Raw genomic sequence first — 144,179 nt, forward strand, 5'->3', positions numbered from 1 at the left:
TTACCGATATTGAAAATCTTATTTTGAAAGTCCTTACCGCAGGAAGGTAAGTTGCCTGAACAGACTCAGAAAATTCCTGGACTGCAGGAACCAGACAACGGCAAAGAAAATAAATAGGAATCAAACAAGTACGTGAGAAGAAGCAGTGAATTAACCACAACAAACAGCACTATTGTTAGAAACACACACAGTTGCTTGGAGCCACATTGCAATACAAGAGTAGCATACAGAGATTAGGAAGGTGCAGCAAAATAGCCACGCAACCACCCTGTCTAGTCACGCAACTGGCTAGTTACTTGTTAATAAGGTCTGACCACATACAGCGTTTAACCATTTATTGTAGTAATTTGGAGAATTTCCATAATCAAAGTCTTGAAATGTGTTCCAGGACCTCAGCCCATCCTAGCCCAGACAGACCAAGCTACGTTTTCATTAAACTCTGCTGGACCTTTCAGTACTGGAACCCTGATGTTTTTAGGGGTTTCTTGTCGCTTCCCTAGACAGCGTGATAGAGGAACACCTTAAGACAGCCTGTGTTTTTAAAGGCACCTTAGAGGTTCAAACAGTTTTCTCCAGTTTTCAGTCCAGGATTTTGTGGGCGTTCCTTAAAGGGTGGCTCGATGACACGTTGAGGCCACCTTGAGCATACCCCTGCACCCCTAACATAGAGATAGAGATGAATTCATCTCAAAGTTAGTCATGTCGTTTTCTGAACTCATCTGACACGTTTCAGTTGCTTCAAAGTGACCACTTGACTGCTCCCACAACCTGAGAATTAATTTTTACACAGTTTTGACACCTAATTCCACCTGAGAATTAATTTTTACACAGTTTTGACACCTAATTCCATAAACTTCATTCAAATTCATTCAAATTTAACTGGATCATTAATAACACTTTCTTCTTTGGTCTGATAAAGTCAAAACACACATTTATTCTTAATTTACATTTACTTTATATATTACATTAGTAAAGGAATAAAAAATCGTCAGGCAGATGCGTCAACTGCACGAGTTTCCACTGACTGCTGGTTGATGCTCGTGCAAGATCTAAAAGACTCAAACTGAAACTAAAACTGACTTTCCTATGTGTCATCCATACGGATGACACACAGGCTTATTCATTTCCACAATGGGGTGCTGTTGAAAATATGAGTAAACAAGCATGAGTAGTAGATGGTGGTGCAGTGGTTCCTGGTTCGAACCTCAGCTGGGGCCTTTTTGTGTGGAGTTTGGGTTCTCTACAGGTACTCCAGCTTCCTCCCACAGTCCAAAGACATGCACTTAACAGGTTAACTGGTGACTCTAAATTGTCTGTAGGTGTGCCCTGTGATGAATTGGCGACTTGTCCAGGGTGTACACCCAAAGTCAGGCCCATTGTGACCCTGATGAGGATAAGCAGTTACAGATGATGGATATCCTTTAAACATGACTAATTCATTTCATAACACTCAGTGCCGGTTTAGCTCAGTTGATAAAGTGTGCGTCCTGTGTACAAAGGCTAGTCTATTTTGCTCATGAAGGTTCCTCACTGAGTGAAATGACCCAGAATTATTAACGTAGACGCTATGATAAGAGCTGTTCCAATTCTCTAACTGTTAAGGAAAGGAGCTTCAATGCTTCCTTTATTATCTCCTTTAGTATAAGATACACCGGTCAATCCTTTACCAAAGGAAATTCCTTGCAGCAGCAACAAAAAAGCAGAGAGCGTGTGAATATGAACAGACATGTTGACGTGATGTAAAAACTTTGATCATGAAGTGTGTTCTGTTGTTGACTGTGGAGCTGCGTTCACACAGAGTAAAAAAATGTTTGTAACTGGGACATCCAGCGTCCTGCAGATCATCATCATTATATATCTTTGCCATAACTTGCTAATATGTTTCTATATGAGTGGACAGGAGGGTGAGCGACCATACCAGTGTAACAAACACTTCATGTGACTTCTGTGACAGGTGGACAATCATTTATTATTTGAATTCTGACGTTGATAAAGTATTTTCAAAGAGTTATCCACATTTATATTTCCTACATTAAACACTACGGTCTGAGCGCACAGGGAGTATCTATTAAGTATCTCAGATGAAGCGTTTTGTAGTCCATCTTCTGAACTTTGTAGTTTTACCACAGATCACGTCAACATTCGCCGTCGCATCATGACGTAGTCTAGTATAAGAGTCAGATTCTCTGAACACCGCGTCTTCTCCTAAGTCATTATGAATTCTCCTTTAAATCTTTCCTTGACCTTGTGACATTTGCTACAGCAGCCCAGGGTTTGATTCCAGCCTGTGGCCATGTGCTGCGTGTCATCCCTGCTTTCCTGTCACTCTCCAGCTACCTCTGTCAAATAAAGCTCAGAAAGAGAAAAAAAATCTCAGCACTCAATAAATTTCACAGAACGTATTTATTTGCCATCCTGGAATATGAACTCAAAACATGTGACATTGCAGCTGAAATCCAATAAAAACTAACTTGAAGGAATTAAAACACGAACAAGCTGGTAAACGATGCATTTATCAACCTGAAAATAAATCAATATTTCAAATCAGCTTTAAAAGAGAGATACAAAAAAAAAAAAAAAAAAAAAAAAAACAGTGCAATGTTTAAATCTGTTTCCTGTTAAAATGAGCCTCCGTCAGTTCTTCCAGGTGTAGCTGTAGTTGTTCATGCTGATGTGAGTCAGGGCCGTCTTGCCCAGACCGGAGGGCTGCTGAAGCTGCTCGACGGAGGCAGGGTGGAGACCGCAACCGGACAGGTCCACCGATCCACCAGTACCCTGCAGACACACACAAACACGGCACTGAACAGACGTTACACAATCTCAACTAATGTGCGTGAATGTGTGCAGACCACGTCCTGTCCTACCTGCTCCTTGGTGGTGTGTGTGTTCATGACGGCGGTAGGTGCGTGTGTGTATAGAGTCGCTGAGAAGTTTCCTTTCTGTGCCGGTCGAAGGAGGGTAGTGACGGTGTGGAGGGAAGAGGGGAGGATGGGTCCTGACGGAAGGAGGGGAAAAAAAACAACTGTACTTTATGCACCAATATCTGAAATATGAAATCTGCGCAGATACATTTGATCAGCTGTACCTGTGATCTCCAGACTGCTGATGTTCTGGTACGTAGAACCAACCTGGCTCTTCACGTTCACACTGCGGGCCTGAAAGACACACACACACATTCAGACACAGTAGCAGCTGTGTATGTGTTTACTTTGTGTGTGTGTGTGTGTGTGTGTGTGTGTGTGTGTGTGTACCTTCAGTGTGTGCATTGCAGCCCCTCTGAAAGCGACGGGAGCCAGCAGTGTTGGGGGTAACCCGGCCTGTGAACCTGCTGCAGCCACCACACTCTTACAGTTGATGAGGAAGTTGATGAGGGTGAACGTGTGCGATCCCTCCACGCGCACCACGGACTCGGGCTTGTGGTCCAGAGACACGGTGTGGCCCTCCTTACGACTACACCGGTGAGTCAAGGAGCTCTGACCCGACACGTGTCTGACTGACGAGTGCTGGTGGAGTGCTATGATACACAAACAGAGGAGGATACAGTTGGATGGTGATGCTGTCCGGCTTCTTGATCTTGTCCTGGACTCCCATCTCCTTCAGCCAGGAGAAGCTGCTGTCTTCGTCGTCGTTCTCTCCATCATCACCCGCCTGACAGTCCCCGTCCTCTTTCAGCTCAGAACACCTACGGAGAACAGGCGGACAGTAATGGTGTATGAATCACCAAGGAGCAGGTAGGACAGGACGTGGTCTGCACACATTCACACACATTAGTTGAGATTGTGTAACGCTCAGGTCTGCCGTTTATAGACGTTTTAGAACAAGAGCAGTTCCTCGACCGTTTAACCTGCTGGTGCATTTCATGTTACTACTATCTAACTCATGGGTCGGCAACCCGCGGCTCCAGAGCCGCATGCAGCTCTTTGATCCCTCTGATCTGGCTCCCTGTGACTTTTAAAAATAATTGATGACTATTAAATTAAAATGCATTGTAGCATCCAGCCGGACGCGTGAGGAATAATGAGGCGTTATTTGGCCAACCTGCTTTTATTGCCAAACAGTTTCGTTACAGAACTGGGTTATTGTCGGCCATAACCACACCAAACAACATAACAGGTCCCACACATCAGCCTCACTCGCGCCGTACTCCATCCACTCTCGCTCACACACGCGCGCTCCCCCTCTCACCTGCTCCCCAGCCCCCTTGCTCTCATTCAGGTGCATTTACGCACCATGGGAAACCACAGAACTCAACATCGTAACACTGTAACATTACTGCAGGGTCGCTACAGTATCTTGTTCGACTTTTCTTGTATTTGTTAGTTTTTGAAAATGTAATTCTAAATATGAAGATCATGGTGATATTGTTACATTTAATAAACCATATTAAAAATACATTTTTGGCTATGCGCATGCATTCTTCAACTTACAGAACCGTTCGAACCTAGACAGTAGCTATGTTCCAACCAGACCGCAGGTAGCTAGAGCTAACTAGGAAGAATTAGAAAACAAAAGTGTCTGACCCCCGCAGCGACCGATTTCTTAACCCCAGGTAGGCCAATTATGGAGAATTCTAAGGAAAAAAAAGTGTCTGAAGAAAACAGAAGTTTCAATGCTACGTTGCATGCCGTGTCATTTTAAATGTCAAAAGTGTTTTGCGGCTCCCGGTGCTTTCTTTACGGTGAGAAACTGGTCCAAATGGCTCTTTGAGTGGTAAAGGTTGCCGACCCCTGATCTAACTGAATACTCCGGCCTGAGAGAATTACCAATAACAACAGTATATTAACCTATATATTAAACCATAAACTTGTATGCAGCAGAAATGAGATGAATTAAAATACAAAAAAATCTGTAAAACCATTAACAATCGTCTGGATACTAGTTGACCTCTCACATTTAGTCTATTTGTAAGTCCAACAGTGTGTCTTTCACTGGTACAATATATATGCTTATGGAAACACTGATCCGGATCTGTTTAGTGAAAAAGATTGGAGTCCCTAAATGATCTGAGTTCTCTAGCGGATAGGAGGGACACACACACACACACACACACACACACACACACACACACACACACACACACACACACACTTACTCCTGGGCTTTCTCCCGCTGCTCCTCCTCGTCCTCTCCCCGCTGCACTGTCACGTTCTGTTGCTCCCTGCTCTTCCTCCTCTCCTCCACTAGAGGGAGGCTGAACTCTATGCCTAAACAAGAAGAAGACAGAAAATGTAGCGGCCATACTTCAAATCAGTCAGTAACAAGTTAAACAAAATGTGATGAAGACTCACCCTCAGCCTTCATCGCCTCTCTGAAACCTCTGGTTGTAGGAGAGATCAAGGCGGAGATTCTGCTTGAGCTCCCGAGACCTGCTGCCCTGAACAACACTGTAAACTGACAGAACAGATTAGATTAGATGGAGGGCTGAAGGTTGAGGAAAGTCCTGCAGTGCTCATTCAAACCACAGAGACGAGCGTGTACCTGATAGGAACAGACGTAGAAGTAAGGACACAGTCTGGCCTTCAGCAGACTGTAGAGAGACGACAGACTGACGGACCTGAAGAAGACGAGAAACAGAGCAGCAGTCAACAATGAGCGATGAGTTTACACACCGAGCATGTATATGACACACTGTACGTGTGGTCTTCGAGAGGATTCCCATTTAATACTTTCACCCTGGCTCATAGTGTTAGGGTATGGTGGAATAGTCAAATTGTCCTTTCCTAACCACTTTTCCTTGACCTCGAGACGTTTTCCAAGAAAGGAAAGAACTTTAGGTTGAATTTTTGACTATTCCACCGTACCCCAACACTGTGAGATAAGAAGGTGTGAAGTAGGGGTCGACCGATACAGGTTTTTTGATGGCCGATGCGATACCGATTTTTTCCCCATGGCCCATGGCCGATACCCGATTTCCGATACCCGATTTCCGATACCGATATGGGTTAAAAAAAGTTTAAAAAATGACAAATATTCCAGGTCTCAAGTTAAAAATAAATAGCCATTTATTTAACATAATCAAATTGAGGTAGAACTTCAAGTAATAAACAATGAACAACCAAGTAATACAAAAATAAAGTGTCTTGGTGCTTTTAGAAAAGCTGAATAACATAAAATAATAAATATTTCAAGTGACTGAACTGACGTTAAGAACAAGTAACAAAGCAGCAAAACAAAAAAATGTAAAATAATAATAATAATAAATAAACAAAATTGTCATGCCATTATTGCTCCCGCGGTGTCGACATGCACTGACACAGCGCTACCCCATGTGTTCAAAAAATATTCCCGTACGTAAGCTAAAGTAGTCTATGGCTTAGCAAGCCTCTTCTCGAAACCCCAAAACGTTTCATTAGGTCCTGGACTGTTGGGTTCGTTGTGCAGTTATCTGATTACAGCAACTGTTCCGCTCCACGCTGATCTCTTTTTCTCGCTCCTTCAGTCTCTCCCTAACGTGCACACGTGCCACACACACACGCAACAACACACACACACACACACACACACACACACACACACACACACACACACACACACACACACACACACACACACACACTGGGCTGCTTCAGTTTCACCACCGGTGTTCGCTGCAACACTCCAGCAACAGCGACCGAGATTCTTGAAACATTTTGTTGCTATCACTTTGTGGGAGAAGTGTAGCCTACCCTTATACTGCACACAATATGAGTGGCGAGTTACGTTTAGGAGGGATTTAGAAGTTTATTCAGTGATAATCACTCGCATGCCATTATTGCTCCCGCGGTGTCTGAGAGGACACGGACAGGGCGCTACCCCATGTGTTAAAAAAAATATTTCCGTACGTAGGCCTAAGCTAAACTATGGCTTAGCAAGCCTTCTCGAACCCCCTTAAAGTTTCATTATAGGTCCTGGACTGTTTTGCAGATATCTCCCAAATCTGACATCTGCCTACAGCAATGACTGTGTCGCTCCTCACTGATCACTTTTTCTCGCTCCATCTGTCTCTCCCTCACGTGCGTGCACACTCACTCACACACACACACACACACACTGGGCTGCTTCACCGGTGTTCGCCGGTTTAACTCCTTCAAACGCCGAATTGACAGTGACTGATAACAACACCGACTTCATTTGCGGCGTGCATAGCGGGTCTTCACAGAGCTGCCCTTGAACGCCTGTCTGTAAATGACGCTGGATGCGTATCGGCCGTATCGGCCATGTGTATCGGCCGATGCCGATACACCTAGACAACGCTAATATCGGCCCGATATATCGGCCGGCCGATATATCGGTCGACCCTTAGTGTGAAGGAGAGGTCATGAGGAGTTAGGAGAAGACGACCATGGTGTTCAGAGAATCTGACTGCTCGTACACTAGACTACGTCATGATGCGACGGCGAATGCTATTGACGTGATCTGTGGTAAAACTACAAAGTTCGGACGATGGACTACAAAACGCGCATCTGCTTGCTGCCGCATGGAATTGTGGGACAGCATTACCACCTTTCCTTTCCTAAACGATGGTCTGGTGTATCCTATGCTAAAGGAGATAATAAAGGAAACATTGAAGCTCCTTTCCTTAACAGCTGTCATCATGGCTACGTTGATACTTTCGGGTTATTTCATTCAGTGAGGAAACTTCAAACAAAACTGACTAATGGACCGCACACTTAGACATTAAAGTTCATCAGTTCCCCGTCAGAAAGATGTCAAAGATATTGTGCGAATGTTTATCAGGTCACTGGGCCGTTTTCAGGGTTGTCAGTTAGATAAGAAGGTGAATTTAGCAGGTTTTCAGCAGATTTCAGTTGGCTGTGGTCTCTGGAGGCGTGTCAGCAGTGTGGTCAGCCTCACCATTCACTCATGAGACTCTGCTGCAGTGCTTTGTCTTGTGCCCACGGGGTGCTCTTCCCGCTAAAGTTCCTCTCGGCGTTGATCCTGGGGAACAGATTGATCCAGGGCAGGGAGGGGTGCTGCCAGTACACCAGACTCTGCTGGAAGGCACAGCGAAGCTCCGAGCAGGACTTTGGATCCTACAGTGTGTGTGAACAAAAGAATTCTCACCACACAGGCTTCTGTGTAATAATGTCAAGTGTAATAATGACTGAAACAAATACCTGCAGACTGTGTGGCAGGGTGGCAAACTGTGCTCTGCAGTGCTGGCTGAGCCCCAGAGCTTCCTCCTGGGCTTTAGGGTGCTCTGCCCACGACAGGGAGAGCGGGGAGGTGAAGAGGAGGCGAGTCTTCAGGCTCCAGTCTGCCGGGTACTGTGTGCAGACAGGAGGAGCGATGGAGGCAGCAGCGATGGCCTGAGGACTCTGGATGATGGTAGAGGAGTCATTTAACATGTACTCGACATGACAGAGACATTTTAGGTAGATGTGACAAAAATCCAACCTTCAGCAGTGGACTTTTAACGTCTTCCTCCTCTTCTTCAAACAGAGAATCATCTTCGGAGAAAGTGAGACACTCCTACAGCAGAAGGAATGAACATGGAAAATATGAAAACGTATGCTTCTCCCATGTTTGTGTACTTAGACTTTAGCCTTAAAAGAAGACAAGACATTCCTTACTGTTCCAATCTCCTATTGAAAATAATCAGAATTTAACAAACCCATACTTTTTAATAGACAACGACTGACAGATGTAACTAAATATTGCCACAGAAGCTTCAAACTATTGTTGGGTTTAATTCGGCTCACGTAGAATACACAAACATGGCAGGATTGAAATGAAATAATCATTTTTAGGATTAGTTTAATGCCGCCTGGGGCTCTAACATCAAGTCTCGCGTTGTTTTAAAACGTGATTTTCTTAAAGGGGGTTCTGCATTGTGTCTGTTTATTCTAAACAACGTGAACCGACTTGTCACTAAAGTGTCCCTGGGTCTCCGTTAATGTGTGTGTGTGTTATTACCGACCCTGCTGTGACTCTCTCGGGGCTCCTGTCTTTCTGTCTCAGCCAGCCTCGCAGCTAAAGCTCCTCCACAGTCAGTCTTTGTTGACATGTCCTCGTCTCCGTCCTTCTCGGTGCCTTTACTTGTCCTGTCACTGTCCACGGCTTCGGCATTTCCGTCGTCGTTATAAATGAGCAGCTTCTTTTTGGGGCTGTAAGTGTTTTCAATGTTTGCGAACGGGTTTCTGCGTTTTATCCCACCTCCGGAGCGATTCTGGGCGTTGAATAGAGGTCCCGGGGAGAAGGGACGAACGCAAGCCGGCGAAGAGTCGCTTTGTCCGGGACTGCTAGTGGAACCCTGGCCGCTCGGGCTGGAGGAGACACCGGCGTCGCTTCGGGCTCTTCTCCTCCTCCTCATTCGCATGATTTCCGCCGGTCGCTTGAAGCTGGGCGAATATCCTGCCGGTTGAGACATCCTAAAGAGGAATAATTTATCAGAAATACCCAAAGTTCAACGACCAAACACTAACATCTGCGGACCCGCCGGGTTTTCACTGCGCCGCCTTCCGCGCTTTACAAGTTTGGCGCCGAGTTGAGTGACGCCGAGAGTCTCGTGTTGCGTTTTTTGTCGTGGGAAAGGAGAGAACCGTTCTCAAAATAGAGCAGTCAGAGGGGAAATCACTTTTGAATATGCAGCGAAGTGACTTCATTTTAACTCTTCAAATTCTATGTCAAGAAATAACATCATTGTTTAATGTAAATAATTAATGACATGTGTACTATAAAACATGAAGTAGAAAAAAAGAAGAAAAGTAACTAGTTGGTCATGTTTTTACAACTGACACTAAACGCATCATCTACATACCGTTATGAAATAGGCGGAAATTAGCCTTTCATTGTATCTTATAAGTAATTAATCATTTCTAATTAATTAATAAAAATGTATTTAACTATAATATTAAAATGTGATTTTGTATATATTTCGAATAAACAAAACAAATTGAAAGAACTTCTTGCACATTTCCAGATCTAACTTTATGCTCTTTTTTGTCTAATATGTATAGGTTTTATGTAATGTTGTGTAAGTTTAATTTAACATATATAGATTTGTTTTTCCTTTAAATTTTTAATATTGACAAGAGCCTTGTAAATTTTGTCTTATTACCACTTGTTTTGCTCTGAATGAAGCAGCTGAGTTATGATTTGTGTATTCATGTTTTCTTTTGTTTTCTTTCATTGTTTTAATGACTTGCACTTCTCCTAATAAATGTAGGATGAGTCATGTTATCATGATAATTTTTAACCAGTATTTGTGAAATAGCTCTGTATATGTTGGGAGTATCAACATCACATTCATAGCACGACTGCACACAAAGTATTTGGTACATCTCAAATATAAATAAATAAATCTGTTGTCTCTCATGGATTTTCCCTTGCCATCACCACCTCTGTCCCTCTGTCACAGTGATTAATAGGACATTATGTAAATGTTGTCTCCCTGTTAATTTCTCCCTCATTTGTCATTATTGCAGGTCATCAATCACATCTGAGGCTCAGCCAAGCGCCAAATGATGGCTGCTGTCAGGAAATCAATTCTCGTGTCTGTTAGGCTGGACATACATATAGACCCTAAAAAAACCCTCAAAACTGTGATTCAGTTTTATGTCTTTCACCCCCCAAGTGGACATAGATTCAAAGATTTAATCCAAGGGATGAGATGAGACATTATTCAGCTGTCTTTAACTGTCGTTGAAGGTTTTTCACAGTGGGAAAAAAGAAACTCTGTCACGTTTTATTATCAGGGTTCCCACGGGTGCTTGAATTCCTTGAAAATGCTTGAATTTCAATTCAGTGTTTTCAAGGTTGTGAAAATGCTTGAATTTTTTGTGAAGTGCTTGAAAATGCTTGAAATTTGTGTGATGTCTATCTCAATAAACCAAGAGAAAACAAAAATGTTTCCTAAGCGGCTACGCGCTTGATCCGATGCCTTTACATGCAGAACTCAGTTATCATACTCGCTTGGTGTTCTGCCGAGAAATAACAGTAGACTTTATTTGTTAATAAACAACTGAAATTGACATTCCCTGCTTGGGGAAAGTTGTATTATTTCAATAGTGGATATGCGGTTGCACGCAAATGCTTTTTTGTGTTTTCGTAAAGTTAATTTGAATTCTTTAACATGTCAGTCCTTCACCAGTTCACACTTTATTTCTTGACACTTAAATAGACAGATAATGTGATCTTCAGCATGGAGATCCCACACTCAGCCATACATATAAAATAAACAGACTGCCAACATGCTGGCCGAAACATGTAGGCGGATTTTTACATTACATTCCAGTAAATCATGAGTGTCTCTTGTCTGTATTTTGTCTTCCTGGGGCTGGTACAAAGCAAAGCATACTGGTTGATCATCAAGCAGCACTAGCATGTATCTTGTTAATGGACAGGGGCAGTAAGTGTGGATTGGGTCTGTGTGATGGTCCTTGCTGTGAAAGGTTTCCACACACTGAAAAGAAATTACTCGTCTGCTGATAGACATACTTTAGCCCCCTTCAGGTATTTGTCACTGTTATTGCGCTATGGTAGTTACACAATACACCGCTCACAAGCTGAGAATACAAGCCAATTCACAATTAGTTAAAAATCAAAACAGTCAGTCTACCACCATATGAAATCATGCTAATTAGACCCATATTATTATGCCATACAGTGGCACCGCTGCGCTTCCCATGACCATCATGGCAAACACAACTAGTAGGCTACCTATTTAAAGGTGCTGGAAAAATGGAAAAACTGGTGCTTGAAGGTGCTTGAAAAGTGCTTGAATTTGTTCATGAAAAAGGTGTGGGAACCCTGTATTATGGACCTGTGATCTATCTGTCTGTTATCTTGTAAAGGTGAAACAGACTTTCCATTTTTAAAGGTTGAAGAAACGGAACCTCCTTTCAGGACACCACTAGATGTCGCTCTTCACCAAGACTAAATGATCTGTTCAGGACAACTGGACTACAGACTACTGCTACTTCAAACAAGGGCTAAACTATTATCTCATGTACAAACTCCAAACATTTCACCCCTGAAATTAATAGAATTTACTAAGAATATTTAAAACAAAATTAGACTTCACCTGTTGTTTATTTTAAAGAGAGTATATCAACTGCAAAGTTGTATCATGCAGGAGAATAAAGAAGAAACAACTGCTGCAAGTTCCATTAAATGGCATTTAGATTATTGCCTTTCCAAATGTAAATGTGCTGTTGTGTTAAATATCGATTAAACAACTTACACACGCAAACAAATCTGTCTCTACCAGTCCATTGCTGTGTGAACACGCCTGATGACTTCTATTAAAGGATTTAAAACAAAATCCAGTTGAGTTTTTATTTATTTCCAATCATAAAAATCAATTTAGTCCACAGAGATCTGTCACGAACTACACAATCTATTAATGTGATCACTGATTAGAAGTTGATTATCAGTGATAGTGGAATAAATTTAAAAACGCTAAAATACTTCAGTGTGGTTTGTATATAATCAGCAGTGTCTGTTTTGAATGGGGAAAAATACAGCAAATACTGGTGTATTCCTTTAAAAGTTACTGTTTTCTATAGCAAAAAAAAGGCCTGCTAAATACAATGGAAAAACCATGTGATGCTAAAAACACCTGTAAAAGAGTTGTGGCCCAGTTTCTCCTCATAACATATCTCCATGTGTACTAATACCGTTTATCTCAGGGGTGACACAAGGCCACAGTGAGTCCCCTCCATTGTTCCCTATCCTTGGAAACATATTGGGTTCATCTCAGCACAGGCTTTTTGGACACAGTTTGCATGATTTAAAGCATGTGGCCCAGCCATCAAGGACTAAAAGGACTAAAAAATCGACAGATTCTCCAGGCAGGGGGAGGTGGTTTCAGATGCTCTTTGGTGACACGGTTACATGTAGTACTTCCGTCGAAGCATAACCGATTCACATCCACTTCTTGCAGTGACTGGCCAGCTGTGACAAGGTATGAGTTTTGTCTTTAGCCACGACTGGGACACCAAAAATATCCTTAAGACTGAAATTGTGTGTTCGGTTGTTCTAATGTGATCGTTTGGAGTTTGGACACCCAGATGTTGCATAGTTGGGTAAAATGCACTCAGAGGGCTTTTCCCGCTCTTGTTTGGATGTGTGCCATTGTCCTTTGCTGACAAGCCTGCCTGACCAGGTGAAGTCACAGTTTATTAAAAGTGTTGCTGCCGGAGGCGTTTGTGTCGAGCGTTAAGCACGAGAACACACGGACGATTTTAACGATGACTTTTTTTGATAAGTTGCCAAACACTGTGCACTGTTTCCCCAACCTTTGCCTGCAGTAGATCAGATTTTATAGTGTGTAGTAACTGTCTGGCTGCAACCACTTCACCTTTATTTAGCAACCCCTGTGTGTGTGTGTGTAAACTGGCAGCGAAGGCAAGCTAGGGCTTGTCTGTTTGCCTGTAGAAATTCCTTCAGGTTCAGGAATAGCATTGGATGAAATGTGTGTGTGTGTGTGTGTGTGTGTGTGTGTGTGTGTGTGTGTGTGTGTGTGTGTGTGTGTGGTTTGGCATAGATGCAGGTGGCAGCAGGAGGGAATTTTATATAAAGATAAAAATAACCGAGAAAAACAAATCAGACGTCCAGTAACCACGAGACAAAGGTTGTATTTTTTTTTCACAAGAATATTTATAGAAACCAAAACCAATTGTGCACAATCAACAATGTCAAAACAAACCTGGTGTGTGTGTGTGTGTGTGTGTGTGTGTGTTTGTGTCAGAGTGTGTGTGTGTGTGTGTGTGTGAGAGAGAGAGAGAGAGAGAGAGAGAGGTGATGAAAACATGATCAAATGCAGGTGTCATTTACAGCCACGGTTATATACAGTACAAATCGACAGTGGATCAACTCGCACACACGCACGCATACGCACACACATGAAATGCTACCAAATATGGTATTTTAGGAATAAATTAAAGTATTGAACAAAAAACTCCATGCTGTGATATTTCTCAGAGTGCTGAGAAAACATGTCGAAATCCAACCGAGAGCGAGAATTTGGAAGCCAGAATAAAACAATGATAGATGAAGGTAAACACAAACAGGCCGTCACAAATCATCTATTCACAACACCAAAGACATTTATGAGGAAGAAGTTATTTTACAAAGGAAGCTGAACTGAGATCAGTCCAGCGCTGCTGCATGCACTTTGTCAGTGTAAAACCAAAAATGATTACCCTGCTTCTCTCCGTTTGTCCTTCATTTAACAGAAGTTCTTCTCTGGAGTCATCTTCTATGTCCTGAGAGTGAGACTGGGAGGTTCACTCACTGCCGTCTGTTGGCACCTGTCAGTCACTCTGCTTTTGTTTTTCATTGGCCAACATTTGTCAGTAGACAGTTAGAAACTGGGCGAGCTCATCTGGCGCCTGGTCAAGCGATGACGAACAGTACTGGGTGGACGTTTCTAAGGAACGCTTGAGGAGCATGCATCGATACATGACGTGGAACCCATGGGTGGAACTTAACATTTCCTCCATGCACACTGCTGATGTTTTGGAACTCCACTCAGTTCACAGTTGAGATTTTTTAAAAATATGATTATGGTCTAGGAGGAAATTTAGGAATATGGAACACACCCAGGTTTGTATCTTAGAGACAACCCCTTGTCAACAAATCTCATGTGCAGACTAAAACCAACAATGAATGTATCCAAAAAACACTTCAGTGAGCCACAGTGTTGGACTCGGTGTCTTCATCACCATGAACACACACACACTGTAGTCTATTTTGACCTCACTCACACTGTCCTGCTGCTGGAAATACTCACTAGAGTACCAAATGTGGATTAATCCACTGCTGAAAATAGTCCCAAACAAATGCACTACTTCTTTCTGTTTCTTCAAAACTACAAAGACCAACTGTTTCAGGAGATTACTAGATATTTGTGAGGTTGCTGATTGTTGGTTTTGGTCTTTTCATGAGATTTGTGGATAGTATAGATCAGATGCTTCATCCTTTCACTGAGATTAGAGGATGTGGTTCACTCAGCCCTCCCATTTAAAGCTATATCTATATGTTGTAATTTTTTGTGTTCAGTGATGTCATCACGTAACCAGGTGGTCACCTTCAATGAGCACAGCCAGTGTGTCTGCCTTCCAAAGCGTCCTCCGGTTCAGTAAGGTCTCCAGACAGCTTCAGCTGCCGCCATGTTTGTCGGGGAGCTACTGTGGCTGGACTCCACCTCCACGCCCACTCCTTCATTCTGATTGGGCAAAGAGGGGTGCAGGAGGGAGGAGCCTGTGGAGGCGTTGGTGCACGGCGGAAGGATCCTCGGCGGGGAGCGCGAGTCGCTGCTTCCTCCTCCCCCGGTCATCATGGAGAACTGGTACGACCCGGCGGCGGTGGAGTAGTACAGGTGATATGGCGAGGAGGTGGACTGGAAGGGCCCGTTTTGAGCCTGGTGAGGGGTGTTCGACGGGTAGGGAGGAGGCAGGTAGGTGTGGTACCTCCCTCCTGGGGTGGATGCCATGGCTGTTGCCATGGTGATGCCAAGGGCGCCATTGGAGACGGGGTTGTGAGAGGAGGCGTAGGTGAAAGCAGCTGCTGTGGGAGGGTAGTGGACCCGGGGGTCGGAGAATCGGGAGTCAGGCAAGGAGGAGAGGGAGGTGAAAGGTCGCTCTAAGGTCATCCTGGGGTCGCTGAAGGCCGTGAGGTCAGGACCTGAGAGAGGGCAAAGGTCAGAGGTTACAACCTGCTTGTTTTACTTTCTGTTTTCTCTGTGCGTGCATGCTCGTGCATTACCTGTGAGTCGCGAGGACAGGTCACTGAGCGAGGATCGACCAGGTGAAAGGGGATTGGCTGTGTGGACAGTGGGCGTGGCTATCTGGCCAAGGTAGGGATATGACTGGTCGTAGGACCAAGATGGAGACGACTGCATCTGTCTGGAATCTGAGAAAGAGAGAGAGAAATGAGTCATTGAAATGTGGCTATGAGTATGTTGTTAGAGAGGTTGAGCCTGCATTGTAACATCTGTAACATCTGTAGTCTAGATTTCCCAAAGGAGGTCATTCAGAGATTTAGAGAGATAACCACAACAGACAGATTACACAAAAGGAAACTCTCACAGTCAAAACAAGCAGATGAGTCAGAGATATCATGACTTTTAGTATGTTGAAGCTAGAAAAATAAGCTGTATCCTACAATTCCCATAATGCAGCACAGAAGCATCTTTCACCCCCTAGACCCCCTAAAAAACGACTTTTTTTTCAAAGCACATACTATAAATGAAAATGTTTGTTTTGTGTCTGACGACCAAGCTGAGATAACCCTGATGACATCACTATGACATCATCTGGGTTCACTTATTTTATCACATCTAAACTCAACGTTCACTTACAACCTTTTGACTGTATCTCATGGCCTTCCTCAGCAAATGGAACTTACAGGTCTGGACTTATGTCCTTGTTAAAGAAGGACATGGAATATGATGAAAAGCTCCAAATCAATAAATCTGGGATGTGAATATTTGATCAGTTTGTTGTTTGGGCCCTTTAACTTGACATATTAACGTCAAATCTTCATGACTGGTGCAGAATGTTTAAATAAAGGCTGATTTAAATGAACTTTGCTCTTGAGACAGAAGCTGTTGATAGTGAAAAGAACCGAAGAAAGAGGGATGGAGGAGAGGAAGCAATTAACTTAGTGTGGGGGTGGACGGATGAAGGGGAGGGCTGTGTGTGTGTTCTTTCATTCAATCCAGTCTTTTTCCCCACAGTCTAATAAATGGCACTGATCACCCACAGACTTGCAGACTAGAGTGTGTACGTATGTGTGCCTTTGTGTCTATGTGTGTGTGTGTGTGTGTGTGCAGACAGACGAGGAAGCAAATTGTACACAGCAGCCAAGACGTCAATGAAGGCTTTTTAAGTCTCGCCAAGAGCTCTCCCAAGCATTGACGTGTATGTGTGTGTGTGGGTGTGTGTGTGCCTTTGAGGGAGGGGGGGATGTATCTGGATGGTGGTGAAGCATAGGCCTCATGCCAAGCCTCCTCCTTTCCTGGCTTCTCTCCCCTGGCAGAGTGCACTAATGTGGGGCAGGAGTCCTAGATGGCTGGCTGTTTGGAACTAGAACTAGAGCGCATAGAAAGACATGATTCTGGTGTTTTATGGTCAGCTAATGATGATATAATGTATTATATGTGGTCTGAATATTCAAATTGGGGTAAACAAAAGGTTTGCAGAGGTGCAAACCAAGTATCTGGTGACTTGAATTTGTCCAGATAAACTAGTGTTTCTTTGTGGGTTGTGGGAACATTCTCCCACTTATTCAGATAAATAAATAATAATAATAAAAAAAAAATGCACTGTCACAGAGCGGATACATGTATAAGGTCAACTCATGGAGCGCTATGTGTGTGGCTTTCATTTCGAGAGTCAACAAGTGTTACAGGAAGCACATGGTGGTGTCATGGTTGGATTAATCTGCCAGGAGGCCTGGGACAAATATTAGCTTCTGGGCCCTATTAACTCCATGTGTCCCCTTCCTCTTTGTGCACAGTATTCTTATGCTAGAACAATGTATGGCCCCAGGTTTACTGTGTGGAAATGTGTTTATCAGCTGAAATAATAAGGTCGAGATCCATCTTGACCACAGGGCTACAAGGTCAGGTAATAAAGCAGGAACCACCTTAAGGCATGTCAGCTGTTGGGCTTTAGTTAAGCATATTCCCAAACAACGTTTAAGTTTAACAAAGTACGACAAATACCATGCAGTCATCCTGGGGCTTTTGACAAGTACAGTACAATAGAAACTAGGCAACCCAGGCTCAACAGATGGTAATACAGATTAGAAATAAAAATAAGAATGATTGAAAGATGATTGATGGAGAAGCACAATAACTTATTTAAACATGATGTTCAAGAAGTTTTGGATGCAAACAAACTGAATCTTCTCATAAATAATACCGGAACATTTAAAGGTCCAGTGTGTCCAGATTTAGGGGGCTCTATTCACAGAATATTATAAAAATGGATCATAATATTCACAACTATATTTTCATGAAGTGCTGAACTTTCTAGATGTGAAGTGCCAAAAACTGCAGTTCCGCAAACAGCCACTTGAGGCTGTTTGGCTCCAGAAGTGAGTCAGTCTCCATAAGTCCCCATGTTCAAATGTCCAACTTCACAGCAGAAATAAACATGTTTACAGCCTGGTACAAAAGTTGTTATTGTGTTTTTTGCATCCATTGTTATTTCTCCTTCATGCTAGGAAGGGGAGTGTGAGGTGAGGGGGTTGCAAACCACCACTAGATGCCGTTAAAGACTGGACCTTTAACTTTGGGAAATACTTACTACATACTTTTACCTTCTTTTATTTGTACATATCACAAATATGTTTTAATCCCCCATGATAATATTGCATGTATATTTTATACACGCTGTGCTCAGCTCTTGTTTTACTTGTTTCATATTCTGTCTGTACCTAGTGAAGCCCACATCGACTTTCATTTCATCTGGACTTTTATCACGTGATACCGATCTGTGTATTTCACATCTGTTATGAGCTGTAAGTGGTTTGGCAGCAGAGGGAACATAGACTTTTACTGCATTGCCACACATGTGCAGACCGAAACACCAGAGCACGTGAACGCTTTGCGCACCACATGCACGCATGCGCACATTACATTATTGTACAGTATTTATTACTCGCAGTTAGGAAAATTTGAGAAGTGAAAGAAGGGAAGACGATTGTTAAAAGAGAAATGAAAGCCAAGTAGAGGGGGTGATGACGGGGGAGAGAAAAGGAAAGAAAGGGGAAGAGAAAGAAAAAGAGAGTGGCTTAATAACGGTTTCCTGTTGCTATTTTCATTTCTGGAGGGATCAGAAAAACACAGAAAACAGAAAGCACTGAGAGCTACCTCTCTGTTTCTCTTTCCCTCCGTCTGCGACTACAGAGTGTGGCTCTCTTCTCACTCTCACCACTACTCCACATTTTCTATTTGCTTCACATCTCAGCTCCTAAAGAACAGACGACGACGTTTTCTGTCGTCTACTTGGCAGCAAATGTTACTCCAAAACCTGTATATATGCAGGTTACCCATCATGCCTTGTGCACTAATGCACCCCCATACCATCACTGATGCTGGCTGACAACAAGCTGGATGGTCCCTCTCCTCTTTAGCCCGGAGGGGGGATCAGACTGTTATACAAATTTTTCTTAATACATCATAACAATGTAAGTATTCCATGTATGTGTAGTGGTTAGTTGTGGTTGTATGTGTGATGCACTGAAAGCAGCAAGTGCTTGCTCGGTGCATTCAGCCACAGTTCCTTAAGCAGCCACTAGATGATGGCTCCACTGAATGTGCTTGAAGACTTCTATCTTAAGTGTCTTAAGACTTAAAGTGTTTGTTTGTATGAATCTTTTAAGGTTTATTATAATCAATAAATGCATTTATTGTTACCCTTATTTCATAGTTTACCATGTTTATTAAGGCATCTTACTTTCTCATATTTTATTCAGGACTACTGATTCAGGAGGTCTACTTTGTATTTTTCAATGTAATTGTACATTAACTACAAAGAAATGCAACCATATTTGGAGATGACAGGACCTTGATTTAAGATTAGATTAGATAATACTTTATTTATCCCACAACGGGGAAATTCACTTGTTTACAGCAGCGAAAAATAGAATCAAGGAGGGAAAACACAAGTGTACATATTTACAAAAAAGTACTAAAGTAGAATGTGCAGATTTAAGAATGTGCAGATTTACAAAACAAGTACTAAGGTACTAAGGTTAATACTTTTGATCTGCAAGTGATCTATTTTGAAGTTAATGTATTACAACTTTTAGGACTGTGTGCACAGTGATGTATCGATGTTGACCTGCTGATCACATGATTTGCTTCCCTGTGTTCTTCTGATGGACGACAGAGCGTTGTTTGGAGAATTTTGTTGTCACATTCTGACAGTTATACATTTGCTTTTCTTTTTTTTTTTCTCTCTCCCCTCGCAGTAGCACTTCCTGACAGCTGACTCTCATTTCCTCCTCAAGGCACAACTTGCTTCCTCACTTACAGACACGTACACACACACACGCAAATGCACACGCAGGAAGAAACAAGTGCATAAACACACACACAGAGAACATCACTGCCACTGAAGGCGGAAGAAGAACAGAAACCGCCTTTTGGTGCCACATAGAGTATCCACGGCAACCGCAACACACACACCCATAAGTACACACACACACACGCATGCATACACACACAGACCACAATGGATCTCACCAAAACCACAAGGAGGAACAATGAGGTTTGATACAGGCTGAATACACACGCCCAGTAATTTTTTTTTATTTTGTCGGCCTGTAAACGAAAATGTTGTGTTCACACACGCACACACACACACACACACACACGGTGAGGGTAAAGGTTCACTTTGCCCCTACGGCTGCAGAGAAGCACTTGAACTAACCATCGGGGCATCTGTGTCAACATCAGGGGTTGACATAAAAACGTTAACATAGTATATCACCCCTTGTAAACTTGACATTTTTACAGAAATAAAGTGTTGTTGACCTTTACAGGTGTTGTCAGGCTGTTGTTTTCCTGCTAGAACAAGCCAGGCTAGGTGTCTTTATACTCAGCTAAGTGAATACCTGGATGTAGTGTCTTATTTAACGGCAGACATGAACCTTCTCACGTCTTCCTCTGCGAAAAGTGAATAAGAAGATTTCCCAAAATGTTGAACTCTCCATTTAAGGAAGTTAAGGTGATGACAGAAGTCCTGCAGGCACACTGTTTGCTACAGCGAGTTGCTCATTCACAGTAAGCACTGGGAAGTTTCCCCTACGCATAAAGTGACAAATCCAAGCTGAAATCATACATGACCGTATACAGCTGTGAGCACTTCCAGACATTCAGTCTAACAGAGTTTCTGAGAAATCCTCCTGAATCCTGAAAAGAAGTTACAGATGAAACTTCCTCAAGTTCGTCATCAGAAGCAGGACAGACGGTCATGTGGTTTCATGTGTTCTCCAGAATATTCTTTTTTCTTTGAATTTGGGGAAATAATTTCCTGTTCAGGTTTGCATGCAACATGAATACTGCATGACTCAAAGAATTAACTGTTCTCGTGGCCACTTTGCTGCAATTTACTGTAAATCCCCAGACAAGCACATGGTTTAAATATGTCCTGTCTGTCTTATGCTACTGAACACAGCTTGTATTAAAGGATAACTTGATTAAAATGAGGATTCCCATCACGCATGGCCAAGGACAGATATTAGATATATTGGTACATTCACACTGTAGTGTAGACATGTCATAGCTAGTAAGAAACAAATGTTAGACATGACCGTACATGGGAGCTGTGTGGAGCTGACTAACGTGAATTTCACCATTTTCTTAAAGATGCATCATCGTTTCTAAATAATTGGGTTGCATTTATGTTCAAAACGAAACAGCAGCACATAGTTTTTAATTTTAGATTCAGTCAGTTGTGTTTAATTGGGTTGGTTAATTCCTGCCACCTCCTGCGGCGGTGCTGGTGATGGGAATCGTCATTTTCTGCGTTTGTGTTTTGTTGTCGCTTTGCATCCACCTGAAACAGTGACTGTCCAAGTTATGGGCGATGGCTAACAGTATATGTAAGGATACATATGCTAAGTCTAAGTCTGTAATGTTGGTGGCCTCTAGGGATAGCAGGACAACACCTATGTTTTGAAAATGTGAAGCACTTTAGCACCAGAAAGTCCCATTCAAAAGGTCAGTTTGTGGGATTAAGCGTGGCGATTCAGTTGTGGATTGCAAACCCCTCCACTCACCCTCCTGTTTTAAGTGTGAGGTAGAAGTTATGGTGTCCATAAGATGTGCGAAATATGTAACAGTCTGTTGTGGGGTAGTATAGAAACATGGTGGTTCAGCATGGCGGACTCCATGGAAGAGGAGCCACGGCATCCATGGATACAAAACACTCATTCTATGGTAACAAAAACATAATGACTCTCATTTTCAGGTGATTATACATTGATGAATATTGCGAAATAGAGCCACCTAGATCAAACACACTGGACCTTTAAGTAGCATCGGTACACACTGTCAGGATGGTTTCATGGATGGATCAGACAAGCAGGAAGTCTGAACTCTGTGCTGCTTGCCTGATAAGACGTTAATCGGTTTTGGGCTCTTACCAGCAGTTATCTGGGTGTGCGTGGGGCTGGAGAAGGTGGCAGAGTTTAGTGCTGCAGATTGGCGGGTGTTGGCGGAGGGCTGATGGTGGTGGTGGTGATGGTGAGGAGGCGTCACCCTCATGGAGCTCCGTCTCAGATGTTCCAGCTCCGTTAGTCTCTCGGAGAAAGCCAGAGAGCCGGGTTTGACCTCGTCCATCTTCTGACGGTGACCTGGATGAGAGATGACATCAGACTGTCATGGTTTCTCAGGGGTCGGATTACCCGTCAAAGTGTGCAGCACAAAAGATATCTAGAGGTGATTTGTCAGCAGATTACTTCATGCTTGAAATCTGATTACATAATCCAAGGATTACAGTAACAGTTACAACCCAACACAGGCTATAACAATGTCCCGACATTGTTAACACACTCTGTCTGCTATTGCGTTCGGGAATCTGACGATGGGCGCCGCATAGGGGTCTGGCTGTCTCCCTGTGTGTGTGTGTGTGTGTGGTGGTCTGTCACGCTGTCTGTGGTGTTGGCTGCACTTCAAAGCATTGAGACTGAGCTCCAGTTACAGGCACTTCCTCCCAATGGGGGAAGTGTGCATGTGTGTGTATTTATACTGTGTGTGTGTGTGTGTGTGTGTGTGTGGGCGAGTTAGAGACGAGTGATGGTTATTCACAGCTGAGCGGAGCTGGCAGGAGTCTTCCTCTCTTTCTGTCACCTCACTGACTCCTCTGACCAGTGTATCTCGGTTCACTTCCATTTAACACCAGTGAGAATCATTCATATGATACAAACAAAAATCTGTATTTCTTGTTTTCATTCAGCCATCAGAAATCCCCATGTTTCATCACACCGAGTGAGAGAGGAACTCAGTGTTGCATCAGATTCCTTATTTACTCATCTGAGAGTTTGTCTGCCGGGATTAGAGGCATGTCTTCACTGAGAATCTAGTCATAAATAAAATGACACAGCTATCGTGTTCAAGAATGCATCAAAAGTAGGTGCCATAAATCGTGAATTAAGCTCAAATGTTACTGGAATCTTACAGTTACAGTAACATTGATGATCTGTTAAAACCCTAACTCGTCTACAACCTTCTGAAATTGTTGCACTCTCATATATACAATATAGTCAGCACTCAAGAATGTTGATATTGGATGATTCCGCAGAACTCCAGAACAGCCAACATTTGAACATCCTTGCTTTGAATATCTGTGCATGCTTACTCTGCAAAGATTGTGGTTATCGCAAATGAACTCTGGCTAAGGTATGGTTACAGTTAGATGACTAAAACACTTTGTAAAGGTTAGGGAAAGGTTGTGGTTACGGTTAAAATAGCATCCGGAGGTGGCTGAACATTGGAGTCGGAGATGTAAAATTGACAAATATATTCTTAGGTGTACTTGGCAGAATATTCATGTGTAAGATATTAAAATACTAACTCTTAACTAGACTCCAGAAGCGTTCATTCATACTAGATAAAGGCGCGGCAAGGACACATGAAGAAGCAAACTGCTTCACAGTGCATTCTAAAATTGGTCTAACTCTTTCAAAGTAAAATGAAAATGACTTGTGCAATCAACAAGTCATATGAGATGACTAACCTGTCATGAGTCTATATTACACCGATATTTGATGATTCGTGTTCAGGGTCAGTGCAGGAAGTTGTGTGTCCAATTAATCAGAACCATGATCTTTCACTAAATTTAACTGTGTTCAGTATTTCAGTGCAAAACCTCATCTATCCCTAAATCATAGTTTAATTACAGGCATACTAGATGCTTAGAATTAATTTAATTTGGGTTAATTTAGTAGTTACAGATGTATGATGTCTTATGTCATCAGTCCAGATCAGCAACAAAGCTGTTTTGTGGTTGTGTTCAAGCAGATCGATGTGAATGGAGAATTAGATGGGACCCAGAATTGAACCCTGTGGGACTCCACGTTAATGTATGCTGGGGAGAAAAAATGTCAACATTAGTGTGTCACTGTCACTCACGTCGTGGCTCTCTGGGACCATCCACTGTGATTTTAATGGCTCTCTGGTACGTGGCCACTTGAGGGGGGTTGGTGAACACTGTGATGGTCAAAGTGAAACTCTTCCCTGTGACAGAAAAAGAGAGGAAGAAAAGGAAAACGTGTGCATTAGTATTAGGATATTTAAGCAATAGTCTCTCCTCTCCTTTCCATCTCTCCTCTACTTCTCTCCTCCCACCCTCATGTTCTCGCCAAATATCCTCTTGGTCTGCTAAATGCATTAAGTCATGTAAGTCATGAACCCCAGACAGGAATAAACCAGATACCACACACACACACACAGAAATAAATGACAAGATGACGAAAGAGAAAGTCCATGGTAGACTAAATTATCCAGTCGTCCTGCAATGATGGGTTGTGGTGGACCACCTGTGTATATGTGTGAAAATAGGTCACTGTTGCTGTGTTATGTCACAGACCAAATTCTAGGAAGACTATTAATTAAACTGAGGTTTTCAAGGCTGCAGGGCCATTTTTATACGCTTGGTGATGTAGGGACTACTCGCATTGGTTAGTTGGACTACTGTATCTGGAGAGCTAACAGCTAACGTGCTATTAGGCTGAGAACATGCTGTTTTCATTCATTCATTTCATTCAATAAAGTGTTACTGAGGAGGGGGAAAGAAGACCTCCAAGCTCCAAGCGGTCGCTAATAGGACAATGTTGTGGCGATTACATTGAAATTAATTGATTTTGTGTCAAAACTTTGTTGTTTTATGATTGGGCCTTTAGATCTGTATACACAACTAGTAAAGGTATTAAAAAAAATACCATCAATATGACTTTGTAAATGCAGTTGCAGAGGGTTTCCGTCCTAAAAACAGATTTAGAACACTATTTGTCATGACAGTTAGATGGTTATGAATGGTAAGGTAAACCATGCCCACTTGTCAAATGAATAAAAAAGGTGAAATTATCAGTTTTTAATGTCTTTTAGCTAGTGAGAACCTTTTATCAGTACTGTTGCTGTGGTTACTTGCAGCCTAAAACGGTCTTAGGACTGATTTAGAAAAGAGAATAAAGTGTTGACCATAAATATGATAAGGTGTCCCAATATACAGTTTTAAGGGACACCTGCCAGCCAATCGGAAACAAGAGTTTAATTTGACCGTGGTGTAATCCAGAAATATCGACCATAAAAAAAAAAACTTGTATCATTTGAACCCTGGTTATATCTGAGAACAAATATATGTTCACTGTACCAAGTGTTTGTACTACACATTTATAGGACTGTTCGCGTGTCTGTTGGGGGGGGGGTCGCTGCCAGCCTCAGCTTTGGAAGCAGTAATCACTCAACACTAAGCTTGCTGCAAACACACACACACACAGACACACACACACACACACACACACACACACACACACACACACACACACACACACACACTCATGCACACACGTGCAGACCACCACTGTTGTTGTGTGCCAGGATGGGAGTAAAGTTACCACATGCAGACAGTCTGATGCCACACAAACAGCAGACACATGTGGGTAATGCCAGGTGTTACTCTCACTTCTCTCCCTCCCTGTGTGTGTGTGTCTGTCTTCTGTCTCTGTCTTTGGACGTTTCCCCTTCACATTGAAGACTTACATGCAAATGATAAATGACATTTACCAAAGATTTATGACATGATTTCATTTGAATAACAGCAACTGTGAACTGGAAAAACCTTTCACCTTTAAACGAATAAAATAAGCGCCAGTCGATTCACTAAACCCTCATAACTGGTCTTACAGCTCTGTCTCCACACACATGCCACAGTCCACATGATTTTCATGCAAATACAGACAGTGAACATGTTATTAGATGGACAGCAAACCGAATTTAACTTCAAACTGTTTCCACTGTGGCCATATCATTGTTTGATTGGCTCATAGTGGGAAGGGGATGCTTATATATTGGGTGCAGGCGACATATCCATCCACCATCTTTCCTCCACATCCTTTAGCTACGACTACCTATGTGTACCTATGGCTCTGTTGATACGCTGCAGCCGATGCCACATGGTGACCGCAAGAACTGTGACTGGCAAGTGACGCTTTCTACACCTTCTTAGTAAGAATACATTCTTTATTTATTTATTCTTTATTTATCAAAGGATAACCCCTTGAGATGTATCATCTCATTTTCGAGGGGGTCCTTGTTGCCAACAGAGATATACAATGTTTACAGACGATACAAAGACGCAGACACCCATTCACCACAATGCTCCAATAGGCCCCTCCCCCATACATATACATGGACAAAATAAGAATGACACAGAACACAACTGCAGCAATATAAAAGCAAAACTAGGGCTATTTTTATACATATGCACACATGCACACAGAGCACTTATACATGCCCACCTATAAATAAAATCAAAAACAAGAACAGGACATTTGGAAGTGAGTAAGTAGAGAGGATTTAAAGAGATGAAAGGAGGTTATAGACCTAATCGTGCAAGGGAGATTATTCCAGTCTACTGGGGCTTTAGATTTAAATGCATGTCGACCAATTTCTTTGTTAATTCGTGGAGTAAGAAAGAAAAGTTGATCAGTATGCCTTAAATTGTATTGTGAGCTGAGTGGAATCAGATATTGTTTCAAATAGGAAGGAAAATTGAAGTAGTTGCACTTAAAAATATGTAGTAACCAGTAAACATGCCTCCTGGACTTGGGGGCCAGCCAGTTTAAAGACTGGTACATCTGGCAGTGATGTGTATTATAAGGACACCTCAGTACAAATCTACACAATCTACATGTCAATGCCATTTCCAATGTGAACTATAGATTAAAGTATGAATGTAAACACGGCAGTACACCTCGCTATAGGCTGCATTCAGACTGACTTCAGCCCTGTGTGGCAAAAAAAAACCCCAGCAGAGATGCCAACGGAAAGGATTCCCAACCACAGGGTTGTCCAACAAAAAAGTTGTCATCCATGAAGAGGCTGCGTTGGCCAATCAAACATGGTCATAGGGATGGAAAATGAAAAAAACTGCTGCTGCAACGTCTCACAGCTGTAAAATACCGTCTCCTTGCAATGTTTGGACGTCCAGACCTTCAAATTGGTGGATCTGTCAGAAACTAGACGTCTCATCTGTACTGAAGCATCAACACTTTGCGGTGTCAGCCATAAACTTTCCACTTCTCTACATGAACGACGCACTACTTCCCGCATTGAACATTAACCGCGAGGCGTGTGCAATGTGAGAACAATCCAACATGCTGCTGATGGATGCTGTGGTTACACTTCTTCTACTTCTTGAACTTTCAAAACGGGTGTTTCAGCCTCCTCCTGATTGTTTGGCCATGCTGTATAATCCAGTCGTGGGAGTGTGTTTGTTCTGCATTGAATTGAACTGTAAACCACACCAACACAAATTGGCACTGTGCCACACTGACGGCCACTAGAGGGAGTGTTATCACCCAAAACCACATAAACAGCATACCTATTGTATACTTTACGTTCCGCTCTATACACAGTGTTTTCCGTGCGTACATTACTCTCTATAAACAAATAAATTGTGTGGAATAAACTGTATACAGTGTGGAGGAACACGGAGTGTGTTTTTTCGTGCAGGCTGTTTACACAGAGAGAGTTTACAGTAAGAGATTTGGTCTGATAGAGAGAGACAGGAGGGAGGGAGAGAACAGCTGAGGTCTTTGTGTCTGTTGTGTCTATCAGCCAGCCGGTGGCATCACACACACTCATGGACACACACACACCCAAGATTCTTGTGTGTGTGTGTGTGTGTGTCTTGACAGCAGTGTTTTCCGGGACTTTCTCTCTAATCACCCCTATGTCTCTCTCACTCTGTAGATAAGAGGAGATTTCACACATGAGGTGAGTTGTGTGTGTGTGTGTGTGGTGTGTGTGTGTTTTCATGTCAGGTCTTGCTTAGTCGTGGGTCATCCAGCTTTTCTTCATAATGAGCCCATCAGACGGAATCTCTTATTTACAGAGTCGTCAACAAAGCAGTGTGTGTGTGTGTTCCTGGAATAACATGGTGGCTGTGTGTGTGCGGTAGTGTGTGTGTGTGTGTGTGTGTGTGTGTGTGTGTGTGTGTGAGATATTGTGAAAGACAAAAATGACGGTCCTGTTTAAAAGAGGAACTAAGACAGACTGAAACCAGTTGCACATGTGCACACAAACACAGCACACCCATACAGTGTTTGAGAGTCCGAACCATCATATGAAACAAACACACAAGACATGAGAGGTGTTGCATCATCTATCTTGACTTTTTCTGACATTCCCAGTTGTTTGTAGCTGATAAATGCTGTAAATACTCACATGCATTTTTCATCATTCACATTGAGCAATCTCTGGCACAAATATTTCTTTTGGGATTAACGTTCTGTTTTATCTAATCTCATTTCATGCAGGGGCAAGTTTGCAACATGCAATCATGTTTTGCAACATGAGATCCCTTCCCTCATGCTCATTTTGATGTTTTTCCACCGGTGGAAATTAAACTCCACTCCCGTACTTGTCGATGGCTGAATTTCATGATCGCAAAGCTCGCACCGGCTGCTGAACAAGGCCTTGTTCACTCCTCAGCTCCTCTTTCGAGTGGAGAGTTCACAATACCTGGTTCAGTTAGGATGTAGTCTCTGGATAGTTACACCAACCTGGCAACAATCAACTATTGGTTTTGTTGTATCATGATCAAATCGGCAACTTCCTGTGAAGTAACTGTTGATATTTTGACACCTAGGAGGCCATTTAAGAATTTGGGGATGCTATGACCACATTAAGGTTTCCCCTTAAAACAACACTTTTGTAATTGAGCAGGATTGTATAGGATTTAATACAACCACTGAACGGTGCAACTTCACTTTCAGCCCAAGAATCTGTAAATCATCGACTTCACAGTGAAACAGATGAATTCACTCAGACATGTTGCGATGAGAAAAACAGCGACTGATATGCAAATCCAAAGAGCGGCTCTACGCTGTCGTAAACAGCGTATAAATACAGCTCGACTTCGAGTGGACCAGTGCCTCTGTGTGTTGTAACCAAGCACTTTTGCAAAACAGGGAACACTGACTAATGATGACTAAGTTTGAGAAGTTTGACAGTCACTCCCACCCACACACACACACAGCAACACACTCAGAGAAACCACTAGTCCAACCGCTAAACCGCTCATTGCTGTCGGCTGTTAAACTAACCACTTCCCACACAGACAGTTAATGACATTTTAGAGGTTTTAGGTGAAGAGACTCCTGGACATGTGGCTTCATGTGGCTTGTTATCATCCACTACTCCATAGTAACATAATCTCATCTCATCCAACAAATCAGGAGATTTAGATATGACTGGCAGGAGTCAGACTGTCGTTAGAGGTCTATATTTTTCTTCCTGTCAACAAATCCCATGTGCAGACTCAAACCAACAGTGAATGTATCCACTAACACGTGTATCTAAAGTCTGATATTCTTATAAATCAAGCTCCATTGTTGTCCAAAAGACAGCAATGAGCCACAACGTTGCATGAACACACACTGTAGTTTATTTAGACTCGCACACACACTGACCTGCTGCTGAAAATACTCACTAGAGCACCAAATGTGGATTCATCCACCGCTAAAAATAGTCCCAAACAAATATGGTATTTCTTCCCAGTTGAGTAACGTTTGCTTATAACTACATTAACTGGCTGTTTTAAAAAAATACTAAGGCCTTTTAAAAAATAAAATAAAATAAAATATATATCTGTGAGGTGTTTTTAGAGATTTGTTTTTAGAGAGTCACGGAAAGGGGAAGTATTTGACGCACATTGTTGATTTGGAATTTTAGAATATTACCAGCTTCGTCTTTTTGTGAAGTACAGGTATGTTTGTACCTTCAAGTCAAAGCAGTAGCACTGCTGCTCTGTCAGATCCAAGCTGGTCAAAGCCTCAAAGTCATTTCTGCATTTCCGGTGACTGGCTGATCTATTTTAGACACGCTAGTGTGGCAAGACTCTAGGGATGGCAATGTAAGACCAGCCTGAGATATCTCAACAACTACTGGATAGATTGTCATTACATTTCTGTTCAGACATTCATATTCACCTGAAGATGGTGGAAGATGAGGAAACCAAGACAGTGAACATGAACAACCAGCTAAACATACATTATAAGCATGTTAGCATTTAGCACAAAAAGCTAATGCTTTAATGGAACTACAAACCATGATGTCATAAGGAAGTAAAGATGAAATAAAAATCTTAATTAGTAAGTAAAAAAACCCAACATGGGTCTAAAGGTTGCAGTTAAGAATCCACATTTTAATTTCTCTCCCTCTGTATTGTTATTGTAATATGGTAATAGTTGACCTTTGTAGAGGAATATAAAAGAAGGATGCAGAAATAATAAAAACACATAGTTAATAATTACACTCGCTGCATGAATCTCAAAGCATTAGGTGCGGTTTCCTGCATTAACCTCACTGTTGCAGCTATTTAAAAATAAAACGTGTTTCGTAACTTCATACACTCGTGAGATGGAGTGACGCTGAGAGAGTGAACCTCATTGTACTCTGCTCGGTTAAATTTGCATGAAAACAAATTTCTACTCCTCAACTTTCTTCATTTGAATTATACTGTGCATGAATTGTTAATATGCTCATTTTCAAAAGCGGGACTGTAGAATCTGTCAAATATTGACAGTTATTCCAATATTTCCATCCAGCTCAGGGAGAGCTTGTCATTTATATATGTGTGTGTGTGTGTGTGTGTGTGAGCAGAGCTTGTGTACACAGGTCCGGTGTTTTAAATAGATAAGTTGGGACATTTGCCTGCGACTGATTTAGAATAACTGTGGTCTGATGTGTCCGTTAAAGACAGACGGGGGGTGAGAGAGGGGGAGACAGAGCAATGTAGGCGGTGAATGGGGTGTTACGAGGAAGTTGTGTGAATACTGTTTTTATTCACGCGTACTTCCCCTAATTTAACCATGCTGCATTGTGTGCTTGTGCAGAGCTATCTCACCTATCAAATTTCAACCAGTGTGAGATTTTAAAGTTTGATACTGTTTCACTACATAGCTCACATTTATGCCACCGTGACAAAAATCTGCGTTCGTATATTAATTATTTGTGTGTTATTATGTGTGTACCTCTTCCACTGCGACCCACAAAGCGCAGGTCGTTGAATCTGGCCACTTGGTTCTTGATGGCGGCCGTGGCGTTGCGAAGCTCAGCTGAGTAGTTTTCATCGTTTCCGGCCATCACCGTTACCAGGGTACCATCGGGGATGTCGCCCAGGGCAACCACCTTGTGAGAGGACGGAAGAAAGGAGGACAGAAAATGTTTTGGATGTATGTCTCCTGAAAGTCTCAATGAAATATGTTTACTGTCTACTGAAGTTGAAATATTGGCTCAAATGGTGATTTCTGAATGTTTGTGTCCTAAGCAAACTGTCATTCAGCCTCAGATGTTGTAGGACAGCTCTTATCATTTTTCAGGTTGTCCCTTGGTTTCAAATACATTTCTGTCTATGAAGGGAAGTTCCAGGGATATTGGAAACCATGTTGATGCGACCTACTGAGCCCTAATGTAAAAAATGCATTGGTAGTACAAGACTTCTCTCTCTGTTCTTTAACTACAGTTCCCATCATGTTTTGGGGAATACAAGCAACCAAAGAAAAATTGACCTAATGTGGTACATGCATTTTCCATTTCTGTTCCACTTTTAACACCTGGTTGCTAATGCCAGCTATAGTAAACTGAAGTCAAAAACCTTGGTCCTGACTGTGGCCTACATTTAGCTCTAGTTCAACTAATTACGACTAGCTTATAACTAGCCCACGACTAACTTACCAACTTGCAACTAGCTCAACTAGTTCACAACTAGCTCAACTAGCTTACAACTAGTTCACAACTAGCTCAACTAGCTTATAACTAGTTCACAACTGGCTTATAACTAGTTCACAACTAGCTCAACTAGCTTATAACTAGCTCATAATTAGCCTCCAACTACATGAATAGCTTCTAAAGAGCTACAATGACGCAGTTTATCAACATTCTTCATATTCTTCAATCACTAACCCATACGATTCTTCATTTGTTGGAAGCTGATTGATCAACATGAATTAAAATGACATTTTACCACACTATGACATAACCTACTGTATGTATAAATAATACATATTTTATTGATAGCTGTGTATTTCCTGCCATACCACATTAGCGCCGAGCAGTTCCCGTGTGCACTGTAACTGGATGTAAAGAGTGAAATATTGAAAAAGCATCTGCACAGGACGACCACAGTGTGATCTGGACCATCAGGTAAAAGATACAAATGATAAAACAAAATGTAAATCATTTTCACCAGCGTTAAATGTGTGAGACTAGAGAGCACACAGTCCTCCCACACACATACGCAAATATAGCACCAGGAGAAGCTGATTTCCATATTAACGCTAATCACACGCAACCATCAGTGTGCAAATGACCGCCATGGATACCGTACTATGGACAGTTTCTCTTTTAACCCCGAGACCTGCAAGCGAGTAACCACAGTCCACGATAAGTGGAACACTTTTGGGTTAATCCCTCGATTGAATTGTCCTCCTGAGTGACTTTAAAGTCAAACAAACACATTGTTTTCAAGGGAATAATATTGGTCTATTTGGATTAAGTGGCCTTGAGTATGAATTGAAATATCAATATGCTGATGTTCCAATAATCCACCAATGACAGTATTGATCTGAGCCTGCGGTGGAAAGGGACTGGATAAAATTCCACTGTAATAGTAAAGCTGGCCACGTCCTGGCCTGCAAACAGTTTACACTGAAGAACACACACACACACACACACACACACACACATGGGCAGACAGAAGAGAGACTAGCAGCAATGGAGCATGAAACCAGCCAGGCAGAATAAACACGACAAAGGAAACAATTATGAAGTTAAATGTGTGTGTGCTTACAGTATAGTGTGTGTGTGTGTTTCATGAAATGAGTGTTTATGTGTGCCTCTCTATACTACGTGTGTGTGTGCGCACGTGCTTCATAACAGTCATCCATTATCAGCAAAAAGCAGTGACATCCGCTCATGACACTCCATAATGAGGCATAATGCACAAAACTCTCACACGCAAACGCATGCATGTGCAAACGCTAATGCATAAAACTCGATAAATCAATCAGTTGTGTGTCCTGCGGCTAAAAGCTGCTTTTCCACAAATGCATTTTGGTCTCAAAGTGCAGGAAAGCTGTCCACGTGCACGCACGTCCATGCATGAGGGGGGGGGGGAGAAAATGAAGCCGTCGCACTGAACATGCAAAAACACTCAAGACGGATGGATTTTTTTTTTTTTTTTTTTTGAAGAAACATAATATAAAACCGTCAGCATGGGTAAACTCATTTCCATAAAAGGAAATCAAAAGAAAATTGATGCATTAGCACAGCAACAGAAATCAGATTTTGTTGAAGAGAAAATCGTTTTTTCCTCATTAATAAAATAAATCCTTGAAAAATAAGTGAATTATCTGAAACGTGTCTCGTCGCAGAGCATTCTGGAGATACGTGGATTTCGAGGGACAGCTGTGCTTTTGCTCTTTAGGAACAAAAATCTATTTTTTAATCAAAACAATTACTCAACATCATCTCTCCTCTGCTCGGTTCAAAACAAAACAAAACTCCATTAGCCGACGATAGAGCTAAATTAATGAGTCGATGAGTCGATTAATCGATTGAGGGCTGTTTTAATAATCAACGGGTCATTTTTAAAGCAATCATATGAAAGACTTGCTGATCCAGTTTCTCATGTGTGAAGATTTTAAACATTTTATAGACTAAAAATCTGCCAGAGTTACTGATAGAGGAAAGAAGAGAGTGTATATGAATGAATGAATGAATGAATGAATGAATGAATGTACGTGTATTATCCGCAGTGGTAGATGAAGTTAAATAAAAGTAGTGTATTCTGCATGCAAAAGTACAGAAGTATAATCAGCTGTGTCTCCTCTCAGACTGTTATATGATTCTAAAACATGATTACTGATGCATCCTATAGTTTGTCTGTATTTCATTTGTTGCATGTAAATCATAATCTGTAAAAAAACTAGAGGTGCAAATAAGATGCAGTGGATTCTAAAGTAACACACACACACCTTAAAAGCGATGGGCAGAGTCTTGTTACACCTCCAGTGTGTTGGCAGCACCGAGCAGAGGAAGTTGGGGCTGTCCGTCTTCACCAACTCACCCGGATGATCCGAGATCACCTGAAAAACGACACCAGTTACTGTCTGAACTCTAGATTCGGTGAGGTTAAGTAAGAAATTCAAGCAGTGTATGTATGTTTAACCTCGTGTCAGCGTACCTCCACCATGCCGCGGTCGGCCATGCGAAGTTTGCCCACCAGAGAGGCCCCACCTCCGGCCTCCTGGGCGCCCAGGGGCAAGGCCTCGGCCATCTTCCCCCCCGAGGCGAGGGTGGTAGAGGGGGGGGTGTAACGCCGGCCAGGGGCTGGGTCTGAGAGAGAAGAAATGAGGTTAGTAGAGTTCATTTTCCTTTCATGGTGCTTTGAATATCTGGTAGGGTCAACACAACACAACACTGACCAATTCATATTTTTAAAGTAAATATGCCAGAATTTCACTTTTTCCAGCTTCTATCCAGCTCCAAATGTAAATAATTTGTGTCTCACTTTGTTTCCTATAATAATAAATAGAATTTGGGATTTAAAAATGCACATTTGCTCTTTATTTTTCACTTTTCTGCCATTTTTTTAGAGAGAAGAATTCACAAATTCATCGAAAACAGACCATATTCCTGTAAATTTGGTATCTTTATGTCACTGACCAAACAAACAGACACTTTAATTGTCAAATCATTTTATAAATCTCATAACAAGAGAGCTTTAAAAGATAAAAATCACTGAAAGAATGAGTGTATGAAATCAGACAAAAACACACACAGATAAAACTCAAAGACACACACACGCACACATAGACAGAGTGCATGATGACACACACTGTGGTCACACTGACTTGAATACCACCAGTGTGTAGTCATGAAACTAAAGAGAGCAGCAGCTCTCATCCACCTCATAGAGTGACCACTTCTAACTCGAGTCCACGTAATGAAGAGAACTGGAAAAGTGAATGAAGCCGAGGGAATCTGATAAATAAGCAGCTGTCTGTGTGTCTGCCTGCAGCGTGAGTGGCTCTTGTTGGTTTGTCAGTCAGCCAACCCACAATTGAAGCCACATGCTGGCGGTTTGGAGTTTAGTTTACAGTTTGAAACCCTCCCACCGCTACTTTACTGTACAACTGCAGCCTAGCAGAGGGCTGAAACCGAGGAAACACACTCGATCACGCCGAATCTCGCTGAGATCTGGAGTCAAACATGAGCGTACAAGGGAATATTTGAAACTTAGATGTGCCATCTCTGGAAAGTTACAGACTTATACATCAGAGGCACAAGTAAGAAAGATTGTGACTATTAAAAAAATCATTCTCCATGTTTGTTCCTTCACTTTTACAGGCTTGAATATCTTATCTTTCAGTGTTGTGCACAAGATATCAACATATCAGTTTAGGAAGTTTGTTAAGAAAGCGGTGGAGTGGTGTATTGTGCTTACGGCTCTGCAGCAAACGGCTGAACCATCACAATTTGTGCCGTTCTGCAACAGCAGCAGCTATATGAGCTGAGGTGAACGGGCTGTTTCAGGCGATGTTTGAATAGAAATGACAGTTTGTGGACGAGAAGCAGAGAATTATCTCATCGACTTTAATTTGTTTTTTTTTATTTAAAGGACTTCCGTTGCTGGAATTTTGAAGAAAAGCAGCAAAAAGAGACGGAAAATGACTTCTAGGTAAATCCAGATAAATATATAGAAATATAATACACTTTACAAAGAGTTTTTTTTTGTTTTAAAAGTCTAATATTTGTCATAGAGAGTGACTCAAATCTGACACACATATTAAGGCCCCATAATGGCCTCATAATCACACCATAATTAGTAATAAGCTGTTATTATCAGGTGTATGAGAAACTGTTAAGGTGAACTGTTTGAACATGTTCAGTTCACATATTTTCAGAGTGCATCACAGTGTGCAGCATCATAATAACCGCTCACAGCATCACTGAGAGAATCTGTGAAATGTGTGAAAAGAGAGGAAGAGGTCCCTGAACACAACACCATCATAAACACACACGCACACGCACGGGGAGGACGTGTGTTTCAGTGTGTGTTTTTATGAGCAGATGACTGCATGGTGACTGGAATGAAACTCTCAGCTCCGGAATCCGACGCAGAGTAACAGAACAAGATTTATGACTTATGATTTCTCGTGTTTCCCACTCATCGCGTTACAGCGCACGCTGCGGGACGCGCCGCCCTTCGACCTTATATTGAAAAGTATTCAGAGAAATGAAATGAAATTCATAAATAAATGATTTTTTTTTCCTTTACCGTATTTTGCGTCCCACAGGAACACCATTTGTGCGCCACAGTGCGCCCACAGATACTCAACTTCCCCGATCTTCACTATAAACCTCCCGATTTCCTCTTGAAAATCAATAACCAGATGCTTTTTTTTTCTTCTTCTTTGATCTGTCGATACTTTGTCACGTCTTCTTCTTATCTGTCCCGAATAATTCGGCCCAGCTTGCGGTGTTTTATCCCGTCCAAGACGCGCCGGATTTCAGCCTCGGTGCGTAAAAAGTCCGAAACAAAACGATGTCCAGAGCAGATTTCCAACACTTGTGTGTTTTTCCTTGTTTTTTGTTTTCTTTCCTTGGAATAAAAGTCACTCTGAGACTTGGGATGGATTTTGGAAAGTCTCCTTCAAGCTTAAATTTAGCTTCCACACGTTTGGCATCGAAAACTGACAAAACGCGCAAAAATGAAGAATTAAATGATTAAGTATTTTAACTCATCCTAATTTAACTGGACTTCAAATTTGACTCAATCCACCTCTGCATACGAGCCGCTCCCTCTCCCCCTCTCTCTCTCTATCTTCCCCTCTGGATGAATGGACACCCCTGCTGACAGCGCCAGGCTTTTACCGGCAGACCTCTGGATTTGCATCTCATATGTGCACCGAACAGCTCACAGCCAATGAGGAGGCTCGCCGCAAGTTGTCGCTAGAAGGGGATTGACCAATCAGAGTTCTGTCCGTCAGGGAGGAGGCGGGGTTTGGGGGGAGCAGAAAGAGAAGGAGGGGAAGGGGAAGGGGGGGAAAGCGGAGCCGCACTTCCTCTTCATGCGCGCCAGAAACCGACTGCATCTGTTTGAATGTGGTCACATACACTGTGACATAATGCAGCATCATGTGTTGGATTTATGTGGCAATGCATGTTTAAAAAAAAAGTAAAGAAGGAAATTAAAGAGTGCGCCAAAAACACTGAACTGAACTAACAAACTATGTAAAAAAATAAATAAGAATTAAAAAAAAAAAGATATTTCCATCCTTCCAAATCTCCAAGACTCTCAGAAATAATAACTCTGTGACTGGTTAAGAGAACAATGAAGGCTGAGCGTCCACACCAGGCTGTCAATACCGAAAACAGTCAATAGGGGGCAGTAGGTGATCTGAATCTGTCTCACTGAGTCCACTTCAGTACGCCGGAGCCAGACTCCGTTTAAAAAAATTACTTTAATGTGACGCTGGGTTCAAGTAGGACTTCACATATGTCCTCAATGATGTATTTAAACTCACCAGCTGCAGCCTGCTTCAATAAAATCTAATAAAGTTTGATAACAAGTCAGATTTTTTATTTTATTTTAAATTCAAACCGGTTTTTAGAATGAAAGTTGTTTAAATCAGCTCTATTAATGTCATCATGTGTTAGTCTCCTTAAGTTATCAATTAAATTCCAGCATTGTTTTCTTTGATTATTTTAGAGATTTCACTGATTCCTGTTCATATTTATCCTCATATTTTGTTGTTTGTATTATTGTTTAGTTGTGCATTAAAAATAAAATGATGGTGGATGAATCATTATCGCAGCATTGCTGATGTATATGATATTTCTTTGTATTCAAAGCCACTTAATGAAACTACAGTTTTCATGTGTGAGTGATTCCAGCGATGATTTAGCAGAACTAAATCCAAATGAAACTAATTCGTTCCCCATGCTACAGATACATCCGATTCAGCTTATTCTCATTCATGATTCACAAAATATTGATTTGTCCAATAACTGATAATATGGACATGACTGATTTGTTGCAGCTCACAAACATATCGTGCCAAATTCAAGAAAGCAGATCAAATATCTGGCTCCACCTTAACTCGTGATTAAATTGTCACGTATGTGAAGGGAGTTTGGATTCTTTATCTCCATGACTGCTGTACACAGCACATTTATTTTTACCAAGCAGCTGACAGATGATGAAGTGACATGGATCAGCTGTGCAGCATCTCAGCATCCCGGAATGCATCCTGTCATAACTCAGCTTCAACTTACATTTAATCTATTAATTATTCCTAAAGATCTAAATCTAAAGTCAAATATTTCAGTGATTTAAATTCAGTTTCTAAATTTCAGTTTCAAGTATTCAGTGTTTAGATGTCATATACTGTGTTTCCTGAGTGAAGCATGCAGCATCCCGTGCACCTGGCTGCTTCTGCGAGGCCTTTTTAGTTTGATTTGAAGTTAAATCAACACGCTGTCGGATGAGTTTTACACAAACGCCAGTCTGCTTCTGCCTCCGTCCCCCTGTAGCCAAAGGGGGGATGATAAAAAATGTAAATGCCTCCGCTCTCGTCTCGGCCTGAGATGGACGTGACGTGATTTGCCCTTGGAAATATCTATTTTTCACTTGCTCATCGAGGGCCTCTTTGTCCTTTCTTACTTGCTGTCTGAAGATCATCCCATGGGTGAATTCAGACACCTCAAATATTCACTGATTGTCACCCACTGTGAAATTGCTGAATACAAGCTGAACAATTAAACCTGTTCAGTCTTCCTATAAGTGTTAAATCTGCACCTAAAGCACTTCTGTCAACCTGCACTTTCATCCAAGTTAGTGTCATTAAATCTGACACTGGACATTTATTCCTCATAGAACCACACTTATAAATAATTCACAACACCGAAAGACGCTTTGAAACTATATATCTGTGAAAACTTTCGGCCTTATGCCAAGTGTACAGACAGATTCTATAGAAACAAAGCAAGTTTAGATGCTCGTAGCAATTTATATAGCCGTGCATCATCATAAATGTGTGTGCTGATTGCTATTTATGGCACGGTTCAGAAAATGATGCTTTAAGATGCCTTGTGTTGCCATAAAATGCCTGAAATTTAACATTAAGTTGAAAATGTATAAATGATTTTATAGCTAAATGCAACATCTGAGTTAATCTACCACTAAAATAAAAAATACCTTTTGATCTTTTAAGTTATTTAAGACTTTGGATTAATATCAAAATATTTGTATGAGGAGGAAGAAGTTAATTTAAGATGCTGTATAAATGTAGAAATACGCAAATAAAACTCAGGAGGCAGGGAGAAAGAAAGAAAACACATGACAGAGGTAAAGGAGTTGGATTTCGCTCAGCCAGCGTTTCCCACCGACTGGCTCGTAACGTGAGCCAGTCGGTGTCCTCTGACCCATAATCAATACCCAGTCACAATCGCCTATCAAAGTTATCGATACCAGCATTGCTTCTTATCATCAGCTGCAGAAATACTTTGACATGTGTGGATCAATGGAATAAAGAGCAAAGATTCCTCAAACCGAAGATACAGACAGGAAACATTTCAACAAAATAAAAGCGACACTTAGATTTGAAAGTTTTTCTTCTTCTTGTAATTGTATATCACTCTACTGTCATTTAGAATTTGTCCATCAAGGCATGAATGCTTGGGCAGAGACTTTCCTGCCATAACAGGAAGGAAATACTGGAGGAATACTGGAACAGTTGTGACAAATGATACTGTACTTGTAAAAATATTATATTTGCAGCATCATCACAGCAAATATCTATCTCACCATCAGCCTTCAAGAGAAGAAATTTCTTTTTTTTTTAATTATTATTTTGTCAAAGGATTTCCCTAAAAAACACACATTCAAAATAAAAGGTTAAGATAATGACCACGGCCTTAGTTTAAAGCCCTACGACATTCTAGTTTGTTACTGTCCTGTTCTGGTGATACACATTCTCTCCAAGAGAGAATTCAAGCCACTAAAAAATATTTATGGACCTAGGAACTGATGCAAAATGCCCAAGTACCTTAAAAAGATGTATTGTCAAACATTATTATACTTGGTGGATATTGAAGAACGATATTGGACAGTCCTGGAAAACCATCGATTACATTGAGCGACAACATTTTATCTCTTATCTAATTCTCACTTTCTACAGCTACAGTTTAAGAAACTAAAACATCTGGGTAAATCCAGACTTAGGCAACTAAACAAACTGTGACAGGCTGAATTCTGGTGGCCTGCAAGAAAGCCCGACCTACACACAAAGATCACACTATTCGTTCATTGGCTCTGAATGTTGGTATTGCATTAAACTGTAAAGTGAGGAATTGCCCCAATATTTCCAAAAGATACTGTCGGTGAGATGGAGAAATATCACCCACTGAATAATACCCCACTGATCTCTAAAACCTCTCTAATGACTTGAATAACCCCTAAAAGTTTTCCTAGTCCTACACATCCAAGACCCTTGGTATACCTCAAAGATTAGAGAATCGCCTATGAAATCCAAGAGACTATCTTTAAGAAGTATGATGGGATGGTACAGGAATGAAAACTGTCTAGAAAAGTCCTCATGTAAGCACGAACTTCTCGGAACAACACATTCACAGAAATTAACATGGATTATCATGGTCAGAAATTATGTAAAGGGAATTTATCTGCACCACAACACGGAATACATGACATGAAAGAAACAGAAAGACCAGGTGATGACGATGATGACTACGAGGTGTCAAGATGAATTAGCTTTACCAAAGAGTCCGGCGCCTGATCGACCTTTCCTCATCAGGTACATGGCCCAGGAAAGGGGCCCAGAGCTGGAGAATGCCCCAGGGTTCATCCTTCAATCCTGGGTGTAGAAGCAGCAACAGCCGGGGCCAAGCGTGCGGCACCCAGAAGGAAGAGAAAAGAGGGTATCAAGGGAAACAAAGATAATAAAAGAAAGAGCTAATGAAAAGGAAAAGAAAGGCGAAAGAGAAAGAGAAGAAAAAGCCACAAATGAAGTTTCCAATGAAGCAAAATTTAGTCAAAGGGAGTTGAACTCGTTCAGAAGAAGAAGAGCTCCAGCCTGTCCTCAGCTCATGAACTGCTTTTATACCCCTCAATCATCTCCTCACCCCCGTCCCCCCTCCCTCCATCTCACCCTTCATATTAAGCCAAAACAAGAACGAAGCGAGGGAGTAAAAAGCGAGGGAGGAAGGAGGAGATGGTGGAGAAGGAAGAGAGGACCCAGTCAAGCTTAATTCATTCCCTCCTTCTCTAAAGCGTAGCCACGGGGGACGCGACTCCACTTTGCCCTCGGGCTCTTCAAAGCTGCTAATTTCATTTAGCTACTCAAATGATTTTCTCCCTTTTTTTTCTCCCTCCCTCCCTTCCTGTTTTCCCTCCTTCCCACCCTCCCTCTTCCTCGCTATTTGGAAGTTCGAGGTAAAAACTGAGGTCACTTTTGAGTTTGCTCGGCTGTAGAGAGTCGATTTGGTAAATTTGTCCTGGACTTTGAGACCATGTTCGAAAAATTTGGTTACCGGGCTTTAGCTTGTCCAAGCCGCCATTGTTACCACGGGAACACCAGCTGGAACGTCTCGTAAAGAAATAGCAACAATAGCGGCTAACAGCTAGTAAAGCTAAAAACTAATCCTCAGGTTAGAACCAGTACTTTTTTAGAACCATGTTCATAAAATATTACTGTTAACGTCTGCTTACAACACATGCCATGGTACGGGTATAGTGGCTAACGCATACATAGCTTTGTGGTATATTGGTTGCGCTGCCCCTCACTTGATAGTTAGCTAGTAAAAGTAAAAAGCAACAGAATCCTGTGTTAGGAAAAGAGGAAATTCATTCAGATACTATTTGTTGGCTATTTTGTCAATAGTCATTGTCTTTATGTTATAATACTGGACATATATATACAGTTTGGATATAACTTTGGCTAATCATTCTTACTATTAATTCTTTCGTAGACGATAGCTAAGACTTCTTGTTCAGGTACAACATTGAAAATGGCTACTTTTGCTTGATTGCACATTGGCTGCTTTATTAGCCTGCAAAAGGCTAACAAAGGGAAAGAAAAGCAAAAATGAATGAATATAATTTCACAGCAGACAATGAACGAAAATCACAGACGCTGTTAACGTGAAATAACGTTAATCATGTCAGCATTCATTCAGTTTGAACTGTTTCACAAGCCTGGATGTCGGATGTTGAAAATCTATCTTACTAGTACAAGCTGTGCTTTTCCTGGAAAGAAAGCATATTTTTAAGGCAAGTAGGGCCATTTGAAATCACTCTATATTTTATTTATATTTATATCTATATTATATTTTATTTTATATAGTGCATTATATTATGCTAATTATGCTGCATCATATCGATGGTTTGTTTTCGATAAGTTTAGTTGTGTACACTGATCTAAAGCTTCAGCAGGCAGCATTTAAAACAGCAAATCTGTGAAATCCAAAGGAATCACCACAACAAGTGAATTTACATCATGGAAATTTGTGCATTTTTTTTACAACCATTTGAAGGAATGCAGAGCCCAAATACAGAAAGCTATTGTGTCTTAGCAGTGTTATACAACACCGTTTTATACTGTTTTTTTTTACACAGGAGCTGATGATACAACAGTCAGCCATTCGAATCCCTCTATCACCTCAGGCCACACTTGGAACTACTCAGATCCTTAACTAAAACCAAACTCTACAAATACAGTTTACTTACGCATAAATATATAATGTGTACAATCAGGAAAATGTACCTAGGCTATTAAAAGTAAAACGGTAAAACACCTTTCTAGTCCTTCGACCACTCAAAGTGCTTTTACATATCTCATTCACCCATTGTATTGATTCATCTTCATTATGATTTAATCTGCTGATAATTTCGTCGATTAGCTGATTGTAAAAAAGTAATAATAAAAGAAAATGATGAGAAATGCTGTCACAATTATTAATTAAGAGTCTAAAGTGACACATCTACAATGTTGGTTTTAGTCAGTGGTACAACATTCTAAATATGTTTCATATACAAAAACTTGAATGATTTACTAAATCTGTCATCTGTCAGATAACTGTAGTACAGTAGAAAGTACAACATGTGTCTGAAATGTACAGAAGTGGCATGACAGGAAAAGAAGTGAGTGAAGTACAAGTACACTACATGAGTAAATGTACTCAGTTACATTCAGAACAAAAAGTAAACTTTGATGGTCTCTTCCACTCGGAATCATTTCTCTCTTTTGGTTGATGTGAAATACAGATTTGCATCACCAAACCTCAAATTGACCACTGTGACACACACACACACACACACACACACACTGGTGGACAGGGAGCTTCCCACAGCGACTCTCCCAGAGGCCCTTTGGCTGGTGACATCACCACAAAATGTGTGTGTGTGTGTGTGTGTGTGTGTGTGTGTGTGTGTGTATTTCAGAGACAGCCGCACAGTGTGTATGACTGTCTATGACTTTGTGAGCAACTGTAGCCCTCAGTGGCAACCTCAGACCAACACAGTGTGTGTGTGTGTGTGTCACTGTTATGGTGAGCCACAGTGGTCGTGGGAGGTGTGTTGTTCATAGAAAGCCAAAACCAGGCCCAACTCAGCCTGTGTGTGTGTGTGTGTGTGTGTGTGTGTGTGTGTGTGTGTGTGTGTGTGTGTGACAGATAGTAGAGCAAGAAGAAAGATTTTTTTTAATTTTTCTGTCTATTCTTTTTAATTTCATCTAAAGGTAATAGAAAGAAATCTGATATCTCTAAAACTATATTTCCTGCCCACACAGACACACAAAAACATTTGTTTTGGAGTTCTTTTGTTCTGGTAGTTCTTTTAGTCTTCAGAAAGATTCACTTTATCTTTTCAAATTTTTACTGGGTGAACACACATTTTGAAATTCTAAGACTGTTCTCTTGGTGAGTACCTGCTCGGACAAGAAATATTTCTCATATGGACAATACTTTCCTGCTCTCTGTATCTGCTGACAACAAGTGAGTACACATGTGGACATGTATACATTTATGTTTTTTGGAATTGAAAGACTTTAATGAAGAGTTTGATGTATTATGTCATCTGCTACAACATAAAAAATGTATTTTTTTTTTTAATTTGGAAGTTTTTAGGGTGCCCTGGGTGTAATATAAGAGCCCTCATACTTTGCACACTGATCAATGTGAGATTATTGGTATATTTTCAAGTTAAATAATACTGTATGTCAAAGTGTGTCAGGGAATTTTGACAGAATAATTCTTTAGTTTGATATGTTTGATGCAGCTCATATAAAACATTTCAAATAAATATGTTGTGACTTGTTAAAAAATGAAATGCAGCAGGAACAGAAGCAAAAGATGCTGAAGGACCGTGTGACTGATTTATTTTATTTCATCATAAAAGTTCAGCTTAACACAATCTCTGCATAGATGGACATGTTCATCTTTTTACACTCAGATTATTTATATAATGAATTTGACTTTGTTATTTTGCAGGCCATTAATAATCTAAAGACACCAACATATTATAAAACTGGTGAGAGCCTTAATCCCCTGATGAAGTTTAACCACCCCTCCATAACTAAATAATTTTTGTACAGTCCCTAACATGTTTGTAAAGTTTATTAAGAGATTCAAGAGGGAACACACACACACACACACACACACACACACACTAAAAGAAATAAACTCCAAAATAAAACACCTTCCTCTCTCTCTCTCTCTCTCTCTCTGTGCCAGCGGCTGTCTTTCCCCATCGTCCCCTGAGTTGAGGCCACCCCGAGGCCAATGACAGTGGCATGGCAAGGATCAATACACCACACGCACACACACACACACACACACACACACACACACACACACACACACACACACACACACACACACACACACACACACTGCCACCCTGAGCGAGGGATCGATGGAAGGATAGAGAGAGAGTCTGGGGAGAAGGAGACGTCCTCTAGTTTTTATCTCTCTGGTTTCTCATCAGCACCTTTAACGCCTCATCGCCATCTATTGAAGGAATTATCTGTCTCCACAATAAACATCCATTCTGTACTTTGATCAATATTTTGTTAATATGAACAATTATTTAGAAAAAGAAACTTTAAACTGAGACGTCACTGAGGTGACAACTTCATATTTAGAGAGAAACTTAAAGTATTTTTTAAAAAAATCAGCATTTATGGAGAAATTAACAGTTGAAAATATGCATTTAAATTATGAAAATGAATTCTTACATTAGATTAGAGAGTGCAGTCAGAGAACTAACTTTTAAAGACACCAGTCCTCTTCCATACATTGAGTATCTTGGAGTTATACTAATATTAATGAGATGCAATTTAGTTCATATTAAATATGTATCAGCACCAGTCACATGATAACACACGGCCATATGTTGGACTGTCACAGTGTCATTGATATTATGACTCACACACAATAAAGACCATAAAGCCACGTCTCATGTATGAAATGTGCTTTAAATAAAGCTTCTTATCATTAGTATAATTATTATAACTTTAAATGAGTTAATGTTTCCATATAGAGCGTTTGGTGGAACGTTTTGTTTTATTCATTTTGTCATGGCGTGTGTCTGTGTTTATTCTAATGAAGCTCTTCTGTTCCCGTCATTGGTCGTCAACGTGAGCCAAACAAGTTCAATCACTGGAACGAGATTTAGGAAATCCGCCACACACACACACACACACACACACACACACACACACACACACACACACACACACAGTAAAAACGATAGGCAGAACCTGGATGAGCCAGTTCAGACACTTCAGTAGATTTGTATCGAAGCACTCTCATCAATTGATCAGTAACGGAGGAGTTAGCAATTGTCTCTAGTTAACAAAGCAGCCAATTCTGTCACACACACACACACACACACACACACACACACACACACACACACACACACACACACACTCAGTATATGCACACACACCTCCTCTATAATTCATGGGATGTATTGTGCGGATGCAGTTAACTGCCGCTTAAAAGTAATTAATTGATTTTCTGACATATCAGTTAGCAGCAGCACCAAATGACACACACACACACACACACACACCTACACACACACGCAGGATAAAATGCAGACTTGCACAAGGATGTGCGCCCACACACGTACACAACACACACTAACACACTATTATTCAGCGTCGCACACATAGCTGTAATTATACTGATGTACCCTTTTAACAGCTCACACACACAACAAAGGTGGTGTAAGACAAAGTACATGTCATTATTTTCAGTATTATGCCTCATTAACAAAGAAAACATGAACAAGGGGTCACGTTTAAACGTGTTTTTAGTAAAAAGAGTCAGAAATGTTCTCAAATCTTCCATTACAACTATGTTCATTTGAGTCCTGCATCACTTCAGCTCTTAAAATAGCAGCTACATTCGCTCTGATTATTACATCATAATAAAGGAAACAGCTTTTAACATGGAGCTATCAGTCAGAGTCCGTTGGATTACTTTATGGCACAAACGGGGGCCGTCGCTTTACGGCGCCGGGCCGTGGAGGGGTGCTGTTGTAAAAACTTCTGTCGGCAGCAGATGGAGGAAGAAGTGAAAGGTTGACAAAGGTCAGCAAAGGTCACCACCGGTTGACTCAGGAGCAGTTTTACATTGAGATCCTCCGAAGATGAAACCAAACTAACTGAACTCGGGAACTCTGTTTTTTGGACTACACTGAAGATGAGGCGAAATGATGGATTACGGATTGACTGTGTTGAGTCATCGTGTTCTTATATTGTGTTTACTGTTGCGTGACGCTGATGTTTGAGTTGGATGTAATGAATGGATAAAAAGGGGAAACACGGACGAGGAAAAAGGAGACTGAAAACTCTGCTGAGTTATTTATTTCTGCTTAAGAACGTAACCACCATGAAGCGATCAGCAAACAAAGCTCTGTGGAAAAAGCCTTATAATGCAGTAAAAAGATGATAAATGTGTGTGTGTGTGTGTGTGAGAGAGAGAGAGAGAGAGAGAGAGAGAGAGAGAGAGAGGTGTGTTGAATTATTCAGCTGGCCTCTGTGATGAGAGGAGATGGGTTTATTCTTGCTAAACTAAAAATTGATTTTCTGACACAAGAAATGAAGGACAGAGAGAGAGAGAGAGAGACAGAAAGAGAGAGAGAGAGAGAGAGAGAGAGCACACCTCATGCTCACCGTCAAAGTTGGTTGAATGTTCATTCCTTCAGTGCAGGAATGGAAATAAGAATGGAGGAAGACAGAGAGAAGTGAGACAGTCTCTGATGGAAAGAGACGGGATGAGACGGGAAGACGGCGTGACAGATAGAGAGATAGAGGGAGGGAGGAAGATAGAAGCGCCTCGGGCGGTGTTTAGTGCAGTTTGAATGGCTGAGCGGGTGCATTAGGGCGGAAACTTTGAGCTCGCACACACACACACACACGCACTGCAGACTGGACAGTGGACGTCACAACTGATCAGAAAGTGTAGTTCTCGTCTTCATTTTAGACGGAGCTTTTATAAAAGGTGCTCTCATGTCAAGTTACAGTCATGACTGCAGCTCTTCCCTGCCCTTATCTTGATCGTTTGTCGTCAGGTAGACATACAACTCCAAGTCCAAAGTGGTCTAAAGTCTTCTCCCCCCGTGTTGATGTTCCAAAAAATAATCCAACATGTTTAATATCTGAGATTTTTTAGTCTCACCTCATGCAAATAGTGACCTTCAGCCAGCTGTTTCACTCCGGGGAGGCTCAAGAATGTGAAGTCTTGGTTCTGTTGGAGTGTCTCTTTGGCGTATACCACGATCGAGCGATGGAGGAAAAGAAGTTTCTTCTTGTAAATTTCCACCAGGTGCATGATGGGAAATAATCTCCAAAAATGAATCTAGTTGTAGTTTTGTAAGCTCTGACTCTATTGTGGGATGTGTCTATGAAAGTCAAATAGTAAAAAGGTGCTATAGTCTATGTAGGTGAAGTGAACGAATAATAGTTGGAGGCAGATGGATGGATGCAGTCCCTGAGGGCAGGAAGAGAAGACTGAGGAGGAGATCCCTGAGGAAACGAGGGATTGAGTGAGGGAGGACAACAGAGAACCAGGACTGATGCTGAAAATCTTTTATCATCAGTCTCTTTACGTATCACTGTTATTAAATCCAAGACTGTCATGGAGTCACTGAAGACTAATCGTTTACGCTGTTCAGTCTGCTCCGGAGACCAGTGCCTGGAACTAAACTCACAGCTCAGGAGGTTGTTCCAGGTACTTTTGGGGGATGGAGGTCGAGAGCTTGTTGCAACACACCAACAATTAATCAGAACTGTGGAGTGTGCATAATGTCTCCAAGTAACATTCAGCTTTTCAAAATCATGTAACATTTCAATTATTGCTATGGAGGAATGTATTTACTACAATACAATTTCGAAGTACTCGTTCTTTTCTCCAGAACATTTTTTTGACAGCGTTAGTTACTAGTTAGTTTGCAGGTTCTGATTATAAATACAAAATCAACTCAAATAAATTTAATCAACAAATAAATGATAAAGTTTTATTATAGTTTAAGCCACTGGTTCCCAACCTGGGTGGGGGGACCCTGACTATAGGTCACCAGAACTTCATGGGCGGTTGCTTTTTTGTAAGGGCTGTATTAAAACATACGCAGCAGGCACATATCTCAGCATTTCATTTATTTATGTGAATAGAACTTAATGACATTGAATTTTTCAGGGCTGGATTATCATTTGAAATATAAGGGCATGGTGAAGAGCTAATAGAAGAATTGCCAAGCGGAATATGTCAAAGACACCTATTAAGTATATATGATTGTACAACATACAAAATTTATCCAAATAGCTCGTTTGACACAAACTTTCCAAACCATTCACTGTTTGGGTTAATCCTACATTTAATCAGTTGTTCTCTTTTGTTAATGTTATTAACTGAATAGAATATGAAATATCCATAAAACATGTCACTGTTACTCCATGACAAGAAGAAAAAGGGTTGGGAACCTCTGGTTTAAGGTAGCCAGCGGTAATTTAGAGTCATTTAAAGTCGCTCCACCTTTAGCAGCTGCAACATTAAAGTGACTTACAAATTACAACTATGTAACTATACAATTATAATCTGTAATATCATATATGTAATCCTAAAATTGGTCATTATCAGTTAGATCTGATGCTGAAATGACTTTTAGTTTAGCTGTGTAGGTTTATCGTCGTTCTTTCAATGGTCACAAGACAACACTGATAATTAATATACTGTTAATAATATTATACTATACTGTATTAATATACATACTGTACACACACCTCAATCTGCTAGTCAAAAATCAATGACTGTTTTCCACGGCCTAGATCATTTCTGACAGTTAGAGAAGGAGACTTCCAATCAAATAATTAGCCATTCACACCCCTCAGGCTTTGGTTACTTTATGCTTTTGTAGCGCATGTGTGTGTGTGTGTGTGTGTGTGTGTGCGCGTTTGCATGCTAAGTAACCTCGAAGATTCTGGAAAACACAAACGGGTCATCAAAGTGGAAGGAACCAGCAGAATCAGCCAATCAGACACTTTAAACCCAACCACACGGTGGGGGCGCGCAGAGTCCCAAACGAGCCAATAAATAAATCAGAAGGCTTAGTCGCTGGGCGGAATTTACAATACAGAATAGAAGGGCGCTAATGGGTACAGATCACATACACACACATAAAAACAACACTTTGCATTCGGTTGTTAACCACAATGTGGCGACAAATGGGGATGGAGGTAAGTAAGGGGGTGAGGAAGGAGTGAGAAAAGGGTGAGGCGACTCTTTGCATGACTTCTTCGCTAAACCACAGGAGTTAAGGGACCTCGCCTCGCCTCACACAGGACACCTGTTCCACAGGACTTCAGAGACATGCATCCTCCATCTCGCCCATTAAGAATGAGGGGAACCAGTGCGGTCTGAAGAAAAAAAAAACGGGCCGGGAACATCGAAAACACTCCGGATGGTTCGGAGGTTCCATCGATCGTCAGATGGCTGTTCGGTGTTTGGCGGTTTCTTGAAACTTCGGAGTAGGTTAGAGTCAGCGGGGAAGTGTAGCAAAACAAAGAGGGCGACTGAAAATAGAGATGGCTGACGACATTCTTTAAAAACCGTCGATGCCAACATGTCGTCGTTTCTTGTCAACGTATACCTGCAAATTATACGATTTCACTAGAAATGTGTACGACCATTGCAGGATTAGCCAAACGTGCAAGAAAATGATAAGAGTTCGGGGTTTGTCTACGTAACCATAACCCAACTACAAACCTAAACATAACCGCTGACTTCCTACCCTTGTATCACACACACACACACATAGAAGACTTGGCATTGACTGAGGTAGCGGTGCAGGACTGCTGAGCTTGGATTGGGTGCACACTGTGGTAAGGTTCAGCTTCACCGTTAATAAGGCTCTGTGGCCTGGCTGGTGGTTCCTCTGAAACACACACACACACATACATAATACAAACCTTTTCAGAGCTGATTAAGTGCAGAAATAATGGCTATTGTAATAACAGCTGATTCAACCCACTATAATATATGCACTCATACACTTGCTCTCATGCATTTAACATGGAGACTAGAAACATGATTATTTGACATGATAGAATCATCATCTTCTCCATGTCCAGTCCAGCCAATCTGTGTTCTCTGCAGCCAATTTATAAAATAGCTGCAAGCGATGCGGTTTAGTTTGCCCTGGGTTTTACCACTCAGGCTGCATACAGTCCACTTCACCTTGTTGCTAGAGGTTGTTGAGGCGGTATCCAGTATCCAATACGAACTCACTAACTAGTGAACAGGAAGCTGCTGTTCCAAGACACCTCAGTCCAGTATCTTTACTGGAACCACATCAGATATCAGTAGGGGAGGACACTCCAACAAAGAGACCAGCATCTTATTATGAGGACGATGGAACAGAGAAGGAGGTGCAGCAGGTCTGGTTAGGTGATGAGAATCCTGCCTCAACAGAGCGAGTCAGCGCTTACTACAAACTACAAACCATTCGACACCCTAAAATCTCTGCTGGGGGACCTTAAAGACAGACAAAGACTGAATGAAGACCAGAAACACACAACCTGTGAACTCCAGACCAAAACTACTCCCAGTATCCACTGGGAGGAGGTCAAAGGTCTGCGACCAGGATAAAGTTAATAAAAGACCACCTTAATTAACTTAATGACAACTGAGCAAACGTCATCTAAAAGTTCTCCAGAAGTATTATTTTGAAAGAGTAGGAGAACTTCTGAAATCAAGTCAAACAACCCCATTAATGAAATACACTCCTTTCACCAGAGAAATATATAGTATATATATAGTATATGTCAACCAGTGGAATCAGTGCAGACGCTGTCCAGATCAGGCCGATATTAAAAAACACTGAAGCGATTAAGCAGGCGGTCGGAAGGAAGTGAGAGAAGGCAGCAGAGAGGGAGGAGACGGAGGAGGAGAGATGAAAAAGAGAGGAGAGGAAATGAAGGGATCTTTATTGGAGCTCCGTCTTCCTGCTGCAGCTGACGGAGGAGGACAGGAGGAGGGAAGCGCTGTAAAAAATGACGCAAAGATCGTACCCGGAGAATGAGCTGTGAAATGTGACAGGGCAGTTTCTGTTTTCTGTTATTCTTTACAGGCCACCAGAGCACATGATGACCTGGAGGCCATGAATGTTTTCAACAGTAGATTCAAAATACAAAATATTAAATGCACTGTACAATGCACTTTTGAAACTGCAGTTCCTCAAACGTCCACTTGAAGCTGTCTCTAGAAGTGAGTCAGTCTCCATAAGTCCCCATGTTTCACAGCAGAAATAAACATGTTTACAGCCTGGTACAAAAAACTGTTTTGGTCTCTATAGCTAATTTAGTTATGCAGAATTAAGAGCGTGGACGCTTTGATTGACAGGTGGGTGCCATTACAGGTCCATTTTTGGATTAGCTGGTAGGCGGCGGAGGCAGGACTACCAACATGGTGGTCGCCAGAGCCACCACACTGAGCTTCACAACAGGTCTTCAGAAATCTGTGGGTGACATCATGGAGGCAACGTCCAGGTTTTATACAATCTATGACAAAAACCAACAATAAATGTAAGCCTGATATATCTTCTCCTTCTGTGCGACAGAGCTCCACTCTTGTCCAAAAACCATTAAAGACACACCAGTGAGACACACTGTAATGATGTCCCTTCACTCTCATAAACACACACTGTAGTTTATGCCATGACGCTGGAAATACTCACGACAGCACTAAATGTGGATTAATCCACAGCTGAAAATAGTCCCCATCTTGTTTGAGCAATGTTTGATTAAGCTGTTTCAGAAAATCACTGAACTCTGTACCTTTAAATGAAATATATTTGAATTAAAAACAGTTTGATCAGATTATTAAAGGCTGACCATCACTGTCAGAACATGTAGTATCTCATCATCTTGAAATAAATGAAACAAACTGGACGATGTGGGAATCTCTGATAAAACCACCAGCTGAGTGTTGACATTTTTTGCAGGGGGAGGTGCTGAGATCAAACAGCAGGGCCCGGCTCTGTGATGTATGGCCAGATTGCCACATGGGAGCTACTGTGTGTGCGTAGGTGTGTATACTGCATGTGTTTGTGTGTGTGTGTGTGTGTGTGTGTGTGTGTGTGTGTGTGTGGAGTAAAGGGGAAAAAGACAGATACAAGATGAATCCATAGAAGGAACTCTGCACTTATTCCCAGGCTTCAAAATAAGAGCCAGAGATCACAGCTGGACAAATGACACAAAACACACACACACATACACACAGACACACACAGAGCTCTTTTTGAGAGCAATAGAAAGAGTAAAAGAGAGACTTTATTGAGTCCTCATGGGGCTCTTTAATGTGTGTATTAATATGTGACAAAACATATATGAACACTCTGTGTGTGTGTGTGCTATGTGTGTATTTCTCCAAAGTGCTGAATCATGATGATCATAGCAGACATCTCCTCGGTACGACTGAGGTATAAAACCTGACTAAGTGTAATAGCTGGACGTCGGGAGATGACAGACACCTACGCACACACATACTTTTAATATGGTAGCACAAAGGAAAAGTAATGTTCGATTTTGAAATCTATTTTCCGACTGTTAACTCTGGAAGCGATTCGCAGGAATGTAAAAATCCCTCCGTTAAAACGATGTAGCAATAATTCCTGGCTACTTTCTGAATGTATTCAAGGTCCCCAGAGGAGGATTCCTCATGATTTTAATAATGACCTTTCCTTCTGACAACAATTAGACGAGCATGGTGGAAGTAACGAATCACAGGACTTGGAGAAATGAATCGAAGGTCTTGGCCTGGCTGTTTGTTTGCATTGGGAGAATTCATACTAATTACAGGAGTTCAAAAACATTTAGCTTTTTACAGACTTTCTTTGTACATTTGTTACACAGATCTCCCCTTTTGATTGACTGCCGGCTATTGATAATGCATCAAACATCAACTGTCCCACCACCTGTATTGAGCAAATTACTAAGTGCAATCCTGTTCCCCAAAGGGTGAAACCTTTGTAATTTTGAAAAGCCCATAATCTTTCCTCTAATGACACCCACAGGATAAAACATCAGATGTCAGAGGATATCTTCTAAGCTTATGGGTGGATTGCCATGAATTGTACTGTGTGTGAGTGTGTTCATGCTCCCCAGATGCAACCTCAAATAAAAGTGCTGGTTAAGCCCCAAGTAAATGCATGACAGCAGGAATAGATCCCAACATGTGACGCTGTCAAATACCTGGAATTAAACTGCATTTACAAAAGTGTTGTTGGAGTCTGAAGTAAAGTTTTATTTTATACTGGAAAGCTGGACTGGATTAACAATATTGGACCCATACTGGAACCACCGGAAATAGTTTGTTTCTAGTCGCTCAAAAGGGTGAAAACTAGTTTCTGTATGTGTGGCAGTGGGAAGTTGGAGGGCGACTATGGTTCAGGAAGTAAAAGTTGTGTTTATTTTTCCCATAGACATTATTAGGGTGCGTCTACCCTCTTGGATGGACTTGAAAGTCTTACATCAATACAAAAGATTAGATCTCTGGACTGTTAGTATTGTTTCTCTTTTCCTGATTTACATAGATATATAGCAAAATCATTTCCTCTAAGAACACATATCTGGCAGGGTAGTCCGATCTGTCTGAAAACATCCAGAAAATGCTCATTCAACTTTACTTTCGACTTCTTCTCAAAACCTCAGAAAGAAGGAGCTGCTGGTAAAAAGTGTGTTACAAATCATGTTTTCTAACCCTGAACACAGTTGGACCAGCTGATGACAGGAGGATGAAAATAAAAAGAGATGTTCCAGACTTGTCAGCTCAGCTGTTGTGTGAACAACACACACAGTGACCAGTTGAGAAACAGTTGCTTTCCGCAGTAAACTGAAGGGAGGAGAAGGAGGGGTTTCTGGTAAAAACAACATTACTAATTTCTCATAAGTCCTTCCTTCTCCTCATTCATCTATCCCTTTTTCCATTTCATTCTAACTGACTTCCCAACATCGGCGGCATGCTGGAAAACGCTTTCTATCTTTTTGAAATGTGTTAATCAGATAGCGGGACTGAAGCACCTCATGCAGCGTGGATGATCACTTCTTTTACACTTGTATCCCAAGGTCAGGCAATTACGAGCGTATTTGCACTCACTGCCAATGCCTGCCAACACTGAATGTGCCAACATAGGAAGTGTCCTTTCCGTAGAGTCTTAATTCTACCAGTGCTCTGCTCGGCTCTGCAGAGAACACGTGGCTAGGTTGGAAGCAATTGGCAGGAATGTTAAAATCCTTCCAAAATCATGAGGAATCCTCCTCTGGGGATCTCGAATATATTCAAAAGGTAGCCAGGAATTATTGCCACATATTTTTTTGGAGGATTTTTCTTTCCTCAGATACCACATTTCCACATGACAACAATAAATCTCTGACGAGCAGGACCGGAGTAACGAATTACAGCTATATATGTTACTATGATTTTTTTTTGGCTGGAGTCTTAATTCTACCACATATGGTCTGGAGTCTACATGGGGCATCACAGAGCTGTGTCTGCTGGACTTTAGGGGTATTATGGGTTGTTACGGCTGTCGCCGTTTCGCCCTGCGCATATGTGTGTGCAGTGTTTTTCCCCAGGTAAATGCAGGTGTGCGGTTCCTGGTCCCTGGTAGGCCCCAAACTGATGGAGGCGGGGACAACATGTCGTCAGCTGTACAGGGCCAGGATTGGTGCGGCATCATTCATGTTTGTGTTTGTGAGCTCGCCACGTCCGGATGTATCTAATGATACTCGTTTGGTTGTATTTTGACGTATCTGATGATACTCGTTCGTTTCTATTTCGTACCTGTGGAGGTTTTGTGTTTGGTTTATTGGGACTGGGCAGGGTTTAGTTAGTTTAGAGATATCTACTGATTACACGTAGACTATTTCTGTTAGCCCTATTAGATTAAGAGTGCTGTTTTGATGTGTTTTTGTTATTTAGAGTTAGACTTAGTTAGTGAGGTTTTTCTTTCTCGTTTTGGTTTTCCAGTAAGATAACATAGGCTCTGTTTAGAGTTCTCTTTTTGTTATATTTGTTTGTTCGTTTATCAGCACTTGCTTGCCCTTAGTTCCCTTTTGCCTCACCTCCTTTTGTTAAAACAATCTAAAAACTTTCATTTAATAAACTACTTTTGTTTAATAACCGTTAAAATCTGGTTTTTATGTTACTTCCTTTCATACCCCTTTACCTGGTCGTAACATGGGTTTTGAGGTGGTAGATGGGTATGTGATGAATCCAGCTTTGATATGTGAGACCCTAACCCCTGAATCTAAGGGGTCTAAGGGGTTTTACCAGCTTCTTCACTTTTTTCCTGCATCTTTGTCTTTATTTGATACTGCTGACAGTGCAAGAACTGTGGATGCTATAGATATGTACTATCCACCTGAAAGTACTCCTTCCTCTTCATTCTCTCAGCTTGTTCAATTCTCTCCTTCACTCCTTCATCCTCACCTCCTCTGCTTCTCTCCTCTTTCATGTTCGTTCCTCCTCGTTCCTCCGACTGCTAAAATAACGATTTCCGTTTCTCGTCTCACGCTGTTGTTTTGCTCCAACTTGTTTTTCTTTTTCATGCAGGGGCAACCACACACACACACACACACACACACACACACACACACACAGCACAGTTGAAGTCCAGTCAGCCCTCTCTTGTGGTTATTTATTGCAAAACTCTGCTTGGTTTGTGGCTTTGGTAAGTGTGTGTGTGTGTGTGTGTGTGTGTGTGTGTGTGTGTGTGAGTGAGTGTATGTGGGTATCATGAGACAGAGAGAGAGAGAGTTGGTGTGTGTGGTTTACCAGCATGGCTAACCAATATACTGTAAATGCAAAACACACACACACACACACACACACACACACACACACACACACACACTGCTCCTCTGTTCTGTTTGTCTGACTTTAATTATTATAATAATATTTGCATTGAAAATGATTTTACGTTTTGGTGTCTAAGGATGTCTCTTGTCTGCCTGTTCAAAACAAACAGATAACACACACACACACACACACACACACACACACACTCTTCCTCAATAGCAACAATATTGCTCTGTTGTTGGTGTGTGTGTATGTATGTGTATGTGTGTGTGTGTTGAATGCAAGGCCTTGTCTTTCTAACGGTCGCTGTGTCGCACACATCCTCCTCGCTTCCTTCTTTCCTCACTATCTCCTTTGTCTGTTACAACTCACACACACACACACGCTCGCAGCCAACAGACGTTTTGAAAGAGTGAAACAGCCTCTGTGAGTTAAACAGGAGTTCTTTCCGACATGTTTCATCCCCTCTACACTGCGACTGCACACACAAACACGTGGACAGCAGTGAGCTGCGTGCAGCTAAACTATTTTTAGTCATCGTTTGCATCTCGCAGCAGCTTCCTGGTGCAAGCATTTAAAGGACTGTTGACATTTTTGTCCTGAACGCCTCCCGTGAAGCCACCACCACACATCTGATTGGCTGAAAAGTGATAGAAACAACACAGCAGTCGTGAAAGATGAAATGAAAGATATTTCCTAATGAGTTGAGTTTTCATAGTTATTCAGTTATTATCATTAATATATTTTAGACCATTGCAGTAAAAGTATAATATGTGGCAACCAGAACTTTATTTATTTATTTGAAGTTGCTGATGAGCCTTTTTAACACTAACATATTGTTGGTGAACGTTAACTGTATGTATAATCTGCAGATGTAATGAAATCGCATTATGTTGAGCAAGATGTATGAAATGATCACAGGCTGCAGTCACATTAATGTCCTGTCTGATGCATGATAAGGAGCCACAAAAAGATTTTTCTGTTATTTGGTCACAAGCCAAAATGTTTTGGAGTCACTGCTGTAATCTTAATATGCAAGATGTAGAATCTGAATCTGAAAAAATCCAACTTCCATGACTCAGTAGAAGTTTTTTTGATTGATTGATTTATTTATTGAGTACACATGTGAAGGTGTATGTACATGATGTATGTGTCTGTACAGTATATATTTGCATATAGAATGATTTTATCCATTTATTTAATTCATTTTCCTTCATGCCACTGATTTTATTTTAAAAAAGACGAAAATAAATTAAATTAAAATAATCGATAATTTTGATTAGTGGAGTAATAATTTAAATCATTTCTTAATATTTGCTGATTCAGACTCTCAGTGATGACTTGCTGTTTTTTTATGTTTGATATCATATTATATATATATTATATATTTATATTTTATATATATATTTATATTTATATATATATTTTTTAAATTTAATGACATCACTTTGGAACTCTTGATGGGCCTTTTTTCTGACATTTTATCACCTAAACAGTTCATCGATCAAACAGAAAATCAATACTAAAAGCTGTCTCAAGTGTCACATATTCATATATGATCATATATTTCAGTCTGGAGTCTGAGAGCAGACTAGAGGAGAGTCCTGAAGTCCAGTGTGAGCCTGATTCCGCTGCCCTGAAGGTGACCTAACGCTGCCACTGTTGGTCCATATGGACTGAAGGAAAGCACAAGTGTTCTTTGACACTGTGATAAGTTATGAATGTGAGAAAGCTCATATATTAGAGTTGTGTGAAAGTATACAAGTGCTTTGTGAACATGTGTCTGTCTGAAAGTGGCTGCACACTGAGAGCCAGCATCACCTCCTCTAAAATCAGCTTGAAGCAGACCTGTGGAGTTTCCTCTGTTACGCTTTGCCGCCTCCTGATAACACACTCTGTCTGTCTCTGCAACACTCACACACACACACACACAACACACACACACAACACACACACAGCAGGTGGAACGTCCAGATAACCAGAATCAGCCCTGGACAGACACATACGTCGTGGCCGAGAAAGTTGACAAGTGGAAAGTAGCTGGAGAGGCGTGCGGCACGATGGGTTCCGACATGACAAGAGGCGTAAATTAAAGAGAAAGAGAGACAGAAAAACAGAAAAACAAGCTTCGGAACAGTTTGATATATGAACGGAGGGAAGGGAACAATGCAAATTTGAAAAAATGGGTGATGGAAACGCTCCAAAACAACTTTGGAGTGGCCAAACAGCTGCGATATATGGAGCGGGAAAAAAGAGGGATGGAGGATGGAGAGGGAGGAGGAGAGGAAAAGAAAAGGGAACTCCTGCTAAATGTTTTCAGAGAGGCAAAATTAAATTTAATATGAATGAATGAAGAAACGTGAATAGATTTATGCTAATAGAATACACAGATATTATTGATTTACTTGTATTTATTTATTCTTTAAATTTCATTTTAATCCCTCGAGGAGTTTTTTTGGGATCATTAATTATTTTATCTGCACATAGAATTTTTCATAATTGTATAATGTTGACATTTGTCATAAAGAGAAGAGCTTTGATTTGATCAGAGTGACAGATTCAGAGTGTCTCTGTTACTTCTAACACTTCCTTTATCCATTCAACCAGAGGTCAGGAACCAGTCTGAATCTGATCTGTCAGCAGTTTCTTTATCCTCCACAGTGTGTGTGAGGAGTGAGAATCTACTACATTTTTAATGCTGATGTTCGCTTGAATATTCCATACCAGTTATTAAAGACCTTCTTTTGTAGAAACACGAATTATATGCAGGTATATGCAGTATGAAGTCAGTCTATCCACATGTTTATGTGTTTCCTGTAAAAACAGGTAGATAGAGACGGGCTCATGGCAGACATTGATTGGCGTTTACAGTAGCCAATGGACGCCCACCGTTATGCATTGCAGGTGCCAAACAAAGCCAATGACATATAAATCACGTCAGTGCTGTAACATTACTCCTTGTTCGTCTCAGAGGCTGTGCTGGAACCTGGTCCAGTCTGGCTGCAGAGTCCGGTTGTGTTGCCTGCTAACGGCAGATTCAGTTAGCAGCAGTTAATTAGCGGTTAATTAGTTTAGCAAGTGGTTAGGCTAAAGTTATCTGTCCATCAGGAAACTCCAGCTGGAGGACATCAGAGGGAAAAGCAGAAAATATATTGTGTATAAAATCTGATCCACTTTCATCAAAATCAATAAAGTTATAAAGTTGTGCTTTTGCACAGTAATCGGTGAGGCCCGGCCACAGATCCATGACGTCAGAATCACTCATAGACTGCATCAATATATATATAAATACACATGAATGCAGAAGTTATATTAATATATAGTAATGTCATCCTCAAGTGTGGGTCCTCTACCAGAGGCCTGGGAGTTTGAGGGTTCTGCGCAGTATCTTCGATGTTCCTAGGACTGCACTCTTCTGGACTGAGGCTTCAGATGTTGTTCCTGGGATTTGCTGGAGCCACTCTCCCAGTATATAATATATAATATATATGTTTATACACAACCCGTTCTCATTCCCAACGCGTAAAATACCGACGCTTTGTCACGCCCCTTGGCGTGTGATACCTACGCAAAAGGTACCCTTCCGCGTCTGTATGAAACACTCTGAGTTGTCCATTGACTCCAGTATAATCCGTTTGCGCTGGTAAGAGACGCTCAGAGCAGAGCTCCAGCCGTCCATTCACTCCAATAATAACCCGACCACAGCGATACATGACGCTGCAAGCTACAATCTGATTGGACAACTGAGGTCTGCCTGGAACTGTTTTTCTCACTATGTTAAAGATTTCTTTTATTGATATCATCAACGTTTCTCAGCACAAACACGCCAAAGTGTCACTCATAATTCAACAATAAAATAGCTTCATGTTGTGGCCCCCAGTATGTTTTTTTTCTCCTTCTAGCCTGAGAAATCAACTTTTTTTTCGTATGTTTTGGATAGCGGAAAAGGCCTACACTACCCATAAGGCTCGACCACCGACGATTTATGACGCCCCTTCAGCTCTGATACGCAATACGTAATGCATCTTGGGAGTCGTAGTAAAGCATCTCTTACCAGCACAAACGGGTTATACTGGAGTCAATTGACAAACATGAATGCAGAAGTTATATTAATATATAGTAATACTTAAAAACAGTAAATCACTTATAGAGATCATTTTACTGCACAATGAGTACTTTTACTTACATATTTTTACTCAATCATAATACATCTACAAACTTCTACACTATATATATATGTATATATATGTATATATGTGTATGTATATATGTGTATGTGTGTGTGTGTGTGTGTGTGTGTGTATATGTGTATGTATATATATATATATGTGTGTGTGTGTATGTGTATATATATATATATATATATATATATACGTGTGTGTGTGTGTGTGTGTGTGTGTTTGTTTATGTATGTTTATACACTGACTTGTCTGTCATATTTAGATTTTAACTGGGCAGGGGTCATTAAAGACACCATCAATTAGCGCAAATTCATTAATCAGTTAATCAGTAACATTTTGCATAACAGTCTAAAACACACATCAGTTAAAAAATACAGTACAGTGTCTCTGCCTCAGATAAACTGAAGCTCAGATAAGTCTGTGCAGATAATCTTAACAAGTGGGCAACTACAGTAACACACACACACACACACTGAACTGATAAAGTGTGTCTGGGACAGTTGTTCTACACTTGAGGACAAACCAACAGACACATGCACACACGTGTAGATGGAGATAGAAGAATCTGTGTTGAATAGATTTTGTTATAGACGCAATGATTGGAGGAGATTCAAGTGACAGCAACCAATAGGATTGCAGGAGATGGAGGTAAAAGTCACATTGATTCTTTACCACTGATGGGTTAACCACGTGTGATTTGATCAGCGTGCACTGGTTAGAATCCTACGTCCTGCGATTTGATCTCAACAAGAACTTTTTGTGTGTGGATTAGCTGATTCTTTAAGCTACTCTTCAGCAGACCTGAGGTCAGATCACAAACCCACAAAATCTGTTCTGACAACTGTGGTTATATTAGGTATATCCCAGTGACTGATGCAGAAATATCAACATTTTTTGTCTGCAAGCATCTTGTGTCAAACTGTGGATCTGTACACACACCCACCCCTCATGTAACCACAGCACAGAGGCGGGAAACACGTGATGTGATGTCTTTGAACATACAGAACACGAGCAGTTACAACACTGCAGAGCGAGATAGGCTAAGAATGACGCGCACACACACAGACTTGTTTTTGTGACTTTGGAGAACACTGCGTTCACTTTCTTTTATCCACACTTAACAAGAACTAAAAACAAGGTCCCAGTTTGGAGGTGAGTCCCAAGTAATGTGACGGTGTAAACAGGTTTACTGTATGCTTTAGCATGCACACGCAATCCACCAACACAGCCAAGATATATATCATTCAGAATGCATGCAGTTTGCACATGACGTTGTATATAATAATGAGTATAAGAAACTCAAGTCCACAGCCATGCTCCATCAGACTGTCCATAGCCTCAGTGGAGCTTTGAGCTAAATGCTAACATCAGAAGGATTCATCAGTTGGTCAACATGAACATCTAAACTCAAGTTTCATATCAATCCATAGTGTAGATGTTGAGATCATTTACCAGATGAGTGAAAACTTTGGCCAACTGATGTTGCAAGAGGAAGATGAGGATATCATTAGAGTTATTAGGAGTCATCTTCAGTGGACCATGAATGTCTAAAAAAGCCCCACTACTGCTCAAAAGCCATCAACCTGGCAGGCATGAAGAAAAAAAGAAAAATGTAAAGAAACACAAACTTAAAGAAAAAAATACCAGCTCGATGTAAAGAAACACAAACTTAAAGAAAAAAATACCAGCTCGCATTAATTTGTATGCGTAAGACGACTGGGGACTGCAAAGGACTACACAGAAGCAACAAAGAAAGGGTTGTTGGGAAAATATGAAGTCCTGAGTCTTGATGACCTCTGACATTACTCAAGTTGGTGAGTCAGTTCTGCTTCTTACGGGAACTACTGAAAATATATGTACAAAGCTGGTTGCAGACATCTATAGACATGCTGCAATTGCTAATTCAGGGTTGGTCTTTGACTCATTTAAAGCTTTCAGTTGCAGCAGACACATTTAAGTAGTAGTAAAAAATATCTGTTAATCATCTTGTTTTAATTTCGCACCACAAATACCATAAATAGTCAGCTTGGAGCAACTTTTGGGAAGTACTTTTCCTAAAGAATGGAGAAGTAATGTTATTTTTGCAAACTACTTTCTACTTTTTGCATTTACAGTTTATTTAAATAAACAAACAGACAGTAAAACAATCAGTACATTTGCAGTGAAGATATGCAATATGCATGTATACTGTTTTCTACTATAAACATGCACAGGTTTATGGGTGCTGGTGTTGATGATGCAGTGTGCAACCTCAAACAGATTGAATACATGCGAATGCAGACAATGTTAGAGCAGAGAATGCAGTCAAGCATAAGCCGTACAAAGATTTAACAGGAAACACACACACACACACACACACACACTGTCACACAGTGTTCTTGACAACTTCCGCAGTGGAGATAACCTTTTTTGAAGACATGCAACATTTTAGGTTTCCAGGGCTTTCTTTTTTGTATTAATATCAATCACTATGGTATCAAATCAATTCAGTTCCTGAAATACCTCAAAGCAGATTTCATCAATTTGAAGACAAGTCAACTTCCACTTCTCGTGTTTCTTATACTATAATAATGGAACCGATGGTATTAGTGGTATAACAAGTTATGGACTATAATTAAATTTAGACGTGTGGAGTCTTTTATTTTCCTGTATACACATTGCTTGGTGTGTATTATTGTATAGTTCACCTGTGCATTAGCTAAAACTGACAAACAATTCGGATAAAGTCTTGAGCCAGACTTTAAACACCTCCCATTGAAAACAAAACTAATAAGGTACATAAGACACATTGAAACTTGTCTGTGACGGTAATTCTTTTATGTTTTCTGTGGTTTTCACTTTCAATTCTCCGTCAACGTGAAGCCATGGAGAGGAGGTGCTTGAGGGGAAGAGGTGAGGGGAGTGTGATTTACATAGAATCTGTGTGCTGAGGGTGTATCGGCACTCCTTTGGGCCTGAAGTCTACTCCAGAACATCTGATATGACCGCAGACATAGGCCGTGACATTACATACATGTATTTTTTGGTTTTTGACTAAGCTTGTTAGTTCCAATTGGGAAAACTTAATGCCACAGCATATTATAATATTTTATAGTTAGAGTTAAAGTTCCCTTTTCTGTTTAAATATTGCCTTCTTGCAAAAACGCAGGTCCGTAAAGAAGTGGGGAGTTTTTTCAGTTTGGTGTAAAAGAACTTGACTGATCATCAAACACCAGTGTTGGGTAATATGTTAAAAATATTCAAATCATGAAGTAACATTATCAAAAAGCATGAAGACTAAAAGCTAAGATATTCTGTCAAAGATCTATGTGTTTTGATGCAGATATGCAATTGGCATTCTAAAATATTAGCTTTCTTGTTATACCACGTGTGCCTCGAGAGGTGATAGTGAGTCACTGTAACCTCAGTCAGCTCTCAGTCCAACAAGAGGACAAAGACGTTAAGAACCAAGTGGAACCAAGGGACAGGGCTCCAACTAGCTGACTGCTGAGCCTAGAGGAGCTCAAGGATTCTGACCTGATCTGAAATCTTAAAATGGAGTAAAGTCAAATTACCTGCCTCCCTCAGTGTGTTTCATTGTGTCTTCCCTCCCCTTTTCCCTCTGCATTGAGTCTCTGTGCTCCCGTTGTTTCAGTTCTTCTTGTCTAGTGCAGCATTCCAGCGTTTCTTTGTCTTGCATTTCTAGTTTTGATTGACCTGATTATTGACCTTGTGGCTGTTTTTTGACCATGATTCTTGCATGACGATTTTGTACCTTCGCCTAGACATTTATTGTACCACCATATACTTGTCTAGTAAACTTTTTTTGTCTCAGAGTCTGCATCTCGAATCCTTCTGTGTGCCTTCTGATAGTTGTACCAAGTTAGCTTAGAGTTAGAGTTCAGATCGATCAATATCTGAACTCCATTCAGACAAGCAAAAACAAGCAATTTAAAAGTTACAGAGGTTGCAAAAGAATGGATTTACATTCTATCCAAATTTCCATCATGTAGTAGTTAATTCGGCAGCCTTTTAATCCGTTTATTGCAATCCAAACACATCAAATCATCTTATTTCACCCTATCACTTATTGCACCCTATCACTTATTGCACCCTATCACTTATTGCACCCTATCACTTGTCACTTTGTGTAATGCTGCTGCTGCACTATAATTTCCCAGCTTGGGATAATTAAAGTATATCTATCTATCTATCTATCTATCTATCTATCTATCTATCTACATACCACATTTCTAAGTTGGTTCAGTGATTCATAGTTACTTCTGAATAAACACAAATGGTCCTTATAACAACTTGACACTGCTTTTATGAGTTATGAGTAAGTTTGTTTGTTACACGTGTCTAACTGTCTAACAATCTAGAACAGTGTCGACGGAAGGATGTAAAATGTCACACCCTATTTGGAGTATGTGGCAAGGGATTACTGACAGCTCCTTTGATGCCCATGATTTTGGAGTTGTTCAACTCTTATGGGTATAAATGGGTGTAATGTTCAGGTATCCAAATACTCATAGGTGGCAGTGTCCATCCTTCTACTACACACCCACTAAAGACCTTAAAAGGACTGGATCAATACATCTTTCACAGCAGTCAGTGGAGGCAAACTATCAAGAGATGACTAATCGTAAAAAGCCGTGCATCATTACCTCCAGTCACGTAACACAAAGGCAACCAGTGGTGGGAAAATGAAGCAGACGTGTATAGTCATTGGGACAGCTGCTGGTTGATGCAGCAGGAAGGAATGCCTGCTACATTCCTCACTCTCCTCCCTTCCGTCATCCTCCCTGTTGGCCGGGGAGGCTGCAGGCTTACAGAAGCAGCCGTGTGACCTGGAGGTTGCCGTTTTAGGATATTCTCTCATGTGGACAAGACACCTGAACCTCCAACTGTTACTGTTGCTACTGTCCCAGAGAGAGACAGCTTGTACTGCAGATCACTGAAGCGGAAAGTTCAAGAACGTGTTTGTATGAAGCAACTTTAACAGCCTTTACTGAGCTTAAGAGGGCACCCTATGCTTGTATGAGACTGTGGTGGATTAAAGCAATGTCCTTGGCCACATACCGCATTTTTATTGCATCAAAGTCACACTTGTCAACTACGATGTTTGGTGTCTGTTTACACCTTTATGACTAAGTTGCCAGTAAATCAAACAACAATTCCAAGAACACCGGGCAGTACTCGGGGTGTAAAGACAGCAACCACAAGCCACAATGTTCCAGGTTCAAATAAGGACAGGGTATTGTGTTCCATCTTTGCTTCTTGTTCCTTGATCTTACCAAATCATAGTCTAAGATCAGTCCACATTCGTTAGATCCTGCAGTAGCAGTAACTACCAAGCAAGCAGGTATTTTCCACTGGTATTCATCAGAAAGGCTGAAAGAAGAGACTGCAAATGTTTTGTTAACCGCCGTTGTCCTCAACAGCGAAAGCTCCTGGCATTTCCACTGTGGTCTGATTCACGTGTGTTCCCAGCTGTAGGTACGCCTACACTCAAGAGTCACCTGGTTTTGTTTAACTTCACTGTGAGGTTGTGATTTCTGAAAAAGTGCGTGCAGCCAGAGACTCTGTTGATGGTCAGTTAATCCCTCCGTCTTGATGGAGTTGTACCAAACGTCTGTAATAGCTGCCATGACAGCTATAAAAGACCAAAGAAGCACAAAAAGACAGATGGACTGATGTCAAGTCCTGTATTTGTATGTTAATGTTGTGGTGGATGGTTGATAACAGAGTAACTGTGCTTCTTTCCATCATTACAGATGGCATTTTAGCCAACCAGCTGGTGGTTTTGTGCTAGACAATGACTGCTTAGTACACATAGAAGTATTTATATGAAAGCAGGCTTTGGCCTGTGTCTAATATTACAACAGCCCACAAAAGAACCACAAAATCATCAATATTGTCAGCGAAATACCAAGTACTAAGCAAAACAGCCGCCCTCGTTCAATGAGCTTCAGATCCTCCCATCAGAACAATGTGTTTAGATTCCAGTTGCAAAAAATACAGAGCCAGGAATTCCCTTATCCCATTGGCCATCTCACTCTACATCACAAACCTGTGCTAACATCAACACCTTATATCAAATTCTGGTACTTGCATGGTATTGGTACTGTACATTGCTGTCTTTATTTTGCATGTTCAGTTTTGTGCCCACATTGCAAACTCAGTTCCTTTTGGGTTAACATTCAAGTCATGCGCTCACAGAGTCCGGATTATTCCAACAGCCTTTCATTTTTCTGATTCTAGTTGAATTCTTCCGTCATGACCAAACTTAAAACTTTTTGCAGGTATCACACATGGCCTCTCTAAATGGGATACAAACAGAATATAGACGAGCAGTGAACACTAGAGCTTTTCACTGAAATTTCAGTTTTGGGGCTAGTAGCACCTACGTAATGCATGTAACTACAGTGCAGTTTTATGGATACAGCCTTAGATTTTAGGCCCGATGACAAATATTCACAGGCAGGAACTTTAATCTTAAATTCATGTGTCATAAAATATGCTTAAAATACTTAACAGGGACAAACCAAACACCCAACAGAGCAGCTAAACAACACGCAAACAGAAAACTACACTTACCTCGTATGAAAACTGACTGATAGGACGACAGTGACTCAAAGATACTGTTGGATGCCATGAATTGTTTATTCTTTGGATTTTTTGTCCTCTTCACCTTCTTTATCTGCGAATGAATTAAAACACACACACACACACAATGAGAGGTCACCATGAGAGCGTCCAACAAGCTGAAACATCAACATCCATGGCCAATCTCTAAACCACAAACCACATCTATCTAGTGGGTGTGTGCATGTGTGTGAAAGAATGTATGCAGTGTATATAACTCGTCATTAATTCTTCTGTATTAGAACGCGTGGAAACAGCACACAACACAGTTCACAGCTCTGTAGAATTCATAGAAAGACATAAAAGTCACGCCACATATGATGTTGGCTGATTTCTTTATGTGTCATTGATCGTCGAGGATACAAAGTAATTTCCTGTGTATTCTCTCAGGTTTGATATTTCCAGTGACCTAAAGTGCACTTTATAGATAGTTAAAGAGTTTTGTTTGATCAGCTAATGCAACAGCAGTACTTTGTCATGCTTTATTTGAGCGTCTGAATCCGAAGTGTAAAATCCAAGTGGCCTCAAGCTTGTGAAATGTTGCAGCGACGCAGCAAGCCAATCAGAGCTTACTCTAAAACAGAGTGACGTAGTGCTTTAGAAATTCAGATGAAATTTGTGGTTAAATGGTTTGAGGTGTGGTTAAAGGCTTAAACGTTAGACTTTAGAGCGACCTGTAGAGTGTTTTTGATGTGAACAAAGAAGTCATTTTACACACAGTGGGTGCAATCTTTGATTGATATATATATATATCTATATCTCTATATCTCTCCATATCTCTCCATATCCCTCCATCTGTGGACATGTCTCATTAATGCATGTTACTAACCAAACTTCCCCGGAGTTTCTGTGCTCTGTCGTCCAGCAGGTTCTCGTGGATCGTGGCTGCTGCTGTGATCCTGCATGACGCCCACTACATATATTATTACTGTCATTATTACTACCATATCTATTACTGTAATCATTTTTATCATTCATTATAATTCATTGTCATTTTATCAGTCATTGTACAATATGTTTGTGTTGATTTGTCCTGTACACGTGACACCATGCACGTCTGTCCGTCCTGGGAGAGGGATCCTCCCTGTGGCTCTTCCTGAGGTTCTTCCACATTTTCCTGTAAAGGGTTTTTGTGGGCAAGTTTTTCCTCACTCGAACGAGGGTCTAAGGACAGAGGGGTGTCACTCCCTGTACAGATTGTAAAGCCCTCTGAGGCAAATGTACTTTGTGACTTTGGGCTATACAAATAAATTTGATTTGATTTGATTTGAATTTGATTATTTTTTTTATATATATATACAATTAATTTGCCACATTGATTTTAATAAAATGCTTTGAATAAACTTTGCCATACAGGGTTTTCATTTTTCTGATTATATATTTAATAGAGGTGAATATGCATATGAAGAGGATGTACCATTCTCATCCTACACAGATTTCTGCTTCTATGAGTTTCTGTTTCACTAACTATCGGAAACAGCAGTTAATGAACACCAAAAATCTGAATCATGATCTGATATGTGGGCAACAATTGACTAATCTGAGATCAGACTACACAGGCAGCATTAACTGAATAGTGGAATGCAGTTTTCTGATGATTACATACATTTCATTGGTTTGTTAGCAATCATTTGATAATTGTGTAATATCTAAATAGGCAAATAGTTACCTCATCACCTCAATTCTAAGAGGCAGTAAGAGGAACTGGCTTTGCAATGCGCTGTGATGTCAGCACTATGCTACCCACAGAGTAATACATACAGCAAAGTAATGCTAGGCCAACTAATATGTTGTAAACAGACAAACGTCTTAAATAATGATAAATTAAAGGTGCAGTGTGTCAGATTTAGGGGGTTCTAGTCTGCCATGTTGAACTACGATGTTTCTACAGTGGCCCAGAAGGTACAAAATTAACATTGAGTTTGGTGTTTTTCACATTTTCGGCTACTGTTGCTTCTCTAGGAAGGAGAGGGTGAGGCTAGGGGGTTGCAATCAGCGACGACACTGCTAAATCCCACACACCGATCCTGATCCACACATACTTGCCGTGTGGGTTTTGTCCGTAGGCTATAGAGCTACGACTAGTTGACAGCACGTCTCTTAGCAACAGTGGTCCTCAGATGTCAAAGCTCTCAGACCTAGACTCTTGGAGGACAAGTTTGTCCTTAAATATTAATAATAATAATAATGCACCATGCAGAATCATTATTTCCTCACACAAAGCGAGAATTCAAATTTCAGTTTGCCATCAACAGTTAGTCGCTCACAGCTCGAGTTGTCTCTAAAGCTGCACAAATGATGTCACAAATAAGGCAGATGGAGCTTTTCCTGCTCAAAGTAAGCTCTAACCATCATAGTCTTTGAGAACAGCCGGAGGGAATGAATGGGAGATGAAAATAAGATTGTGCATCAGCTCCACCGTAGTCTCATTTGTTAACAGTGAGCTCACCAGGGATTTGGTATTGGCGTTTGCAAATGAATCAGCTGAATGCAAATAACGTCTCTGCTAACGCTGCTTTCCCTTTTTGAATATGAAACTTTGTGACAGAAGCAGAAACACCTGTAAAACTTCTGTGTGTTCATGTTTTGTGGTGATTAAAGAATGCTCATAAAACAACACAAATTGTGGAGGTGAAGAGGCTGTGTGGATGTGGTATTCTTACCCCAGCCGATGTCTCCCGGTCCTGGGCAGAGGTGGTAGAAAAAGCTCCTTGTGGTTTTTCCAGTTGACCGCTGACTCAGATGCAAAATAATCCACAGAACTCTCCCATACTTTTCTCTACTTGTGGTGTATCTCTTTGTCTCTTCACTTGCTCACTGCTGTTTTCTGCTTCCGCTCTTTCTGTCTGTCGCCATACATATCTTCCTTTATCTCTCAACGCTCTTTATGACTCTCTCTCTCTCTCTCTCTCTCTGGTTTTGGTATGTGGTTCTCCAAATCCCCTTGCTGAGGACTTTTGCTCTTCAAAGTTGCCTCTTGCTCTGTCACCAAAGAGAGATTGTCTTTCTGTCGCATATCACAAGCCACCTAGTTTGGTTTCTATTAATCTGGCATTGTGGCTTTAGGATATGCATGGGTGTGTGTGTTGGTGTGTGTGTGTGTGTGTGTAATCAAACTAACCACCTGCCCTCCCCAGCCAACAGTTTTCATCGAGGAAATAGCTGTGGTTTAGAGCGAGCGAAGCGTAGGGAGAGGGCGTTGTGGTGTGTGTTTTCGAGCACCCATATGTGCGTTTGTGGTTTGTGTGTAGCAGCAGTTAGAGAGAATGAGTCAGTCACCTCTACTTCACCAAGCCTTGCTGCAGGTCAGACTGTTAGACCACTGTGACCACTAGTGTGTGTGTGTGTGTGTGCATGGTAAGAGAAAGTCCATCCATTATTAATAGAACTGATCAGTGCTGTGCTGCCTTTGATAGATTAAATAGGATGCATGCGAGGAACAATAATACTTAAAGAGGAATTCCACTAATATTGTATGACTGTGGCTGTTTGGAGGAGCTTTGTCAGATCTGAACAAATAAAGGTGATGAAATCATGTTGGGTTATGCAGATCTGAACAGAAAGCCTGCATTACAAACAGGAAGTTTCAAACAAAAGATACCATCAAGTTGCATTATGAGAAATAGCAGCATCTGTTCTTCTTGAAGATTGACTCATACCGCAGGCATTAAAAGTCTCATGGGAGTTTTTTTTTTGCAAACTATCATGGGATGCTGAAAAGCTGCATCACTCCTTTTAGTTAAGCAGGCCTCAAAGACCAAGCATATAGAAACACAGTACCACTTCAGATCGGTAAGGGCCTGTCAAAGACCAGACAGCAATTCTATGCAGCTATGTCTTTGCTTAGTATCGATAGCTCAGTTGTAGTGGTAGTGGCCCTCAGGGTGCAGCCCTGTGTGGCTGTCCATCATTCCACCAACTCGCTCCACATTTGCATGTTTATGAGCCCTTTATGTGTGTGTGGCTGTAGTTTGGGTAAAAATGCATGTAAAAAACTTGAGCGATCAATAAAGTATATGTTCTATTATATATTCTAGAAACAAGCAGGAATCATGAAACCAATAAAGAAATTAGAACTAGGTGTGGTGCAAGTAGAAAGTCAAACAGGTAACAGGCCCGGAGCACTTACTGAAGAACACGTGAAACAATTGCTGTGTCTCAATTCTCTCTTCCTCTTCTTCTCACTTCCATAGTTACACATGCTATTTTGAGTCCACAAGTCAGTCATGTAAAAAATGCAATACAGTCGTCCCTCGCTATATCGCGGTTCACTTTTTGCTGTTTCGCGGATTTTTTTAGTGTAATTTTGCATGCTTTTTGCTTCAGCGTACTGTACAGTATGAATGCGCATTGTGTTCTGCGTCCTAAATTGGCTAAGGGAGAACCGCACATGTGTTGTATGGTGTGGCCGCTAACATCTGACTCCCAAAATATATATATATATATAGTATTATATTATATATATATATATATATATAAGTCAGATGTTAGCGGCATGCATGCGGTAGAAGCAGTAAATTATTGCAACCTTCATTTCAACGACCATATTCAAATTGAAACACTAACACACTACAATAACACACTACACCAGGAAGTACATACTGTACGCACGTAGAACTAACAAAAGCGTCCAGCAAATGTGACAGGAAACAAGTGTGACTGGGTGATGAGGAAAGTGGGAACAGGTGTTGTAGGTGGAATGGGACGTCGGGTGACCAGGACTGGCCTTTGTATGTTTACATCCAAAGCTTCATTGTGCTATTTTAATGCAATGTCTTAATAATTCCAAATCCTCGTTGCTTCATCTCATGTAATGCATTCACAAGAATTCTGCATGGTGTGTGTGTGCAATCAAAGATGAAGCACCTGCTGGTTAAGTATCTGTAATCAGGGTTTTGAGTGGATGGTTGTTGGAGTGCAAACACACGCACGCCCACAGGGAATTTGACCCTCAAATCCACACCTTCCTTCCACCCCAACACCTGCACTGACACACTTCTGCCCCGCCTCAACTCCACCTCTGCCACCTCAACACGCACACAATGCCGGGACAGCTGCTGCCCCACCCCTGCAGGTTTAGGTTTCTGTCACGCCCTGACCCTCTACCTAAATCTGATCATCACACACTCACTCATTAGTGTTAAACATACACAAAAACCACAAAAACACCTAGTAAGTATGCCCAGTATGTCCATGTTTTTGCAGGACTGAATGGATGAAGTGACCCAGTTGAAGCCGATCTGAGCCAGGCAGTCGTGTCTGGGCTGGATCAGGTGATCGTGGGGCTTGGCTGAAATATTTCAGGACAGAGGGTAGCTGAGGACTGGGTTGGGAAACAGGCCACTTGATGTCCTACTGTATGTCCTGGGAGAGCTCAGCAGGAGGCTGCTCACCCACTGACCCCTGACCCCTCCCAGACACAACATGACCTCCAGCTGCAACTTCCTGGGTCACACTGGGGTCAGACACCGACGCGGGGGGCTAAACCAGCTTCAACTGTGAGGAAGAGAGAACGAGAGAGGAACACAATATTGACTGATTTCTTTTTTGTCATACAGGAAGTTGGCTAACTATGTAATTCTAAGTAAAATATCAGTAAGTACATAATTAATTTTGCCCATTTTCCCTTTGAAAACTCTACATATAGTTGGCCTGTTAGGTCCACATTAAATAGAGTTTTTTCACAGACAATCATGGTTGCCAGAGGATGAACCCTAATGACTTTGGTCATCCTCTATTTCACAAGGTTCTGAGTGAAACGTCAAAACAACGACTGGATGGATAGTCTTGAAATTCGACGTCCATCTTCCCCTCAGAGGACTTTGGTGTTGCTTTGATTTTTCATCAGGTCTTTGAGGAGAAAATTAAAATTTTGTTTAAGTTTGTTTTACTAAAATGCTCTTAAGGCAGTGGTTCTTAACCTGGGTTCGATCGAACCCTAGGGGTTCGGTGAGTCGGTCTCAGGGGTTCGGTGGAGCCTCCGCCCTGGAATTTTCTATACCATTTGTTACAACATATCTTTGTGAGCAATCAGTTTCGAGGATGCTGGACATAAAAACTAAGAAAAGGGAGAGACTTTGCTGTAAAAATGACATGAGACTGGCACTTACCAAGATGAAGCCACGCATATCTGAACTGGTCTCTCAAAGGCAACAGCAGAAGTCACACTGAGGTAAGTTGTTGTGAGTTCATGCACTGTGTTGGTTTTGTTATTTGAACAAGGTGATGTTAATGCACGGTTCATTTTGTGCACCAGTAAAAAAAATCATATTTTATTTTTTACTAAAGAAGGGTTCGGTGAATGAGCATATGAAACTGGTGGGGTTCGGTACCTCCAACAAGGTTAAGAACCACTGTCTTAAGGGAAGTATCTATAATAATTAATAGGTGAATATTTAATTAATAACACTGCTGCACTAAGGATTACTCACTGATCATTCATCATCAACACTCAGGAGGAAAATGAGCTCAATCAGATGTTCCTCTCTGATTATAGACCACATGTTCTCAGTACATATCACTGTGTTAGTGTCTTAATTAAGTTAATGAACTGGCTAAATAACCAGGTGTGGGACACAAGGTGTCTGTTAGATCAGGGGAAATCCCCACACACTGACTGTGCGTTATCATGGTTACCAAATAATTGATAATAAATCTATTGCTCATATAGATCCATTATAAGATCTTTAATATCTGCTCATGAACAGCTGTCCGCCCTCCTTCCCCTCCTCTTTCTCCTCTTCCTCCTCTTATTCCACTTTTTTTTTCCATCCCTCCTCTTCCTCCTCCTCTTTTCAGAGCCTCCTCCCCGTCCTCCTCTACACCCCACAGAGCTCCCACGACATCAAACCCCATCATGTCTAGACCCTGCTTACTTGTGTGTGTGTGTGTGTGTGCGGGGGCACGTCACGTCGCTGTGTGTGTTCTGACCAGCTGCTAAAATACAACAGTTGAAGTGGCCTTCGATTTCATCAACAAACAAAAGCAAGAAGAAGAAAAAAAAAAGCGAGTTTAAAGTCTAAAGTCTGGATGCTGTCCAATGGCAGGCTTTCTTTATGGGCTACTATTCAACAATAGAGAGGACTGAGTTACCAACATGGCCAGACTTTGAGTCATTCTGTCCTCACTCGGTCCTTTGAGCATCAGACAGACTGCTGGCTGCTCTGAGCCCCATAAAACTAAAGTAAAGTATGATGCATTCGAGTGAAAAAACGGTCAGCTGAGTTTCCGCTTTGAAAGCCTGAGTAACATTTGTTGAACAGTGGCCTACTGTGGCCACCAGAGACAACTAAGTGATAGTAACGGCCAGTGGCCATAATCTACTGGTCATACCAGACCAAGCAAGGCCATGAAAGCCCTGAGAGACTTAAGTGAGAGGTACTTACATCAAATCAAATTCAAGGGGTTTTATTTGTCACATGTAAACATGGGATGAAACGAAAATTGGTTTCCCCTGGTCCCGGAGCAGCCCAATATCAAATATAAAATAAAATATAAAATAAAAAAAAAAAAAAAAAAAAAAATTATATATATATAGAACATAAAATATAAAAAGTAAAGGCAAATTTAAATTTAAGATACTGGTTGTCTTGGCTTCAAGTAACCACGCATGCAGCAATTTCTAAGTTGCTCATCTAAATAACCCAACATGTGGTAGGGTTATACCACGGCTGAAAGCTGAAGCAACTGCTTTTCTTTGTGTTAGCTTGGAATGAGCCTTCTATGTCTATAAATGCAGCAGGTCCTCCACAGAGTCCACCATGTCCACCCTGACACTAACACGGGACTGACACAGGAGGCGGAACGGCAGTGGAACGGTCTTTTGCCCGGCGTCAACTCACACCGGACGCGTATCAGCCGCGGAACGGCAGCGGAGCGAGCCGGCCGTATTCACGCGAGATCACGCGAGATCATGGACATACCCGAGACCCCGCGATAAACAGTGTATGAAGAAAACAACAACAACAAACAGCTGACTTTGCTTCTCCAACGTGGAGGGGATTATAAAAAGCATCTGTTGTGTCATAAATTATTGTTGTTGTGTGTTGTTCCACTTCAACAATTAGTCTCTCTTCGTTCATGTTTAGACCCTTTGATCGATCTTTGATCACCTGGTGCTACCGGTCAGGGCCGGTCCTAGCTATGGGCAATGTGGGCGGCCGCCCAGGGCGCATTCTCCGTGGGGGGCGCACGAGCGCCTGAAAAAGAGAAAAACCTCGCGAATTTTCGATACCGCTCATTAAGTTAGCGGAGCGGGCGCCCCGGGAGCGGGGCGTTGACAAGGCAGAGGGGTGCGGCGGACAGACTGATGGAGGCGCACGGCGCATCCAGGGGCGCACTGGCAGCCGTGAGGGCGCACGAGGAAATGTTCGCCTCGGGGGGGGGGGGTTCGCCCAGGGCGCAAATGTGGCCAGGACCGGCGCTGCTACCGGTCATGACGTAACGTTGATGTGAAGTTGTAAAAAGCTACATGAACTGCATATTGTGTTTTATTTTGAAAGGGGGCGGAAGTTTATTATGTTGATTCTGTGTCGGATTACCTGTCTGGTGCGCAGTGCTCTGTTGAAATTTACGAGGTTTAACAGCGACTCGCGGAAAAAATAGAAATCCTGTGGAAAGCTTGTGCCGTGGCGCGGAGAGCCGCTTCTGAGCCGCGCCCTGTGTGAGTGCTCTCATTGACTAGACTGGCTTCTATTTGCTACGGTGACCGCGGCGGTGCCGTTCCGCTTCCGTTCCGCGTCTGGTGTGAGCTGGCCTTGAACCCTGCACACTGGTCCTTTAAAGTTTGGTTCTTTCTGGAGCTTTATGACCACTTTGGGCAGCATAACAAACTGAAAATACTGGATTTAACATATAACTACCTTAATCCAACTGACCTGACCTGTCTTTTTTTAATGAACATGATTTTTGTGGGTAGAAAACTAAAAATCGCAGATGTTGCAGCATTTTGTTGAAGCTAACATTTATGTTTATTGAAGAATGTGAAACCGATTGTAATATATCATCAGGAGTCACACAGAGGGGAAACGTGCTGGAAACGTTTTGCATGTAGTCAACAACATATCATCCTTGATAAACTGATGGTCGGACTCAGTTTCAAACATGAAATACTTTCACTTCAAGCTGTAAAAATGGAGGTCAGAGAGATTCCTGAATCTACCCCCAGAGTGGGTCACTCCTTGCCAGTATAGTTGTTTATTTTGGGGGAGGGGGGTGAGTTACATTGAAATTAGTCAGATATCTACGTTGCAATCACACATTCTTTCACAGCAATAGTTTATTTTTCTCAGCACACGTTTTGATTTTTATTGCTGATGGGATTACTGCAATGGATGCTTCATAACTTTCAATCACTGAAGTGATGATGTAAGACAGAAGGGGAGGCGAGGAGGGACGGTGAGAAATAACTGAAATGAAAGAGGAGAGTGAAGATGGACGAGGTCAGTGTGAGAAACAACTGGAATCATGGTTAGTCACCATCTTCCTCCCACACACACTCACACACACACAGCAGCTGTCCTCTAACTACACCCTTGTTCACTAAAGTGAGGCAGTTTTGCACAGTTATCAAGTGTATTTACATTAATCTGCAATGGTAACTAAATAAAAGTGCAAACATCTAAGTGGAATACTGCGAATTACAAACATGGCCCCCAGGGTGTGATTTCCTGTATGTCTGAGGATGTTTGGGGCTGATCAAACAAGGCTGCTGTCAATCCAGCTGACTGTGAGGCCTATATAAGATCCTGCTTGTGCCAGAGACTGTGAGTGACCTGGCTGAGAATGCAGCGTTCGCATCCATTTGCTCTCAAAGAGTTTGCCTGTGGTTGGTTCATCCAGATATTGAGAATTTGCTCGTTTGTTTCCCTTTGTGCTCCCCTGTTACCTTTGGTTGTTGTCACTTATAACACTTTCCTTGTTTGACGGGTGCATTCACTTTCTAATGTTACTCTCAGCGGTTGCAGTTCCTCTTGTCGTCCACTAGAGGCTGGCTCCAGAAGTGAGTCAGTCTCCATAAGTCCCCATGTTTCACAGCAGAAATAAACATGTTTACAGCCTGGTACAAAAAACAGTTTTGGTATCTTTAGCTAATTTCCCCGTTCATGACAACTGTACCAAGGCAGAATTAACAGTGTGGCCGCTTTGATTGACAGCTGGGTGTAATTACAGATGGCTTCGTTCAGCCCACCTCAGCTCCACCCACCCTCCACGTCTTTGCATATTTTTGTCAGAACAAAGTGAAGGCAGGACTGCTAAGATGATGAGCTTTAAAACAGTTCGGGAACAGGTCGTGTATATATATATATATATATATTTATATATTATATAATGATTATATTATATATATATATATATCTATATATTACAAACAACCGAAGAAGGCTGTGTTGATAGACGTAGCAATTCCAAGTGACGGTAATATCAGGAAGAAGGAACATGAGAAGATCGAGAAATACCAAAGGCTTGAATCAATTTTTATCATCTGGATTTGTCCAAAGGCCAAAGGAGGGGGCATTAAACTGTTATAATTAATTAATTAGACTATGTAATTACTTAAATCCAAACTGTATAATTATAGAATCTTTAAACAATCTGTTATATTTTTTTTTTTATTTCATATTTCAGTGTGTTGTGCAGTTACCTCTGCATGATTAAAACATATTTGTCATTTCCACTGTGATCTTGTGTTAGACTGGAACTTTGTACAAACTCATAACAAGAGTGACTAAGAAAATAATTTGATCCAGGTTTGGAGACATTTGAACACAGACTCAGAGACACAAGTTTCCTTTAACCTTTAGCCTCTTTCTGTTTTTTTCCTCGTGGGTCTTTCCGGGGGACCGAATCACTGTTTAGGTGTGTGAACAGCGGCTATATATGACTGTCTGTAACAGCACAGGGGGTCAGATCATTACCAACACACACACACACACACACACACACACACACACTGACTGTTTTTTTATTCTTCTGCTCCACTGAGCTCTGATGTCATGGGTGATCATCGTGTGTGTGTGTGTGTGTGTGTGTGTGTGTGTGTGTGTGTGTTAACAGATGTCAATGATGAGCCATCATCTGAACAACACCGCCCTTGAAGGACCAGTAAGACCCCTTTTGTTCCACTGATGGAACAGACATAACTGTGCAGTGTGTGTGTGTGTGTGTGTGTGTGTGTGTGTGTCAGAGGTGGCATAAGTACCCTTCAATTTTAAATGGAAATACTCAAGTAGTACCTCATAATTGTAGTTAGGTGTGTGTGTGACTGAACACATAATGAGAGACAGATTTAGGGATTGAATTAACAGACATATAGAAATGTGTCATTATGAGAGCAATGGAGGACTACTGTGAAAGTGTGTGTGCGTGTGTGTGTGTGTGTGTGTGTGTGTGTGTGTGTGTGTGTGTGTGCGTGTGTGTTTGTCACAGAGAGATGTGAACAAGATTCCATCACCTCCATTTTGATGACTCAGCATCAGGAGGGGGATTCTTCCAGTAAAACGCCTCCTCCTGAACACACACACACACACACACACACACGCACACGCACACTCCTTTTCTTTACACACAAACACATACATGCAAGTGGAGCAGTGAAACGTTGGAATATATTACATCAAACACACACACATTGAGTCACAGACACCTGGTGCTGTCATTCCACAGACATGTGTTGTGTCTGTTGTCTTGCTCACTCTGTCAGCTGTACAGACGCTGGCAGCTGCACATGAACGTGCAGAATATGGACTGTAGGTCAAGTTCGGACACGAAGCCGTCAGAGGCCTGTTTGTTTGATGTAAATATTCAGTATGTGCACGTCTGAAACTCCCTGCAATGTATCCACAGGATCAAAACGATGATGAGTTCATGACGACAAAGTCAGGGAGTCCATGCTGACCCCTATCCACTGCTGAAAGCACCAACAATGGGCATCTGAGCATCGGAACTAGACCACGGAGCGATGGAAGAAGGTGGGCTGATGTCCGATGAATCAAATTTTCTCTGGTGTGCGTCACTCACCCGGGGGAACACATGGCACCCGGATGCATTACTGGAAGAAGGTGAGCCAGCAGAGGCAGTGTGATGCTTTGCGTGAAACCTCGGCTCCTGCCGTTCATGTGGATGTCCTTCACAGGAACCACCTACCTGACATGCTGACGTCTGGTCTGTTGCGTACCATGTACACCCTACTATGGGGACAGTATTCCGTGCTGGCAGTGGTCTCTTTTAGCAGGATAATGGTTTGGGAAGCACAAGAAATGAGTTCAAGGTCTTGACTTGGCCTCCAAATTCCCCAGATCTCAATCCAATGGAGCATCTGTGAGATGTGCTGTTCAAACAAGTCCCATCCATGGAGCCCCCACCTTGCAACTTAAAGGATCTGCTGCTAACGTCTTGGTGCCAGATACCACAGCACAACGTCTTGGTGCCAGATACCACAGCACACCTTCAGAGGTCTACTGGAGCCAATGCCTCAACAGGTCAGGGCTGTTTTGTTATAGAATTTATGTACTCCTACGCCTAAGTCCACACTCTTAAAGACTAATATCTGTTCACTTCCCATTGCCCAAATCACTATATCTATTGCATCACAGGCTAAGATCCTTGTTGTAATCCTGGAGAGCACCCTTTTATTCTTCAGACGCATAAGTAATATCTCCTGGACTGCATTCTTCCATCTGTGAAACATCTCTAGACTGTGCCTACGCCTCCCTGCCTCAACATACACTCCACTGAAACTTCAGTCTTCAGCCTTGATCACCTCAGGCAACACAATCCTGGCTGGCATCCCCAACAAACTCCTTCACTGACTTCAACTCATCCAGAACTACAAAGTCCACTGAATATGTCACTCCTCTGCTGCTTCAATGACACATCAATCTTGAAATCTTACTTTGAACCTTCAGAGCACTTCATAACTGATCCTCTGCTTATCTCATGGACGTCCTTTCAGACTTAGGCCCTGTTTACACGTACACGGGTATTTTTAAAAACGGAGATATTTCCCTTAGTTTGTACCTATCTTTTACACGCAAACGGTGAATTCGCCTCTGAAAACGAATCTTTCTAAAAACTCCGGCTAGAGTGGAGATTCTGGAAAACTACGGTTTTGCGGTTGCGTGTAAATTCAGATAAACAGAGTTTTAGGCAGCTGATGCACCAGAAGTGCGACCAATGTTTACGTTTTGCTATGACGATGATCATGGAAGCATTATTCTGATTGGCTTGCAGAGGATTCTCCTTCTTCCTACGCCGCCCACAGGCTTGGGGTAGTTATGACGGCGCTCGATGGCGTATTTATGCGGGTTGACTTTTTTGAAAACGATGCTATGTGCACGATGTTATTTTGGAAAACAGAGGGAGGGAAATATTCCTTTCTCAACATACCTGGCTATGTGTAAACGTAGCCTTACACTACATCTGGTCCGCTACAGTCTTCATCAGCAGGACACCACCAGCCATCAACCACAGCCCAGTGGGTGCTTGCTCCAATGCTGCACCCAAAATGTGGAACTCCTCACTCACATCTCAATGTTTTTTATGATGTAAGGAGACCACGAGTGCCATGAAACGCATCCCCGAAATAAATCATCATCATCATTATCAGATCTAAGAGCAAGGTAAACCCCCAAAAGGTGATTCATGGAGGTGGAGGCAGCATTCATTGTGGTATACCACAGAAAAAACAACAAAGGAATAAAAACAAGTTTGTAGAAGTTGTCTAGCAACCAAACTCCAAATCAACACCTATTGTCCTGAAGGTGTCTGACTCTCTTTGGGTTACTTTCTTCACTAAATGTAACGTGAATTCTAATCCGGTCCTGGATAATAAGTGATATCATGAAGCTGTGTCTGTTCGGAAGATGTATGATAAGCGCGGCATTACAAGCCACATAATCACAAGAATGAATTAGGTACTGATAAAAACACTGTGACAGTATCAGCAAAGTCAAATGTGCAGAATATAATTATAACTACAACATAATAAAAAGTTTTAGTAGAACTAGAAGTCATTTCTAAATTTTAAAAAGTAAAGCTAAGGCTCAAGACCCAGACCTCGGACAACAAACTATTCTGAGAATATGCACATAAAACATCTATTGTACACATTATTGTGAACTCTGGAGGACTTGGGACCGATGGCTGTGTTTTATCTGCGATCTGGTTGGTCTGTGGTCAGGCTGTGGACACATTTTGATCTGATATTGAAGTGAACCTGCTCCAGCAGATCGTGCAGCCAAACCAAACATGCTCATATCCAGACTGTGTGTGTGTGTGTGTGTGTGTTAGGAGCTTGTAAAAGCAAAGCCTTTCAGATGAGCATATTCCAATCTGCTGATGGCTGTTTCTTGTTGTTGGGCTCTCTTTTAGTGTTTCCTCTGGACCTGGCAGTACGCTTATGTAAAAGATAAAGTGTCATTATTGATCTCTGACAAAATATCTGTTGTGAAATCTTCCGTAAAATGAAGTTGAGTTGAGCCAAGCTGATCCTCGATGGGATTAGCTTCATAAGACCTTGATCTATTCGCTCTTCATTCCATTTTAATGTGGGCTCTGTGTAGGCTGTTCACCTCACACCGGTCCACTACAAAGTCTGACTGAAGAATTCTGTGCAGCATCACAGTAAACAGAAATGGACACAACAAACATGATTCAAGACATAAAGTATCATTAACCACACACACACACACACATAAAAGCATTATGCCGTCCAAGGCTAATGAGGTGATGACTGTCTGAGCGTTTACTGTATCTCTCTCTCTCTGTGTCAGTATAGAGATCTGGGGTTGGCAAACAGAGCACAGCAAATGTGATAATTGGTCCCATGTGGTTTTCAGGAGTGTATTGCTGTGTGTGCGTTTGTGTTTGTATTTGTGTGTAAAAGGTTTTGTTTGTTTGTTTATTTGGTGTTTTTGGAGAAGATGATTTTTTTTTCTCTCTCCCCCACAACACTTTGGTTGAAGTCCACAAAGTTCACAGTAACTCGGTTCAGAGTGAAATGAAGCTGTAAGACTGTGTTCTGAGGGAGATCCTGACCCAGGTGGTTCGCCGAAGAGTCGGCAGAGAGAACTGAAGATCTTTTCTCGTATGCGTTGTTGAAGACTCCACCTAGTACCACATTACTGTGGTGTGTTACGATGTGGGTTGCTTGAAATGTCATCGCATAATCTTTCTCGACCCTCGCTGCAGAGATGGAGGCTGTTTTCTGGAGGACTGACCGCAAATCTTTTTCATATTATAACAAGATATTTTCATGCCCTGAGATACTTTCTTCTCATTTCTAGATATGAAATTGCTGATCTTATTATAACATACGCACAAATCGGAGGTTGAACAAGCTTGAAATGGGGTCAACACAACACATCTGGTATCTCTCCAGTATTGTTGTCTCTCCACACAGAAGAAGACCAAAGCATATTGCTGAAAATGATCGTGACACCACATATGTGACTCATCATTCTTCCCACAATGACTAACGACTAATAGCTCACTGCCAATAAAAATATAATTAAAAACAATTAAACGGCTAACCATTCCTTTGCCTTCCATTAAAGCGGTTTCATTTTCCTATCAGGAAGCCATTTCACAAGACTCCGGCTCCAGAAGAGATGTGATTTTGTGTTTTCACCATTAAGCCTGCTTAGCTACATGTTGTATGCCTGACTGCAGCTGCGGGGAATACGTTATCTTCCTGGAAATAAAAACCTCTGGTGAATCATGTGATTCAAAAGCAGCTCACTCCTAATAAGAAACATCTTCAGTACATTAAACAACATGAAGAGGAGGGGACTGCCGCTGATGCTGATTTATCATGTTAGCTCTTATTACTCACATGACATCATCAATAAATCACTTTACTCATCAAGTTATTGAACGATGGGTTGGGTAGGACATGTACTGTGCATCCATGAGACATCTTGCAAGATTTTTTTTTTACTTGTGATGTCGTGACTTTTGATGAAACGCTAACCGTTAGCTCACCAGCCGGCCCGTTGCTACTCCAAGAACTATTCTATTTACTCCTCCTGACATTTCGTGCTGCCAGCACTGCTGATTCTGCCCATTTAACTCTTTCACAATAAAAGCATCCAATGGCAAATATGTTAATTGTAAGTGTGTTATAAGTGTGTTCCTACGAGAGTTGTTTTTTTTTTTCCTTGCCAAAATCTGATGCCTCCATTACCCAAAATTCAACTCAACTGTCAGCACTTGGGTCGGAGATTAGCTCTGTCGCTAATGTGACATTATTTCTTTTCTTTTTTTTTTCTTTTTTAGAAACGTTATTAATCACGTACACGTGAAATTATTCTTTTGTGGGACAGTTAATACCAAAAGAAAAAAAAAAAACATAAACATGGTGCAACATAGCAAGCTACAGTAAACGCCACCGGGTTGTGTTACCACTAACAAACCAAAAATAGCTTTTTATTTCGCTGATTCACCAGCCTCCTTCACTCTCATTCACTGTTTATGTCGCTGAACCACTGCTCATTTTCTCCTTCTCTAACCATCAGACCCGAACGAAAAGAAACACAACTGGAACAGAATCAGTTCAGTCCATGAATCCACCTGGATAGCAGCAGTTTCAGTGACATTTCAGGCTAACCATGGATGGCTTTGACCTGTTTGACCAACACATTTCTCCACTGCATGTTGCTACACAGCCAAAACACAGTGCCCACTTTCAAATGAATGGAAAGATCTGTGTTCTCACCACAGTGCTGGATTCTAAATCAGGCCTAACGCTGTCAGGACGTGTAACCTTGTAATTGGTCAGCAGCGCAAAATTTGCGAGTTTGCAGGGTCCATTCACATGGACTCATTTCACATTCTTGAGCAGAATAGGGCAATGTCATTGGAATGAACTGAAATTTATAGTTTTAGATAGTGGTGTATCCATCCCTTAACAAAGTCTCCAAGTACATACACTCATGTATTTCATCATAATACTGTGAAGGATGACTCATTTCACTTTTTGGACCCCTAAATTCTCAAATGTGTATCCTGACATCTTTATCCACATTTGAGACCTGCTTGGTCTGCTCAGCATTATAATCTAGTACACATATGGAAGATTGTCCATTTATTCTGTTTTTCCTTTCATTTATTTATTAAATTTTTTTTCCTTCATTCGTCACCGTGTGTTGTAATCAAGCACATTTTCTGGAAACACAGTTGAGAAACTATATATGGGTAAAATATTCAGATGGGAATGCGTCAGTCATGTTTAGTCATGTATTAAAGGCCTTGCTACCTATAAAAAAAATGGATTATATGTCTCGTGATACATTTATAATTTCAGCGTTCATATACAATAAAAGTGTAGCAAACTTTTACTTTTTTATTGTAAGCACTTGGCTGAACTGAAGTAGAGCCTGAAAGTTGCCTGTTTGGCTAACAAAATGACACGTTTCCTCTTTACATCCTCTGACTAATCAACAGCCCCCCAAGGAACCGGCAGCATGATGGATATACGGCTCAGAGGGAGGGGAGGGGAGAGGAGGGGGAGGCACATGTGTCCCTCCTCCAGTAACGACGACTAACGCTGCTGATGATCCTCCGCTGACGACTCACCAAGGCTTACGACACGTCATGTGCTTGACATTTATGACAATTGAAAGGCAGGTTTGACACACGTATACATCTGTGTGTGTGTGTGTGTGTGTGTGTGTGTTAAGGCTTACGATGTAACGACCAGGTTTATGATGAGGGTTGGACTGCAGTCTGACAGTGTGTGTGTGTTTGCCATTTATGACATAATTAGTGAATTTAAACGCAACACTTGGATGGCACACTTACTGTATATTGTGTGCGTTAATGCGTACATTAACAACCACATCAACTGTGAAATGATCTGTGTGTGTGTGTGTGTGTGTGTGTGTGTGTGTGTGTGTGTGTGTGTGTGATGGCTTTAACAACATTACGACTTGATGTCTTAAATGGGCTAACAGTATTACGAGCTGATTATTTGACGTGGAATATTTAAAGTGTGTTATACAATGTCTCTAATGGGTTAATGACCACAGTAAATGGCACATAAACACACACACACATTCGCACACACACACTGTTGAAAAGAGTTTAAACTGAAATAAAATACTGCAGACGCTAACCCAAAGAAACTATTTACCTCATTAATTATATGTGTATATTGTGTCTGTGTATCAGTGTTGCAGCTGCTTTTTGTTTTTTGCATTTAGGCTTGATTGCCACAAGAATATTAGTTAGAACCCAGTTGATAGTCACAGAGGAACAAGTGAAATGTTTTGTTACAGGAATTTCTTCACAAAGTAAAAGTCAAATATTTCTTAGAGGTCTAAGAAATATTTAGACCATTCATTAGGGTACTAATAAGTCAGTTATTCCTCAATCTGTAGCCATAAATATTGTCTTTGCTAAACAAACAACAAATTCTTCAACCTTATTAAGTTTTGAGATAATCACCCAGGAACATGATTTTTATCTCCAAATATCAATTTCTTATACTAACAGTGAATTGAATGACTATGTATAGTTTAACATGGTGACTGATTCTACAGCTACATGGAGCCTTTAAGCCTCTTTTAGCTCCTAATTTTGGTAACGCCTATTCTCATCAATATGGTTTCCAGCAGCTGTTTTCAATGCAAAAAGCCCCAAATCAAACCACTGTACATGACCCACAGTTAGCGACAAGCTGGAGAACATAGTGGAGTATTTAAGTGCTCAACATTCAGATATTTAGCAAACCAACTCATGAAGAGCTGCACAACAATAAAGACAAAGTGCTGCACTGTAACTTATTTAGCTGCCCTACAGGCTTGTAAATGCTTGCTAGACTCAGAATAAGTAGGTTAATAATGATGTGTTACCTGAATTACAGGATGTGCGTTGTTGTTGTAAGCCATTAACCAACTGGGACCAACAGTTCGGACCATCCAACCAATCTGTTTGTAACAAAAGAAATATTTTCCTTTTATGTGTTCACACATTTTTTGGGGGGGTTGCTGCCAGCACTGCTGATTCTGCCCATTTAACTCCTTCACAATAAAAGCATCCAATGGCAAATATGTTATTTGTAAGTGTGCTATAAGTGTGTTCCTACGAGAGTTGTTTTTTTTTTTTCCTTGCCAAAATCTGATGCCTCCATTACCCAAAATTCAACTCAACTGTCAGCACTTGGGTCGGAGATTCGGGTATGTTATGCTGGTAGCAGATGTAGCCTTAAGCTTCTATCCTCAAGCATAGATGAGGAACATCTACAGAGGTCTGGTACTTCCTTCTGTCTCCACACATGCTGATTTCACACTTCAGATTGAGCAGACGCTGACTCAAGTGACATCACTCGAGGACATTTTTCAGACTCACACATGCAGTAATACTAAACTAAACACACTCTAATGTGTATTACAGGCTTAGATTTTGATACTGAATCAACCTCCAGCTGCAGAGCAATCAAAATGACCCAAAACCCCAAAACATTGATCAACGTTACACACACACACATACACACACACACACAGTCGAACAATAGTACACACGCCGGCAGTATGCATAACGCTTTGCTTTGCTGCATGTTTGGCGTGGTCACACCTCCTGCATCTGTCCACTCTCTCTCCCTTCGCTCTCTGCCTTTTCACATCAAAGCTATCCATGACGCTCCAGCTAATTATCAAGCAACACACACACACACACACACGCACACACACACACACACACGTGCAGCAACCTGATCATTGCCGTGTTAATTGCAGGCTGTTTTCTGACACAAGAGCACCACACTACCTTGAACACCGTAATTATGTCACTCACACACGCATACACACACTCTTGCACAGTGTGTAATTACAGGTAAGAGGAGCTAAGAAGAGCAGCAGGTGGCTGCTATATCATATATACCATATCATATATCATTGTCAGACGCCCCTTGATTGGACATTTAAACACACCTCAGGGACACAAACAGATTTTGTTTAAGATTGTCATTAAATGTGGAAAGGAGTTCTTACAGATGGACCGTTTGCAAACAAAACCCTAAATAAAAAGAGTTCTAAAGTATTACAAGAACAATACATAATCTCCAATGAATACAATTTTTTTATTGCTATATAAACATGCAACATTTTTTTTTAGAGCATTAAAAAGAGGAACAATCTCTGCAGCTATAAGGAGCCTTTAAGCCTTTTCTAGCTCCTAGTTTTGGTTTCCTGGCCTGCAAACTGTATTCTTGTCAACATGGTTTCCAGCAGCATGCAGGCAGCTGTTCCCAATGCAAAAAGCTCTAATAAAAAGCTGCTAAAAGGAGTTGGTTGAGACCAAAAACACAGTGAAAAAGTATTCATAATGTGGACACATAATTCCAAATACATCCAAGTCCAGATGCTTACCGCTAACTTTCTTAGGTCAATGCACACTGACAAAACATAAATACAGTCGTCCCTCGCTATAACGCGGTTCACTTTTCGCGGACTCGCTGTTTCGCAGATATTTTTAGTGTAATTTTGCATGTTTTTTTTTTCAGCGTACTGTACAGTATGAACGCGCATTGTGTTCTGCGTCCTAAATTGGCTAAGGGAGTACTGTACAAAATGTGTGTAAAAAAGTGTGTATAAAAGTGTGTGGTTAGGGGTTTTACGGCCTTAAAACATGTTATTTTTATAACGTATCCCCCGCGATAAACGAGGGACCACTGTAAACATAAATTTATAAAAATATGCTCATCAAATCTAAAATCAGTTGGAAAGAATGCAATATATAGAAAGTCATCTTATTTTAAACATGTAAGTTCACTTAAGGAAATAAAACTGAAGCCCTATTCATTTACAGTATAACATAAATAAAGGTTGGTTACATCTAAATATTAGTAATTGCATTGAAAACAGCCATCAGTTAAATCAGCAGATCAGTGACTACTGTTTTCTAACGTGCTAGCTTTAACTGCTTCATATCATCATCTAGGCGTTTTTCTGCCCTCTAGTGGCCAAAAAAATAATTAAACGCAGCTTTAAAGGCCAACTCACACCGGACGCGGAACGGAAGCGGAACGGAAGTGGAACGGTACCGCCGCGGTCACCGTAGCAAATAGAATCCAGTCTAGTCAATGAGAGCACTCACACCGGGCGCGGATCAGACGCGGATCAGAAGCGTCCCAGAAGCGGCGCTCCGCGCCACGGCGCAAGCTTTCCGCAGGATTTCTATTTCTTCCGCGAGCCGCGGCTAAACCTCGTAAATTTCAACAGATCACTGCGCACCAGACAGGAAACCGGGCCTTGAATCAACGTAATAAACTTCCGCCCCCTTTCAAAATAAAACACAATACTCAGTTCATGTAGCTTTTTACAACTTCACATCAACGTGACGTCATAACCGGTGGCACCAGGTGATCAAAGATCGATCAAAGGGTCTCAACGAGAGACTAATTGTTGAAGTGGAACAACACACAATAATTTATGACACAACAGATGCTTTTTATAATCTCCTCCACGTTGGAGAAGCAAAGTCAGCTGTTTGTTGTTGTTGTTTTCTTTATACACAGTTTATCGCGGGGTCTCGCGTACGTCCAGGATTCTCGCGTGATCTCGTGATCTCGCATGAATACGGCCGGCTCACTCCGCTGCCTTTCCGCGGCTGATCCGTGTCCGGTGTGAGTTGACGCCGGGCAAAGTACCGTTCCGCTTCCGTTCCGCGTTCGGTGTGAGTCCCGTGTAACATGTTGAGGTTATTGTGTTCTGAGGAAATCTTTGCAAAATCTATTCTAATAAACGTTGACATACATAATAAGAAAATGGCATTATAGTTCATCAAAAGATCCAGTCATTTCATGTTATTGGTTGTGCTCAGTTCCATTTGACGTTATATTTAAAATCCTCATTTGAATCCCAGCACTGAAACAAAAAGGATGTTTTCACACGTCCGTCAACTGATTTGCATTGCTGCACTTCACGACAGCCTCCTCTCACTTTGTCTAGTTAACCTCATAGTAACAATTTTATTTTGTTACACTCTGTCGGTTGGAGCTCTTTAATACTTTGTCATTTAGCCACAGCAGTATCAATGTGAAGATGGAAAGATGAAACACACACACACATACACATGCATAGACCGCAGTGGTGAAAAGGGTTTTGAGGCCACGGTGTGACTGCCAAGAGCTCTGTGGTGAGTGGCTTGCCGCAATGTTGGACCAAACCAAACACACACACACACACACACACACACACACACACACAATGTGGTATTAGAAATAAGCCAAAATGAAAACTGTGTGTGCTCTTAAGTAGCAACAGTTTTTAAAATGCAAAACACACTGCAGCCTCCATAACAGAGCCACCATATTTCCATACTAACAGTGGCTGTTCTCCTCTCTACACTGTTAAACCTCATCCGTCTGTCAGGTTCGCTGCATCCTCACCTTTCTCCTCACACTTCCTCTGTCTGCCTTGTCCCCCTCTATTTCCATTCATGATTTACACTCACCAGGATCTGCATGACTGTGCATGACAATATTATACACACACAGGAGCCTGAGACAGACAGTTAAAGTCCCACCCATCACATGACTGAAACTACAAAGTGATCTGAAACAATGGGACTGTTTAACACTGCATATTCTCATTTGTAGATAAGAGAGAGTGTATGTTTGATACTGACCCAGCCGGCAGTTGATTGTTGCTGACTATTGACGTGGACAGTTCTACCATGTCTTTGAATAGCCAACAGGGGGCAGCACAAAAAGTTCAGATTGTATTGAGTCTTATGGGAAAATTAGCCTACTTCCCCACTTGTAAACAGTTTCCCTTTATGGTCTCAATCTCTAGTTTCAAGTCTTCTTCCATACAGCATGATGTTCACGTAGTGAATGACGGTCCTATTTAGAGTGAAATAGACGATAAAGCAGGATATGCTCTATCTTGTGATTGACAAGTCATTCTAAGTTAGAAGAAGCTTCAAAATAAGTAATACCTGCATTCAGCAGCAGGTCTATATATATATATTGCTGTATATATTTTTAGATTTGTATATTTCTATTCTATATATATATATTTTATATACTTTTCTTTTTACATCTTTTACTATACTTGTGTGCATACTGTTTTGGACAAGAGAGAAACGAAATTTCGATGCTCTGTATGTCCTATACACATAGCAGCATTGATAATAAAGTTGACTTTGACTTTGAGGTCTACAGAGCAGCTCTATTGAGCCCTTTAGCCTGTTTTAGCTCCTAGTTTTGGTCTTTAGGCCCGCAAACCCTATACTTATGGTTTCCAGCAGCAGCAGCAGCAGCAGCAGCAGCAGCAGCAGCAGGCAGCTGTTTTCAATGCAAGAAGCTCTAATAAAAGAACCAAACAACAGACAGACATGATTAGCGATTAGCTGGCAGACATAGTGGACTCCCAATGTTCCCAATGAGCCCGAATAGTGAAAAACACAAATCTGACAGCTGACACTGTAAGCAGAAGAATACAGGGAGAGCAGTCATCGTAATGTTACTTAGCTTTGTTTTATGAAGTTGTTTCATGAGAAACTATTAAAAAAAATATGCTAACTGACCACAGTACTCAAGTGTTATTGTTTACATGATTAGACTTCTGTTGTTCTTTATTATTTACAGAGTCGATGAAGAAAAGACACTAAAATGGATTATGTATAGTCTAGATTGAATTCTAATCCAAGTCTTATATACTTTTGTGTTTGTATTTTGTCATAGTAGTATAATATGAGATATATTAGGTGCAGATATGTTGATATTAGTTCTGTCTGTGATCTTCTGACATCTGACCTATTCAGCTTGAACACTTGGCAATTATCAAGAGTCATAAAATCAGTTTTCCGAAACATTCAGGAATATTCTGCACCTACTTGGTAGCCATTTTGGAAAGTGGCTGCCATGTGTTTTGATATTGCAAAATGCTTGTTTTGCCTCATTGGACTAAAAATAATCTGATGTGGAGGAGATGAGTGAACTCGGGCTTCAGTAGGTTTTTGGGAAGGTGCTAAGATCCTGAAGCTGTTTCGCATTTCCTGAGGTGACTGCAGAGTCCTGGCACGGACTTTACGTGTTACTGGAATATCCAGTTGTTAGCAATTTAAACACATCTGCTTTCAATATAACGTGAGCTGCTACCAGCTAATTGTCGAGCAACAAACAAACCACACACACACACATTTGACTTTAATGGCAACTTCCAACTGGTGCTACACTGAGATACACACACACACTCACACAGATTATCCAGCATTCACGCAACATCATGACTCTTTTTAATGAAATAATCGGTGTTTATGAGCCCATTGCTCATCTATATAATTTCCTTTCCCATCTCTCTAAATTTCCTTTAACCCGTTCATCTTCTTGTAAATTCTTACTCACCACTGACTTGACGACAAAAACACAGATTGTGATGCAGGAGAACATATTCAATGAGTTTATGTTCATATTGACTCATGTTGCAAGCATCATATTTGTGGGCCATTGGAGCCAAAGTTATGTTATTGAACTATGTGAATCATCTGATCCATCTAAACGTGTGTGACTCAGCTGCAGCGTGGATTGGGTTTACAGTGACCCCTACAGGTCACAGATGGCATGGCAACATTACACAGTGACAAAGACACCATGTGTCAGGAGTCAAACATTTATTATTTTTAGATGAAATATTCCTTTTTAAGGAAGGTTAGCGTTCCAAATAGCAGTCGATCACATTCATCCATAAAGAGTTTATTCCTCCTTATGAAATATGATAAAGACATCCTAATTAGATAATTAGATTATCAAGTCTCAGTATCTCACAACATGTTAAGACACATTTTATTTGTAATGATTTACAAAAAAAAAAAAAAAAAAAACTCAACCTAAGATCACATACGAGCTTGATCCGGAGCTTTTGACCGTATCACACAGTCTTCAGTCTACATGAAACTGTCGACTTAACACTGTGTCTGTTTTCTGTGTTTCATAGGAAGCCAAATATGTTTGATAAGCATTATTTTAACTGTTTCCTGTACACAAAATATTTGCATGTTTTATTATAAACTATAAAGAGCAGGCGGGCCCTGCAGATTGGAAATCCCTGACCTAAAATATTAACATTTCATTTATTATCTATTTTCTCTATAATTGATGTGATATGTGCATTTTGATTTTGTTTTCTCACTTCCTGACTGACTCTGTACAATCACCACAGAATACAATTGTCGGGATACCTTGAAGGCCGACTTACCTCTCTGATCATTTCTTTTCTTTTTCTTTTTTTTGAGAACTTTATTTATAATTCTTTTTCAGGACACAAAACAGTGAACATTTAACAACAAATTAATCCTGCCCGCCCCTCACAGGGCCAAAGAAAAGGAAGTTAAAAATACATTATATATAAAAAATAATGTATATGTATATGCACACTCACATACAGTATATAGATGCACTTCTACCCTGAAAGAGAAACAAAGTAACAGTAACAGTTCATTGTTCATAAAGTGTGTAACACTTGTTTACAGCCCACATGAAAAAATCTGTAATACGGATTTCGAAAATCTCACTTTGATTGATTTTTTTTAATATAAAATGATATTGTGACACTCCTGGTTCCAAGACTGCCGTCTTAGTATCTAAGACTTACTTGCCCACCTGTCTGGAAGCTCTGCTTGAACTTTTGCATGAATTTAAAATGACCTGTGCACACAGAGACATTTCTTTTCTTATATACATTTGTCACATATCTATATTTGACTGTGCTTTCAACCCAAACTGGTGGGTGACCAGAGCAGGCAAAGAGTTTTCACACAGGAAACGGAAAATAACTCAACTCAACGAAAAGCAAGGCTGTTTGTGCAGCAGCGAGAGGTGACTCTGTGCCTATTGTGAGCCCTGACAGTTATATGATGCAGGGTGAAAGGCAAACAAAAAGAGACAACGGCAACTGAAAGAACCACATGCATGTGTGTGTGTGTGTGTGTGTGTGTGTGTGTGTGTGCGTGTGTGCGTGCACGTGCTCGTGTGTGTATGTGTGTGCAGCCCACAGACAGCACGTCTCCTTGTCTGCTGCCCCTCAAATAAATTCTGCGCTGTTGTTTTTCCACTAATACAGCTACTGGAACAATCAAATATATTGACCAACATACACACACACACACACACACACACACACACACAAAGACACACACACACACACAAAGACACACACACACACACACACACGTCTTATCATGCACTTGAGATGTGTATTGGTTGAGGTCTCTACAACTGGTCTGATATGCAATATTATCTGGTCGCATACTGGCTCCACTATGGACACACACACATTCACATTTAAAGAGAAACAGTGATGTACACACACACACACACACACACACACACACACACACACTTGGATATACACATATAGAGTCAAACACACACACACTGACATACGGTACACACTCTGCGTCTGTTGGTCTAGGCCCATTGATCCCAGGTTCGGTGCCACGGAGCTTTGAATCCAATGCTGATAAGAAATACTGACACATATACAAATACTCACACACACACACACACACACATATAAATACATAGGACAGACACATAGACTCCAGCCACAGCTGTAGTTGCATTTTTTAATCGTTCATAATCTCGAGCTTTAATGCTGTCTTTTTTCTTTCTTAATAAATGATTTCGTCTTGACACTCATAAATCTCTCTGTGTCTTTTAATTGTATCGGTTCTCTTTAACTCTCAACCCAACTAGGAAACGTTTGTGCAGGTGTGAAATTGTGGAAAATATTGAACAAGAAAAAATGTTTCCACGGTTTCAATTTTAAATTCACAGAAAACACTAAACCAGTTCGCGTATTCATTTTTAGTGTTAGTATTATGTTAACACTGCTTTTTTTTCTTTTGTGAAGTTGTAACATTATCTGCACTAATACCATTATTATAATTGTAGAAAGAATTATATTATTATATTATTATGTATAATTGTGTTGCAGTTGTGTCAAGTTCCTAACTCTCTTCAGATTGTTCAGGAGATATTATGGTAATTAGCCTATATGTAAAAAAAAAATCTTCTTCTTCTTCTTGTGCAGGCAATCTACGCATATAATGATCATGACACCTATTGTCCACAATAGGAAATTATTTTTTCATACAGTCAGTCAGTCAAATAATAAAACATAAATAAAGTCAGTGTAAAGGCAATTCTGAGATTTCTTTCAAAACACAAAAAATATGTTGGAAAATAATTGCTGAAAACATGTGAAAAAACTTTGAACGATATATTAGTGAGATGTGGAGTTAGAGGTTCAAACAGTTTTCTCCAGTTTTCAGTTTCAGGATTTTGTGGGCGGTCCTTAAAGGGTGGCTCGATGACACGCTGAGGCCACCCTGAGCAGACAGATAGACATGAATTCATCTCGCTCAGAGTGTTTCAAAGTTAGTCATGTCATTTTCTGAACTCGTCCGACACGTTTCAGTCGCTTCAAAATGGCTGCTTGACTGCTACCACGAGTGGGCGTGGCTTCATCATATTCAGAGGACACGCCCCCACAGTCCTGGAGCTGAGAATTCATTTTCACCTGATTTTGACGCCTAATTTCATAAACCTGTCGATATTTTTAATCATTCAAATTTGGCTGGGTGATTAATAACACTTTCCTCTTTGGTCTGATAAACTCAGAACACCAAAAGATGCACTCTAAAATAAAAGTGGGTGCTGTTACAGATGGCTAATTTCAGCACCCAGGCTTCATTCAGCCTAGATCCACCCATGATCCATGACTCCTTTGCCCAATTTTGGATTAGCAAGGAGCCAGATGAGGAAGGACTCACCACACTGAGCTTTAAAACACCTCTTCAGAAACAGGTGGGTGATGACCACATCCATGTTTTATATTGTTTATGCAGCAGCCTGACTTTCTGCGATAACTCCATGCTAATACAACGACAGTAAAGAAGTGTGGATCAGGAGAAACAGCACAGAGATCACCAAGCTTTTCTAACTGTCATGTTTAAAGTTCTAAAAACCCTCAAAACACCGCTTGCCTCTCCGGTTTGGATACCCATCTTGCCACCTCTGGGCTAATTCCGCCCTGACCTGACATCCTAAGAAGTTGAAGCAGCTGGCAGCAGTATTTCTGAATGCATCACTATCTGTCTTCAAATGTGACAAAAAGCCGTCTCCACATGGAGGAGGGAGGGTGGAGAGAGACTGATGGCATCACTCTGTCCTCCCCAAGGGACGACTGAAACCCTTTTAAGGCTTGTCTCTCTCTCTTTCTGTCCCTCCATCATCTCTTTCTCCAGTTTTCCCTGTTCACTATCTCCCCCTCTCTTCCTCTCTCTCTCTCTTTCTCCCTCCGTCACCCTATCAGGCAGGGCAGGCTCTGCAGTCGATAGGGCCATTAGTAAATAACAGATACATAATTTATTAAATATCCTTAGATACATATTTCAGCATCGAATTACCAGGCAGGGGAGAGTTCGGGGGGGTGGAAGAGGGAGAGGACAGACGGGGGAACAGTAGAGAGACATAACTCGTTGACACTTAGCTGTGTCAGGAACTATTTTACATGAAGATTTAATTAAACAAACAACAAAAGATTTACAAATGAGCGCTTAACAAAGATGATGATAAATCTAATAAGAGTAAATGAACATAATACAATTAAAATTAAATATTAAATTAAATATTGTAAAATGAAATAAACCTGTGTCCAGATATGATTAATAAGCAACGTCCACTAGAGGCTGGCTCCAGAAGTGAGTCAGTCTCCATAAGTCCCCATGTTTCACAGCAGAAAGAAACATGTTTACAGCCTGGTACAAAAAACAGTTTTGGTCTCTGTAGCTAATTTCCCTGTTCATGACAACTGTACTGAGGGTGAATTTATATACAACTGTTCAGGTTATATTAAGGCTTAAAGTTAAATAATTAAAATAAATAAATAATTAACAGCATGGACGCTTTGATTGACAGGTGGGTGCCGTTACACATGGCTTCTTTAAGCACCCAGGCTTCATTCAGCCCGCCTCAGGTCTACATCTTTGCCGATTTTTATTATTATTATTATTATTACCCGGGTGGTCAAGAGCCACCACACTGAACTTTACAACAGCTTTGCAGAAACCTATGTGTGACATCAAGCATGCACTGTCCATTCTTTATACTGTCAGTGAGTTTAGCCTCTTTAGACATTTTATATGGATTTAACGGTCATTATTTACATCCATGGTTGTAAATAATATCAGAAATAGCATTGTGTTATTAGTATGTTCAAGATAATAAAAACCTTTTATTGTGACTTTAGACATGTAGAATGTAGCTTTACCCTACACCATTCTGTTATGTTGCCCAATAGTTTGCATAATTGTAAATGGACAGAAATACATTTGTCAAGTCTTCAGACAAAGGTTTGCACCAGAGTCTCTGAGCTTTTGAAGCATACATCCTCTACATCCTTTCACACACACACACACACACACATTTGCGTCATCAGCAGTATGACGCACTCCAATCCACAGTTTGCAGAAGTTGAAGTTTCACATAGAACGGCTGCTGCTCACCACAACCGCAAGATTAACCATAACACACAAACACACTTCCTCTCAGGCTTGTGAAAAGTGTGTGAATGAGGAACGAAAGCTAGATCCGGCGCGATTAAAAAGAAAAAGAATATTCACATCCACGTCACGTGAACGTCAAGTTTCATCTTACAATTAGTGCTTAAGACGTCTGACAAACTTCATGATGGTATCAAATGATGAGGTTAAAGTCGTTAATGATGAGATTACAGTAATCTTGGGTTGTTCCTTAAAGAACCACTACCAAGAGGTTTAACATAATCCAGCAACAAAGCGTTGTTTCCCCTGAGCAGGTAGGGCCATGGTCAGATGACTGATGGATGATGGGACAGATTTCCATTACTGGCCAATGGTCATGACAGACAGCAAAAAAAGCCACCATGATGCCAGAAAGTGGACAGCTCCAAAACTTCCAGAGCCTACAACTCCCATAATGCATCTTCCTCTAATCTTTACATTAGAAAGTCAGAAAACTCAAGAACTTGAAGTGCAAAAACTTGTCCTGGTTCTCACAAAGATAGAACGATGAGAGAATTCGCAAATGACACCTCCCCATAAACACATGGGTCATTGCGCACACCTTTTGCATCTCTCTGACTTCCACTATACATCACACATTTTCTCCCTCACATACTAATATGTGAATATTTATTCATATTTGATGCCACTTTGGATAAAAATCAATCAGGTAATCAAGTCGTCGCTATGGAATCGGCGCTCCGGTGGCGTTTTGCATATTCACCGCCGCTCACATCATTAAAAACACATCCATCGACGCCACCGCCGCCGACTCGCCCTTAATTAGTTTGGGCAAACATATCGAGCTGCGTCACACACACACACACACACACACACACACACTAACTAAGACGTTCAACTGTGAAGATGTCTGCATTGCAATAACGCTGAATCGGTATAATTTTCATAAAACATTTAAGGTGCAAAACTGCTGTGCTTTGTCAGGCAGAAACTGACAAGTTATCTGAGGTCAACAGTTAATCTCTGATGAAATAACTGTGTGTGTGTGTTGCGTGTGTGTGTGTGTGTGTGTGTGTGCGTGCGTGTATGCATGTGTGTGTTTCAGCTCATTTTCTGACCCAATGAATTGTATTCATCAAACTCGAAAGAAGTATACTTAAAGAATTAGTTCAGCATTTTGGGAAATACATGTATTAAGTTCATCGCAGACAGTCATGTCTGTGCAACTAATAGCCAGTTAGCTTAGCACAAAGACTGGAAACAAAGGGAAACAGCTAGTCAGGTTCTGTCCACTTATATATGTTTACTTATAACTTGTCTATTGAATCAGAACTCTTTGATTTTTATTCTTATGACAACTTTACGAGGTTTGAATCTCGTGTGTTGACTACCCTTTGTGTCTTTTGCCTTTAGGCTTAAATTTAGATCAACCTGCTGTGGCAAAAACGCAGCTATTTCTATTCATCCAAACAGCGTACTGTATTTTGGCTGCAGCTTTGCAGGCCTCAGGTGTTAGTGGAAAAACCTGACATCACACTGCAGCTGCAAATCAGAGTCAAACCACAGTCCACAGTCAGCCTGAAATGTCTCTGAAGCTGACCCCCATATTCCACCGGGTGTGGATGCACCGCGTTCAGGTGTGCCATGGCCACCAGACATTTTCACAATTCACGCTGCGAAATAGTGACATGAGGAAGTTTCCTTTGAGAGAGAATGATAGAGCTGTGGTCAAGAGGCATGGACAGTGAATGAGAGTGAGGGAGCACAGGTATCGAGAAAGACAGCTAATCAGCAAAATAAAAAGTTATTTTTTGAATGTTTCACAGTGATTATGTTCAGTATAAATAAACACAGACACACTGCTGCACAACCCTGATTTGAAACGATTTGTTCTGAATATGGCCCTAGATGTGATCTGCAACACACTGTACAGCCTAGTCCAGACATGCAATTTCATACTGCCCGCGAAATAATTATATACGTCTGTTATTAATGGCCCGCAGGTAAATCGCACTCCCACCACTTGTACAGTGGTCCCTCATTTATCGCGGGGGATACGTTCTAAAAATAACCCGCAATAAAACAAAATCCCCGAAGTAAGTTTTACAATTATTATATATGTTTTAAGGCCGTAAAACCACTAACCACACACTTTTATACACCTTTTTACACGCATTTTGTACAGTACTCCCTTATGCAATCAGGACGCAGAACACAATGCGCGTTCATACTGTACAGTACGCTGTAAAAAAAGCATGCAAAATTACACTAAAAATATCCGCGAAGTAAGTTTTACAATTATTATACATGTTTTAAGGCCGTAAAACCCCTAACCACACACTTTTATACACCTTTTGACACGCATTTTGTACAGTACTCCCTTAGTTAATCAGGACGCAGAACAAAAAAAAAAAGAATGCAAAATTACACAAAAAAAATCCGCAAAACTGCGAATCCGCAAAAAGTGAACCGTAATATAGCGAGGGACGACTGTACTACAAATCCCACAATGCATTGCAACAGCCTCCACACAGGTCAAGATACTGTCATCGGTCAAGACCTGCGTGCTTCACTTGTCTATTGACACACTAATCAGCGGTCAGTGGATTAAAAGCGACATTAGAGATGTCGGAACGAAAAGTTGAAATTGAGAACAGGGACTTTCAAAGCAGGTGGGAGGCTACTGACAAGGCACACAGGCTTACCTACATAGGAGCTAATGTGTCCGTACTATGGTAATGGATGAAGGATACTGGGACTTTGCTGCCTTGCTGGATAAATTCCACCCTGCCACCTGTATCGGTGCTGAATGGTGGCAATGAATGTTACACTTCCCCTGCATAATCCTCCACAAGGCGTACTGTGTGCATCATAAATCAATGTCAGCGTCGGGGTTATTTTTGTACTCTTGAAGCTTCCCTTTACGTAAAAGTGTAACTCTGAACCCTTTAGTTCAGGAAGCAATGTAAAAGCAGTGTGTGGTTTTAACAGCAACTGCATCAGATCGGAGCACATTAGACAAAAAACGCAAATGGCTTCAAGTTTGATGGAAGCACTTTCCAACTCTAATGTACATAATGTGTGAATTTCCTCAGTTTGAGTGGTTCCTCTTAGGTGACGGAAGTGTGTGTGTGTGTGTTTGTGTGTGTGTGTAAGTGCCTTTGAAGCGGCCTGCTCGGCCTCAAGCTGCTGATGGAAAACCTCTCATGTGTCGAAATGACCGCATCACCTCTCGCTGCCCACACACACACACACACGCACACATTCCCTTGCGCCTTACCGCTCCCACAAAGCCACAATGCATCTTGGGAACCATTAAGGAAACCAGAGACCACCGCAGTGGGCAAAGGACACAAACAGAGGGAGAGAGGAGGAGGGAGAGAGAGATAGAGATGGATGATAGAGAGGGAGAGAGAGAGGAGGTGAATCAGAGGCAGAGTGATCATTTCTCTGTATTGCTTCATTATGATTGTGATGTATATATTGCAATGTATGGAAACCACTGTGGTAGTATGATTAGAGGTTAGACTGAGGCCAGTACTGTCCTTTAATGAGGCTACAGGTCTGTTAGCAGCTCCTACTGGCCGCAAAAGTCACTACACCTCTAAATACGACATTTGTTTACAGCTACTTTTTGTCATTTGTATTAATGAGATTATGAAATTATGATATTTCATGTGCACAAGCGAGAGTCCAGAGCGAAAGGTGACACTAAAAGGAAAGGTCAAGAGGTCACCAAAATGATTGTGATTCATGCTCCGGGGACCGTCTCAAGTTTCATGTCATCCAAAGAGTTTCTGTGTAATGGTGAAAATAACGTTAGCGCGGCTTTTTCCACCCTCAGAGGAGGAACACTACGGAGGAAGTATTCCATAGTTGTGTTTGCAACATGATAGCAGATTTAAAACAGTCATCAGAGTTAAAGCTGAAGTTTGTGACGCCGATTTTCTGTCACAGAATTATTGTAGGCCGAGATAACCCTGACTGCATCACTATGACATCATCAGGGTCATTTTCTCAGGCTCCTCGAGAGCAGCAGAAGACATTTCACAATGATCAGTGGTAACCCAGTACTGTACTTAAGTAGAATTTGGAGGTTTATACTTCAAACTTCTACTCTTTTATATATATACTTATATATATCACAGCCACAGAGGTTGCTGCTTGGTCTCATAGGAAAGTATGAATAAAATTTGCCTTCAATAGACAACAACTCTCTAAACAGAGAGCTGGATTCTTCTAACTCCTGGACTTCCTGAATCCAGATCCTTCTTTTTCTTTCTTGCAGTTTACAGCAGTAACAGGCAGTGTTGGCTGTTTTAGGTGCGATGCTTCATATATAATTATATACTCTTTTATGGAGGAAAATATTGTAGTTTTTACTCCACAACATTAATCTGACAACTTTTAACTAAAGCTACAAGCTTCAAAATAAAGGTTTTGGTTCTATCTGTCAGTTCTTAGAATGATCTTTTATTATCGAGTTCTTTAAAGAACTTTTTTTAGTTAGGCATATAGCAATAATGAGTTAAAGCCATATGTAGTTCATGTTCACAAAAAAGGCTGTCCAAAACTGTCAAACGGTCCTTTTGTTGGTTAGGTTTTTATCAAAACCAGGTCATACTGCTGCAAAGGGTGACTTAAAAAAACCCCTTTTTGGATTCCAAAGAACAAAAAAGTTCTTCAAAGCACCAAAAGTTGTGCAATTGTGACATGCAGCTGTTTGTTTGTATCTCTTTTTAAGTTGAAAAATTGGTATTTTCTGCTCACATGACAAAGCGACGAGAGAGCGTCGAAGGCAAGAAGCGAGGGGAAGGAAATGACAGGAGAGTGTACGGAGGAGAAGAAAGGAAAAGAAACGGAAAAGAGAGAAAAAAGAGGGAGTAAGGAGAGCGGGGGGGGTGTTGTGTGGTGAAAGTGATGCAGCGGGACAGCTCAGTGATCGCTGCCTGTGATGCTGCTGATATTGACACCATCTGAACCCAGGAGGCTGCACTTTAATGCTAACCGCTGCACTCTGCTGGAGCATCAATCACACACACACACACACACACACACGCACACACACACACACACACACACACACACACACACACACACACACACACACACACACACACAGGTCAGTAATGAATCAACATTTGTTTAGCACAATGCTTTTTTTCTACCGTAAAATCATTTTAAATAATGATGCTGCACTGATGTGTATTCAGATGAATGGTGTCTCTGTCATGGGTGCAATGCTGTGGGCGGCAGTAGCTCAGTCCATGGGGACTTGGCTTGGGAACCGGAGGGTGGCCGGTTCAAGTCCCATATGGACCAAAAATATGGAAGGTGGACTGGTAGCTGGGCACTGCCGAGGTGCCCTTGAGCAAGGCACCGACCCTCCCAACTGCTCACTGGGCGCTGGTCTGGCTGGCTGCCCATCACTCCACCATCTCTCTCTACATTTGCATGTCTATGCTGTTGTACTGCATGTGTGTGTCCGGGTTAAAATGCATGTAAATAAAAAAATAGAGTCATCGAGGGATTAATAAAGTATATCTTCTTCTTCTTCAGTCACCTGTGACACTAAGTCATGCACCAACAACTATTGGACTGATTTTAGTCAAACTGGATCATATTTTATGGAGAAAATGTTTTCTGGTTTCCGCCTCAACTCTCTGTGATTTACAGAGTTTATGATAGACAGTGAAGTAAACTGCTGACAGCTGTAGCTGCTGTTAGCTCAGTTTGTTAGCGGGGCCTCTACGCACAGACCACCGGGATGAGGAGGTTTTACAGGAAGAACGCTGACGGGGAACAGAGCCGGTGTCATGCCAGAACCAACGGCAGTGTAACCGCGCTCAGCAGCTTCTATGGACATAATGGCAGAGGTGATAAGACCAAAGAGGACGCTAAGAAGAGGAAAGCAGAGTGACTGAGCAAAACCAAATAACTCACTATATGATATATTAAGAAAGTTTTTATAGAAGAGGAAGCCTACTGAGGAGGTGCAACACCATTCCTCCACCTTATCCTCTGGCTGGTTAACACATCTCCATCTTCTGCCACTTCCTTGCTCGTCTTATCCTCCCTTTGCTTCCTCTCTCTCCTCCTCTCCTTTTTCCCTCCACGCTTCTCATTTCTTGTAATGCCTCATTTTCTCTCCTCCTATCCCGCTCGTGTCTATTTTTTCACCTCCCCTTACCCCTTCTTCTCATTCTCCACTTTCCCTCTCATTTTTCCTTCTACTTTTCCCTCTGTCATCTTCACTCTGACCTCACTCCCTTTTTTTTCTTCTTTCGTTTGTTCTCCTCCTCCTCCTTCCCTCCTTTTGTCACCTCCCCTACATCATTTTCTCATCCTTTGTTTCACTCTCTTTTCTCCACCTCTGCTGTCGTTCTCTTTTTTCCCTCCTCCTCCTCCTCTCGCTCCTCTCTGTGATGTGACCTGATCTCAGTGGATCGAGTGTCATTTCTCTGCTGTAATTAAAGTCCAGTTTACTGCAGTCCACTCTGGTGTCTGGTGACAAGAAGAGAGAGAGAGAGAAAGAGAGTTCAGCTCCTTCTCTTCTCCCTCCTCCTTTTTTCTTCCTTCACTTTCCCCCTTTTTGATTTTTTCTTCTATTTTTCTCTGCCTTTGTTTTTGCTCCTTTATTGGAATTTTCCCTTCTTTGTTTTTCCTCTTGTAATGATAGATTTACTCCACGTCTGTAATTAATCTTCCTACTCAAAATTGGAAGTTTGAAAAAAGACAACAGGTGAGCTTCCTGGAACTATCTGAAGCTTCCTTCCTTTCAGATAATAATATCCTATATGCTGATTTCTGTGCGGCAAATCAGTGCACCCGACCAAAAAATAGTTTCAGCATGTAACTCCCCATGAACTCGACTTATCTTTTTTACATTCCATTTTTGTACAGATCAAATAGACAAGATATAAGCAGTTAACATGCGACCTTCAGATGTGCAGGTTGATACATTTTGTTACCTCCAGACACAGCCAGGCTAGCTGTTTCCCCCCACTTCCAGTCTTTGTGCTAAGCTAAGCTAATGAACTTCCGGCTTTAGCTCGATAGTTGACAGGCAGACATGAGGGTGTTTATCTTCTTTTCCAATGTATTGCAATCAAATAAGCAAATTTTACTAGTTATTGAAGCTGTCCATATATTCTTATGCCCTCAGATTTGTCTGGTAGGCTGCTCCAACTCTCCGAACTGCTCATCCAGACTTGATGTCCATCCAACAATGCCATGGTAGATGATCTCTCACACATGAATTAGGCAACTGATCGTTCATTAATCTTTGATTAGTCTTTAAAACTTGCATCTTATCTGTTGTCATGGTTGGATTTGCCAGGAAATCTGCTTTAAAGAACCTAAAAGGAAGAAGGACTTGTTTAAAGTTGAGCTATATGCCATCTAATAATAAAGGAATTTGGGAAAGAAGTTTCAGGCAGTAAAGAAGTATTCTTGGGGAGGGGTTCACTGTTAGCCACCTCTCAGCGTGACATCCCGTTAACAGGGAAGAAGCGAAGCTCTCTTCAGTCCCAGCTGATGCCATTGGGCTGTCCCTTGTTGCTGACGCTGCCTTTAAAATGACTAATCTGTAGAGTTGGGATTATAGATCTGGTCAGGCAAAGGCTTCCTCTGATAGGTCTAATTATAGTGGGTCGCCACGGCGATATGATAGCCAGGAAGTATCGTCTCCCCCTACCCTAGACTGAGCTGATCACATGGCCTGGTTTCACCTGAGGAAGGCAGATTGATGAACAGGTTCTAATTACATTACACTCAGCACCGCTCTAATAAAGAGCAGAGGATTCAGTTTTTAAATTGTACACTGTATGTTACGCTCTATATACTATACCTCATGTTAAATGATCCAATTTGGCTGCAGAAAGTGCAGATTTGTTTGGGAATACCACTTAATATCCCAACAACGACTGAATTTATCGAGGCGATGATTACCAGATGTTGAGATTGTGTGGTGTGGAGTGCACTTATAAAAGACAGTCCGAAATAAATGTTAAATTAAATTACCCCAAATTAATTTGATAGAGGTAAAAGGCTTCGTTGAGCTCCATTAATTCATCCTGTGGAGGATCTCTGACACAAAATCTAATATTAGGAACTTTTTTTTTTTGCATATTCTCAAATAAAACTGTGTTTTTTTGTTAAATTTCTAAACACTAAATGACGTACTGCAAACCTGGAGCCGATAACAGTTTGCTTGTTTTGGGCTCCATAGTGGTTTAATGCTTTAGTCCACATTGCGTTTGTAATTATAATTCACTCATAATGTGCTCGCAGCAGGCTTATGATGCATTAAGACCACTCTAAGTGTTACCACAGTCTTCAGTCTGTGATTACTGATGGATTGTGTGCGTGTATATGTGTGTGTGAGTCCATTTCCAGAAAACAATACACTCACTCGCCCCAGCCTTTCTGTTAGACAACAATACACTTAAAGTCCCAGTCAGTCCGATGGAGGAGGGAGGAGACGCTGCTCCGCTTTAATGTCACTGTAAAGAGATCAAGGCTGCGCACACAGAGAGGGGAGACTGTGTGTGTTAGTGGGGAAGAATGAGGGGAAAGAAAGTGAAGGGCGAATAGGGCAAGAGTGACAGAGAGAGAGAGTCCTCCAGTCTCCGAACGTCTTTTATACAATTAGAACTTACAGTAAGCCTTTATCAAAGAAACATACTGGAAATCATATTTCTATATTATTCATTTTTCAATTACTGATGGATGTTTTTCTGAAAAATAATCCCCCTCCCCCCTAATCTGTGTCAGAAAAATATCCATCTATTTTCCATCCGAACATGTAGCTCAGACCTACCTACCTGTTACCCCTCCCTCACTGCAGCGCGTTCACTATTTTTTACTTTATTTTTTTATTTAATGCTAAACGTACAGCTGCACTAAATGATCTGTATTTGATATTTTTGATATTAAAGCGAATCTCTGTGTGTAATATGAAAGTCACACTCCTTGTGACTATCAGGCAAGCAGAGACAGAAAGAGAATGTTATGTTGAAGTACTCCTACTCTAAAGACATTTCATCCAAGTAGTATTGTAAATAGTGTAAAAATGCATTTTAATTGATATACATTTTTTCTTTTATCTGAGTAAATATTACATTTTTAAGATAGGGTTCACAGAGCACAATGTGGAAGCATGTAATTAAAAATAGCAGTGGTCCTGAAACAGAGCTCTGGGGTACTCCACAACAACGAACCAACAATCTGAGAGAGTTGTCGCGATACATTTAGGATACAAAAGAAATTGCAATAAAAAGTTCAGATGTGTAGGATGCAGTGGCATTCAGCAGTGTTGTCACTGATTGCAACCCCTCACCTCATCCTCTCCTTCTGTTCTGTAAAGAGTGGTGAATGTTGAATGAAACACTGCAGCCATGAATGCACTTAAAGATCTTTTAAACACTGGTGCCCCATCACACCTAAAACAGCCAACACTGCCTGTTACTGCTGTAAAATGCACAGAGAAAGAAAAAGAAGGATCTGGATTCAGGAAGTTCAGGAGTTAGAAGAATCCAGCTCTCTGTTTAGAGAGTTGTTGTCTATTGAAGGCAAATTTTATTCATACTTTCCTATGAGACCAAGCAGCAACCTCTGTGGCTGTGAAATGATGAAGTGCCAAAGTTGCAGTTCCTCTTTTGTCCACTTGAGGCTGGCTCCAGAAGTGAGTCAGTCTCCATAAGTCCCCATGTTTCACAGCAGAAATAAACATGTTTACAGCCTGGTACAAAAAACTGTTTTGGTCTCTGTAGCTAATTTCCCCGTTCATGACAACTGTACTGAGGGTGAATTTATATACAACTCACCTGTTCACATTATATTAAGGCTTAAAGTGTAAGAATTAAGAGTGTGGTTGCTTTGATTGGCAGGTGGGTGCTGTAACAGGTGGCTTCATTCAGCCTGCCTCAGCTCTATCCACACTCCACCTCTTAGCCCATTTTTGTCTTAGCCTAGAAACATTCTAGTGATACAGGTATAAACAGAAAAATGTATCTTAGCATGTAGCATGTAGTATGCTTAAAGATCCATAGGGACTAGCAGCTGCCTGATGGAGCCCCTGGGATTTAAACATTTCTGCTTTTGGTGACTCATGATGGGAAAATCATTACAAAAACAGACCCGCACCCTCCCCACAGATCATTCTGCTACACATTATTATGTATTGTATTATTATTTTGGGGAATTAAGGGTCACAAGGTCACCATCCTTCAGCTCAGTATCCAGAGTGTGCACACGAGTGACCACAGTTGGCAGCTCATGTGACACAAGACACTAAAAACATCGGGCCGAATAGCAAACACAATACAAAAAAGTGCTTATTTAAGACACACCTTTTTTTGTCAGGTATTGATTGTCGTGTATGTCTGTTTTTGGGAAGCAGGTACACCTTTTTTTGACCTGTAACATTACTGTTATTGGGGGTTGTTTAAGGGAAAGGGCTCCATGGGGAACAGAAGAACTGAACGCTGTATGATAATATCAGTTTCAGCTGGAGGGAAACATGAGCAGAAATCTTTAAGAGACAGAGAGGGTCCACATAGATCTCCAGGGCCGCTTCTCAACCATTTCTGGACGGCCGTGATACACTACGCTCTGCTCAGCGCTCCGCACAGCTTGTTTATTCAGTCAATCCCTGGTGAGTATTACAATCTGTGTGTAACAACATTTGTGTGCATGCGTGTGTGTGTGTGCTAATAAAGGCTTGTGTTGCACAGATGCTGATATTTAAGAAAAACACAAGTCTTTAATTAATTCTGTGTGCATTGGCGGCTGACACATACACACCTGTTCTAACCTGCTGCCTCCCTTGGTTGCAGTATCAATGCTCAGCACGTCTTAGTTTCTTCCACTGCTTCCAGCACCCACCTGCAGCTCATCCACTTTAACTCTGATCACACTAAGCTCCAATATGCTTCTAAACGTTTCCCTGAAGAGACACACACCTTTATAGTTTAATAGAAGTGTGTAAATTTGTCTTAAGGACGAGTGAATGGATGTAGATGCTTAGGGGAGAATGTGGAGAAAGGGTGTCAGTGGTTAGGTTAGTGGGAGACTCAGAGTGGGGGCTCCATCTCTGGTGTGTTTCCACCCGAGTGGCTTATGATACCTGTAATGAGATGGGGGAGAGGCATGCAGCAGATAGAATAGGAAAGGATGCGGAAGGAGGGAAAGAGTGAATGCATCAACTTTTCATTAAAAGTACACTCTCTGTATTTGTGCTTATTGCAGTCCTTTAGGTCACAGGGTATATATATATATATATATAATATATATTATATATATATATATCTATATATATATATATATTAGTGCTGTCAAAATTAACGCGTTAATTTTGTTGATTAATTTTAAAGAATTAACGCGTAAAAAAAAATTAACGCAATTAACGCGGTTTTGTTTACTTCCGGTGGCGGCTGACCCATAACCTTTTTGAGCGCTGAAACGTACGTCGATGTCGACGCCATTTTGGATGTGGCAAAGTAGAGCTTTGTTTCCCAGATATATTAGTGTGTGTGTGAATGGGTGTATAAGAGGCATTAACTTAAAGCCCTCATGGAGACTGCGCCGTGGGCGGTCGCCCACATTGCCCATAGCTAAAACCGGCCCTGCTTGTATTAGTTTATAAACAGATCTGCCACATCCAATATGGCGGACGCGTTAACGTATCGCAGCAACGGACCAACCTGCTCAATGAGGCGTCTATGTGTATATGTCTATGATCTATCCTAACTAAAGGAGAGTCTATGTGTATGTCTATGATCTATCCTAACTAAAGGAGAGTCTATGTATATATGTCAGAAGTAACACGACTTTAACATATCACCTCAAAGCAAAACACCCTGCTGAAATTACCTCCACGGGACCTCGCCAGTATATACTACAGGAGTGTGGCACTCCTCAGTATATTTATTAAGCCAATAAAATGAATGAATTTAAATATACTTTCTCTGTGTTTATTCTACATTAATTTGATCATTTTACATAAATAAATATTCATTATAAGCTTCAGTCTCAGAAAAATGCATTTGATTTATTGATACATTCATTGATAGATTAATCGCGATTAATCGCGACATTACACGAATTACAGAAATTTTGCGATTAATTAGTTGTTGTTTTTTTATCGATATATAAATATATATTACAAGGTGCAAAGTAAAAGGAAAAACGTGTGTGGTGCTGGAGTATCAGTCAGAGTAACAGACCAAAGAATGCTGAAATACAGAACATAACATAGCATCAAAATATCATCATCAAACAATGCCAGAAACAGTTTTCATATTTTCTAGTAGTTTTAAAACAAATCAAGCATCTCTTTGAGCAACCTCTTATATATATATATTTTTTTTATGCCTGCTTTAAGATAGGATAGGAAGGGAGGGCCTGCATACTGTGAGAGCAGCCACAAACTCATGCACATTTATTTTACAGTTAAATATGAGACTCCGGAAATGATTTGTACTTAGTGCCAGAAGAAGAGTGGTCGTGACCCCTCTGCAGGACCAGATCAGAGGAAACTGATTCAAATACTCTGTTAAGTTTAGTTTGGCAATGTTGCACTCCATGACTTTGAATTGAATTCATCTACATTTAGAATGAATAGAGGAGCTCAGTATATCAGCCTGTGACTGACTTAGTGTCTTGAAGAGAATCATTAGCCCAAGAAACCAAAACAAATATGATAGATGGATCAAAGATTTCTGCACATTTTGCATCCCTGAGTTTAACTTAGACTTTCGCATTCGACTTACCATTGTCCTGGACAAACCAGTACTTCTGTGTGTGTGTGTGTGTGTGTGTGTGTTTCTCCTCCTCTCGCCGGCGCTCAGCTCTCCTGTTGCTGTTTTGGCATCTGGCTGCTGTTATTTGTTTGTGTTTGCCCGAAGTCGGTTCCGCTGGGCCGCTTTTCCTCCAGCGTGTCACGACCAAACGTCTAACCGAGAGCTAACGGGAGGCCTCATGGGGTCTGTGAGTGTGTGTGTGTGTGTGTGTGTGTGAGAGAGAGAGAGAGAGTATTATGTCTTTTAACAATGTGTGTGTGTGTGTATCTTTAAAACCAGAGGGAGTGTGTGTGCACAAGTTTTGTCAGTATTTAATTTTGGGCTTGTGTGTGTGTGTGTGTGTGTTGGAACACAGGTTCCCCAGGGTCAAAGTGAAGGGCTTAATGCAGTAAAAGTACAGTGTGGCAGGTAAATAACTACACACACACACACACTAGGCCCTGTCTACGAACTACCCGGGTGAAACCAAACCAGTGTGGGCTAAGAGGAGGGAGGCTGTGTGTGTTGGTAGGCCAACAGAACATACACTCAGACTCTGATAGGAGGCTGTACAGTATAACTGAAGGTAATTAGAGTCCAGTCTGTTATTTAGTGATATGGTAACATAACACATCACCTCCAACCCGAGCTTCTAAAAACTAAAGTTTAGTCAGCTGGCACATGAACATGTCTCTTAACTCTCTGCAGTCTGATCACAAAACATAACGTATTTCAGCTTTTCAAAGTTATTTGATATATTGATTATGCTGATTTATTGTCAATAGACGCTATGTACAGACAGTGGGTGAAAAAAGAAACCAGGACACATCTCTGTTCATTCTTATGGAAGCTGCTCAGTGGTGAATGAAGCCTAAACATGTGATTTCAGAGTGTAAAATTAGCTGGATCTTCAACACATTCTGTGATCCATAGAGCAAGCGCATTAGAGACTTCCATTAAAATATTTAATGTTCCAAATGTTATCAGACCTAACGCACCATTTTCACAATATAAGTTTATGGGAAAAGGTCCTTGTTAGGATTTGCTAGTCTTGTCTTGTTCTGGGTCGTCTCCCCTGTCTGTGCAGGCTGGGCGTGGCTGACCTGCCGCTCCTCCGTTGATCCACACCTCCTGCAGTATATAAATCTGGTTCATCCTTCCAGACTCTGCCAGTTCGTTGTTGTGCCTTCGTGGTAACGTCGCTACTCACCTGCTCCACCTACCCCCGCCTGCCACGCTCAGCCTACCTTTGTTTGTTCTTCAGTCTTCACCCTCCAGCCCTGGATATCTTCCCTGGACCTCACCATCACTTATCAAGGATTCAAGGATTGAAGGATTGAAGGATTCAAGGAGTTTTATTGTCATTACAACATGGGATGAAACAAAAATTGGTTTCCCCTGGTCCCGGAGCAGCCCAATATCAATCTAAATATAAAATTAAAAATTAAATTAAAAAATATATATATAGAATATAAAATATAAAAAGTAAAGGAAAATTTAAATTTAGAGAAAAGTATATTCAATAAATAGAAAAACAACAACAGTATAGCACCATGGTGAGGTAGTGAGATGTGCAAGTGTCCAGGTTGTGCAAACAAATCTCCTCCCCTGTTGTGTATTTGTGTTGCACCTTTTTACATGTTGTCTGTATTGTGGGTCCAGCGCTCTGTCTAAGCTCTACAGTCCTTTTGGGCCCCTATAAGTCATAACAACAAAACTGGCTTCAAGGCCCGGCACTCATCTTGGGGCTTGGTGCAGACCCAAACCAACAATGTGTGTGTCCATCTCTCAAAACTGTCTGACTTCCTGTTTATAGCTTTCAGCCCCAATCCCATTGGTTCCTACTAAAGAAGTAAATCTTCTTTAAAAAAGACTCAATAATTTCACGAAATGGTGCAGTTTTAGGGGACTTTTTTTTTTTTAAGATAATTTTTTGGCCTTTTATTGATAGGACAGCTGAAGATAGACAGGAAGTAGAGAGAGGGGTAATGACACGCAGTAAATGGCCGTCAGGGATGCAGGATTCGAACCGGGGCCAGCTGCGGTGAGGACTGAAGCCTCTACACACGGGGCGGCCGCTTAACCCACTACGCCACCGACCGCCCCTTAAGGGACTATTTTTAGCAGTGGATGAATCCATGTTTAGTATTTTGGTGAGTATTTGAGACAGCAGGACAGGGTTGAGTCAAAATAAACTAGAGTGTGTGTTCATGGTAATGAGGGAACAATGTGGCTCACTGTATTTTTGGACCAAATGAAGCTCTATGGCACATATCAGGCTTCGATACACACATGATACTTGTTATCGGTATCTGTTTCACTTTTGCAAAACATCTCCTACATTTTTTATCACAGCTTACAGATGATCAAATTATGTCTCCAGCACCATGGACAGTGTCATAAAATTACAGTTGTGTTGAATTTAGCTGATCTTCACTAGATATTATATGTATATATAAAATGAACAAGGGACCTGACACTTTAGGACAGTTTATTACGAATGAATGATACATGTACAGACATCGACAGCTGTACTAATACACACACACACACACACACACACACACACACACACACACATTTATCAGCCCAACATGTTTTTTAACAACTCATTTATTCAAAATGACATCACAAAAACTTTAAGAGTGAACGCAGCTCAAGCAGTAAAACACTGACTGCATTAACCGTGTGTGTGTGTGTGTGTGTGTGTGTGTGTGTTTGTGCGACACTCGCCCACAGTAACAGTGATTTCCTGTCAGCCTGCAGCATCACAACAGGATGAATCCTTGTTACTGACAGCGACACGTCACTATCATTTACAGTAACTGTTTGTCTGTCTGTCTGTCTGTCTGTCTGTCTGTCTGCTGGCTGACTGACAGACAACCTCCAACCAGCTTCACAGCTTTGCTGAGAGATGACACCGACCTGCACAGAAACACACATAGAGAGAGAGAGAGAAGTAAATGGATGCTTTGTTTTCAGTCAATAAAAAAAAGCAGAAAAAAGACACAAAGGAAGAGGAATATAGTGAAAAAGAAGAACTGAATGGCGGGAAATATATATTACATAAGTTCAATGTGTTGCTCATAAAGTCCTCTGAAAGTCAAGGTTAAGTCTAAAGGTTTCTCTAGATAAGACGGTGACCAGAAGAAGAGAACAAACCCTGAAGAGATTACAGGACGCATGAAGAAAAATTGTTTAGTCAGTGTGCAACATTTGCATGAAGTGGTGGAGACCAAAACAAAGCTAAAAGCAGAGTGACTATTGGATATATATTCACCAATAAAGACTCCAAATGCATGTTCCTCTGTGTCTGCTGCACACTTATGCTATAATAATATCACTTGTATTTTTATGTGACATCAGTTTAATTGATCAATTCCCTGTCGATCAGCTGATTGATATGTAATCGTGAGACTCCGTCCTCTAATAAAAACATTAGTATTCCCTGTTGCCTGCAGCCTCATTAACAAAGCACAGGAACATGGTGACACTTAGTTTTAGTAGCTGCTGCACTCTTTTCATTTACACTCAATCAACTGTATTGATCTGAGAGCCCTGATTCACCATCTACAGCTACAGAATCGCATTCTGTGCATATTCACACACACACACACACACACACACACACACACACACACACACACACACACACACACGACAGAAAACAAAGGGATAAAAAAGAGGGAAAAGATCTGAAAGAGCAGGAGAAACTTAATCCATCTGTCACCTTTGAGAGCGAGTGACCTCTCTCTGTGTGTGTGTGTGTGTGTGTGTGTGTGTGTGTGTGAGTCTCCCCTGGTGGCTGCTTGTGTCAAGGGAAGGGAAACTTAAATCAGCAATTAAGGTAAATAATTAACGAGCTTAACAATGTATTATTAATGAGACTGACGGCCTAATTGCCCCCCGCTTAAAGCGGACAGATAACACCTGAAGATAGATAGAGAGAGCAGGGGCAGAGGTAAAGACAGAGAGAGGGGGGAGAGGAGGAGGAGGGTAGAGAAGACAAGCGAAGAGGAGAATGGAAAGTGGGGGGAAAAAAAGGAGATAATGAGCGAGGGAACTGGGATTAAAGAAAAAGGAGGGAAATCCCAATGAAGACAGAAAAGAAATTGAAGTGTGGGGGAGAAAGAAGAAGTTTTAAAGTCTTTAGTAGCAGAGTTTCTCCACAAACGCCGGACAGATTGCAATGATAATTGGTGTTCATGGTCCCCAGAAGATGATTCTTTATATTTTCTTTACCTTTTTCTGACCTCCTAATCTTTAGCACTTTACATGTGACAAAGTATCTCATACTTTGATGGCCAGATTTTAAAAAAGCCTGGATATTCATTCTCCCCAGAGGATGAATTATCTGTCCTTTTAGGAAAAACCTTACATTTTTAACAAAAAATAACCAAATGATCACTATATTGTTGGTTGAAACTTTCTGATAGTGACTTAAGAAGGTCATCAATCTTGTGTCTGTATGTCAGGACATGGTTAGCCTAGCTTAGCATAAGACATAATTAAACAGCTAGCAGGATCTGTCCTAAGTTTTGTACTACACAAGCAGTAACCGCTGTGGTTGTGAAGTGAAGTGCAGAAGTACCAAAAACTGCAATTCCTCTAACGTCCACTAGAGGCTGGCTCCAGAAGTGAGTCAGTCTCCATAAGTCCCCATGTTTCACAGCAGAAATAAACATGTTTACAGCCTGGTACAAAAAACAGTTTTGGTCTCTGTAGATAATTTCCCCGTTCATGACAACTGTACTGAGGGTGAATTTATATACAACTCACCTGTTCACATTATACTAAGGCTTAAAGTTATGCAGGATTACGAGCATGGACGCTTTGAGTGACAGCTGGGTGCCGTTACAGATTGTTTGAGCACACCTCAGCTCCACCAATGAGTCAGGAGGCAGCAGAGGCAGCAGCCAAAGCCACCACACTGACCTCTAAACAGGTCTTCAGAAACCCGTAGGTCAGGGGTTGGCAATTAGCGGCCCGCGGGCCAAAACTGGCCCGCCATCAATTATATCTGGCCCGCTAGATGACGTTGATTTATTTTAAAATATATATATCTTTTTAAATATATCTTTTAAACCTCATGTTTCCTGTCAAAATACAACAATTCCACGATTTCACAACATTTATTGAAAAGTAGCTGAAAGTAACGTGACAGCAGCCAGAACATCCTCGCAGCCTCTTTACTTGACACACAGGTCGGAACACTAATTAAACACTAATTAAATTAAAATAGGCAGTCGAAAGTTAAATAACGTTTATTTTCAATATAATAGAAAAAAATAGAACCCCCCCCACACACACACACACTTATTTGCCGACCCCTTCCGTAGGTGATGTCATGGATACAACATCCATATTTATGTCTACAATCCCACCAGCACCTTTAAAGCTCACTGATTCACATGTTATATTTGATTTGTTTAATCTATACACAAACAGAAGTGTATAAAACAACATTTAATAAAATCTGAAATATTAAAATCTGAAGAATCAATAAAGAAAAAGTGGCAAATAGTGAATGTGTGTGTGTGTGTGTGTGTGTCTCTCTCTGTCTCTCCACACTGTTCTTCTTCTCCACTTAGTGTGTATCGAGTTGCCCAGACAGAGGCCTGTTAATTGCAGGCAGATTGTGCGTACGAGCTAGCATCAGGCCTTTTAGCAGTATCTAGACACTATTGGATTGAGATCAAGTTGACTGCATTAACACCTAGTAACATCTCTACACGGCAAAACACACGGCTGTGTCAGAGTTAGCGGGTCGGGACAGAGCTGCTGAGCACACTGTGTGTGTGACTGACTGGAGGGCTGATAATCTGTTTACAGTCAAACACATCACTGTGTTAGTGTCAGCTGTAAGTGGCAGAATCGCAGGTTAAACCAATCAATGACTTCAACTGTAATTGGTAGGCAAGTGTTTTGGGCCAATAACAACTTAAAACCAATGTCAGGTGGTTTATATGAATCCATTTAAATGTACATCTCCTAATTTTGTGATGGAACCACTTTTGAACTGTGAGGAAGTACGTGAGATTTGGTGCCCACTATTGGGCACAGTGATAAAATAAGATTACCTTATCAGTTATGGAGGAAGTACAGATAATTTTCTTACGTAAAAGTAGCTTCAGCACACTGTGAAAAACTTCTATGAGCCCCTGCTGGACTGGAGGTTTTTCCTTGCCACTGTCACCAAGTGCTTGCTCATGGTGGGAATTGTTATGTACATAAAATTTAATTGATTTGTATATACTGGGGTTTGAATGTCTAATACAATATAGGTAAGTTGTAGCTTTAAATGATGAAATATGTAAAGTTATTGCACAAAATAGTTAGTATTATACCTTATTTAATAAGTTTCTCTGACAAAGCTACAGAAATAATCAAAGCTAGGTTTTTGGTCAGTCAAGTGAGATCAGTAATACAAAGCCAGACTCTGGATCACTCACCTTCACATGTCGATCCGCTGAAGTGAAGTGCTGGAGAGGAATGAGCGCTGGTGTCTCAGCTGGGTCTTGATAACCAGGTAGAGGTAACCTCTGGACTTGAGTCAAACCTGTGGACTTTGAAGAAAAGCGTCTAATCTTTACGACTGAGGGCCGAGTGGAGACGTGATCAGAGATAGACAGAGATATGAGCAGGTGTCATAAGAGCTGAGAGATATACAGCAGCTTTATCGTCACTGTACTGCTCATAGTACCGATACACAATAGGTATGTGAAGGCCACATACAGTAACACATATTTTACTTTTATTTATCTATTTTTCCTTCTGCCATTATGTCCATAGAGGCTGCTGGGCCTGGTTACATTTCCTGTTTGCCCAGCTCCGGTTCTGGCATGACACAGACTCCTCTCCACATGAGCATTCCCTGCACCCCGGGCCTGTAAACTCCTCCTCAGGTCCACACTCCCCCGGTTTAATGATAGAAAAGGTACATGTTTTTGTTGCATTAAATCAATGTGGTCAAAGCCTGATTGTAGATTTACAAAGCTTGTAATCTGGAGGATCAAGGTGTGTACAGTATGTGATATTTCTCAAGTTTTTAAACAGCATTCACACAGCCTTTATTGAAGCTTTTTATATTTCCATAGTGAGAAATTACAAGAAAGAAGCAAAGCATAAAATATAAAGGCAAAGAAGGCTTCTTGGATGCTTTTCATTTGATTCAGAGCCTTTGCAGGTGCCTTCCCAATAGAGAGAATATGATAAAGTGCACTCGAGGGTGCCTTACAGTGGAGAAAACTTGATGCAGGTGCCCTTCAAGTCTAAAAAAAACTGGATGCAGAGATTTCTAGAGTGACCTTCAAGTGGAGAAAACTTGATGTAGGGCCCTTTAGGGTGACCTTCGAGCAGAGAAAACCTGATACAGGGCCCTCTAGGGTGCTCCCAATAGAGAAAACTCGATGCAGGGTGCGTTAGTAGAAAATGTGATGAATTACACTAATAGAGAAAACATGATGCAGTGCCATATTAGCCCTACATGCAAGAAAATTAGATGTACCTCTAAATAGTTCATAGCAACTGGTGACATGACATATTTCCTTATAAAATATATTGTATTGTTTTGTATGGTTCCAGGAGGAAAGTTGGCTGAGGACGAGCCAAACACACACAGTGAACTGAAGTCTCTCTCTCTGCATTAGCCATATAACTGATGCCACAACCATTATGTGGTCTGTGGGTTGCTCCCTCTTTCTCCACCTCTCCATTTTTTTTTTCCCTGCTGCTCTCCGTCTCTGTCTCTCTCTCTCTCTTGGTTTGTCAGGACACAGGGAGTTGTGGTCAGAGGGAATTGTGGGAGGAAGAGAAATAAACACCACATCCCAATGAGGGTAATGTCAAATCTGCCTCATTATCAACATAAACCCTCTTTTCATATGTTTATGCGTGTGTGTTTTCTCTCTCTCTCACACACACACACCATCTACCACTCACTTGGTGTATTTAATTGAAGTATTAACTCAACACATAACAAAATAATGACACGTTCTGACAAAATTACTCTGAAAATCAAATGGCTCCAGCTTCTATTTTAGTTTTTGCTATGAAGTTTGCTGAGCTCATTCATGCTCCCCAGATGATGGATGAACCGCTTTAGTTTCGGACAGTCCGGTCGCTTTCTTCCCAGCATCATGCACACACAACAGCAAACTATGAACTTTGAACAAAATATATCAAATAATCTGATTTAGCATTCTTGCTCCCAAGAGGAGGAACCCTTATGGTGGTGGGTTGGGTTTACATTTAACATTGTACTCTCTGGTACCTCGTTACACTGGAGTTTGATTATAGCTTTTTAATGCATAGTAAAATCCGCAAACACAAATTAGATAGCAAAACAAAATTATTAAATACTTTAAAATATATAATACAGTGACAACACAGTTCATGGAATCTTTTGTTGACCTGTTTGAACCTGTTATGGTCTAGGACTTATGGGAAATGGTGTTCGTTAAAGGTTGCTAGAAACAGAAATTGAAGAACCACATGACATATTGTTGAATACGACTCTGGATGGATTTTAGTTGTTACTGATGTTTACACAGTTTATTCTAAAGACATTTGTACAAAAAACCATGCTTCTTTTGTGGAGCAGCTTAAACTGTCAATCACATTAAGACAACAGTAGCTTCCCTAGTAGTAGTAGTTCCCTAAAATGTTCACCAAAGTTGATCCCAAGCATAGACAGTATAGAACATGGACGTCGTATCTGTGACGTCAAGTCATTGGTACCTATGGAGGATGACTTGTTCTGAGGCCAGCCTCCAGTGGACGTTTGAGGAACTGCAGTTTTTGGCACTTCTGCATTGGCTTCACTTGATCTCAATGCAGATATACCTCAACCTACAACCCTAATGCATTAAAATATATAGATTTTTCTATGTAATTGTTGTTGTATTTGATGTGACTTTTTGATTGATTGATTAAAACCCTTGAAACCCTTTAAATAGCTGACTAGCATATTCCCTGTGTTTTAGGACAGCAATCATGATACCACCACCCTGCTGTTAATAGTTGCTCAGCTGTGTGGAATCAAAACACTTCAGCAGAATATGTTCAGATTAAGTGGATTCCCAAAGCCGACCAGTGTAGTATTGATCAGTTCTACAACAAATATGTAATCAGATGCTATTCTCAATAGAAGTCCAGTCTAACTGTGCTTTATTGTGGCTCTGCCTGTGCCATGCCTTCTGTCTGCTACTTTAGAGAAAGCAGACAGAGAAATATGAGACTTTTTAGTTTTCCTCCCTGGTGTCTCGAAGCACTTTTGCAGTTTACAGTTACAGTCAACTTCTAACAAGGCAATTAAAACAGGAGCTGGCAGACACACAGAAACCTGCCCTTCTTTCTCTCTCTCTCACACACACACACACACACTTTCCACTCTGTGTCTTGTTTTAAATGGGAGTTGGCAAACATACGGACATCCCTCTCTCTCTCTCTCTTTCTCCCTCAGTCTTCTTCTATCTCGCACACCCTCAATCTCTCTCAATTACTTCTCCCCTCCTGCCATCTCTCTTTTCTCTCTTCTGTCTCCCCATTTCCATCCCACCCCCCCCCTCAAACCTCCTGCCAATGCCAATGCTAATGGCTTTGAGCAAGCAGCCCGCCCCCTCCCACCACCCTCCCTCCCTCCCGCCTCCATCTGAGAGAGATTCAATTGGATTGGAAGCCAATCAATCACGGCGAGTATCGAGCTGTGATTGGATTTGGCCGCGGCTGACGGGGGAGAGGTGGGTGAGCGGAGGGGGGGGTGGTGGTTTGATTTTAGCTCTGCTCCAATGAAGGTAGATCTGATGTATTATTGCTATGGACGTACGGACAGGACGCGCTGTGTCTGTGTGTGTGTGTGTGTGTGTGTGTGTGTGTGTGTGTGTAGGTGGTAGGGTGGATGGTGTGTGTGATTGTGGTTGACATGTGTCACGGTTTGAGGTTTTGAAGCAGTGCCAGCTCTGACTGATGTCTGCAAGAGGTCCACTGCTGGCTATCTGTCATATAGAGATGTACTGAGTCTCATGTTACATTTCACATTTCAGACATTAAGCTAATGTGATCAGGAGGGAGTGTGACCGCAGAATGAGCGGCATTTTCTGTATTACAGGCATTTCAAGAAAACCGTGCAAGAGTTAGAAAAATCAAAGCAGCTTGGAAATAAATTAAAACCCAGCACAGGTAGCTCAGGCAGACATGCTGGTTTATGTTTTTTTTGCTGCCTCGCTGTCACACCGTCATTGTTTATTTGGATACTTGAATAGGAGCCATCATTGTCACCTGTTACATTAACATGTCCATATACACTATATGGACAAAAGCATTCGGACACCTGATGATTATACCAACAGGGACTTTGACTCAAATACATATACTTTAATATTTAGTTGGTCCTCCTTTTGCAGCTATAACAGCTTTTCACGAGAGTTGGAGTGTTTCTGTGGGAATTTGTGCCCATTCGTTTTGTAGAGCATTTATAAGGTCAGGCTCTGATGTCGGACAGAAGGCCTGGCTCGCAATCCCTGTTCCAGTTCATCCCAAAGGTGCTTGATGGGGTTGAGGTCAGGGATCTATGCGGGCCAGTCAAGTTCTTCCACACCAAACTCATCAAACCATGTCTTTATGGAGCTTGCTTTGTGTGCTGTCATGTTGGAACAGAAAGGGGCCTCCCCCAAACTGTTGCCACAAAGTTGGAAGCATAGCATTGTCCGAAATGTCTTGGTATGCTGAAGCATTAACATAGGTCTTAACTGGAGATAAGGGGCCAAACACTGAATGCCCAAACCCTAAAAACAGACCCTTACCATTATCCCTCCTCTGACAAGACAGGTGTGGCCAAATACTTCACCTATTCATTTCCCGTAATTGTTTATCCCCATCAGCCAATCACAGCTTCACTCAAAATGTCTGCTGTAAGGATCAGATAGATGCTGAATACTTCCATGAGTACACTGGTCCTTCCCCTTCCACTATGTAGCCTAAATGGCGACCAATGAGGGTGAGTGTCCACCACCCAGGTACACACAGTACTAATAACTGACAGTGTGAATGCACTTTTGTGCTCAAAATAGCAAGTGTGTATGTGGAAGTGCACAAATTGATATGTTCTGTGAAGTCAGTAGTGTAGAGCAGTGTTTCTCAAACAGGGTCATTAAGCTAATGCAAATGCCTTTGTCACTATATAGAAAGGGAGGCCAAGATAGTAGCAAAGGCTAAAAGGCCACACGTCATATTACCAGTGTTAGTTCTTGGGTAATATGAGATATTCTTCTGGAAAAAGGGTTGTTGGTGTAGGGATTGGATGAGTGCGTCTGTGCTATAAAGGCTTGGATGTGCACCATGGAGATCATCATGAAAGCAGCAGAGTGGACTGAGGACACCAGACAACTAACAAAACAATATTGAAACAAGGGCAAAATGAAACTAATGAAAGCTACAGCAACTTATCTCCCCCACCCTCCACTACACCAGTGAATGTTATCCTCTGAGCTTCGAACCTACCACCACCAATCAAACATGATGGTGGATGCAAGATTGGTCAGTTACTGCAGGTATCACAGTTCATTTATGGGCACAAATACATTCTAAAACAACATATATATATACAGACCTTTTCACTGACATGCCAGGCAGAACATTACATGGGGCTGAAGCCATTTTACAGATGAAACAACAATAAAATGTGTTATTTAAATACTTTTATTGATGATTTATTCAATAACTGAAACATTGGACATTGGACTAATACTTAAACCTGGACATTATGAACGTCTGAACAATATTTTGTGCCAATCCACCGAGTGGATCTCAAACTATTTCAAGCTCAAAGCACCTCAAACAGGTCTCGGCAGGACGTGAGAGAGTAAATCAATCATGTGTGCTTCAAGGAAATCCAACCAAGACATAAGGACAAGACGAAAGGGTCCTGCAAGCCTCTGATTCTGTCTGGTTGCTGGTTTGGTATTTTGATGAGCACTGAAATAATGTCTTTAGTGACAGGTCCACTGTAATCTGACATGGCCATGTAATCATTCTACACAGGGGGTCCCGTCTTCATGATGTCGCCCCAGTCTCTAATTACACTAGGACCACCGCTGAGTCTGAGTCGACATCAGTCATCTGTCTCTCTCTCTCTCTGTCTGTCTGCATCCTTTCCTTCTGTCTCTCTGTCACTGTGTGGATGTCTGCAAACTGAGATTAATCCTCCGTATAAAAACTCTGAGAAATGACAACACACACACGCGCACACACACACACAAATGAGACTCCTCGCCAGGGGATATGAGTGATAGCTGCATTAGGTCTGTGGAGAACCTCCTCTCTGACAGTTATGATGCTAAAGAATCTCTCTCTCTCACACACACACACACACACACACACACACACACACATGCACGCAAGAATCCAAAGAGTCTCACTCTATTAAAGGTGGAAAGTTTAGAAAAATTAAAAAATATGGATTTTAAGATCATATTTTTTCATGAGAGCCATGTTATACACACACACACACACACACACACACACACACACACACACATTTTAGCGGTTCTGACACCAGTGGCAAGCTGTAGCCACAGATAATGCTGTAAGGAGCTGGTCAATACTAATTCACTAACCCTAACATGCTTAGCACTGACCAGTCACTCTGCATGTGTATGTGTGTGTGTGTGTGTGTGTGCGTGTGTGTGTAAGTGAAAGAAAGGAAGGAGTGTGTTTGCATGTTTTCCTTTTCAGTGTAAGTGAATGTGTATGTGACAAAGTGTGAGTGTGTGTGTGCGTGAGTCTAACAACCTGTCTGTGTCCACTCTGTGTGTGTGTGTGTGTGTGTGTGTGTAACCCATTTAGTGCTCCCCATACATATTTCTTAGCTGTAACATGAGCTGTAGACCAGATCAATAGAAATGTTTCTTTGTTAATGAAGATGTGTGTGTGTGTGTCGTGTGTGTGTGTGTGTGTCATGTGTGTGTATGTCTGTGTGTGTTGGGGGTGTGGAGAATGGGGGGCACTTAAGCTGACCACTGCATCTGACCACAGTGGTCAGTCAGTGGACGATTTATACAAGCCACAAAAATTCACCACCACCAACACACACACACACACACACACACACACACACACACACACACACACACACACACACATACACACGCACACACACACAGGCATGTCGGTGTTGTCATTTCAGGTCAAGGGCATCTACCTGCAGTCCAGTCCTTCACTAATATTCTACTTGTATACTAACAGCAGTACACATATAAAGTAGGAAAGAATGTGTCATTATCTTTGATTGTTTTGACATTTGAGGTCAGATTCTTAAAGTTTGAGGGAACATAGATTTATGGTCTTGAGATAACTTTCTCAGTCTTATCTCGGAATCTTTATAAAGAGGATACAGAATTTTATTTCAAGACCACAACTCTCTAACCACCATCAGACTAAATTGTCTGATTCATTTGTTATCTCCTTCACTGCGGATGTAAAAATGTGCTTCCAATAACATGACTTATTTTTATTTTGAAATGTTTTGCCTTTGTTTTCTTTTGTAATATAATTCACTTCTTTTGCCAGCAGTAAATCAAGTGATGCAACGTTTGATGATACAGCTGCTGGGACAACGCCTCGCCCAAAGACATTTGTCAAATCTCAGCTACCAAAGTCGGCTACATACTGTCTGGTCTTAGTCTTGACTTAGCCACAACCAAGCAGTCACCTCCGTGCCTGTGAAGCGAAGCCTATGCAGAAGTGCCAAAAACTGCAGTTCCTCTAACGTCCACTTGAGGCTGGCTCCAGAAGTGAGTCAGTCTCCATAAGTCCCCATGTTTCACAACAGAAATAAACATGTTTACAGCCTGGTACAAAAAAACTTCTATGTCCAAACAAGCCGGCAGGGAGGTGAAAGGGCTGATGGGATGCATATGTGACTTCCAAACAACTTGATTTCCTTCCTCTACATCATCATCATATCTCTTATCGGCAGCCTGTGCAGCTTCATTAGCATATCTAATTCATACATCGCTCACATAAAGTGTTGAGTATGCATGAATCCTCAGGGTCAATATTTCATTTATCCTCCATTTGCACAATCAGATGTGCACATGCAAGGTGTGTGTATGTGTGTGTGTGCTGTGTGTATGTATATGTAGGGGTGTGTGTGTGTGTGTGTGATAAGAGGACAGTTAATGATTAAAGTGTGATTAGATTTGGATCAGGAACATTGTGCATGTGTTACCTGCATTAGGTTGGAGTTCAAAGTGTAAAGGCCAATGTGAAATTATCTGCACCATAAATCTTGAACATGGTCACAGTTTTCATAAAGCAGTTATTGTTTCTTTCACAATAAGAGGCAGGGAAGCCCACACGATGTTTGCACTGCCGTCTAAAAGCGGAGCTGTAACAGATAAGAGCATCTAGTTCTGACAAAGTGGAACACAGTTTGCTTTATTGCCATCAGTTGAATATCATTTCAACTGACCCACTTTTGACTTTTATCTAAGATTTATCTAAGTGTTCCTTCACTGGGTTGAGAATAGTCATCTACCTCTGAAGCTAAATAAACCATTAAAAGTTGGATTAGCTGTAAACGCTCAAACAGGCAAGGAACTGCAAAGTAGTGTTGGGAAGTTCAACTCTTTTTACTGATTCAGATCACTGACTCTCGGACAGTAAATTGAACAAATCTTTTTTTGAGTCATTTCGTTCATTTTGCTGTAGCCCTCTTGTGGGCGATTTTAATTTTAAAATGCTTGTTAACTCCTTAGTCTGACCTACTTCAGACCATAACAGACATCTCAAAATCGGATAAGAACACCTAGATAATTCGTTCATAGTCGGCATTTTAACGCATGCTAGAGATGTTCTACTAGTCTGTTGTTGTCTGTCTGTCAGGGCTGTCTTCTTTGCAACCATCTGTTGGGGAAACAACAACTAACTAAGAAGTCTGGCTCTGTGCTGGGAACTGAGCATCTGGAGCTCCATAAACTTCTCAACATCATGGACATTAGTTCACATCCCTTGCACGACCTACTGATCAAAAGGAGTAGATTCAGCGTGGGAGTGTTTGATTTCCGCCCATAAAATCGCCTTTATAGCCTGATATCTAGTTCTGGCATTACCTTCACCAGGGTCAGCAGCACCCCCTAGTTTCCAAAATACAATCCACCCAAAATTTTACTGCTAAAATTTCACCAAAAACTGCATCGTAGAAGCAATCTGGTGTCACGCAAAGATGCAGATATCCTGAAAATTGCTGAAAATTCGGCAGACAGTCAAAATCCAAAGAAAGACAGAAGGAGCACTGACAAAGTCAGAGTGGTCAGTGTCCTCCCCTCCTTCTCCTTCCTTCCATCCATCCATACTTCCCTTCCACTGACATGCATCAGTGGTTGTAATGTGTATGTATGTGTGTGTGACAGTCTCCATTGATCCCCTGTCATCCTGATCACATTACAACCCCCCCTCGATTAGATCTACATTTTTAATTTTCCTCCGCAGATGACAAAAAAAAAAAAGGATGGAGCGGTGGAGGAATGAGAGGAGAATTCTAGATGTGGATGAATATAGAGACCTGGAGGGGTCAGAAGGGGTCAGCTGGGTGGGAGGGAGGCGGAGGGGAGAGGCAGATAGTATGAATACACAGTCTATACTAACATTGGCTGACTTTAAAACCAGACACTGATGTTTACTGTGTTGACTTTTTACTATTTTCCATTTTTAGATTGATTTCTGTCATCCTGTTCCTTCCAGGTTAGAAGTGGGTTACAAGTTCAAGTATCTCTTGGTCTTATTCATGAGTGATCGGAAAACAGAGTGCGAGATGGACCGGTGGATTGGTGCGGCACCGGCAGTATTGGAGACGTTGTACCGGATCGTTGTGGTTCAGAGGAAGCTGGGCGCTTTCATTTGGAGGTGTTCCAGGCATGTCCAACTGGCAGGAGATCCTGGGAAGACCCAGAACTTCCTATATAGTCCCTCATAGCCTATCTGTCCTGGGATCGCCTCGAGATCCTACAAAAAGAGCTGGAATGTGTTGCTGGGGAGATGGACATCTGGAACACCCTGCCAAACCTGCTGCCACCGTGATCTGACTCTAGGTAAGAGGAAGGAAATGGTTGGATGGATGGATGGATAGATGGATGGATGGATGGATGGATGGATGGATGGATGGATGGATGGATGGAAAACTAATTTTCAAAGATGCCTCAACAACTGCAACTGCAGAAATGCAACCTGACAATTGTTCCATACCGTTCTTCGAGGGAGCTTGTTGTGTTGTCAAATCAAAATGATATAAAACTGATGCAGCCTACAATATTAGAAAACCTATCAATATAAAATAGCACCGTGACACTTCAACATATTGAAGCATAGCCCTTCTCAACAGAAACAAGCCCCCAATGCCGTTGCGTGTTGGAGCCACAGACGGAGTGCAGGCAGTGGGAGCCTGTGCTGGTTTTAATGGCAGAACTCAGACAGATGGCTGTGGGCTGACCTGTGGAGGACACATCTACAGTACATCATCTCTCTGGGGTAAACATACTTCACTTTAATGTTATTAATAATCATATTTATTATCATTACAGTCTGTGGCCACTCCAACCCCCAGCCCCTAACATGCACACACATGCTGCATGAATACACACGAGCACATACAAGTCAAGGCAGCAGACACAGTAAGTGATATAGATTACAACACTCGTCACTCCCTGCAGAGTAAGAGTCACGACCTTGGACCAAATGTCATTAAGGAGCTGAATGTCTCTCATTTTTTGTCTTGCGTCTTCTGAAACTCTTCTTTAGCTCCTTTTCTGCACCTTGTGCTTCCGTGTACTTGTTTAAGTCTGTTTATTAAAGGTTAGATGGCTTCAATCAGTCAAACTTCAGTCACTGAAGTCAATTCTGAGTGTTGTTCCAAAGTGTTTTGCCTCTTTGGAAAAGCCAATAAGAACCAACCAGGGCCACCTGATTTAAATGCAAGCAGCAAAGAAGAACCTCTTTAATGTAAACTTTGGAAACATCATAGTTGGGTTTTTTGTTTTCTTTAGAGCAGCTGTTGAACGCTTCAATAAAACAATCAATTTTAATTAGGACTGAAAATAAGATTTACCAATCAAATTTGGAGTCGTAGTATCTCTCCCTTTCTAAACTCAATCAGTCGAGCTGAATTTTTGCTCCAGGTTTCTGCCTCTTGAAGGAAGTTTTTCCTTGCCACTGTCGCCAAGCGCTTGCTCATGGTGGGAATTGTTGAGTCTCTGTAAATAATATTCTAAAAAGTATGCTGTAGATCTGCTCTATATGGAAAGTGTCATGAGATAATGATTTGGTGTAGTCGATTTGAGTTCAACACATTGCATTTAGGAACTGTAATTAATAGTTTATTATAGGTTTATTACTGAGGTCACAGTTAGAGGTGGTGTTCTTCTGGACTACATTATATTGAGGTATTTCTAAAATATTTTTGTCCTCCCTATTAACATACATGAGGGCGTGAAATATTAGGAACAGCTCTGAATATGATGCAACACCATCACTAACAATGACCTCAATGCTAAAATGCTAAAAACACTGATAGTGTCAAGAGCACAACAACATTATAGACATCATAAAGATAGACTTCATGACAAAGTGGTTAGACAACAACAAGCTTGTACAGTTGTTTTTATCCTGCACACACACACACACACACACACACACACACACACACACACATTGTAGTAATCACTTGTACTATCAGTGAACCAAAGGTTGCTCTGATTAGCCTCCTTTTCTGCCTGGCTGTTCATTTATTTCCATGTCATGATCACAGATTTGATAAATAAACAAAGTTCTGATTGAAAGCAGTAAAAAAATGTGAAAGTGTAGTACGCTGCTGCCACTGTCAAGGACTGCTGGAGTGTATCATCCAGTCTGCTGAGAAGGAGATTGGCTGCGTTCTTCCATCCTCTTCAGAACCTGGACTCCACCAGGACAAACTCCTTTTATGTGAAAAAACCAACTTGGCACTAAACCATACAGAGCAAAACATTGATTCAGTAACATTATAATAATATCGACCATTATAAAACAGTAACCACATTTAGGAAAACATAAATAAAATATGTTGCTAATTAATATTGTTTTGTATCAATGGTGGGAATTGTTGTGTCTCTGTAAATAATATTATAAAAAAAACCCAAAAACACCTTGGCTTCTGTGTAGTAGAAGCACATTGAGTTTATTACTATTATATAAATCTTATTACTTGCTTCACATTAGGTTTATTAGTTAATTTATATTAAGACTAAAATGGATGGAAATGTTATATACAATTGAAATACATAAGTCCTGCATTTTTGACTAAAATATGTTTTGAGTGCAGTCTAGACCTGCTGTACATGGAATGTGTCATGAGACAACTTCTGTTATGATTTGGATTTTTAAAAATTAAATCAAAAGGAAATATGTATTTTACTTTTATCATTGTAGCAGTGGTGGAATGTAAAATAATACTTATTAGGGTAAGAATAATTAGGGTAAGGTACTTATACCTGTCATGAGTAGTTCCATTTCTTTACTATACTATACGCGCCTATACATTTGTATGACGACTTTAGTTACTTTTCAGATATTTTCTTCCCTTTAATGTCCAGTGAAAACCATGTATCTCCAAATATTTATGATAAACTGACATCTTTCTTTATGGACTGAAAGGATTCTCCTACCTCAACTGTAAAATACATCGTCACAAAGCTGAAAACATGGCCTGTTTTTCTCATGGTAGAGATATGTGGGTCTCACAGGGCCATGATCCTACAAACATATGATGATCTTATAGACCATGTTGCATGGTCTGCCGGAGATCGGTGTTTTCCCAACATCTCTACAATCTGCACAACTTTCCTCTCTCTTTTCTTTTCCACCATCCTCACCTCCTCATCCCCTCCCCTGTACTCTGTCCTCTCCCTCCCTAAAGATAATCTCTCGCTCCTCTTCTCCTCTCCCTCCCCTCCCTCCTTCTTTCTCCTCTTCCTTATTTCTCCATCTGTCTCATCCTGGCAAGGCCATTAACTCATAAATCCAATACAGGCCACCTCAACACTATCTGTCTTCTGCCGATGGAGAGCAGGATGGGATGGAGGGAGCAGAGTGGAGGATCAATGGCTCCCCTGACTGTCAGTCCGCTCACTCGTTTTCACATCCATCTACCCATCGCCTCCTCCACCTCCTCCTCTTCTCTCCCTGCCTCCCTCTCTCTCTCTTTTCTTGTTTTGTTCCAAACCCAATGGAGTGTTGACCGAGGGGACCAAATGCTGACACAGCTTCTCCACACACACTCACAAATATTATCAGTATGGCTCAGACGCTCCTGGACAGAGTCACTAATAAGGCAGCATTTAACTCACCGGACAACCAAGTTCTTTGTGGTCACTCCTGACTTCTCCTTTAGCGCCACCATGAGGGCAGTTTGTGTGTTTGAGGGAACAACTGTTGGATTGGATTGTCATGGATTTTGCTTTAGCATTCCTCTCAGGATCAACTGTAACAAATGTTACTTGATGATGCCTTTAATGTTTCATGTAGCGCCACCGTCAGGCTAAAAGTCTCTTTATTCCAACACTGAATACCTGAAACACTAATGACAGTCCCATCAGCTGCAGCTGTACTTTGAGTTTAGTGCTAATACATGCTAACAAGCAAAACTACAATGCTGAATGTGGTTCCTATAGTCTCCAGTAGTAGATTGGGACCCAGAGCTTTCTCATGGGTTCTCCTGGATCGTGGCAACGCCTAGATCGGGGACTGTGGTTGAGCCTGCAGTTGGTCCTGCTTGATTACTGCCCACTACAAATGTTGTTGTAACGGGAACCTCAGTGCCTTAGTTGGTGTTATATGTCTGTCTGTGGACGGATTTAAAGTGTAAAGGAAATTCTGAAATTTCTTTCAAATTAAAAAATACCTGCTGAAAACATGCAAAAAGACTTTGAATGATATATTACTGAGATGTGGAGTTAGAGGTTCAAACAGTTTTTCACCAGTTTTCAGTCCAGGATTTTGTGGGCGGTCCTTAAAGGGTGGCTCGATGACACGCTGAGGCCACCCTGAGCTGAGAGATAGAGATGAATTCATCTCGCTCAAAGTAGAGTTGCACGATACCCACGGTATACCCGGTACCCCGCGGTGCCAAATCATAACCGTCGCTACTATACTAGAATTTTACACGATGGTACTACCGTGGATTACTATAGTACCGGTGCCAGTCTCCGCTACATAGCGGCCGCCTCTACTCTCCTCCCGGCTTCTCACTGCATGCTACTCCTTTGTAAACAAACCAACATGGAACCGCAACCGAACTACACAGCTGCTGAATGATTGGCTGTTTGCCTGTTACTGGTGACGTCCAGGGATATGATAGGCTGTTTCCGCACGCTGGGTCCGCCCGTCTGTTAGCTGATTGGCTGTTTGTGTGTTTCTGCCGGCAAGAACGAACTCCGCGAAGACAGCTCCGCTTCCATAGAAACTCGCTTCAAAACAAACAACAAGCTAAAGTTCTGTCTCGCCCAGACACGAGACAACACACTCACCATGGCAGAAGCACCGGGCCCGAGCAGCGAGTCTGCCGTGGCGTCTTCGTCAGTGGCAACACTAATTTTGCTTAAAAAACAAACGTCGTTGTTTCAAACTAACTTGTACAAATACATTGCAGTTTATAAAAATAATAATAATAAAAAAAGGCAGCAGTATTGCGATAATACCCGGAACCGCAATACTTTGTCTGGCATAGTATCGTGGTTACTCATTTTAGTGTTTCAAAGTTAGTCATGTCATTTTCTGAACTCATCCGACACGTTTCAGGCGCTTCAAAATGGCTACTTGACTGTTACCACGAGTGGGCGTGGCTTCAGAACATTTAGAGGACACGCCCCCACAGTCCTGGAGCTGAGAATTCATTTTCACCTGATTTTGACACTTAATTTCATAAACCTGTCGATATTTTTAACTTTTCTTCTTTGGTCTGACAAACTCGGAACACTTTACGCTGACTTTAATGTCACAACCATGCAAGACTGAGTCATGAAACTGCACAGGTGTGTAGTTGAAGGGCGAAGGCCGAGTTCAAAGATGGGTGTGGGCTGACTTGTGAGTACTCAGGTCATAATGTAGTAAAGACTACTCATGGGTTGGCATGTCAACATGTTGGAGTGATCCCATCACAAGATGTTTTACTCTCTTGTTTCTTTATTTTTTTCTATAAACTTCTTCTACACACACACACACACACACACACACACACACACACACACACACACACACACACAGGTGCTTTTTGAATCTAAAGGCTACTCTTCACCTTCCATCAATCCAAATGCTTTTATCCAGCAACATCAGTGATTTTCAGCTGTGATCTGTCATTAAAAAGTGCACATCCATATTCTCTCTCCATCACACACACTCATACACCAAACTGTCATGTCATGTGCAGACACAACTGCACAATGGGGGTGTGTGGAAGTCAGTTTGTGGCACTCATTAGAGTTGAACGTCTCAGTCACTCAGGATAATTTGGATATCTTGCACTTGTGTGTGTGTGTGTGTGTGTGTGTTTGTTTGCCAGTTTAATGTGATTGATACTCTGGCTTGGATAAAAGCTTATGGATGGTAGCCCATAGAAAAGCAGCATCTGTGTGTGTGTGTGTGTGTGTGTGTGTGTGTGTGTGTGTGTGTGTGTGTGTGTGTGTGTGTGTGTGTGTGGATGATGACTGTTTCAAATATCTGGGAAAAGATGAGGAGCGCTTGGTTCGCCTCAACTCGTGTGCAGGCGCAAAGAAATATTGTTATACACACAGAGAGGATGGCCAGCGGCCTGCGGCTTTGGCACACACACTCTCACACACACACTCACACACACACACAGTGTGGTTAGAGTGTTTCAGCCCCCAGTGAACCACACTGGCCTCTGGTGAGCCACAGAATCCATGAGGTGTAGAGTGACAAGCTCCCTCTCTCTACATACACATACCAACAGTGAGTCACCCTCTGCACGGACGTACAAGTTGCAAAATTGTTTCCCCTCTAACACATTAAACACATTTATTCAGTCACTCTGTGACCTTTCATTTATCTTTCCCGTCAGCTGTTTGATTTATCTGGAGTTTCTTAAACCAGTCATCCACTGTGGTAACCTGGTTATTGTAAAATCTGACATGCAACAGGTCAATTATCAGAGTATTTCCTCTTTTTTTTCCAACCATACTGTGGAACCAGGGTGCTATTTTACAATGTGTATGTTGTGTATGTGATTATGGGCAACGTGTCAAAGATTTCCAAATGTCTTAACAGATAATTGGAATACTGTAATTAAATGTGCTGCTTCAATAAGGAAAGGAAACGTGGGAATAGACCAGACATGGGCAAACTACGGCCCGCGGGCCGAATGCGGCCCGTTAGGCTTTTCAATGCGGCCCGCCGAATTTATCCACATCCAAAAAATAAAAATATATCTTACAAAGATATGTGTCTCATCACTGTGCGGTGAAAACTCAGTGAGCTAGCCCCCAAAGAGTAGCAACAAAACCCACAAAATGACTAGGAGGTCCTGGCCCGGCCCCTCTGTCAAATTTTAGAACCCAATGTGGCCCGCAAGTCAAAAAGTTTGCCCACCCCTGGAATAGACCTTTTTCACAGCAGCCATTTTGACATGAAATAGTTAGGTGGCGATATGATATAATGATACTAATTAAAGGTCCTGCGTGTGATTTTGTATGAATTTAGTTGCATCTAGTGGTGTAATCTGTGCATTGCAATCTCCTCACATCACCCTCACCTTCCTAGTATAAAGCAGGATCAACATTTGAAAGGCCCTGTCTAGAGTCAGTGTTTAGTTTGTCTGTTCTGGGCTACTGTAGAAACATTCAACATGGCGGCCTCCACCGAAGAGGACCCGCTCCCACTGTAGATATAAAAGGAGAATTGTTAAGTAGCAAAAACGTTAAAAAGACTTTTATTTTATTTTTTTATTATTATTATTATACATGCATGAAAACATATTTATGAATATTAAGTTTATAAGGTTCAGTTCCATTCGGGTCCAACAGAGTCAGGGTGCTGAACCCTAATTAGTCTCATTGGAAACACCTGCGTTGAACATGAGGTAAGTTTCAGGTCAGGTCCGATCAGGTTAGATCCAAATGAAATGAATTTAATAGAGATTAAATTAATAAAAATAAATTAAATTGGTGTCTGTATCAGTACATGCCCTGCCTCAGGGCTTTTACTTTTTTGTATGAACTCCTTTTCATACACATACACATAAAATTTGATTGACATGCATACTGGGGAAAAAAAAACAAAAAACAGGTTTAATATCATAAAAGGTGATAATATGTCTAATTTGTTTTTTGACATAGGCAAAAAGGTTGAAGCTCTGCAGTGTAGGTTACATTGTTCATGTAGTGAATTACACATGCACTGTGCTGTGCTGTGAAAAAACGTATGCAGGTTTAGAGAATAAATCTGACTGGATACTGTGTCCATCACATCTATCAGCAGGGCTGCGCATGCACACTCACTGACATGACTTACTGAGATATTTAATGGAATGTAGCCATTGTTAATGTCATTAGTTAAGAAGAAGAAGATATACTTTATTAATCCCTCAATGGGAAAATTCCTTTTTCACTCTACTTTTATATACATGCATTTTAACCCGGACACACACATGCAGTACAATGGCATGCAAATGTGGAGAGAGATGGTGGAATGATGGGCAGCCAGCCAGACCAGCGCCCAGTGAGCAGTTGGGGGGGTCGGTGCCTTGCTCAAGGGCACCTCGGCAGTGCCCAGGAGGTGAGCTGGCACCTCTCCAGGTCCACCTTCCATATTTTTGGTCCATGTGGGACTTGAACCGGTTCTAGGCTCTACAGTCCACTAATGTTGCTACTCAAGTAAACAGCTGATAGCCACCTAGCCATTAGCCTGTGTCTGCTGACACTGCAAGAACTTTTTTTTAATAAATTCAGTAAATACAGGAAGTATAAAAAAAATAATACTGAAGTTGTAATTCATCTGAATTATAATCAAGTGTTGCTATTAAAAACAGAGAGAAACACTGCAGGTGGAATAGAATAGACAGAAATGACTCAATAATACTAATCATACAAAATAACATTCAAATGCTGCAGGTGGAAATACAACCACAGACTTCAATGTTTTAGCTATAGTAATGGGCTGATAAACGCAAGCCATTAGCCTGATTGAAAGATTTCAGAAAATATTCAAATAATGCTCAAGTTGTAATAAATCTAAACTGCTACTGAAGTGAATAAATGTTGCAGAACAATATATTTAATATTTGAGCTAATAAACATTAGCTTGCCTCTTCATGATAAAGTCAGCTTTGTTTCTAAAGAATGAGATCATGAACCACACACACACACACACACACACACACACACACACAATGCTTGCTCTCCACAGGCTACTCTTCACCTTCCATCAATCCAAATGCTTTTATCTAACAAAATGCAACAGAGCCATAACATCAGTCACATTAAGCTCCAAATGCACACACACACACACACACACACACACACACACACACACACACACACACATATACAGTATCTATCGTTTTAATCATAGCGGCCTCACACACACACACACAAATACACACACTGTCATATCAAACACACCCATGCTCTTCCAAAAGCAACCCACACTTGATCTTATTCTCTGTGTCACTCTCTCTCTCTGACACACACACACACACACACACACACACACACACACACACACACACACACACAGAGTCAGGTCGTGCCCTTCTCGTGTTTCCTTTGACACATGGTAATAGATTCCGCTGTAGCTCTACGCCTCGGCTAAGTGGCCTCACCTTTCACTGAAAACAAATCACTCTCTTTCTCTCCCGCTCCCTCACAAACACACACACACACACACACACTTCTTTTCCACCTCCAGCTCTCTCTTTCCACACACTCTCTTCCTCTCTTTCCATTTTCTCTTTCACCCTCTCTCTCCTCTTCATCCTCGTCTCTGACCTTCCTCCTCTCTCTCTCTCTCTCTCTCTCCCTCTCTCTCTCTCCCATGGGTGCTCTCCTCTTCCTCTCCGTCACTCAGCCCACCATCCTTTTATTTCCATCCTATCTCTCCTTTTCTATCACCTCTTTCTCTCACTCTTTAACCTGGCCTCGTCTGTGTCACACACGACAGATTAGAAGAGGTCTATGTGATTTTTTGCCTTTTATTAAAATGAATGTAATATTGTACGTTATGTAAGATGAACGATCAATACAAATAATTGTTATTGATGTATCCCAAACTATTGTTATTGTTGCAGTACATTATATAGTGTGTACAATAAACATACATACAGTATTACTTTGTCTGTAAAGCACTGTAAACTTATTATGATTATTATCAGATATTTATGATCTTGCTAGTACCCATTATATAAAACATGTATATAGAATTTTTATTATATTATTATATTTCATTTTTAATGTGTGTTGGAATCATTCTTTATCATCATACAGTGCTTATTTTTGAATATATAGATTGTAGTTTAAAATATTGCATTTGACTTGAATAACTTTGTAAAAAATATATAATTGTTTGGTCACCAGTATCATAAATCATCTTCGTTCCAGTTTCAAAACATTTCATCATTCTTTCTTTTTAATTCAACAAATATTCTGAATTTTTAAAGTGCTGCGTCATTTTATTCACACTGACCTGTGACAGGCCAGGCCAATCCTCTCTGCAGGCCGCTGACCGTTAACGGGTTAAACAGATTCAAGCATGTGAACAAACAGACACACAGAGAATCACTTCAAAGTCTACACTGAGTTTCCGAGTATATGGAAGTAGTGTCAAGCTTTGGTTTCAGAAGGACATATTACTTTACATTTTACATGAATATCAATTCAATTCAATCAGTTATGGAATTTTGATGTGTCTCATGCATCTCAGGGAAATGGTAGTATAATAGAAATGTTTAAATGTATGTATTATGAATGCACTTTAAAATCACATGTAGTATTTGCTGATCATATGTGTGTGCATCTTCTAAAAAAAAACAAACTGGCAGCTGTGGTTGCCAGAATTTTACCATAATGAATATGGTAGAACTCTTTCTAATATTATGGTAAAAAGGTATTAGTACTGTTGATTTCACGCATATGGATGGTGTTTTGCCATATAACTGACGTGAAAATACAGTATGAATGCTGTATAAATAAAGCTACAGTACAATTAACATTCACTAATAATGAATACAAATATTTTCTATAAATTTGAGTTTTGAAATGTGTTTTACTGTATACAATAAAACAATCATATTTCATGGCATGTTTACTGTCATGGTTTGGCAGTTTTTCACCATAAAATCTATTTGTTCTATTATAGTATATATGAAGGAGAATATTGACCATTAAAAATATAGATTACGAGGTTTTTCCCATATTTTGTAAGTAGTGTGACATGACACCCAGTACTGCACATGGTTTTAATATTTTTTTACATAATAATTAAACCTAATGATTCAAATAAACAATGTTAATAACGTGTTATTGTTGTTTATGATTGTATTTATGATTATTATACAAAGTGCTCAAAATAAGAAGAGGTCTTTTTAATTTAATGGATTTTCACTGACAAAATCTTTTTTTAAAATAAAATAAATTGTGTCCACGTTGATCTATAATATATAACATATGGGAGTGTGTCATGATTATAGCCATATTCCTAAGACCTCAGTAGGACATGTATGTGGCCTCATGTTCATGTATTTATTTGTGACTTTATTGTATTCGACCTGTGATCCTGACCTGAATTAAAATGTATTTAATATACAAAACAGAGAGAACAATACATTTTTTAAATTATCAATGTAATAACTTCATCATTGTCAGAAATATATCTACAGTGTATAGCTCTCTGCTGGAGTCCTGTACTTAATTTTATCCACTAAAAGTGTTCATGGAGCCTAGAATCCCCAAAATTGGCGGGAGGGTTGTAAATTCCATCCACTCCTCATGCATATAAAATGACACTCGCTGACCTCCAGGTGGCGCTGTAACAATCAAGTTTACGTTTTTGTCGTTTTCCCAAAAACAGCTCGGTTTAGAGTTGAAATTCTTTCATTGTTCTAATCTTTAAATTCATCGTTATCTTTGCTCCAAACGTTCCAAAATAGACATGGATGTGGGAATATCAGGAGGCGTGTAAGTATGAACAGCTCGTAGAGCCTTAATATCTATCTAACTCTGTGAATTAAGCTGGTGATTGATCTAACAGTGGACTTTGAATAAGTGATACGTTACAAGGTAAAATTTTGATTTGGATTTGTTGTTTCTGCTAAAACTAAAGGTCTGTTTCTCTGTCTGGATCCTTTCTTTAATGTCGTTCAACCCTTCTAAAAGTCAGTCAGTAGCAACAAGCGCTTCAGTGGACGAACTCTGACAGTGCACAGAGATTAACGCCTCGCAGCCAGGCTGTCAGCTGCAGCACACTCCCTCGACACTGGACCAGTTTCGAAGACTGTTCTCCTCTTTAGTCACTCCGAAATAAAACATGGAAAGGTGTAGAAATACCTAAGTTACACCTCTATCTTGTTCCATTCTCACACAGTGTATCGTGCCTTTTGTTTTTATGTCCAGATGTGAGTTGAGATGTTGCAAAATACGATATAAAATAGTTCAAGTAGCCTGCGTAGGAACCTACCATGGAGACACCGACCTGCAGCTGGACGGGATCAGTGTGTATGACAGCGAGGCCGCTGCTCGGTACATCCTGACACGTACCGAGGTGTGCGTTTGATAAAGTGAGGTGAGGCATCCCTCCTGTGGGGGAACTGGCTCACTGCAGCTGCAGGGAAGAAGATGAAGGCAGCGTTATACTCCTTTATATATTACATTTCATCAGTATGCAGTACAGTTTACACCTCTGAGTTCAGTATGTAATCTTTTTACTCCATAAAATGTGATGAATTTGTACAATTGTCCGTCACATGTTCACAGAGTACAAAGTAACAGGTAACAACAGGCCAAAACAGAAAACCCAGGTCAGTGCCTGAGTTCAAAATCAGGACCTTGGACAGCAGCAACATAAAGCACTGGTAAAGATTCAGGACCTCGGACAGAGAAGATTAACATTCTTCATTTCCTGCTGCTGATCGAGCCGACGTGTGCTGAACTCAACCGTATGGACGTATGATCACGGGTTCAAACTGCCCGTGGTCAAATATCCAGTTGAGAGTGTTAAACATGTGCTAAGCTGAGCTGAAATCAGAAAACCTGAATTTGGATGTAGGTGTTGTTTTTGTCGAGGTATGTGAAGGCTGATTGGACGGCAGTGAAGGTGACATCCTCTGTGGATCTGTTGGTCCTGAATGCAAACTGCAAAGTTTCTTTAAAGGAAGAAATCCAGATAAATCATCTGTTGATTATGTCAGGGCCTTGAAGTAAATTTTGATTTATACCGTTTAAGAAGCTCTTTAGAGGACTTTATTGAAGATATTTCAAAATGAATTCATTAAAACATAAAGAGACTCAAATTACAAAGCAGGTTGAGGTGGGCCAACATGTAGTGTGAATCAAACACACAAGAACAAAGATCAGCTCTGCTCGCTACACCTGAGGCTGTCTGTAGAGAAACGCTGCCCTCTCCTGGTGACTGAATAAAAATACACCAGTATGGGGAGAGGGATGTGTGTGCTGATGGGTTTTTACCATCATGCACTCACTGTTTGGAGTAGAAGTTATTGGCTTCAGGAAACTGGACTAGAACCTTGCACGATGTGAAGCCATAGAAACAAATTCTGCTCATGCCCTCTAAAAATATTCTTTCCTGTTCCAACACGACCTAAAACCAGCTCTGTAAAGAACCCCATCCAACACCTTCAGGAGGAAGTGACCACAGACTGAGACATCAGTGGAGGCTGTTATTAACACACACATTAACATTAACGCCCTGTAGAAAAGAGAACAGTGCCGGTTGGAGGGGAAACAACCACAAATATGTTGACCAACCTGGAATGACTAATGAAAGCTCTGTTTGCTCGTGCTGACCTTTCCTTTCTGTCTCCTTTGGAGGAAGCAGCGATGATCCAAACATCTGATGAGAAATTTAACTTTACCCTGTGAGAAGGTGACAAATCAGATCTGGCCAGACAACTACTGCAATGAAGTAATATTTGAAGCATTATAACCATGATAATAAAATCATTATTTTAACCCGAACCATGATCTTTGCTTTGATGATGTGACTATAATTATGGTGTCATAAAACAAAAATAGATTTATTTGCAAGTTTGGAAGTCAAATAATCCACCTGACTGGAACATTTACTACAGTTTTTATATTGAGGACCCAAAACTCCTTAAAAAAGAGTCTGGGAAGTCTTTTTTTCACCCTTTAGTACAATACACAGTCGTCCCTCACTATATCGCAGTTCACTTTTCGCGGACTCGCTGTTTCGCAGATTTTTTTAGTGTAATTTTGCATGCTTTTTTGTATTGTACAGTATGAACGCGCATTGTGTTCTGCGTCCTAAATTGGCTAAGGGAGAACCGCACATGTGTTCTGCGTCCTGTTTAAGGGAGTACTGTACAAAATGCGTGTAAAAAAGTGTATAAAAGTGTGTGGTTAGGGGTTTTACGGCCTTAAAACATGTATAATAATTGTAAAACTCACTTCTGACCTTATTTTTAGAACGTATCCCCCGCGATAAACGAGGGACCACTGTAGTGTAAAATATGGACGTCGTACCCACAGGTCATTTTGTGGCTCTGACAGGTCTGGATTTAAAAATCTGCAAAAATGTGGACCGTCAGTGGAGCTGAGGCAGGCTGAATGAAGTCTGGTTACTCAAACCAGACACCTGTAATGGCAATGAATATTTCAATCAAAGCGTCCACGCTCTTAGTTCTGAATAACTAAAGTAGCTATAGAGACCAAAACAGTTTTTTGTACCAGGCTGTAAACATGTTTATTTCTGCTGTGAGGTTGGACATTTGAACATGGGGACTTATGGAGACTGACTCAGTTCTGGAGCCAGCCTTAGTGGACATTTGAGGAACTGCAGTTTTTGGCACTTCCTGCGTTGGCTCCATTTCACAGCCATAGAGGTTGCCGCTTATTTGAATTTAGAAATATACAAACAAATTTAGAACCCACAGATGGAAATTGAGGAAATTTGGTTAAACCTACCTGAGAATACTGCAGAGATGTTGCATTAATCTGAAGAAAAGTCAGCGCTGTCTTACATGAAGAAGCAAAGATAAATAAAAAGAAGAAAACGGGATGTTTAAACACAGACGGAGACAGACAGACGGAGACAGACAGACTGGACGTTTCCAGAATGGAGAAGATGGATGAGCTGGAAGAAAGAAGAAAATGCTTCTTCTTTATTTTAATCCTTCACTTCCTGTCAACCTCACACACACACACACACACACACACACTCACACAGTGTATGAGCGTCAAAGCTCTGCAGACAGACAGAAGGCAGTAATGAATGAGTGCATGTTCTCAAGCTGAATTCTCTTCGCCCAGCAACTGACACACAAACACACACACACACCTCATATCATTCTGACTCTTTGCTGTATTTTCTCCTCCCAGATTCATTCATCTGTCTTTCATCCCTCCATCGAATGTGTTTTTGGGGGGGGTATTTGTGGTGGTTATTGGCGAGGTAGCGTCCCACCGTCACTCTGTCAACTTCCTGTCTGAGGGATTAGTCGTCACAATGCCGGACAAAGGAGAAGGCACAAACCGTCTCTTGGTCTTTTGTCATTTGGACACGACTTCTCAGCCTTTCTGTGCCCTTTGATGTGCATCCCACGCTTCTTTTTACAATCTGTGTGTGTGTGTATTCCCTCCTTTCTTCCAAGTTCAAACTGACCCCAGGATTGTGTGTGTGTGTGTACATGAGTTTGCCATGTCGTTTTCTGTGTTTAAATGTTGTATTTGTGAGCTTTGTGTGTGTGTGTGTGTGTGTGTGCAGCCTGTGTGGCTCCAGGCCCTCATGCGTCAGAGGGTCTTTCTCTTTCTGTGGCCCCTGAGCAAACATATTAAGAACTACCTTATCACTGCTTATACAGCCAGGGCCACACACACTCACATGTTAAATACAACCCTAAACACACACACACACACACCACATTCACAAAAAGATAGCTTTGACTCCAAACACACAAAGCTCGCCGCCAAACTCCCCAAATGTCACCGATCCATCGAGGAGGAAGAGGCGGTGCTGGAGAGGCTTTCAGCTCAGTCATTGGTTGATGCCAAGCCATCAGTCAGTCAGTCACGGGCAAACTCGGGTTTATAAAGGCGAGATTGGTCGGGTAAAGGAGAGGGAACGCATCCAACATACTGTTGACAAGCCTTCTTCAAGAGGCGCATCCATGGAAAATGGACGGATAGACTAACTTTGTGATATAGACAAACAAGAAAGATATTTAAGTGTAAAGTCGTTGAGAGGACGCGGGGCTAACATAGACGAATACCAGCATCTGGTTGAAGAAAAGCTTAGAAACTTCTTGACCTATCACAAATGAAGAGGTTTTCCAGTATTTTGGAATCAACAAGTAACTAAAAGGACTCGAAACGTCAGAATCTGAGGTCTCTGAAACAACCTGTTTGATTTGAGACCAACAGGCCAACTTGAAAATCGTCTTAGCTGATGTCTACACCATCTGCAACATCTCCGACATCAACAGAATGAGTTGAGCATTAGAAGGAACAGCACAGTTTAAGATCCCTTTCGAGAGACGTCTGCTTGGAACAAAATCCTTCACAAGGAAGAAGAAGTCAACTCACCGTCAGTGATAATAGTTAGGGCTACGTAACTAACTTCTGTTCTTTTCAAGTGCTTGCTAACAGTCGCCATGTTTAACAGTGCAGTACTAGTGTCTGTGATGAAGGTAGCCATGATGACGCTGATGATCCTTGGGATGGGAGTGGAGTCAGCACCCACCGAGAGAGGTAAGGAAGCCGGAACAGGCAAGAGCAGCTAATTCTCATTGAAATAGTTGCTGAACTGAAAACCTTGGTTAAGGTTAGGGAAGTATGGTTGTAGTTTAACAAAGCAAGTATTTATTGTTGGTCTTTGATACAAACTGGGATACAGACTGTCTCCCATATGAAAGTTGGACCCACATAACCTCCCCCACCCTTAATTTCCACGTCACTAGATGAAGCACGCATTACCTCCTGAATTGGCGCTGATCATTGGCCAGCATGAGTGGGATTCCTAGGATTCCGGAGTATAAGATGATCGTGTATTAAAAATATATCATCAGCAGCATAGAAGAGCTTTTATGTCGAGAAGTTTGAAGGTGGGGCTGGTGGATAAACCTGTAGCAGCTCTGAATTTCCCATCACAGATCTGTACATAATGTTTACCTCTATTTCACTATGCTGCAACTTCATTGCCAATCCTTAATCCTTAAGTTGCAGCGCGCAAAAGTCTAAAAACATTTTGAACGTTCTTTGACGAATTGTCCAATATAGCAGATTTCAGCAGGATTTATCAGCAGGCAGTCTCGAATTTCCAAACTTTCAGCTCTCCTTCTCTACAAGTACTGTCAAGTTTAGTTAATAGATAGACATTTTGGCAATTTGTTACCAAATATTCTTCATATGAGGGAATGTAAAGCACCCTCAGACTAAAACTTATTTTAAAAACAGTTATGTTGTTGGTTCAATATATAATAATAGTAAATTATAAAAAGAATTTTGAAAAAATGGACCATGTTTTTAGCATGTAGCTGCTATCATAAGACTAATGAACTAACTTAAAAACCAATGGTTATTATACCAGTAGCATTGTAGCCGGATGTTTCAAAATGAAGTTTCTTTCAAATATTAGACAGGTTACATCGTATACTTACTGTGATGCTATGACTCATTAAGTGCTTGATCAGTTCAAGAATATTTATCTAATTAGTTACGTTAGTGTCACCCCAGATATTAATATTATAGACTTCAACAACTTGAACTGGACCGTCAAAACATCATCCTGAAAGCATCAAAAATGTAGACTTGGCTCGTGTGATTGGACGACTTTTCCAGTGTGACCAGCTGACATTCCTTTCAAACACAAACACACTGAGCCGCATTGTTGCAAAAACTCCCAACGTCATTATGTACACACATAAACACAACTCATACAACTCTTATGTCACAGCTGAAGGTCCCATGGCAACGCTTCTAGCAACCAGCAAAGCGGTGGAATCCCACCAAAATACAGTGTGTTTGTGTGTGTAGGACTATTTGAGGATCATGTGTATGCAGAGCATCAGCAAATTAAAGACCTGAACCCAGACAGCTTTCTCAGACCAAGTCTACTTTAATCTGAGTACTTGAAATGCAGATTTATTTACCATTACAATGGATAAAAGTATAAAACTTTAAGTATCTTTAGCTTCTCCTTGACCTTTCTAGAATGACTTTTCATAAAGGGGAAGGATTGTTTGCTGACCATGACTACATCATCATACAAAATCATCAAGTTCCACCCCAATATAACATCATATATTTTTTTCCCAGGCTTTGTGAAACCTCCACATCCTCTTCCCAGTCTTGCTCATGCATCAGCTGTACCAGAGAAGTCTCCAGCACTAAATCCAAGCCAGTACCTGAAACACTGGTTTCTGAGTACCAAAGCAGCCGGAGTGGACTCGAGAATCACTGATGGAACTACTACAGGGACTATCACCGCTGGCATCAGGGCAGGACGATTCAAGGCAAACCCCAGCACAGCTGGTCCGGATAAAAGAGCCCAGATGCTGAAGATGATCTCAGCCCTGGAGGAGCTGCACAGGATGTTTAACAGCACACTGAGCTCACGGATCACCATCATGCCACGAGGTGGACTATTTAGTGTCTCTTTATCTCCACATAAACACAGGACTGAGGCACCGTGCCGCTCTCACTGAACAATGTTTTCTGTTTTTCATTTCAGCAAACGGCAGAAATTCAGGGAAAAAGAATAAAGCGGTAAGTTCCTGTAAAATATTTGCATCAAGAACTGACACCAAACAATCCGGACGCCAACAACTGAGGGTGTTGTTTCATATTTAAAGGTTTAAGGCAGTACTTGGTTTTTCAATAATCGCCTCCTCTTCTGTCTTTTTTTTATCTGCTGCTGTGGTTGAAGCTTCCTGCTGCCGAGGGAGGGGCGAAGCCATCCACCACCGTGGCCCCAGCAGTAGTCGACAGCACTGCGTCCAGAGCGAGCGCCGACGCCATCGTCCCCAGTCTGACTGGTCGAAACTTCAAGAAGTCCCTCCCACCGCAGACCAAGAAGACCAACAAAAGAGGTGAAAGTCAAGGGTGTGATTTAATTGCAATAATGCAAACTACATCATGATTCTGATTCAACTTATGCATAAAGATCTTTACAAATGCTTGTTTTCAAATGAAAAAAATGTTTAACGTGTACTTTAACATGACTTTCTTGCAAGTGTTG

At 41.2% G+C, this 144,179-nt stretch overlaps 3 protein-coding genes and 1 long non-coding RNA gene across 7 annotated transcripts in view; 1 reads left to right on the plus strand and 3 right to left on the minus strand.

Annotated features, from left to right (window-relative positions):
* Positions 1-2,388: 2,388 nt before the first annotated feature.
* donson (DNA replication fork stabilization factor DONSON) lies at positions 2,389-9,490 on the minus strand. The gene is made up of 12 exons (XM_010752770.3): positions 8,900-9,490; positions 8,377-8,451; positions 8,097-8,297; positions 7,834-8,012; positions 5,479-5,554; positions 5,289-5,391; positions 5,093-5,204; positions 3,542-3,682; positions 3,252-3,450; positions 3,086-3,155; positions 2,865-2,995; positions 2,389-2,775 (listed from the first exon to the last, which is right to left on the minus strand). The coding sequence occupies exons 1-12, from the start codon at positions 9,347-9,349 to the stop codon at positions 2,635-2,637; spliced, it is 1,878 nt and encodes a 625-aa protein (XP_010751072.2). The 5' UTR covers positions 9,350-9,490; the 3' UTR covers positions 2,389-2,634.
* A 4,071-nt stretch (positions 9,491-13,561) lies between these two features.
* runx1 (RUNX family transcription factor 1) lies at positions 13,562-70,526 on the minus strand. Of its 4 annotated transcripts, XM_027276573.1 has the most exons (10): positions 70,086-70,526; positions 68,252-68,321; positions 67,375-67,477; positions 34,413-34,564; positions 34,204-34,314; positions 31,201-31,357; positions 24,074-24,178; positions 22,087-22,296; positions 15,691-15,837; positions 13,562-15,609 (listed from the first exon to the last, which is right to left on the minus strand). In XM_027276573.1, exons 3-10 carry the CDS (start codon positions 67,430-67,432, stop codon positions 15,062-15,064), a joined length of 1,488 nt encoding a protein of 495 aa, XP_027132374.1. In that variant the 5' UTR covers positions 67,433-67,477; positions 68,252-68,321; positions 70,086-70,526; the 3' UTR covers positions 13,562-15,061. The 4 variants fall into 4 exon arrangements, with proteins under 4 accessions (XP_027132374.1, XP_027132373.1, XP_027132372.1 ...); XM_027276572.1 differs by lacking the exon at positions 68,252-68,321; XM_027276571.1 differs by lacking the exons at positions 68,252-68,321; positions 70,086-70,526 and adding an exon at positions 41,010-41,106.
* A 70,546-nt stretch (positions 70,527-141,072) lies between these two features.
* urp2 (urotensin II-related peptide) overlaps positions 141,073-144,179 on the plus strand; it is a 4,229-nt gene continuing 1,122 nt past the window's right edge. Inside the window, exons 1-4 of the mRNA XM_019267840.2 lie at positions 141,073-141,691; positions 143,258-143,578; positions 143,673-143,707; positions 143,868-144,030. Coding sequence (XP_019123385.1) covers positions 141,595-141,691; positions 143,258-143,578; positions 143,673-143,707; positions 143,868-144,030 — 616 coding nt within the window. The 5' untranslated portion in view covers positions 141,073-141,594. The remainder of the gene's footprint in view (positions 141,692-143,257; positions 143,579-143,672; positions 143,708-143,867; positions 144,031-144,179) is intronic.
* Positions 143,876-144,179, minus strand: part of LOC113745100 (uncharacterized) — a 6,217-nt gene continuing 5,913 nt past the window's right edge. The window contains exon 3 of the long non-coding RNA XR_003461979.1: positions 143,876-143,983. This is a non-coding gene — a long non-coding RNA (uncharacterized LOC113745100). The remainder of the gene's footprint in view (positions 143,984-144,179) is intronic.

This window comes from Larimichthys crocea, unplaced genomic scaffold, assembly GCF_000972845.2.
Source record: "Larimichthys crocea isolate SSNF unplaced genomic scaffold, L_crocea_2.0 scaffold453, whole genome shotgun sequence".
Classification (NCBI taxonomy): domain Eukaryota; kingdom Metazoa; phylum Chordata; class Actinopteri; family Sciaenidae; genus Larimichthys; species Larimichthys crocea.

Coding starts and splice junctions, on each gene's coding strand:
- runx1 (XM_027276571.1), bottom strand. CDS start 41,097: ATGAACCCTGGGGCATTCTCCAGCTCTGGGCCCCTTTCCTGGGCCATG. Junction 34,565..41,009: donor ATCAGGCGCCGGACTCTTTG/GTAAAGCTAATT, acceptor CTTCTCTCTCAG/ACCCAGCCCCTGGCCGGCGT. Junction 15,838..22,086: donor GCACACCCAGATAACTGCTG/GTAAGAGCCCAA, acceptor TCTCTTTCTCAG/ATTCCAGACAGATGCAGTCG.
- donson (XM_010752770.3), bottom strand. CDS start 9,349: ATGTCTCAACCGGCAGGATATTCGCCCAGCTTCAAGCGACCGGCGGAA. Junction 8,452..8,899: donor CCCGAGAGAGTCACAGCAGG/GTCGGTAATAAC, acceptor CTTCTGCTGTAG/GAGTGTCTCACTTTCTCCGA. Junction 8,013..8,096: donor CCCTGCCACACAGTCTGCAG/GTATTTGTTTCA, acceptor CACACACTGTAG/GATCCAAAGTCCTGCTCGGA.